General features: G+C 41.6%; 1 protein-coding gene across 4 annotated transcripts; it reads right to left on the reverse strand.

Moving 5' to 3' along the window:
• Positions 1 to 603: 603 nt before the first annotated feature.
• On the reverse strand, positions 604 to 67848 carry LPAR1 (lysophosphatidic acid receptor 1). 4 transcript variants are annotated; one of them, XM_059492607.1, is made up of 4 exons: positions 67714 to 67848; positions 43383 to 43553; positions 31490 to 32237; positions 604 to 1641 (listed from the first exon to the last, which is right to left on the reverse strand). In XM_059492607.1, the coding sequence occupies exons 2-4, from the start codon at positions 43440 to 43442 to the stop codon at positions 1340 to 1342; spliced, it is 1110 nt and encodes a 369-aa protein (XP_059348590.1). In that variant the 5' UTR covers positions 43443 to 43553; positions 67714 to 67848; the 3' UTR covers positions 604 to 1339. The 4 variants fall into 4 exon arrangements, with proteins under 4 accessions (XP_059348590.1, XP_059348591.1, XP_059348592.1 ...); XM_059492608.1 differs by lacking the exon at positions 67714 to 67848 and adding an exon at positions 67148 to 67184; XM_059492609.1 differs by lacking the exon at positions 67714 to 67848 and adding an exon at positions 61403 to 61622.
• Between the last annotated feature and the right edge of the window lie 76331 nt (positions 67849 to 144179).

A 144179-nucleotide genomic window follows, 5' to 3' on the forward strand; every position in this document is an offset into this window, starting at 1 on the left:
TTTTTATCAGCAAGATCCCACCTTTGCTGACATGTACCCTTCTTGATGAGTTTTGTTTACTATCAGTGATTCTTGGTAACTGATATTCACATGAGTGACATTTCTCTTCAAAACAGTCTCATATTGAAAAAACCCACCTGTTAGCTTAGGTACTTATAACAGTGTACATGTGTGGCTATTATCTGTAATATGGTCCAGTCATTTGGATTGGATGACTAGCCTATAAAGTGTTGACTTCACAACACAAAATTGTGCCTTGGTTCTTAGTAGCCCACTGCTTTTGAAATGAAGGAGGCATCATTTGAATGGTACCCTACAAATACTTCTCAGTGCAAAAATGCCGAAGGTGTTTTGTTTTCAGTTATAGGAAAGGTTCCATAAAAACATACCTTTTCTTTTTTGCCATTAAAAATTTATATGCTTTTTGCCATGAACAAGAAAAGCATTCCAAGAATATGCCACAAATACAACTTTTGTAATCTACCAACCTGACTGTAGCCCTTTAAGAGCCTTAGGGATGTATCCTACTTTAAGAACTTATCCATAAAAAACTTGGTACCCCTTACATATTACAAATTTCATACTGTACTTCAAAGAAGAACCTTATATACATTGTGACTAAAGTACTGTTTATTTCATAATCTAAACAAACACTGGAATACAGTCTATGTTTTTCTACTTTCCGGCAGACTTTACAAAGAGATTTTTTTTTCATAATTGAAACAATCTGCATACACACAGAACATGCATTCTCTAACACCAATAATGAAGGTAAGAAGAGTCAGTTTCCCTCATCTTCCTGTTGCCTGTGTTAGAAAAAAATACTTTTCTTTTTACTGTAGTTATGACAGTGTGGCTAAGGATACAAAGACAAGAGCATAGTTTTACTCCCTGCACAGAAAATGTTCATCACAAGCATGCTGATGGTGATACATATTACATGTCTATTAAATGATAGGCATATTTTTATCCCCTTTACTCCCTTTTTAAAAATACTAAGTGGCTACATGTAAATGCAGTGAAGCAGGTATAAGCTTAATTAATCAGAGTTGATTCAGACTGGCACCAAGATGCAGCAAAGTCCGACAAAGTCTCAGCAAGGCTTTCTGTGGATCACTGATGGCCTCTTCTGCAAAGCAACCACGTTCTACTTTTTCAAAGCAGAAATCAAAGGCTTTGCAGCACGGCCAATCCTGTGGGCAGGGCAGTCTGCGCCGGTACGCCAGGCACCCTGGAAAAGATGCACTTGTAGTCCATTAGTGTTTGAGAAAACGTGAGTGGGTTACCTTCCCCGGGGCCACGCCTGCTGCTCTGTGTGGGCCAGGGGCTGGCCGTGGTGTCACACCACGGAGTGGTCGTTGCTGTGCACGCCAGCCAGGATGGTGTGGTTCAGGGACGAGGCCGAGCGGTCCGAGCCCTCGGTGGGGCCGTTGGCGCTCTCGCTGCGCTGGCAGCACAGGATCTGCTTGAACGTCGCGCTCATCTCCTTGTCCCGGTAGGAGTAGATGATGGGGTTCATGGCAGAGTTGAACTCTGCCAGGAGCAGGAAGAATTTTTCATAGGCCAGGACATTGCACTGGGGACAGCAAACGTCGAGGAGCAGCAAGACTAATCCTGGGGTCCAGCAGATTATGAAAGCACCTAGAAAGAGAAAGAATGGACAAAACACAAAGTCTACAAATATACTAATATACCATTACTTGTCAAAATTCCACAAGAACCATCCAGACAGAAGCAGCAATGGTTAATTTTCTCTTTCAGGATCACTGTTCCCACACTCTCTTTTCACTGACCCAATGAGAGGGATGCCTTTCAAAGATCTGTAAATGGTTACGGGCAGCACATCAAAAGAGCAAGACACACCCCTAAGCCCCAGTCCCAGACCCCCACCATCTGAAACTCTGCTTGGCAAATACATTTACATTTAAAGTTGATAATGAGGAACATTTTTTCCCTTCAGCTAGAGACCTCTGACTAATCAATCTCTTGATCAGAAGAAACAATACTGCAATTTACTTCTCAAACTAATAACAACAAAGAAAACCTTTCTGTGAGTGCTGAAAAAGAAAAAGAGAAAGAAAAGGAGTGGTGCAGGCAGCAATTCTCAAGAAAAAGAAAGCCTGGTTCTTGTTAACCCATTTCAGCCCCCTTATGTAATGGAAAGTCCTAAACACACATCCTTCTTGCACTGAAATGCCGTCCTTCAACGGATCTACTTCTTTTCTTAGGGGTCTATTCAATCAAAATTCAGAGGCTCATCAGGCTTCAATAGTGTCAAAGCCACAGAGTCTTACACAGATTAAAATGCTTCCCCCCTCCTTTCTCTGTTTTCCAAAGAAAGAACAAAGCCCAGAACAAAATTCAGAGCTCAATGCAGAAATTAAGTCAAATGCTTTGTACTTTATTGGGAGTACTGAATTAAAGGAAGATTGTAACTCCTTGCAGGAGTTACAGGAGGTTAGAGAGGCTTTAAATATAAGCTCTGCTGGGGAAGCCCTTACACACCAGTCATGTCAGAACAAAGACAGGGTTCCTGAGATTTTCCAGGCTGCTTTACTGAGGTGGAAACCAAAATCTTATCAACACTGAGCAGGATTAGCACAGGCAGCAGCAATAAGGACTTCCCAGCACTACGCTGAGAGCGCTGTCTTCAAACTGGTTCTCCCATCACTGTGGTATTTATTTGTTTATATACTGCTCCTGTTTTTATTACAGTGATGGCCTCTTGCAGTACTAGCACCTAAGTCAATTCCCACACCAGGCAGACTTTGCCATGCCTGCCAAGAAGGTGCCAGCCATTTCCAGCTTGGGCAGTGACAACTGTAAATTGTGCAGTTTGGACAGCAAACCCAGGTAGATCAAATAGAAGATTTTCCAAAGGGTCTGCAAGCCTGCAATACACACCAGGGGACAGACACAGGAAATCACACACACAGGCTTTTTACATACCAAAAAGCATCCCTAAACTGAGTTTGCTTGCAACTAATGGTGCCACTCAATGCCTATTGCTTTGCTGACCAACAATGCTCGTCAATGGAAAGAAGCTGGGGGATGAATTGCCAGCTGCCAGGTAAAAGCATTGAGCTCTCTCACCAAATGACTTTGTTAGGGTCCCTGGCAGCAATTTGACAGCATGGGGATGAAACTCTCCCAAGCTGAGGTGGCATCAAACACATGAACCCGCTTCGTAGCTTTTGTCTTTTTGCAGCTCTTTTGGATTCCAGCAGTCCTATAAAAGAGTACTTGAAACCCATGCAAAGGACTAGAGGCTTTTGTCCCTTCCTTTTACCTGTTGCCACAAGAGTAGAAAACTGCATTTCTCTATTTGCAGCATTGTCCATGCTGATAGAATCTGCCCCCTGCACAGAAAAGCTCTGCTGAGCTGCTTTTTGCAGAAACAAAGTCATTAATTCAAATTCAACAACTCACTGTTGAAATTGTGCATGTTGTGTTCAGCCTCCTAGCTAGTAAGGCAGCAGTGCACTTTGTTTTAGCTTAAGCATGTATTTTCTTCTCTATAGGCTGCCTTGGGAGAACAACATCAGAGATGGGAACACTGCGAGTCATGGGATCTACAGTGAAGGACAAAAGACAATGACAGCATCCTCACTAGGCCTGTAGCAGAAAAGTCCAATGTGGAAACAATGGAGCTAGCAGGAAAGCTCTCATAGCATTGTTCAAAGTTGCAATTGAGGGCTTCCAATTTTCCATTTTTTTTTAAATCTGTTGCTAAGGAATAACAGAATGTTCTGTTGGCATAATTTTTGATATGTTAGAAACAGTCGCAAAAAGCTCTACGGGGAGGCAGATAGGAATTTTCTCCTGAGAAAGTCCCAAAGTCATCCAGAAAAATCCACATGCACTGCACTGCACTGAACACTTGTCTCAGATGGAGTTCCTGAGCCTCTCTGCTCTCTGGGCTCCTCAGTATCTTAGACAGGTCTGATAACCTATGTGCTGAGGCTTGATTGGCTGCAATCAAGAAAAAGTGGACTGTGGTTGAGCAACCAACTAACTGCTCTGTGCAGCTCAGGCTACACTGAAAAATGATAAAAACAAAAGTTGCCTTCCCATCCAGCTCTGGAAGGAAGTCACCATTGTGCAAGTTGTCACCCTTCTGCTCCTAGCAAAACATCCCCCCCATGCTAATGGCTCTGGCAGCTTATGAAGTGCTTGTAAATGGTTGCACAAAAATGCCTCAGCTTTGCTCATTTTATTTAACTGTTGGTACACTGGAAAATACTGAGAAGCATCACTCAGGTAAGGATATTTTTGAATTAGATACAGAGGAAAACATAAATCTCAGACTCTTAATACTTCAGATTTAGGAAACTTCATCTGGTTAAACATGGGATTCTTTTTCTGCAAGGAAAACAAGGATAGATTTTTTTTCCCCCTCTTAGAATATTTGTTGAAGTAAACTGGAAGTGAAATTAAATTCTTCACCTCCCAGAAATCTGTTGTGAATTGACTTCACCAAGAATGAGGATCTAAAAATACCACATTTAATAAAACAGAGACATCCAAAAGCTTCCTGCTGCCATATACTGGAAAGCCTTAAGCATACACCAAAATACTGATGTTTTTCTGCTCAGAATCAGAACTGAGAGCAGTCTGAAGTACAGTATTAGTAATTTCCAGGAGCATCTTTACATTTTACAAACTTGGTCAAACCTAAATTACAATAACATACAAAGCAGATCTGTTGCATTCAGTTACTTGAACTTTTGTGGATATGCCAGAGTCGTACCAAATTTATGTCTTTGGCACTAGGAGAGCCCAACATACTTGAAAAAAACTGCAGACTTTATGTCTTTGGGTGGCTGAAGAGCACTGTTCCCTGGACAGAGAGCACCTTGCGATATTACCTCCAGCCCTGGCAGTCCTTCAAAGGTGATGGCACTGCAAGAAGCTAAATGAGCTCTTCAGTTGCAGCAGAAGGAACATTCCCATGGAGCACAGCCAAGGTCTGTCCTGTGGGTCAGGCCACTGAGGGCTGGGTGAAGAAGGAATGCCAATCAGGCTGAATGCCCATCAGGGGTCAATGGCTAGCCATTAGACAGGAAAGCTTGAGGAAACCAGAAAAATAGCACATTTTAAAAGATTGAAGGGTCCCTATGGACTGAGAACCATGTTTTACAGCAGGAATGAGTTACAAAAAAGCACTTATCTAATTTTCTGCTGAGGTGTGATACCTCTTGTCACAATAAGAAATGAAAGTCTGACTCTTTGTGCATTGTCTGTCTTGCAGAGCTGTGGTAGAAGTCCACTGGAGGCTTTCCAGTGTCCGTGATATGACTACATCTCATCTGTCTTGAGCCCTTGTCTGGTGCATCAGCACAGATTATGTTTCCATGGTAGCTGGATGTTGGAAACTCTTGGGTAAATGAGACAAGGCCTCACAGCAAGGTTTGATTGCAAGACACTAAAAACTATTGTAGGCATAGGCATATGAAGCCAGCCATGATAAATCACACAAAAATCAGTGAGAGCAAGAACAAAAGAGAAAACAACTCCAAAAACCAGCAGCAGAAAAGAAATAAACTACACAAGAATAAACACTGATGAGCTAGTCACTCATTACTAGGATACCAGACTGGATGGCTACTCATGAAGCTTCTTGTGTTAGCAGGCAAAGTGTTTCCTAAGCAGCACTCTTTTTTCTTTTTTTTTTTTTTTTTTTCTTGTCTTTTGCCTTGGAGAGCCTATGTCTGTGTTTATTCTGTGAACATTTGTTTTCCTCTAACTCAAAAAAGCAAAATAAAAGAAGCACTTCTGCTTCTGCCAAGTCATACACTGCTGTCCTTCAGAGGCTCCAGAGGGATGTAGCTCTTGTCAATGCACACCTATTCTGAAACACCCTTCTTCTCTGCCTTAACCACACTGTGTCCCTTTCATGTGCTCTCTTCCATTCATCTTGTGTGTTAACCCTGATATCTGGCATGGGCTCACACTCACCCTGCAAATTCCTCAGTCTGTGTGGAGAGGAAAAATGTTGAAAGGGCCTCTTTTACGGAGTGAGAGAAGAAAAAAAAAAATCTCTCCTGTATTTGCAGTTTTTTAAGGATTACAGGAATAGGATACGGAACTAGCATATCAAAGACAGAAAAGCAGAAAAGATGCATTCCATCTGAACTGCAGGAATGTTTATAATCTGCTGCTGTTGCCCGTCTACTCTTGTCCATCTGCTGTCTGTCCTCTCCAAATCCCCTCCTGCCCTCAGAGTGGTACTGGTGGCAGGCAGCTGCACCCCCTCTTCCTCTGGGACTACAGTGACTGAGAGAGGAAAGGGCATTGAACGTCACTGTTATCACTGTTACCACAGCTACCAGCAGGGAGAAGAGTCCTTCTGCACTTGGTGCAGGCTAAATGCAATGCTCTCAGAAAATGATTTGTTTTAATTAACAAAACCATAGCCAAAAAGGGCTGCAGAAGTGCCTGGCATTTTCGACATTCTGATTTAATCCCACCCTCATCAGGGAAAGCCACTTGCCATGCTAGCTGAGGTGAAAGCTCATCAGCTGCAACACAACTGCACTTCTTCATGTCCTAGCCATCTGTAAACTGTATTAATAGTCCTTCTTATCACACTGAGCATTGTTTTGTGCATGGCTTGAACAGAGATGAGTACTGCAAGTATGCAATAGTGCCTATTTACAGCTGTGTACTGTTTTCCCCTGACACAAACATGACAGCATAAAATCTAAAATGAATGAATGACCATAGATGCCAAAGATCACAAAGAGCATTTATCATGCTCTAAACATACAGAGTGTAGATGCGATTCTTCTAATTCTAGTCTGACTTAATTTTTCCCACTTTTGACACAACACTATTACAATATATGCTAATAGTTCTTGGTAGATGAAAACACTGTTGTTGATTTTTGTATTTTTTGCTGGAAATATTAACATAGAGGTAATGTTTGCTTTGACCCTGGAATTTTCATGTGAAGAGATAAAATGTGACTACCACATTTTGATCAGATTACTAGATTTAATTGTTTGCTAAACTTGAAAAATTCTGAAGAACTTGATATATGAAAGGCTTGCCTCTCGATCCACAGACTCCAAAAGACTTGAGAAGGATGACAGTGAAGGAAAGTCCTTGAAAAATACCCCTGGTGGGGGAGAGCTGCCTACCGGGTAGAGGTAAGGATGGCCATGCTCAAAAAGGTGCTATCAGAACAGCTTCATTTATTGAAGGTGTCTTTATTTAAGAAAGCTGTATGAATTATGAAAGAGTGAGAGATTCATAGCACACTCCTGCAGTTTTTGACTGATTGTAAAATGCTGCCTTCTCTGACGTGCCTCTGGGAGACTTTAACACTATGGGTACCTTTGCGTTTCAAGCCAAACCTTCATCTTGTGAGGCTGTGTGTGAAAGAAAGAGGAAATATCTCCAGAAAGAAAGATGTAAAACAGTGTAAAACAGGAAATGAGAAACAATGCAAACTTTAAAAAAATCTACATTAATATTCATGCAACGCTATCTTTATCATATACTTTCCTAAGATGATTTGAAGCAAAAGGATGTGAGCACATAAGAGAAAATACACAACTAGAGACCATATGAAAGAGGCTGTGTGATACAAGTTACTATCTTGTCTTTCATGACAGTATATATGCCCCATCCCTAGGGATCTGTGTTCTAGTCTCCTGGGAGCTGAGCTGCTCTAAATGTGCAAGTTATAGATAAAACCCTATCCTCAGCCATATCAAATATCTTAACTTTGCATGAATTCTGTAACTGTCAGGTTTGGGAGATTTTTCCGTCTACTGTACCCATGCTTTGTAAAGAGATTTTAGAATAAACTGGTTAAGCTAGTATTGCATCAGATCCCTGATTCCCTACTTTTCCACAGCTACATGTACATGCACAGTCCAACCCCTTACTGAATCTTGTTTTGGGAATTTCAGCTAGCAAGTTTGGCCAGACTTTGTACAAAATAATGGCAGGATTGTGTAGGAATAGAGAAATCATGTCTTGCTCAAAAATGTGTTTCCTCTTCTCAGCAGGAATTCAGAATGTGTCTGCTTCAAACATTTGTTCTCACCTTTGAAGGTGAACAGAATTTTTGGTGTTTAAGGCATGGCTATCTTTGTCAACAAACCATCCCTTCTCTGAAGAACCCATCTGCTTCCACCTTCACACATTTGTCTGGTTTAAAACATGTTAATGACTTAACATGAAAGCAGCCTTGGGGCTCTGCCTGTGCTCTGGCTGAGCTGGGAGGACCAGCAAGCCTCGAACCCAAGGAGTTAAATCCTGTGTATATTACCATAACCTCTTTCTGGGCCTCAATATGTAGTATTTCACGTGTGTCTTTTCATCTATCCAGTCCTCATCACCTTATTTCATTTCAGAAAAAATAAAGTAAAAAACTCTTTCTAGGGGGACACACCATCTTGACTACCAATGATATTTCTGCTGGCACCTAGACTCCTTTGCTACAGGCTGGCCTCTGCTCTACCTGCTCTCTTCCAGCACTCACATCATCACATTGCCCCTGTTGAAAAACACATAAATACCTTGGTGAAATCTTTACGTCAAAGTCTTTCTTTTAAACCAGACACACTTTGGCACTTATACCTGCTACACAAAGGGTTAACTGAAGAAACATCTGACCTAATATGGTGCTACAGCATTAGCCAATAATCCCTCTGGCATCACTGGCTGCATGGCCACCATCTCTGAGCAGCATGGAGATACACAGACACAAAATGCCTGTGGTCAGTAGGGCTGTATCTACAGTGATCATACCTTCCCTTACTCAGAGTGAGCCAACATCTTTCATCTTCTCTCCCTGCTTCACTTTGCAAATCCAGACCAGAGGTGATGAAGAGCAGCTTTCCCCTCAGCCAGACTCCCAAGTGGCAGCTGTGGGGATGTTTGTGACCTTGCTCTCTGCAGCACCTTGTGCTTACTGCCCCGAGTGCTCACTGGCACGTGCTGGAGGCAGGGTATGCTGACATTCAGAGTCCTGGCTTTCCTTCTGGAGATCCTATCTGCTGCATGGCTTCCCACCTGGACACCACCAGGTGGTCCTTCCACAGAGCCTGGCCCCAGATGTGGATGTTTCCCATCCCGCACGGTCCCCAAGCACTGTGGTATCCCTGTAGCATCTGCAGGTTTGACAGAGTCAAACAGCAAAAAGACAGAAAAGACTGGGGAGGACCAATAACTAAAATAAAACTAACTGAAGAGAAAATGAAACTTAGCAGTAGCAACCCACCAGAAGTGATCTGCTTATTTCATGGGTACTTGCCAAGCTCTAGCCCAGGTTAACACCTGATGTAATTCGCCACCAGATGCTTGCAGTCTTACAAGTGGGTGTACTGGTTTGTGGCCAGCTGATCCAGCTGCCCTCAAGTATTCCACAGCTGACATCTCTGAAGGAGAACTCCAGTGCTAAAGCAAATGGAGGAGACCAGGAGGGTTTCTCAATTGACATCTGCAAACCGAAGGTGTTTGAATAGCCCTCTTTTAGAACGCACTTGTAATGGTTTTAAAGAACAAATTGCACAGAGGAATGTGCAAAACGTATTCTAAAAATAAAAGCTTAATCCTGCTGTGATTTATCTGTAACCATTTGAATCCCTCAACACAAGAAAAATGGAATTTGCTCCTGACCTAGTAACTGCAGGAGAGAGATGGTGCACTGCCCCTCTTAAAAGGGAGAAACTAAGGCTTTTATCTATAGAAAGCATTTTAGACAAAAACAGGAAGTCATTAAATGCCAGTGGTCAGCATTTCAACTGATTTCTAAATCCATAAAGATATGTGAAGCTCATGTCTGAATAAAAGCTTGGCTGTTGCCAAAGCAATCTGATTATTTATCTTTGTGTAAAGAGAAACAGTAGTCCTCATGGAGTTTCTCTGTTGCCAAAAAACCTGACACACAGAGGAAATTTTGGTGTCTCTTTCAGTTTTCTGGTGTTCTAGACAAGTCTTTACGCTCTAACTTGAAAACAAATACTCCTACAGTCCCAAATCAATGCTGGTAGCTTGGCTGGAAAATGAACACGTAAGCGCAGCTGATAACAGGCTCCTGGTACTGGTCTCCCTAGATTGCAGGAAAAAGAAAAGCAGGCAAGAGATATCTGGGGAAAACTAGAAGCAAGAACCATAGAAAACCAGAAAGACCTGGGTTGGAAAGGCCCTTGAACATCCAATTCTAACCTCCCACCATGAGAAGGGATGCCACACATTTCATCAAGTTGCTCAGAGCCCTGTCCACAAACCCTTCCAGTGATAGGACAGTCACAATTTCTCTGGGCAAACTTTCCAGTGCCTCATCACCCTTATAGTAAAGAATTTAGTCCTAATTTCTAATCTTAATCTACTTTTCCATTTAAAGCCATTTCCGTTTGTTCTATCACTCCATGCTCTTGTAAAAAGTCCCTTTTCAGTGTTCTTGAAGGCCCCTTTCTGGTACTGAGAGCTGCTATAGGCTCTTCCCAGAGTCTTTTCTTCTTCAGGCTGAACAAACCCAATGCTCTCAGCCTGCTCCAGCCCTCTGATCACCTTGGCTCTTCTCTGAATTTGCTCTAATGGGTCCAATAAACAACCTTTAGCTCATACCTGGCGACCTGTTTCCACCCCCTAGTCCAAACTCGGTTAGGATTCTGTTTAGGGGCCCTGATTGCTCATAGGAATGACTTGGGACTTCAGGTGGGGGTCACCAGGTCTCCTGAAAGATGAAGATGCTTCTGCAGAAGTGAAGGCTCACTGCAAGAGGTGGTGCGAGGCCAGGGCAGGACAGTTGGCGCATGCAAGCAGGGCTCGCAGACTGGACTCTCCTCTGCCTGCTTCTGCAGGGTACATTTAGTATGCTTGGGACTTACTTGGGTGTTTCACTGCTGTTTTAGCAGCTGCAGTTTCCAATCACAGAAAAATAATTCACAGCCATGTTGAAAAAGCCCTGTTCTGCCCACTTTTCCTACAGAAATCCATATAACTTCTGTGGTACTCTGCTACATAGTCAGAATGCTATGCTCAAACAATACAGCATATTTAGCAGATACCAAACAACTTTGCTATGTGAGGTTGTTTAATTGTATTTTCCTTTGTTGTTAAGGACATTAAGTGTTACTGGTATTATGTTTGGATAAGCTCCAGTTGCAACACAAGATTCCAAATGAAGCCTGGGTGGATGCAATTTAATATGTAAAGGACTGCCTTGATTCTTACATAAGATTAAACTAATAATATTAGAAAAAAAATATTAGCCTCTGTTGGTTCCCTTAATAGGAATAAAACTATTTTATTTAACATGCTAATACTGGACTCTGAGTAGGAGAAAGTGTTACCAAGTGTTACCAGCTCTACCTCAACTGCAAGAAAACTGTGTGTGCTTTAATTTATATAGCCATACTAACACTTATCTGATTATAGCTATCTGGTTAAGCTGTGGTAGACATCCTTTGAGGGAACTGCATTAAGATCAGTCACAGAAAGTGATTTTAAGAAGCAGAATCCATGCTGACAGCTGTGCTTTTCAGAAAACGAAGAGCACAAGCTCCAAATTGAAATGGGCAACAGGGTAAGCCCCTAAGGATAAGGGAATGCCACTCTCGGATAAACCTGCTTGGGAAAATCTGCCTGCCTTTGGACAAGTTAGAAAAGCCTTTCTAGTCCTCACCTGAATATAACAAATCAAGCTACTGCCTTAAAGCAAAAGCAGCCTTGGACAGACTGCACATGAATGGCACTATCACCTGAGTTGTCTGCACACCTCACCATCCAAGCTGTGTTAAGGTAATGCAGACATTAGTCAGGCTATCAGGCCATCAAGGAGGCACCTACAAATGGCACTGCTAAAACAGAGGGGAGCAGACAGATGTGGCATTGCATATCACAGGAGAAGCACTGAGTAGAGAACAACCTGTGTTTTGATTGTGGGAAGTATATACTTACAGATTGTCAAAAGGGCAAATTCTAGGTTTTGGCACTTAATTCTACATGTACCTGTTAAAAATTATGTAGATGAGGCTGGTATCTAGGGTAGAAAATATAGGTTTTGTTCTGCATTTCCACACTGTGAAGATGAGACATTGTTTAAAGGGATGCAGCTACCTTTTGGCTCTCACAGATTTCTCTGGATTCCTCATTAGGATGCTTGCTGTCTTGCTGCATAATTTCAGTGTGGTAACAACAGTATTTTCCATACTTCAAATGAGAAATTCAGTGAATAGGACTGGAAATGTTTAATTGCTGCTGATGGATTCCAGGGGCAGCTTCTCTGATGCTTCTCTAATAATTTACCATATCAGAATCTAGATTGATTTAAGATTTTCAGACAAATATAGAAGAGAGCTCTAATAAAACCTAGTCTCTCTTTCATGTCATATCATCAAGAATCACACACCCATGCATTATCTGGGGGGAAAAAGGTTTATCTTCAGCTAGCTCCTTCTCTCAGCAGTACACACTGGTGTAAAACCCTGAGTATGTGGCTACACCCTCATGACTACAAATGAGGGCATCCCAGTCTCATCCACTTAGAGGATTAGTCACTAAAACTGCTCCTGGGTTAGACAAGGGATGTGTCTTCTCCCTACTCCTTCTCCCTTCCCCCTACAACTAAGCTTCCCCAAAATCACTGCATTTGTTGGAGACGTGAGCTTGATTTGGCTTACAGAACAGATCCTTTTGTTTCCATTGGATTATAGGAACAGTCTTCTACCTTTGGCAGTCTGCTCTCCTGTTCTAAATTTAATCTCTGCTAAGAAAAGTATGGCACCTAAAAGTACCCAAGAGTAGTGCTTGGACTGTGCTAGCACCACATCCTTGGTTGCTTGGCTTAAAGATTGCCATATAAATAGCCTCTGAAACCACAAAAAAAGCACACTATCGTGCTTTTTTGAAGGTTACTCAGTCTGCGTATTTCTGAGGATGTGACTCCTTTGACCTCTGGCAGACAGTTTGCTCCAGTGTCCCTATAAAAGACTGTAGGTTTTGGCTATATATAACAGGGGACAACAATGATGAAGTTTAAAAAAAAAGGTGCTAAGTCTCTTAACTTTCAGTTCCCTTACTCCCACCCTCTTATGAAAGAGCAATTGAATAGCAACAGAAAAGTGAAATAACTGTCTGTGCCAAAAGTGGGCTGACTCCCAGCCACCTTCATCTCTTTCAGGGGTGTTCATGAGAAGTGCCAGACAAAGGTCATTCAGATCCAGCCCCTCTCTACCATGCAAGGAAAGCAGAGGTGTTAACACTGGTGCTTCCTCTGCATGCCTTCCTTGCTGCTTGGCTTTGTCCTGGGTTTTCTGCTGCTGGGCACGAGCAGGAGCTCCCACTGAACTCTTGGCCTCTCTAATGAGGCTGTCAAAGACAACAGTAATCATTCTCTTCTGTCACCTGCCTTCAGCCCAAGGGCAATGCAAACTTGTTTCTCACAGTGACACAGAGAAGAGATGCTGCTGCCAGGGCAGAGCTCATGGCTGTGGTCACACAGGGGCTGCTCCCCATGGATCTGCCAGTGAATGGGCTGCTTCTGCAGGGCAAGAACTTGAAGTCTCTTCCCTTTTAGCACTCTGTTTGCCATGGACTTCAGTCCTCAAGCGATGAGGGATTTATACGCCATCCAAAGTAAAATCTTTGCCAGCTGAAAATTAAACAATCCAGAATTTTTCAAAACAGAAAAGACAGTTTAAACAACTCTTTAAGATGCAGACCAAGCTGATCTGGTAAAAAAGCAGATCACCGTTATGTACAGCAGGGGTAGAACTCTACTTTTAAAAATAACCGCTAATAACAGTTCCATCAGATGTGGCAGATAATGACATACAATGCAGATCACACCATGGCTGCTAGAGACAGAAAATACTTGTGAAAGCATTTGCTTCACACTTGGAATGCCTGAGACTTCGTGCAGACAGTGATGAAGCATCCAGAAAGCAAGCCTAATGTGTTCTATCTCATCTGATGGCCCTTATAGCTGTCTAATCCCCTCCGGTTGATCCTGTGCCATCCCCAGGCACGTCTGTGGAGCATTCTGCCCTGACCCTCCGTGTGAACAGGCTCTAGGTGCAGGGCTGGGATGTTGGCTCCCAGGGAGGGGACAGCATACAAGCAGGGAGTCAGCCATCAAAGATACTGCAACCCCACTAACTCCCACAAGCAATTGCAAAAACAAACAATTGCAATCACCACAGCTGCACTGAAAGCTAGCCTCTGAAAGGAAAACAAAAGGCTCCTCCACACTCTGTGGAAACCCACAAGAAGTTTTGGCATAGTTATCAGTCTTCAAAAGAAGGTCTTAGTATGCAAAGGCTATCTACTGTATTGTGACCTGCTTTAAACAACACAGTGGATGCAGGATTGTGAAATAGAAAACTGAACTAGCACACGTCAGTTGTTGTTGCCTGATGGAAGAAGTAGTAAAGGACCAAGACTGCTACCAAACCACAAAGACCATTTCCACTTGCATTACATTCAGCAGCTGCACATTCAGCTGCAGCCCACCTAAGGGGCTGAGGAGGCAGTAAACTGACAGAGCAGCAGAAGGGGTGAAACAGGATCTAAAAGCATTTTGAGAGGATCAAAAAAAAGACACCTCCTCAAATCCCTGCTCCCAGCTTTTGTATTGCTCCATGTTAAAAAAAAAGCACCACACCAAGCAGAAAGGCTGTGCCCACCAGCACTGCTCAATATTACCAGCACATGTCAGATTATTTTGGGACAGACATGCTGATATATGAATCTGAAAGACTTCTCCAGGAGTGTGGTTTTTTATTTTGTTTCAGCAGATACTTGTAGGCTTGTGCCTAAAGTAAACAGGAAACTGCATGAGATAAAATGAGACCTTACAGGCAAAAAGGCCCTCCACTGAGGAATTTTTGGGTTTAAAATAAAAAAGATAAACAAGCAATTAGTACATTGAAAGAAAATCGCTTGCAAAATCCTTCTATTCAGCAAATTAATTGCTTCTAAGAAGTACCTCTGCTGTTCTAAATGAAATACAAAGCTTTTTTCCTTTTTCAGAAAAGATTAAAACTCTCCTTACTACTCAGCAATGCACTGAAGGGCACCACTCAGGGATGACTTTATTTTCTTTTAAAATGTTTTAACAATGGAATATTCAAGCAACACTGAGGTAAACTCCCACAAAGCAGCAGTGTGTATGGAAGATGCATAAAGAAAAAGCCCTGAGGCAAACTCAGATCAGCTTTTGCTGGACTTCATTTGTAGTTCCTGGTGATACTTGCTGGCTTCTCCTCATTTTTCTACAGAGTTCAGAGCAGCGGCCACACCAAAGTCAGGCTAGCTAAATGAGAGACAAATGCAAGGCAGAGGGGCCATTTCAGTGCTGTAGGAAAAGCCCATGCTTCCAGCTCCTTCTTATAAACTTTATAGCCTGGAGATTGATCACAGCTGTGCCTTAAATAATGAGCTAAACCAAACACCACTGCAAGCTTTTAATCTGCTGGGCTCTAACTGTTCTGCAAGCTACAAGGGGAGAAAAGGAGCAGGGATTTCTTTGTCCCTGGTGTTTTCTAGGAGAGAAAAGCAACAAGGAATGAGCCCACTTATTTGCCCTTCAAAAGAATAAGCACTCAGTTTCCTTAGGCATCCTGTGACATCACAAGCATTTTACTGTCATTGGTGTTCTTGCTGTTATATGCTATCCAAACCCTGATATTGTAATCCTGCTCATTAATTATCTACGAACATGAGAATACATAGCCATGAACAGTCTGACCTACTGCAAATTTGTTGATTTCACAGTACTTCCGGTACATATTTTTCTGAAAACAAGCACTCACTAATTATATTTTTCTTTGTGTGTTCTCTTGTCTTTAATTGCATTTATTAGAGAAAGCTCATTCAAGTTTCACCACCTTGAAGTCCCTTAAGAATGCAGCATCAGTGGCTAAGTTACAGGTACGGGGCAAGTAACATGGTCTGTGCAGGACAGTTTTCACTCCCTGACACTTTAATCCACTTTTTGTGGGGCTCATGTGTGAAGCTGGCTGAGCACTCTGCAAAGCCTGCAGTGTTGGGATGCCACAGGAGTCTCTTGGGTTGGTGAGTTCCATGCCCCATTGCACAAGAAATCATCCTGGTTACAGTCCAGCCACCCTTCCTCCTTACTGACACGGCTTTTAGGTGAACTTTCCTCTCGTCCCACCTGACCCATGGCTGGAGAAGCTTGCATCAGTCCCTGAACTATGGGGTTTTGTAAAACCCGAGGCGTGTGTGCTTGGGGAAGGGAATGAATGAGAATGGAGAGAAGCAGTACCCAGAAGAGAGACCCCTCTTACCCTCCCCAAACACGAGAGTTTTGTTCCAGTAAGTTATAAACACTGTTACTGTCTCAAATGGTACTGGATCTCATCTTTTCTCCGTGGGCCAGGGTAGGTCCCTACAGATTAAAACCACAACTGTTGAAATCCACCTTTTGGATGTTCACTGGCTGTGATGTGTTCCATGTTTATGCAATTATGGCAGCATGTTTCTGCAGATATGGCTGTATGTTTCATTCATAAAAGAAACAAACAAAAAACCAACAAAAAAGGCACCTGTAACTGACCCACAGCCTCCATCTCTTCCTTATTCTGCATGACAGACTAATTCCCATATCCATAAGGGTTACTTTGTGCAGGAGTTCAGGGCTGATGGGAAACGGCTGAACGCAGAGATCTCGCAAGGCTCAGTTGTGGCTGTAAAACACTGCTGCTAGCTGTGAAGTCTGAGCTTGAATGTTGCTGCAATGCAAGCTTTTTTCAGTAGAAAATTCACATGTTCAGAGTAGACGCAGTGCACAGGCAAGAGCAAAATCATCAATAAGTAAAGAAATGAGTTGGTTAGCTGATTGCATTGTCAGGAGGCTTTGAGATAAGCAGTGAGATGATCATATCACAGGGGTCACCATCTGAGCACTGTCCATGAGCACAGAGAAAGGGAGAGGCAGAGGTGGCAATGCCAGCAAGAACAATGCATATCACTGCAACAGACACATGTAAAAGTTTATGGACACAACAAAACTCAGTCTTTTCCAGAGAAATGTTGTGTTGAGATGTGTCAGCCAGATGGAAAGAGACACACCCAAGAGTTATTTTATGGCAGAAGAGAGCCACCTCTCCATCTTTATTTCTAGCCGTCCTTTCTCATTGTATCCAGGCATGGTCAATGGGCTGTACACATCTCCTCACCCACAGAAGCACCTATTGGGTCAGACTCAGCTGTACTAAGTGTTATACTAAGGGGAATTTCAGAAATCTAGCTTACGTTGTCATCACATTTCTAGCACACGTACTCATCTCACAACTAAATGCATTTTTTGTCACCTGCATTATTTGTATGATAAGTATTCAAGCATGCTTTCACAGAGAGTGTATTGATTATGAGCAATCCAAGAAGAACTCGCATCTCTGTTGCTCATGAAATGACACTGTTTTGTACCTGGTGGTGAGTGCTATTGAATGCCACCAGACCTTTTTGTTCTGGCTGTGAGGGCTCACTGGGCATGACTAGGCTTACAGTGTATTGCATGGTATTGTTCTACCTGTGAGTCTGTAATAGGAGTAGTGCTTATAGGACATTGCTGGATTTAGAGTGCTGCGTTGCCTCTGCATTTCTGTTACTTAGTATGGACTTGTCTATGACCCAGAATCCAGGCCCAGCCACCACCAGCCCCTTTGACATCTGAGGACCAGCTGGAACACAAGGGCGTTTATTTCCCTGTTAAATTTCTTTACTCTTCATGTGTCAGAAAGGTTTGCCTTACTCATAATGTGACAGCACCATAGAGGTGTCTCTATCAGCTCTTGAGTGCTTTGAACTCCAAGCAAGTCCTGGAGCCAGAAGACACTGCCATGAAGAGGGCAGCTGTGGTCACAGCAATAAGGGGTCTCCTGGAAAACCCTCGTACCAAGGGCACAAACTGCAATGTGCCTACACACCCTTTAATCAAAAAGGGTGAAAATATTCTAACACAAGTCCTCTATCTAAATTAAAGAACAGTTCATACATGAACTGAGCTACTGAATCATTGAATATTTCCAGATATTTCTCTTACTGATACCTCTCATGTTGGTTCATCAAATTTCCAAACAGTTATTACTGCTAGCCTAATAACTGTTTTCACAGGTCTTAAAAAAGCTGGTAACGTGCCTGGTGTTTCCAATAACTCTGTGTTTCATTTTTCTGAGGCGTGAGAAATAGAGGTGTTTAAACAACAACAAAAAATACACTACCCATCTTCTAAGTATGTGGACTTCTCTCGTTTTTTTGAAAGCGGTCAGTCTGTGTCACAGAAATGGAGGATATTGTTTCAAGATGTGGCAACAAACACCTCTTACTATCACAGATGTCAGCACACACAGAAGCCCTACCATAACACGCTCCTGCAAAATGCTGCCTTCAAAATTGCCTACATGCAGATATTTAGTCAATTCTATCAGGGTACTAGAGGCTGTACACTGTACTAACAGTACTTCCTGTTAAAAAAAATCCAACTTAACTCTTTACAACAGAAGCCTTCTGCTTGGGCTGGCATTTTTACTTGTTGTGCTTTCTGCTTTCTTACACACATCTGAGGAAACGCTCAGTGAAACTGCTGCATCTGTTAGACATTTATCTCTTCTGTTTGAAAGCAACTGCAGCAAAAAAGAGGCAGTGAACTTAAATTTCAAATGTAAAGCATGTCAAGCTTCTCTAATAAGGGCAAATATAACATTTTCTTTGTTATTTTGGGGAAAATCTGCACTCAACAGTGCAATATGCAATGATGACATCCCGTAAGAGACACGGGGCAAGATTCCCTCTACTGTAGGAGTCAAGGGTAATTCTTGGTAGTCTCTGGATGCAGGAGACACTCTGCAAACTTTGGGGAGAAAGGTGAATTGCTTTAAAGTGAAGTGCATAAAGTACAAAGCTTATGAACACTTTGTGGTCAAGGTTTTAATGTGTTTCATCACTGGTTTCAAGGTAAGGTTTGAAATCTGGTTCGTGTCCCTGCTAAGATTTCAACAGTACACGTGGAGAAATCCATGTGTTTATACAGACAAATGCAGAACTTGCGCTTCAGCCATCTCTCTCAGCTCATTTTAAATGCAGGAGATTTTGGAATTTGAGGCACTGTTGTAGGCACTGCATGCTAGAAAATTGCTGCGTCTCTGGGTGTACGTGCCTCCCAGGTGCAATTTCCTTATGAATCAAACCTTAACTGGCCATTATTTCTGGGCAATCTACTTTTTGAATTACTGATGATCAGTGAAGCCCTGGACTTAGGAACTGAAAGTACAAGGCAACTACAAAAATGAAATGAAATGAAATAAACTGAAAAAATAAAACAAAAATAAATAATAAAGAATAATAATAAAGAATAATAAAACAAAACAAAACAAAACAAAATAAAATAAAATAAAATAAAATAAAATAAAATAAAATAAAATAAAATAAAATAAAATAAAATAAAATAAAATAGTATCTTTTTGATGTTGAGTTTCCCAGGGCACTGAGGAGAAGTTATAGCCCTGGAATGTCATGTGTCCTCTACACCTTTAACCACAGGAGGTGTCTCAGCCCCAGCTGGTTTCTCCAAACTCCTGTGGGATGCAGAGGGAGCTAACTAAGGAAAAAACCCAACCCTTATACCCCCAAAATCTCAGCAGCAGTAGTAAATTGACTTGTGCCTGGCCAGTGGCCAAAGACAGCAGGCTCTTTTGCATCCTGGTGCCCCCCTTTCTTGGATCAGCACAGTCAGGGAAGCTGGGAAGCAAATGGCGGCCTACCCAGCAGACAAAGCGCTCAGGACTCCTCCCACTGAGGCACTTCTCTCCTACAGTCAGAGACATAAATCAGTCAGAGGCCTAAATGGTGAACTGCCCGGGTAAAAATGGAACAGATGGGCCTGCCGTTTCACAACCTGGTTCCAATAATTCAGGAAAGAAACACATTTGTTCTTTCTTCTAAGGGTAAATCTCTATATATGGGATATTTATGCCTATGATAGTGGTTTGCAGGAAGGTGGCTATAATTTGTTTTCTGGAAATAGGTCTGGAATTGCTTTTCTATGCCATGCCACAAGCCAGGACAGTCTGGCAGCCCAGTCCAGCTCAGAGGCATGAGATATGGGGCACCAGTGCTTCAGGACAGGGTGGTCTCTACTGTGAAGGCCCCAGAACATCCTTTGACAGCTCCGGCTCCCACAAACTACCCTGGCAGTTATGCTGGCTGTCAGAGGTGCTGCTCCTGCCTGCCAGCCAAACAGGGGCAAGGTCACTCTGAGAAATAAAGAGAGCAGAAGAGATGGGATCAGAGGGAAAGGTGAGGCAGGAGGGTGAAGAATAATAAAAAAATAAATAAAAGGAAAATCTCTTGGGAAACCACATCAATCAGTACTGTGTTCACTGGAATGTGCTTAAAAGCTAGTATTTCTGGAGTGCATATGGCTTTATGCACACCTCTCACTTTCCTTGCTGGGGCCAGGCCAGTGTAGCTGAACACTTTCTGCTTTATCACAGGACTACACATGGTGAGTGCAGCACTCAGGTATTTGATGGCTGAATTGGCTGAAAGTTCTTCTAAAGAATGCTACATTACTTATTTCAAGCTAAGTACTTTGCTTACTTAAATTGATCCCTCCTCCCCATAGAGTGAACCAAGCCAAGCTTTTCTGCTGGAAAGACAGAAACCCACACAACTCATCTTGTGCAGAACTCTGGCTAAATAGGCAAGGATCAGATGCAGATCACGCTCAGTGAAGGACCATTTTCAGCCCCCATGGTTTACAGGGGCATTACAGTCTATTAACCAATATGCATTCACTTCACCTTTTCTTTCTGTGTGTGTGGGTAACAATAATAGGAAAGAAGTTAAGCTACAACATACTCAGATATAACACTCCTTGCTGAAGGAGGGTAAATACAAAATGCAACTGGAAGGCCAGATGTGTTCACAAGGCTGAGTATCAGACAGCAAGCAGGCTGCTAGCTCCCTGGGCACCCTGCACCTTTAGAGCTATGTCCCCCAACATGGTATCTCTCCATTTTCAATTTTAGTCTACAGAAAAAGTAGCAATCATTTTACAAAACCACAACAGATTTACACAGTATTTTTTTACTCTCTATATACTGAACTTTTGCTTAGAAAATTCATCTATAAATTACTCCTTGTACTTTTCCAGAAAACTAAAAAATGAGCACCTTAAAGCAACATAAAACAAGGGAAGATGAGAATTATCAATGCCATATGTTAGAGCAAGTTCTTTCTAAGGTTATATCAATACCAGAAGATGTGAAACAGTTCCCTTAAAACTGCTTTTAGAAGAACAAGAAAGGTACTGAATCCAGGAGAGCTTGGCAGCTTTTCCTCCTTTTAACAGCTAAATCCCCTCCCTTTTCTTCAAGAGATGACTTCTTTAATGAAGGAAGGTATTTCAAAAATCTTAACTGTTCTCGCATATTTATGGTTATATTAACAAACTTGTAATCAGATACCAAGGACTTTATTAAAACAGAAAGACCCAGGCAGATAGCTCTTACTCAAACACAAAAAAATGCAACAGAATTACTCTCTCACTTCTTCACTTCTCTCAAACTTGTCTCAACCTTTTTTCTTTATAGTAACCTCACAGTCTTTTAATGCCAACATCAAGGAATTAATTACTTCAACCTCTGCAGCACACAAGAGGCTACTCTCCCACCAGCAGCAGATGGCCACCCCCATGGCAGATAAGTCTGGGGCAGTTTTACAGACCAAGTTCTCACTTTCCCAGTGGCAAAACTCTACATCACCCTATCCACAAACTTCAAAGCACTCATCCCTGTTCAAATTCCTCCTGTTTGCTAGTGGGTTTGCTAGTGCAGACTGATGGACAACACCAGAGCATGCAAATTAAATACCTCAGATTTACAAATGATGTCATAGCTTCCACAGTCTCATCACCTTCCATACAAACTCTGAGCCCTTGCTGTCCTCTAGGCATTGATGGGAGAGGATATGTGTCCAGCAGTGGACTTGTCACGCTACACAAGCAGCACACTTGGACATAATATCAGCATTTGTCCACATGGATAGAGGAAAATGAACTTCAGAGACATTATCTTATGCTGAGGAAAGTAGAAGTGTGACACAAAGTTTTCCCAAACAAGAACTACAGAAAGGATGGGGATCTTCTGCTGTGATTGTTGCTTCCAGCTTTAAAGAAGGGTACCAAATGTGTAAGTGTTTGAGAGAAACTTATGGTGGACCAGCTGGGAAAAAAAAAAAAAAGGAAAAAACCCTAAAAATATCTTTGAAAGAAAAAAAAGAAAGTAAAAGTAGTCCATCAATGAGCTCAGTGACAGCATCCCCATGAGTAAGAAACTTGCAAAGAGGAAGATGTTCTGCTGCCACCAGAAGAACTCAGAATCATATCTTCCTTCCATATTCAGATTCTAAATATCTTTATTTAAAAAAATGCAGAAACTGAGCCTTTTTGATAAACATTTCATTTTTTTATGCTGAGGCTAGAAGGATAGAACCATGGCTGCTGTCTGAAAGCTATCAATCACTGCAGACCATTTCCCACTGCACTGACTGGCTGCTGTACCTCAAATGTCTCAGCAAGTTTTGTCAGCAGCAGTAACTCTGTGATTTGATGTTAAGAGCCATAGTTTCACTGAAACTATAAAAGAAAAAGTAATATTGAAAATTGAAATTGAAATTTGATATTGAAAATTGTTTTTCTTCTGTTTTCACAGATAATCCCAGAAAAAAACAAGCCTAGAATACTTAATCATACTGTGAAGCAATGCAGAAGGAGGACCACTGCTTCTCTTGCACAAAACAGTCTGTTGTTGTCAGTGCTTTCTTTCCACTGGTGGAAACAAACAAGAGTTCAGTGCCTCATTGAATCCAGTTTTACAATGAGACTAGTTAACGGCTGGCATTTTTGTTCACAACATTTCTGAGCCTGAGGTCTAGCTGTAAATTTGACTTAGCACTTGGGTGGTGTGCTGAAACACGGGAAAGACAAATGGTATCACAAAGGTGAAAACAGAAGCCAGTGGGTGGACAAGGACCTTACCCCATACCTTCAGACTGCAAATGCTTTCCTTTAGGAGCTGCCAAAGATGTACCAGTTTTAGCTGAGGGGGCAAAAGGTCCATGAACAAAATAAGCAAAACATTTAGAAGCAATTTTTCCACGTAACCATGTGCTTTCTAGAGGACAAAAATGTTACTTTGTGAGCAGCCATTTTTTAAAAGCACTATTGTTGCCTCTTCTAAAGAAAGGACGGGTTGCCATCTTCTCTTCCAAAAAATTAAAAATTCTCAAATTTTGAGAGATCAGCAGGACTTGGCCATGTGCTGGCATTTCACTGTAAGCCTTCTTGTACCTGCTGATTTTCAAAATTTCTTCTTGGTAACAATTTCTGACCTGGGCATTCAGCGAAGTTTACCAAGGCCTCTGTTTTAGGGCAAATGTCCCACAAAACATGCCCATCTGCATTGTTTTGCAGAAGCTCTGGTTGATGATTGCTTACTCATGGATGGAGCACTGCTAAGTGGAGTCTGATATCAGAGCAAGATAAGTTACCAATTAATTTTTGATTTTGGTGTGGATTTTCAGTAAGTGAATATCACTCCTTAGTCAGCATTTTGTTATTTTACCTGGATCCAAGTGAAAATCTTGGATTCTACTTTTCAAGGTCAAGGTGTGATTTCCAAATCCTATTATCAAATTAAAGGAAAATACAAATAAATTCTCAGGGCCTGTTGAGAAATATACCTACTTTTGCCATTGCAATTAATTTTTAGAAGCTTCTTACAAAAGGTCAAAACCTATGCAAGCAAGAAGAATCAGTTTCTCATTTATAATTGTTTTAAAATCAAAATGTGAAGTGTAAGAACTACTTAAGGCTTACTCCTTTCTGGCGATCCCTGGAAAAATGAAGAGATCTTTCATCTGCCCTTTAAATTTATTTTTCATCTGAAAAAGTAATAAATTATATTGAAGTCAGGGGAAGGAGTTTTGTTAAACAAGGCCTCATTTTCATCATACTTAAAGGAATGTATTTACTAGAGACATTTTTCCCTCTGAAGAATAAAATAAAATAAAATAAAACCACATTCCTGTCTTGGGAAATGATGGAAGGTCCTCAAAGTGCATTTTCAAAGGGTTTTGAATGAAAATAAATAATTCGGATTCTTAGCTGAAGGGGGAAAAAAGGAGAAAACTTCTAAATGGATTCTCCAGGGTGAAACATTGAATGCTGTAGGGATACCTGGAATACTTTAGAGAAAAGACATTTTCCAGGGATGTATCAGTTTTAACTGTGAGAGCCAGTGAAGAAATTGAACAAAACATTTACAGTGAGACTTCCTACACATCCAGCCATACTCTGGGTCCAGTGAAAGTTGCCTGGATAGAAGGCATCAGTAACTTCTGCTTCATCAAATGGAGCTTGCATGGGCTTATTTTGGAAAAGAAAGCTACTTATGAAGTTTATCACACAAACAAACTGACCTCACTCTAATTTCCAGATCCTGTGCTTCCTTATTACTTTTGCTTTCAGCATTCTCACCAGCCAACCAGTAACTGGTGAAGGAAGAGTTTGGATTGGGACTACTAGAAAAAATTCAAGAAGATCCACCAGAATTCATTTGCTGGACTATAAAAGACAATAAAAATGATTAGTGACTGAGATTTTGAGACAGAGCACACATAGTACTGCTTCTACCAGCAGCATGAAATATATCAAACAATCAAGAAAAATCCTACAAAGGGTGTTAAATTTAAAACACACTACAATCACTGTGTAATCACATCCATATTGTACATAGATCCTTGGCAAGTTTTCATGCCTTCACTATTTTAACTGGAAAAAGAAAACCTAACGGATTTTTAACAATTCTTTGTGAAAATTTGTCTTCCTGTTAGAAAAGAGTGCTACACCTGTCTAATATAGTGATCAAGATGTATTTATCAAGAAAATAGAAAACAGATATTTACATTTACAAACATAAAAATATTAGTACACTTGTTATGAATCACCGACTAGAAGTTAAAGTTCTTGTTATCAAATCACAATGATTTCACAATTAAACCTTCTAACAAATATGAACAAATACATTTTATTCCCCTTCATCTACTGGCAAATTGTAAGTACACTGTTACTTAAGTCAATACCAAAATGTCATTAAGATGCACGGGGAAATAAAAAAAATACAACAACAAAACCAAAAAGATTCACAGTAAGTGGAAATGGCAAGGCCTGGAAACCACAGATTCTCTAAACTGCATGTTTTTTCCCTCAAGGAGGTTTTGAGCAACAATCAGAACTACTCCTAAGGCCAGAGGGAGAAGAGGGAGAAGACAGAGAGGAGGGAAAAATCCAAGTAATCCAAAATCCAGTAGTATAGGTAAGGTGTGCTAAAATAATAATTTTAATAAAGATTTCACTTTTTCATGCAAATATTTGATGATACAGCTTGAAAGTACTGCTGTCACACTGCATCTCTGAAAGCATGTTACAAACCTTTGCTCTCCATACTATGAAACAAGATTTTATCCTGTAAACTTATGAGCTCTCCATTTAGGCTACAGTCATCGGCAACAATTTCCCAGATTACTTGACTGTAGCGTTAAATTCACAGTATATGCACATTTAAAATATACTGATCTAAAAACACTGGGAATGCACATAACTGCAACCTCTATGCTAGAACAGAAAGTCATTGATGGTCAGACTTGTACTGCCTGCACCAACTACAGAGTTTATTGCCCTGTTTTTCTGTCAGGATTAAATCAATACACAAGTGACATTTCTGTGGCGCGGGGGTCAGGGAGGGTTGGTGACTCTGAACTGGCCCCCTGTGCAGACCACAGGGTAACACAGTATTTATGGCTTCACATTGCACCACTTCCACACAAGAAGCTGTGAAAAATGCTGCTCTCATCTGAACTTCAGCATGATGTTACGGCCCAGCCCAACTCTCTATAAAAAATGTACTAATTACAAGGAAAAACATTTGACTGGATGCTGCTCTTCTCCCCACGAGGCCACTGCTACCTTGTGGAAGGACATCTCCCAGCTGAGACAGCATCCTCAGTTTCAGTCATCTCAGGAAAAATGCTGCTGCAAAGCTCATCTCTCCCAACAGCAGCAGGACTCCTCAAGGAGGAGGTAAATAGGTGAAGTTGTCTTCTTACAGTCTCTGGGCTCAGAGTTAAACCCTGGCTTCTCCAAAAGATCATCTTATAAGCTGCACTGTGTAAGAGGGGTGATGCTTCCTGCGGCGCACAGGAATAGTGTTCCACAGGCAGGAAGGTCTGTCAAAGCTTGAGAGATGCCATAGCCAAGCTCTGCCTAGACATGATCATCTTCATCTCAGTCCAGGACCACAGCCTTGGTAACTGATGAAATGTATTTCATATTGTTCAAGCCTTAAGGCCAACAAAGATAAACCATTCCAGTTAATTACTTGCCTGAGGCTGCATGAGGGGTATGGAAATAAAGACATGCCTCTGTCAAGACACCATGTGCTGTCAGTCAGGTTGTAGCATTATTTAATAGTCTTTTTATATTTTACTGATAATCAAGTGCTTTTAGTGCATGAGAAGGAAAAGGAAGTGAAGATGCAGACTGAATGTCAAAACAACCTTTCAGAAAAGTTAAAGTTATCAATAATGTACTTTATTTTCTTCAATGGTGTAGCTACAGCATATGTGAACGCTCATGTGCATTATCAGTTTTTTTTTTTTTTTGCTGTTTTCCACTCCCATTTGGCACCTAGATGTGAAAAAAAAGCTAGAAAAGTTAAAAAATAAGTCTCATGCAATTCATAACTGCTGTAGAGAGGGCAGGAAAAAAGCTGTTGCTGAGCAGTTCTACTCTTCCAGATGTTTATACTGAACTTCCAGATGTTTTTCTTACATTTAGTTCTTCATTATAGTAAGTAAAAGACTGTCTTCAAACACTGCGAGACTCCTTTAAATCAAAATTTATACAAACTCAGAGTTTATACAAAAAAAAAACTTCAGCTTTTTTATCTGTGCCCACATTAATGTCCCAATTACAGAGTAAACCACATTTCTGCAAACAAAGGAGATGATTCTACAGACAGGAAAGTCTTAAGTGTCTTTTACTTCCCAGGAACATAAAGGGTAAACAATTCTGATTTCATTGTTTGGTCTCCCTACATCCTGGGGGCTAGCTGTGGTTCTTGGCTCAACAGGCATGCCCAATTTTGGCCAAACAACATTGAGAGCTCACCCAACACAGAAAGTTAATCCTCAGGATTAGTAAAATACAAATAAGGATTGTTGGTATCATGCTTATTTGAAATTCAGTTATAAACCCTCAGTATCACAATCTCACAGTCTAAATTCTAAATAGAAATGAATGCCCAAAGATGCATGTGGAGGTATATGGCAGAGTTATCCACACTGTAAAAATGAGAGGTGACAAATTAGGATGGATATTTAATCAGCATTTAGGCAGGAGAAATAAAGACTAACTTTTCAACAGCAACATTCTAAGCCAGTACTTCTCTAGAAATGCAGGTATGCACCTGAAAATTTCTGAAAGACCCTAGCCTTTCATGAGTGATTCCAAGCCAGGGAAATCCAGACCAGAGCTAGTTTATCTAGGCCTGGGCTCTGAAATCCTTAATTTGGTGCTTTCACTATTTCTTAAAACAATAGTTAGATATTGTCATCCATTTGGGGCCAAACTGGCCCAGACAAATGCTTTCAGAGTCTAACTATGATCCCCAGCAGAAAAACAGCTTAGCTTTGTCTTTAAATGTAACATGAGAAAAAGTGGAGAACAGAAGAGAGGATGCCAAGTTTCAGCTGATGTATCTGCTCAGTTTCTGCCTGTTCCCTGATTGCTCATTTAAAGGGAACACATGGTGGTGGTGAAAGGCAAAGTGTCACTGAGCTGCAAGCCAAACCAGACATGATTTTATGGCTGTGTGCAGTACACAGATCAGTTCTTCCTTAGTTCCAATGCAAAGAAAAGGCATGGTTTAGAGAAAGAGCTTTATGTTACTTGTTACTTTTGAAAGATTTCAAAAGCAGCCTTGTTAAAAGAAAAAAGGGCTCAGCTATGAAATCACTTCCTTCTGTTTAAACTATTTCACTCAAGGAAAAAAACAAGAGGGCATGAAAAAAAAAAAAAAAAAACAACAAATCTGTTCTCTGCTTTTGACTTGTTCCTAGGACTCAGCATCCTACCCGCTCTGTGGGATGACGCAGTGTGCCAGATCCCGACCGCTCCAGTCGGTGCGTCAGGCGGCCATAGCCCTCCCCACACAATCACCCTCTTGTCAGAGGCAGCTGGCACCCTCCCTGCACATGCTGACAGCATCGCTGCCTGGAGGACTGCACCCCTTTGGGGCAGCTCTTCTCCTCTTGGAGCAAGGCAGCAAGGCATGAGGAGGCCAGGCCGTGTTAGGCAGCTAACAAACAAGAAGCTCTTGTGTTATTCCCTCCCCCTCCTGCCTCCAAACACAGTGAGAATGCAGACAGGGGAAAAGATGCTCTTCTGCTTGCAGCAGCAGCAGCATGGCTGTGCCTGGGAGTACAGCCAGCAGGACAACTCCAGGACACCCGTTTATGGAAGTTTAAAAGTCAAATGAACAGTTCACTGCTGCCCATTTCACAATGGGGTTACTTACAGCCGAGCAGCTGTAATTTTAACAAAGATTCTAAAATGAGGAATGGTTTGCCTCCCTCTGCCAGTGCTCACAGGTTTACCCAGAGCCGCAGTTCTGTTTTCCTTTCAATCCCAGGGCACCCTCCCTCTCCTCCAAAATTAATTGTCTTCTCCTGTGTAAAGCAGGCTGACACAAACCAGCTCCCTTCCCCACTCAGCTGTGGGGAAGGAGAGGAGGGAGAAGCATCTTCAGAATAAACTACTCTCCTTCTCAGCTTCACTTCCTGCAAAAGGTTAGTTTCTGCCTCAAACCTCATTGCTCAATGTATTGTTGAGCAATGTATTATTACTCTGATCTGCACCATTAAAAAAGGCAGGGATTCTTTTCCTGCATGTTTTTGAGGTTCACCGATGTAGAAAAAGCCAGATAACATGAGATAAATGTTCAGCAAATTGCTCCATGCAGACTAGCACACTCACCTTTTCTGTCCTTCCTAAAGCTCCAGTAGATAAACGTGAAGCACTACCTTTTCAAGAAGGCACTCAGAAAGTATGACCCTTGAAATTAAATCTGCTGCCTAAGAAAACTTTAAGCCAGACTTACAAGTAGACTGCAAACAGTGATAGAGCATCACCACACCTGCCTGATCAACATGTTGACCACACTGTTTGCTCAAGAGATACCTGCTGATATCTGCGATATCTGTTGCCCAGAAGTCCTTTGAAGTGATGCTTAGCTTTTCTTCTTTAGAACCACAAAACAATCCTCCCCTGAAGTGCAAATTCAGCAATATGGGATGATACTCCCAGCTGATGGCAACTAATGAAAATTTCTCATGGTGTACATAGCAGTCTGGTAACATCCTGATGCACAAATATTTAACTCCCTCAAAGTCCCTGTGGTTACCCCAAAGCCTAACTCTTGACTTCAGTCTATTCTTTATTTATTTACTTCTTAAATTAAAAGAATTTACACAGCAAACCCACAGCTGTTTCCCACCCATCTTTATCTTGCAACTGTGTCTCCCAGGTGGTAAGGAGGTGAAAGCACTGCTGCTTCTTTACACTACAGGACTATGACTGACCTCCTCTAGCTTTCCTCTAGAAACCACATTGCTTAGGGAAAAAACCAAACCCCAAACCTTTTGCAAAAGATACCAAGGTGGGAGCTGCAAAAATGATAGTCTATGAGCACTTTTGTTTCCTTTGAACAGATTTAATAAAATAGTAAGTTATTTAATAAAATAATAAGTTATTTAATAAAACAATAAGTCTAGTACCATACATGCTTGGGATTAGCTGATATTTGCTATTTATTCAGTGAATATTTATTGCTACAACTCCACATTGCATTGATAGAAGTGCCTACTATTTTCCATCCACTGTTTTTAGTAGGTGTTTTTGGGGTCTTTTGCATTATTTTATTTTTTAGGCCGGGCCATTCTTTCACCTCATAGGAAATACTGTATGAACAATAATGTCTTTAGGAAGGAAAACAAAGAGCTGTTCGCTAAAAGAGGACTGCAAAACCCAAATTTTCTTGGTATTCTTAACCTCATCTTTTATTCTGCCAGGAGAATCGTGGAGATGGGAAAGGACAGATTTTTGAACCACCATGAAGTCAGGAGAGGTTTCACCAACCACTACAGTCTCCCTTGGAAAACTCATATATAAGTTCCTTCCTTGAAGAGAAGAGCAGGACATGACGGAATACATCTTATCAATGGTTTAGCAGGTTAGTTAACTGCACAATTCATGTTCTGGTTGGAAAGCAAATTACTAGGTCAAAGTACAACATGTAAATTCTTAACCTAAAAAGTGAGTTGACACAGTGACTCACACCCAATCTCTGCCACCATTCTGCTACTTGTGATAGAAAGACCAATTCACAGCATAGACCTACGGGAACCATAATGTCAAGGAGAGAAATGAGGCTAAGTTTTGGGCTTTGTAGACTGCATAACAATTGCATTTATGAACTGTTAGGGCAACCATCTGATGCAACAGGCTACTGGGATTCCGGGAGACACATGTACTGCACTGGGAGACCTAATAGGTGAGAAGACATATTGGGACAAGGAGACAACTGCACCATCACTATCATCTGCAGAAACAAAGAAGAGAACAAACAGCAAAGAAGATCAGCAGGAAATGGTACTCAGCCTTTAGGTTGTGCTTCTGCATAAGGAAACTGGGAGCCCCAGACAAAACCCTAGTAAAACTATACGCAAAATTACAATAACCTCCTGAATCCAAAATGTGTTATGGTATTTCCCTCATGCCGAACACTGAAGCCTACGCACCTCCTGAGCAGTGTGCTGAACACCAGTATCTCACATGCTACCTTCCTGTATTACCAAATGCACCAAACACTATAGGACTGGGTACATGCAGTCCTGCTTAACACACAATCTTTTTGTGAATAGCCTGAGGCTTCTGAGGTGTTCTCCATATACTGGAATTTCACATGAATGCACACAACACCTTTTTTGGTGGCAAAAAGGAGACGACAGATACTTCAGTGGAATACCAAGCCTTCCCTGTACTATTTTAAGTTGGAAGCCATTTGGCATCTTCAAAGGCAAAAGGACAAACATTATGTAATAGGTTGCTACAAAAGATTGTAAACACGTGTTGCTGCAAAAAACCACCACATTACATTTTCATTGGTTTCATGTTACAGGGCTGAGTGACCACGTCACATCAACTTCCATAAATAAGCTTGATAGTCCCAGTGGTCACAGTAGTGAACTCTGGGTGCTCTTATTGTCTGCACCTCTTCCAGTGTCTTCCAAATTCTGCTGACCCCCAGGAGCTAGGCATGGATTACTGAAATCACCTGATAAGAAAGAGAGCAGGGACAACAGGGTGGGCAAAGTAGGCACTTACCAAGCACAATGACCACAGTCTTCAGGAGGCTCATCATGGTGTCCCGATTCCTGCGGGGGCCAGAACTGTGCCTGGACATTCTCATAGTCCTTTGGCGAACGTACCCAAAGATGTGAGCATATAGGACCACCATGACCACAAAAGTGACCAGGTTGAAAATAGCCCAGAAGACCAGGTAGGAGTCACTATAGAGCGGTGCCATGTTGGAGCAGTGGGTGATATCACAAATGCAGTTCCATCCGACACTCGGGATGGCCCCCATGACGATGGCCATAGTCCAGATAACAACAATGACAACGACCACCCGGCGGTTGCTCATCCGAGTGTGCAGCTGCATTCGGAAAACCGTAATGTGCCGCTCAATGGCAATGGCCAACAAGTTGGCCACAGAGGCTGTCAGACTGGTATCAATGAGACCCTGACGGAGAAGCCAGGTGCTTACAGTCAGTCTTCTAGTGTTGGGTCCTGTGTTGAACATTAAGTAAAAGTAGGCCAGCCCTGCAAAAAAGTCCGCAGCAGCTAAGTTGGCCATTAAATAATAAATAGGAAAGTGGAATCGGCGATTGACATAAATAGCCACCATAACCAAGAGGTTGGCCAGCATTATGAAGATGCAGACGGTAATCCCCAGTCCCATTACAAGCTTGCTGACAGTGTTCCATTCAGTGGCTAGATATTTTCCACTTCGGTTATAAAAGAAGGCAATGGTTTCATTGTAGTAGCACTGTGGTTCACTCATGGCTGTGGACTGAAAAAAGAGAGAAAAAAAAGAGAGAGAAAAAAAATCCAGAATGACATCAGAACTGAAAACATATGATTGCCTTCATGGCTAAGACGTACACAAAGAGAGGGGAGGGGGACAGGAAAGGAACATGCTTCAGAACAAATTAATTGTTTCAGACCAAATGGTATTCCACAACTCACAAACAATTGCTCTGAGGAATCTAGTAACAGCAACCAGATTAGAAACAACCAGAAATGGTTCCATCTGCTCTGGGAGCCAGCATGATTTCTGATGTAGTTATAAACTGCTTAGAAAAAGAGCTTCTGGCCAAGCAGTTCTGCTGAGAGATTCAGTTAAAGGCATGAAATTCATAATTAAGAAAAATTAACTCTGCTAGACACCTGATTTATGTTATCAGTGTACAGAACTGTTGTTTGATTGTAGTGGAAGACTACTTCTTCAAAGAGGAGGAAATGTGCATTACGTTCCCAAGCAGGTTTTAACTCATTCCATTTTCCATCATGGGTATTCCTTCTTGTCCCATCTTAAAATGTGGGAAGAACACCCTAGATAATGATTGTCAGTATGTTCTGAGACCGTGAATTACAAGGGATAATGTATGTCCGTAAAAAGTGCTTTTTATGAACAATAAAGGAAGCATGACATAGCATTTCTATAAGCATCAGCCACGTTTCTAGAAATGGTTTGAAATACACAATGCTTTTAAATATAACTCACCAGAAGTGACTTATTCCAATTTGAAATAGGAGTAAGCCAAGAAATAAGAAAAGAAATATTTGGCTTAACTAGTGTTAAAAGCATCCACCTTTATTTCCTGCAATAACTATTGTCATGGCTATGTCAGAGAACACATGATTAATTTTTTTTTGCAGAGTACTCTGCTGAGAACAGCTAGGGGGGCAACAAACCAGCCCATATTCCACTAGAATGTGGAAGTTTTGGGTAAAACTGTTGGCTTATAAGAAAATGTCTAAGGAGTTTCCTTTTTCAGTTCCATTTAATTACTCAAGGTGCAATTCCCAAAAGGCAAACCTTAGGAAAAGAAACCCCTCTGAATAAAATCTGATTTCTTGTTTAGCATGGGTAAACAACAAATATGTAAAAATAATAATTTAAAAAAAATCAAACCAAGAAACACATGTCATAAAAGTCTTTTTCTAGATAAGATCTGCCTTTGCCTCTCTGCTTTTATTGCTCTGGAACTCTATCGACTAAACTTGAATTTTTACAAAAATAGAACCAGTTTTAATAATGCAGGTAAGAAGCCAAATCAAGGAACAGATCAACAACACTAAAAGATGGCAATTTCTTCCCATTAAAACATACAAAGTGAACCATAGGTTTTGGACAGCTCCAGTTACTCTGCAGGAAGTCCTAGAGCCAGCCTAACCTTCTTGTTGAAAACAAAAACATACAGAATTGGGAAACAGAATTCATAGCTTGACTCAAGTGAAAATAGTATCTGATAAAGATCTCCTTAGAATTACCCAAAACTGTTTCTGTTTCTTTTCATTTCTACATTTGTCAATGCAATTAAGCCAATTCCAAAAAAGCAATATACAAAACTTTCCATCTATATCCCAAATGGACTACATGACGTTTAAATTTATGTTAAAGAAAAAGGTCTTTTAAGAAAGATTTTACCTCTAGCCTAAACATTGACCAGAAACATTTGCAGTCCCAGGATAATAAAAAGTTAGAGTAAATAGTATTTCTCAGCACAGTGAGTATAATGCTTTTATTGCTCCTCTAGGATATATCAACCCTTGGGTTTGAAGCCTTTTAGCCTTAATTACTTTAGAAATTTTGAAAGTTCTCATGTAGGATCTGTTGCATATAAAAAAAAATTATTATAAGGGACGTTTAACAAAAGGAGACCTAGGTACAAGACATCTGGCTTTAATTCTTTGGTTAAAGACCTTGTAGTAATAACAGGTCAAGTATAAGAACCCTTGAGGGAGAGAGGAAGTCATATGAATGAATTAGTGGCCCATATAAAAGCTTGCCAACATCTGCATTAATTATGTAATGCACAGGATTTTTAGTCTCTGTAGGAATATCTGGATGCAGGATCTAGTAGATACTTGTGATCTTGAATAAATTCTCTTTGCCTGTGTATTTGTCACTCTGTTTTTTTCTTTCAGATGTCTGCTGCCCACATGTAATGATTCCTGCTTCACTGTTGCTCCTATGGAAAGAGGCGTGCCACACCTGGAAAAACATGAATTTTTAATTCAGAAATTTAAAATGTGGCCAGTATTATGCTTTTTATTTTCTTTTTCCTTCTTTTTTTCCTTGTAGTTTTGTTTGCACATGGGCTTAAAATGTGAATTATTCCCTGATTGTGCAATGTTCTCCCCTACCTTTTAGTTTGAAATCTGAAACAAAGTATGACAAAAAATATGACTTAATCATGAAATGCCAAGCCAAGGTGGAATGAACATACACACATAAGGGTATGTAAAATGCTACAGAGCCAGACTTGTTCAATTTAAAACTATGACAGCACTTGAGCAATCTCAGAGAAGTTAGCATGAGGCTCACTTGCTGCTTCTCTCATTTGGAAGACAGAAAAACAAAATGCTGTGTTCATGTAAGGGATTTTGGAGAAGCTTTGTTTTTAAGGCATTCTAATCTAAAACCTAGGATCTCCTGTAAAAGTAATCTTTTTGTGCCCTCCACACCCCCCATCCCCCCAAGGGGAAGAAGAGAAGAAGATGAGACAGTTTGCTGGCAAAAATTCCAGCAGAGGACTTCCAGATTATCAGCTTTCTTGGATGCCACTGTATATCTTAAAGGAAGGTTTTGACCTCTCAGGTCACAAACATAAAAATCCCAAGGCATCACATTTAACTGGGATACTGACTGGAAAGGCTCAAGCAGGAGAGAAATGCACTGTATCCCTCAGTACTCAAAGTGTTAACATACCACAAAGGCATATCCAAGCAGGCAGACCCCATCCCCTCTCCTGCCCCTGCAGGAAAAGGGGCAGGGAAGTTTATATTTTAATTTCCTGAAGTTTCACTCAGTGTGTTTCACTGCCTGTGTAAGCCAGATGTGTGGTGCCCGGAGATTTACCTCATCCATTCAGTATATCTCAACAGAAGTTTAAAACAAACGGAGCTGCAAATTGCCCATGTTAACTAAACCTCTAGGATGAATCTGTGTGGAAGAAGTAAACATTGAGTTATAAACCAACAAGACAGATAAAGAAAAATAGAGTAAAAGCAGGCTAAAAGCAAAGTCTCCTCTCGCTGTATGAAGATGACCCAAGACACATTTGTCCCAAATCAAAGAAGAAGAAAATCACAAGTACATGGAATTCAATTTTTTAATATCATGAGACATAGTTATAATCACAGCACAGTGCTCACAAACCAGGAAATTTGGCACCAGGAATTAATAAATAAAAGTCACTCTTCTTCAGCAATGAGTCATTCAATTCACCTTGGCACTGGCCTTTTCAGGCACTATTTGCCTGGTTGTCTCCTCTCCTCTGGTTATTTGGGATCACACCATAGGGGTGCCAGTGGCAACACTGGGAAGAAGAGCCCATGTAAGCTTTCCCATGTGTTGTGCCTGATTCATCTTGCTGCTGTGCCACCTCTGCATCACACCCTGAATAACAGGATGAGGATTTGGATCCACAATATCCACAGTCCTGACCACTGGATGTCCCTGGGAGAGCAGCCCATTACTACCTGCCCCTCCTGGGGCAGAGACAGCAGTGGAGAGCACACAGCCTGCCTGGAGCAGAAGGGGAGAGGGGATCTCTGCATCCTGCCAGCTCACCCAGTGAGGGCTGCTCACCTGGTAAGGAGTGTGTATGGAGACATGCTTGGGGTGGAAAACAAACATCAAAAAGTTTTCAAATACCATTGACTGATCCTGCCTAAACAAAGCATTAATTAGCATGGGGTGCCTGAGGGGAAGATGATCAGTTTACAAACCCCTCTGCAATCTCAGAGTTTGAGAGTTCCTTGATCCACAAAACAAAAAAAGGCAGGTTACTCTCTCCCCACCCCCAGTACCCATGGGTGCACCTATTTCTTGTCGAGAGAAGCAGAGTGGAACATTCTTAGAATACTAACGTCTGACTTTTACAGCACTTTTCAAACTTGTAAGCCACAAATAAAGAATCCATATCCAGGAAATCTCTTTAAAATATCTTAACCCTAGACTCTCCAAACACACTCTGCTCCTCTCCTTATTGTTGTTTGCTGAATTCTGAACCCAGAACACAGAGGAGATGAAAAACAAATTTTCTAATATTTTGTGGTAAACTAAGATTAAAAAAACCATAATAACTCTCTTATATCTTTGCTTTTTGAGCAGCAGTGAATGGAAATCAGTACCCCTGCTTTCAGCTTATGTAAATATCTTAAGGTTACCAACATACTGAAAGGGGTCAAGCTGAAAAACTTCAGCAAACTACCAACTTCAAAATCCCCAAAGAAGGGTATAAATTAGGAATATCTTTAAAATAAGGATAAGCAAGTAAGTATAGGCATAACTGAATCAATATGTAAATACTTCATCAACCCACAACTGCTAAACATGGGGTTTATGAAAGTAAAGTTGCAACAGATGAGGAAAAAAATCCAATTTGCAGAAACAGTTGTCCATTACCTAATGAAAAACATAGACTACTTTTCAAACTGCAGAACATGAAAGAAAAGCTTTAAAATAAGGCAGAAAAGATGTGTTTCCTTCAAAGATAAAAGTAGAAGTAAAAAAAAAAAAACAACATAAAGTCACAAGACAAGGGTCCTGATTCATTATAGCCTTATGCACAGACATATTTTTCATCTGCACAATGGAAGTAGGAAACCCTATCACCAACACAGAATGGCTCCTCCTCTTCAGAACTACATTTTCCAAAGTAACCATACAACAGACTTAAAGATAAATCTGTATAATAAGATGGGGTGGGTCTGTCACAGCAGGTTACTTCATTTCACTAGATTCATTTTGGCATTCACAAAGGTGACAAGACAGGAGCAAATTAACCTCTCTCTTAATCTCTAAAGGGGATCCCTTTGATGCTATAAAAACATCCTAAAGCATAAAGTTACTTAAGGATTGTGTGGCAACAGCTAGTGCATTCAGTAATTTTTAGGATGCTTTCGTAGCAGACTCTCAGAGCTGACAAACTGTCAAGCTGACAACTACTCGAAACTGAACTGAGAATTTTTCTGTATCCTACAGTTTATACCTCAAAATGCAGCTTAACATTCTAGGCACTCAGTGTATTAAAGAGACCCAGCCCTCAGCAACAGTGAGAAAACAGGCAGTTTTACTCTTGGAAGGTATAATTCACAAGTGACAGAGATCCCATTGATGAACTATGATTATACAGATTGGCTAAAAAACCAGTGAGGTTGTTGACCTTCCAAAATTCTGCAAGTAAAAGGAGATTTAAGAAATTAAAAGCTAGAATTAATTAACAAGAAGAATTGAAAAAGAAAAGATAGAGTGGCCTCATCCATCCACAACTTAGCCAGCAATTCACACACTGTTGTATTACTGCTCCTTTTCCGCAGAACCAGAATTTTCATTTTAATGAGCTGTGTTCCTCCCAAGTACTACATAAATGTTCATAGAGAGTTTTTCAGTAGAGGAGAAAATGAAGACTGTTTGAATCAGGGCATAGTTCTACATCATCACACCCTCACTTACATTCCTAGAATGGCTTATATATGTTGATTACTAAGGATTTATTTTTTCTCTGCCAGCCCTTATCTGTCTTCCCAGCTCAAAGGGAGATCCTCACTGTAATGTGGAGATACTTGCAAAAAAAAAAAAAAAAAAAAGTTGGCTGAAGGTAGAGCATAAAAAAATAATTGGGTGCACGTAGGGCATATTGAGCCCAAATTGGGCACTTAAGTCCAAATGCTCCAAAGTACAGAAAGGGCTTCTGCAAAGCTCTTAAAACTTCTTTTCCTTTGGGGTAACTTTCATGACAAGCTGAGCGTCACAAAAACGAGCCAAACATGGGCACAGGCTCAACACTTTGTGGCTTTGTGGGAGACACAGGAAGACAATTATATTCTATCATCTCATTTAGTGACTGAAATATTCCACCTCTTATGCCTTCACAAAATGTCTTTGCCATGGTGCTGATTGGGCTGCTCCATTTTTGCCCAGCTCACCCCCTGCTGCCCTGTTGCAAACAGCTGTGTGTCCCTGAATGCTGCTGTGAGGATGAGTGCAGTGCAGGACAGACCTTTATCAGAGACCCCCACCTTGGGACGGATTTTCTGGAGAGAGGTGCAGCACAGAGTCCTATCTGAGCACTGCGAAAGCCACAGTGAAAGCAGCTGGAGGGGAAAAATGTCTGCACCTACAACATCCCAAATGAGTTTTCATGCATAAATCATTTCATTATTTACAATGTGCATCCTTTAAACCCAGTTAGTAAACCAAGCTGGGAGTTAATTATTGGCTACAGCAGCTCAAAGATAGCAATTTTATGCTGAAAAAATACTGTGGGCTACACTGGGGCTGCTTCTACCTCCAGGGCACACCTTCCATCATGCCTCAGCGAGCAAACCAGCAAAGTGAACACTTGGGAGAGTTTAACCTACAAGCAAAATGCTAGCAAATTTCATTTTGGGACTGGAAATAGAGATTTACAGATGGAAATAAGAAGACTGTTCTGTGTTTACAATACAGTAAAGTAAAACAATTACATTTATTTAATGAAATATATGTTAGACAATATGAGTTTCTTTTGCTTTGATATATTGAGATATTTGTGAAATATATAAACAGAATATAGAAAAATCTTTGTCTCAAAACTTTAGAAACAATGGGGTCTCTATAACTAACTTGTACACACTTTACTGAGCAGTTGCCTTTAAGGCAGTACTGGTCTACTTTAAACAAAATGGAGATGCATTTTGAACCTCCAGTAATCTCATCTAGTAAAATAATTTTTGAAAAAGGTGTACTGGTATTTTAGTTTTTCTTACGATGTCTGTAACTGGATGGATATACAGCTAATCACAAATTGTTTCTTCCAGCCCCACCATTTCCTTTTGTTCTGCTGTCTGCTGTATTTACCACCACAAGAGGTCTGTTTTGGTAACAAGGCTAATTTGTTTATTCAGCTCAAGGGGGACAAAAAATCCACACACTTGCTGACTGCAGAAACTTGGGCACCAAATCCAAAATGCAAATTTTGTTGCACTTCGTTGGGGAAAGCTGTGCCAGCTCACGGCAGACAGTTCTCAAGCACATTATGAGAAGGATAACCATTCTGTGGCAATGATAGCTTAAATCCCTTTCACCCCAGTTCAAACAAAATGAGGAGAAAATAGAGATGTTGTGTTCAATGGCACAGAGTGGGAGAAGTGGTTTTGGGCTCTGGCCATGAAAGGCCATTCTAATGGAAACTGCTCTGGATTTCTCTTTGGAACAGCTGCAAGGCAGTTATTTAAGGCAGTACTCATTGGCTTCTAGTATTTGGCTGGTAGGATCCACTGCTGGCAAAAGCAAAGAGAGAATGATGAATTTTTGTTGTTTTCTTGTTTTAAGCATTTCTGAGGCACTGTCGGAAGTCCTTAGTTCATTAAGTAACTGGAGCTCAAATCATTACTTCTTCAAAGCTTTTACTGCAGAATTCATCTCATGCCATTCACAAAGAGAGAAAATACTAATTACTTCAGAGAATACTTTAATCAGTATGGGTCACCACTTGTGATGTTTCCTTTTTTTGCAAACAGCAAAGCCCTCTGGGATGCTAAATAATTCTTACAGAATTATTTAACTTTGTTTAAAGCATTATCAGACTAGTCAGGTTTCTATGAGATCATTTTACTTATCCATATTTGAGGTATGAAGTCATAACACGTATAAAAATATCTCCAAATTAAAAATCATAAATTTCTGTTACATTTTATTTCTCTTTAAGAACAGAACAGCTTATCTAATCAGAAGTCACTAGACTGTGATTTATTGTGATTAATTTGAGATCATTTTGCCTTACAATGACATCCTGGGGCAAAAATCTCAAAGCATATATGGGAAATTTTTTGTTTCATTGACTTCTTTGACATTTTGTGAATGCTGTCCCCTAACTATTTTCTGTTTCAGATCACAGCTATGGACAAGTAAACTACCTTGAAACTTTACTTATCCTTCACCTTTACACATGACCAGGATGCCTCTGCTCTTACCATTTCTTGTGTCTGGTAAGAAGATTCTGGGGGTGGAAAAGAAGAGGGGGGATTTGAATAAATTAGTGTGGTGAGAGGGTATGAAGAAACATGACTGTGGCAAATACATTGCTTCAATAAAGGGTTGTAGAGCAGCACCAGAAGCAGGCCCTATGTTGACACACTAGCTGTAAGAATATTTAAGACAATATTAGCAATTTCACATCTGGTACCCAGGAGTGACTTTCAAAAACTTTTATAAAATGTGAGCCTTTTGTTACCTGACTCAGAGGACACAAATCTTGGGAAAATGCCATTTGCCACTAAATTAACAGGAACTTCTCTTACTGTGGTGCCACAATGAGTAGCTCTAAGACTGAAGTCTGAGCAAAAATCTATCGGAAGGAGCTCTGGCTTAAAAAAAAGGTCTTGCTGAGGTCTCTGAGATTCTCTCCCAGGGGAAACAAACTTGTTTGCCTGGTGGAGTTAAAGGACTGATCATAAGTAGTGGAGTATTTTTTACTGCAATGTGTAAGCATGTATGCCTATACATATATAGGTATGAAAAATAGGTAGTATTTACTTCTGAGTCTAAATTGACCAAATGTGAAGGAAGCCAACTATGCTGGCAAAGTCAAAGGAAAGTTTAAAGACAAGGATTAAAAAAAAAAAAAGAAAATAAAATTAAAAGTAAAGTCACAAAACTCTTCTTTTGCAACTAAGATGCTGTCTAGCTCATGCAAAAGGCATGTGAGGTTATTTCCAAGTTTAAAAAAATCCTTCCTTAAAACACTAGTCTCTAAATTACTTCTGCAGCACACCATGGCACCTCCTCAATTTCAAAACACAAAATAATGTCCTCTGGGGGGGAAAAAAAATTAGTCAATGTTGTTTTCTAAACTGTATCCAAAAATTCATTCCAAACACGAAAGGCAAAAGCTGCCCAGGCAGCAAGTATAAAAAGTGCTTTACTTCAATATTTGATCTAGTAATTGTCTCTTTACATATGTATCTCACTATGTCCTTGTGTGTTAAAAAGGTCTTCCTTACTCTCAGAAACATATAGATGGCTCCCAGCAGATTGTCTGGAGATGCTTGAAGATGTTTATATATGATTGAAGACTTTTATATACTGTCATATCCACAATGATTTACTGAAATCTTTGGGAATTCATGTAAACATTATCTTCTTGTACAGACACCAATTTTGAGCCTACTTTTGCAACATAAGGATGAGGGAATGGTACATCTTCTACCATAATCTCCTACACTGAGATATCAGTCTTTCCTCTCCTTCTTGTTGTCATTTATTTTTGGCTCCCAAGTCAAACGTCATTGAAGCAGAGTTCCTAAACCTTGAGTGTGGAGAGAGTCCTCTCTATTACTAATCAATGAACCGATTTGTTTCTAGTCTTTGGCCTAGTGATCTAAGTCCAGGCAGATTTATTCAGTGAAAACTCTCCGAAGACCCAGGATATGTGCATTTATACAACACAACAGAAAGGTGACCATGCTGATCATCGAGTCCCTTACAAGTGATAGCTTTCCTTCTGCTCATTCTTACACTACAGCTGCTCTTATTCTCCTTTTGAGAAGGCATTTGTCTTGAACAACAATCCTTAGATACACACAAATATGAAACATGCTGCAATCGAGCAAACTACATGAGTGAAATCTCCTTGGAATAGAGGGTGGTGGCTGGGTTCCCAAAATGGTGAGGGCTGGCAAAATGAATACATTGTGCCACTGCCATAAACGCACCAAAGCAAGAGCTGCATATTCACCATGGTAGAGGCAACAACTGCCTGGCTGTAAGCATGCCCTGTAAACCATTGCCACTCCTTGGAATGCCATCTCAGGCCTTGAGGGACAGATTTTATAGTGACATGGTACACCAGAGGGAATCGAATCAGACAATGGGACTCATTTCCAAAACAACCTCAGAAAGTCTTGGGCAAAGAAACACAGCATTGAATGGATTTATCACATTCCTTATAGCCCAGGAGCCTCTGGGAAAGTTCAGAGGTATAATGAAGACCACATTAAGAACATTAGGGAATTGGGCATGGAAGCACTGGGATGCAAATTTAGCAGAAGCCATTTGGCTGGTAAACACTAGGGGATCTGCTAGAAAATCCCTTCACGCTGTGGGAGGAGATACAGTCCCTGCAATACACAGGGAAGTGGCTGGGGAACTCAGTGTGGGTTTCTCCTCCCACTAAAGCAAACACATTTGTGGGATTGTCTTTGCCCAAGGACCTCGGTGTATCTGGTGGGTAATGTCTTGGTGGGTAGCGTGGATGGACAGGGTGTGTGCTTCAAGGAGATTTAATCCTGGTGGAGAAAACATTCTGTGGTGTAAGTTGTATGTTGCAGGAACTAAAGTAGCAGGAGTGATATGAACTGATGAAGAATTAATTTTGTGAGGAGCAAGGAGAATGCAATGACAACCCAGGCCAGGATGGTGTTGGTGTTCAATGATCAAGTATACCATTGGGTCCTGTCCTGACCACTCATCCCGATGCACTGGAGATCTGGAGGGATGCATCAGTGCTGCACTTTGCACTGATAACTGGAAAGGTGCTGATAACACACCGCTGTTTTGGCTATTGCTGAGCAGCACTGGCACAGCACCAGCGCTGTCTCTCCAACATTCCTCCCTCCATCAAGGGGGCTGGGAGTGGGCAAGATCCTGGGAGGGGACACAACCAGGCCAGCTGACCCAAACTGACCAAAGCCATATCCCATGGCACATGATATCAGCTCAGATATAAAAGCTACAAACAGCACTATAACACAGCAATGTCATGTCTCAAAGTATAACAACAGTCTTAATAAGTGATGAGTGTCTTTAATATAGTATTTCCAGAAAAGTCCCCTGAATACTCAAGAGAGGAGAAAAAGATAGGATTCAATGAGGAAACAAAAAAAGAGTTAAATAAAAAATAAAAAATCAGTTCACCTGCTAGTTTCATCTTGGTGTACTCACCTCAATCACCTCAGGTTGGGACATCATGGACGATGGCACTAAATCGGTGGGGACATCCATGGTAGCTCAAAATGCCCCTGCTGCTCTCCTTGTCTGTTCCTCTGCACCAGCAAGCTTTTGGTAGGAACACAGAAGCCCTTCCTCAGACTCTAGTCATACTGATATTTACTCCTAAAAGTAAAGAAAAAAACCCTGTTGAGAATAACAAGAGAACTGGGTAGGCAGTCAACACCTAAGATCTTGGGCTGCTGCAAAACCAGTCCCAGTTTGTACAGCCCCACTTGCTGACATGACCACTCACAATAGATTTTCAGGGGTCTCAATAGGTATACTGGAATTTGATCCAGAACGGGAAAAAAATTCACTTCACAACACAAACTAGACTCACACATACTGAAATCAGCAAGAAGGCTGACGCACAGACTGCTTTTCTTTTGCAAGGAAATATGGTTACTACAGAACATTGTAACTGTGTTGACTTTTTTCCCCCACAACAAAAGGAAAAAAGAAATCCCCACAAAAGAGTACTCACAGAATTGCTCACTGGAATTCAGGAGATGTTTATTCCCTCAGTTAAGTGATCATATGAACTTTTCTTCTTTGTTAAGGAAAACAGCTTACATATTATGACTTAAAAATGTGACAGCCTTTTTTCCCAGGTAGTCGCAGATTTGCAGTACATGAATATACCAAACTGTAAAATCTGCTCAGCTGATTTAAAAGAATGAAGTTATGTCCACAGCTATAATGTTTGTCAAGGTCAGTCTAGCTTCCATATATATGTTCTTTTCTTTTTCTACTCTTGTGTGCACAGAAAACAAACTAACAAAGAGGTGGAGGGGGAAAGCCCTGTAAATGTCAAAGATAATTCCATAAAAAATTAATAAAGTAAAGTAAAAAATTAAAGTAGACTAGGACAACTGCTGGCTTTTTCACTTAGTGAGACCAGACATATACAACGCAAGCCACAAATTAGTCACCACAGAAAGGATTTTGGAGAGACACATATTCCTGTCTTCATCTGTCACTTCCTATTCTGCAAGCCATGGCAGAAATCTACTCATGCAAAGTGTAATCAGCATCCAATAAACATACCAAAAATTACTCCAAACTTTTGTGGTATTTTTCAAACTGAAGACATGCTACAGTTACACAGACAATGCCAGTAACTTTCCTGGCCATAAGCTCATTTTTTCAAAGGCAACACTTACCAAGCCAAGAAAGAACAGATAAGTGCTGTAGGAAAGTTATGCTCCACATGCTTTTCTGATTCAGTTATGTCTTTGTTTTTGGTCTTGTTAATTTAAAGTCAGCCTTTGCACGCCACTGTGGAAATTATTCCTCCTTCTTAAAAAGCATCATCTTGAAATGCCTGCTTCACATTTCAACACATCCCCACATGCCTTACGTCACATGTAGCTGTCTCATCTTCCAAGCTCTAGGATCACTTTTTCCATCTTTATATAGCTTTCCAGTGACCCCTATTCTTTCCTACTCAGTTCTGGCTAGTAACCTTTCATTCTTTCCACTCCCTGCTCCAAATTTCTTCTCCTATACTCATGGGGAGGGCAGAAAATGGAGCTGCAGCATCTCTCCAAGATAGTCTCCACAAAGTAAAAGAACAAACACAACCTTCAGGCTTCCTGTTTTATTTAAAAAATGAGAAGTGAACTAATTTTATGAAATTCACTAAGTTTTCTATGGACAGATGAGGGAAACAGCATCAGCTTCTTAGGGAAGCTTCTGCAACTTGACAGGAAAGTTCTATCAACAGGCTGAAATCCTCAACCAACATATCTCATCAATGTGAACTGTTACAACTGTAACTTAAATATGGTCTCAGAAGAAATTTTTTCCGTTCTTCTCATGGCATGCTTAAAAGCAGCAGTTTCAGTGCACCTACTTTACAACAATCATTGTTAGTTTCTTTTAAAATTTTTCTCTTAATTCTGAAATGCTGCCACTTTTGGATAATGAAGCAGGGGAAATAATTACAGTTAAAGCTGACTTTAGAGAAAAATGTCAGAACCAAAACCAAAGGTATGCTTAGAATACTGTCTGTCAAACAAAAAGGAGAGAAAACAAACATTTTTACTATGGAGCACCATAAAGAAAAAGAAGTGAAAAACTAAGAAAAGAAATTTCTGAAGTCTGTTCAGCTCATAGTGTAAAGCACTAATTGATCCCAGATGGTTAGGTTCTGTAAACTCATCAAAGAAAATAAAACATTTGAACACCATGTAAAAAAGGTGAGAAAGTAAGAAAAAGATCTCACACAAGTGTCACACTTCCAGATGTCCCATCTGAATTTTTGCCATCTGAAAGAATTCATTTGGCATCACTTGCCTCTGGCAGCCTTCACTAAACAATCCTGCTTGCAATTAATTCATTCAGCTCACAAATAAATACATCACCCCACCATGGCAGCCTTACCAGTCACAAGGACAAGTGAATGCCATCCAGGGAAGGGCAACAGCAATGACTTGTCCTGCCTATCATTTCATTTTACTACTTGTTGAAGTGATAGGTAGGACAACGGGTGTTTTTCTGCTGTCTCAAGTTGAGATAAGATCAATTTACTGGAAACAGCAGTGAGATAAGAATACAAACAGTAACAGCAACACTGTTAATAACATAAGTATACATAGAGAAGGTGATATACATGCAGACGTGCTGAAAAACCAACCTGGTGCCATGCTGCCCCTAAGATGATGAGCCATGCACAGACTGTGTTTTTCCTCCTGACGGCAAGCCTCTCCTTTTTCTTGGAAGCAAGATTCCCTTACTTCCAGCCCCCTTTGGGCCATAGAACAACCACCTGGGCATGCCCACAGGGCTCCAGGCTCTGACACCTCCCGGCAACTGTGAGAAAATTAACTCTGTCCTGGCCAAAAATCAAGCACTACCCACTCCTTATTCTATGCCATCTGCATCACGCCCCAGTGTTACACCTTCCAACCTTACACACGTTCATATACAGATACACACAAACACAGGTATCAATTCCATAGTCAGGGGCCGTCCCTCCAAGATGTTTGTTGTGTTCATTTAGTCCCTGACTGTGGCCTCTGTGAGGAGCTGACAGCTGCTGTATCTGGAGCATCCATACCCATTGTCCTTGGTAGTTATGGCATGTAGAGGCAGTGTCATTCTGCAACCAACATTACAGACTCTTCTCACCCAAAAAGCAAATACTTTTGAGGTACACACCATGTTTCCCCATCCCTCTGCATTATCTGCCAAGTGCACTCAGTTCTTGAACAAAAACAATCCATGGATGGGTTTGCCTTTTCTTGAGGCAGCATTAATCCAAATTGTCTTCCCTTACACATTTCTCATATGCACCACAGCAACTTTATCCCCTTCCACAGTATGTGGAGGTTTGGATTGGGCAGGGCCAACTCAAACAGTAGAGCCTCCAATATAAGAGCCTCTAGTGTCAACTAACCAGGTGGCCTTCTCTAAATGTAGATGCCAATGTTTGAAGGTCCCACTCACTACCCATTGCTTTCAATGTGTTTTTTGGCAGTCCATTGCACTGCTCAAATTTCACAGAGACTGGTGCATGATAGGGAGGGACTATGATAAACCCACTCAATCCTTTGCTCTCTGGGCCAGCTGTCTGTTTTTGAAATGGCTCCTGTTGTCGCAATCCGTTCTCTGGGGGGGTTACCATGCCTCCAGAGCACCTGCTTTTCCAGGCCCAGAATGGTGTTCAAGGCGTGGCATGAGGCACAGGGTAGGTTTCCAACCATCCAGTGGTGGCTTCTACCATGGTCAGCACGTAGCGCTTGCCCTGGCGTGTCTGGGGCAGTGTGATGTAGTCAATCTGCCAGGCCTCCCCATACCTGTACTTGGACCACCACCCACCGTACCACAGGGGCTTCACTCGCTTGGCCTGCTTGATGGCAGCACATGTCTCACAGTCATGGATAACTTGGGAGGTACTGCCATGGTTAGATCCACCCCTAGATCACAAGCCCAACTGTGTGTTGCATCTCTTCTCTGATGATCTGAAGCATTATGGACCCACTGAGCCAGAAGCAATTCTTGTTGCCAGTCCAGATCCACCTGAGACACTTCAGGCTTAGCAGTTCATCCACCTGTCTGCTGTTTCAATGCTCTTCACAAGCCTGACTCTTGGGTGCATGTGCATCTACAGCACACACTTTTACAGCAACTCCTCTACCCAGGCAGAGGTGTCTTGCTAAAATTCAGAAGCCCAGATGTGTTTCCCTCTGTGATGCCAACTGTCTTTTTTCCATTGTTCCAGCCGTTCCCACAGAGCATTTGCCACCATCCATGAGTCAGTGCAGAGATAAAGCGCTGGCCACTTCTCTCTTTCAGTGATATCCAAAGCCAGCTGGACGGCTTTAAGCCCTGCAACCTGACTTGATCCAACTTTTCCATCAACAGCTTCGCAGCTTGCCATACAGGAATCCATAGAGCAGCTTTTCATTTTTGACATACCCGTAAGATATGGCACAAACTGTCAGTAAAGAAAGAGTAATAGTTTCCCATTTTCAGGTAGCGGACAATATGGTAAGGTCTCCTCAGTACATCACCACAACCTCCTCCTCCACTTCTGATGATAATCTGAAATTTTTGCTTTTGTACCAGTCCATGATTACTTCCAGTGATTTGGATTACCTATTTGATCTTGCTGTGTGATCAAGTGCACCCCACTTACTCCACATGGCATCAGTGGCATGAAGTGTGGAAGGGACTTTCCTTTTGAATATCCAGCCCAGCACTGGGCAGCCAGCGTGCCAGGAGGAGCTTTACTTTGGTGCCAATCACTTCTGAAGCATATTGATCCCTTCCATAAACTGCCAGATATGCTTTTTCAGCCAGGTTGTAGGATGCCTCGGATCCTTTGTATTGCTGACTTCAGAATCCCACAGGTTCTGAGTCCTTGAGTCTCTCCAGGTACTTGCAAGAGATTCCAGGATGGTCCATTCTCCCTGGCTGCAGTGTAGAGCACACTTTTTACATCCTGTCTCATCCTGTCTGGCCCAAGGGCTACTGCATGAACGATCTGTTGTTTAATTTGACAACGTCCATCTTGTCATTTTACTTCTAAAAACTGAATTTCCTGGGCAGATCCCTTGAGCTTACTTCACCAAAAACCATGATACCACCAAAGCATAAGGACAAGCCAAACTAATTTGTTTTGAATATATTTAATGAAGGTAGCTCAGTGTGTGCAGATTGCAAGCCAAGCTACCTGCATTTAGTGTATTCTTCAGTGGAAGTGGTTATGATCTGTACAATTTCCTCCTAATTCTGCCTTCTCTCTCTTCCATGGGATATTGTATATGCAGCTGAGGAAAACCCCCAGCACTCTGTTCAGTACTTAAAAGAGCTGCAAAAAGGTAATAGCCGTGATTCAGTATTGGGCAAAAGAAGCAGAAAAGAAATAAAAGAGATTTCCAGACAGATGGTGAAGCCCATTGTTGTACACCTGCCCTAAAGTTCTTATGAACAACAGTGAGCAACTTTTTTCCATTTAATGAGACTCCCTACCATCTCCCCATCACTTTCTGATGTCTGAGCAAAGAGACTGTGGTTTCTCTTGCCTCAGCAGATGCACTAACAGTTTGGAAGCTAGCACAAAATTAACGGTCCCCACCAAATTTTGCTGATAGGGTGTGCTTGAATACACACATTTTACAGAGCAAATTCTGCATAGTGGTTGGTATTAGCCTGGCTCTATTACCTGACACCCCTCTCCAGAGGGCAGGATAAAGAGTGTCATCACATCCAGTATCTATTACCATGGCAATAAGTACTGAAATAGATCTAGTATATGGCATTGATTAAGCATGTTCAATAGTGGTGACTGCAACAATCAGCACAGCTTCAGACCAATTACTGTCTTAGGTTACACTGCAAAATGTAACCCAAAGTATGTATTCTATCACCATTTTCATAAGCTGTTAAAACCAGCTGGGGGAGTGCTCTTTATCTCTTCCATGACTCATCCCTGATCACTCTCTCTGTGGGATATCTTCTGCTAATGGAACATCAAGGTCTCACTGCATGACTCATACATTACATCATCCCTTTGTGAGACGCTCCGCCCAGAGGGAGGAACCAAGCATTCCTACCTGGATATAATCTGAGGATTGGAACACCAGAGCATCTACCACTGGATTCCCAGAGTTCAAGAGCTCCACAGCCACCACTGGAGCAGGAGCAGACTTTACTACAGGACCACCACTTCAACAGAACCACATCCACCATTTAACTGGACAGCTATTACCACCCTGACCAACAGGGTGTCAGGTTGTATTCTGACTCTGTCAGTTTAAACCAGTGTTTTCTGTCTTTATTTCAATTTTCCTATTAAACTTGGAATCTCTCAGTGGTTCACTATCAAACTGGTACAACTACCAACAAAATGCACAAGTTACACCTGTTCTTACAGCACATTCAATGCCTCCATCATCCCAGTGAAGTTCTACAAATATGTCCACCCCCAAGCCTTCCTGTCTGCTGCTTCTAATCACTGGCCAGACTGCTTGAAAAAACTACAGAGCTATAGCTTCTCACCCAGTCGGAAGCTCTTCATAAGAATGAATAAATTCACTGTGAAAATGGATTTGTGAAGTATTGCAGAGGGGTTGTGGAAGTCTGGAAGGGGAGTTCCAAAAGCAAAGGACAAGCTTACCACATTTCCTGCGCTGGGCTGCACCATAAACCTCCCTGGAAACAGTCCCTGCCAGTAAAGCCAGACATTTCTTGAGTCTAATTTCACTCTCTAGAAAAACAGAATGGAATTTTCTAACATATGCAAAAGTTCAGACAAAACAATAGGAAATCTCTACCTTGTAAACACTGAAATAAAAACCAAACCAAACCAAAACTGAGAGTAAAACATACCTGACTCTGCCATTTTCCAGCATCAAAAGTGGGATACTTTTAGTATTAATTACAAAAAGTTACAAAATTAACAAAAATTACAATAAACCCAAAGAAATTTGCCAGATTTTTAAGTTTAAGACTAAAGATCAGACTGAAGTTACAACAAAATTGAGCTTATTTGTTCACTTTTGCAGAAGAAACTGAGATACTCACAGGAAACAAGGTGAATTTTTCATGCTGCTGTTGGACTAGCATGCTATATAGGGGCAAAAGCTCTTACATGTGCACCAAAGACAGGCATTAACTACACAGAATAAAAGATGCTTATATAAATAATACCTCATCCCCAAAACACAGTGCATATATTTACCAAAACCACAACTAGACATAAATTTATATCTAGAAATATTTTTCCATCAAATCCCTGTCTCTGTGGAGGAATTCCCTAGGGACCCAGTAATTTCTTTGCAGTTGTCAATAGTTCATTCACTTTGACATTAAATCTAAATTCCTTGCAGATATTGTTTAAGAGATCAGAATTTTCTCTCGCAATCTGAGAATGTGAATCCAACAGCATCAATGTCTATCCAGGCCACTTCTGCTCACAGAATTCCTGCTGTTGATGAAGCATTGTACTTTTTGAGCACAAACATACCCAGAGCAATTATTAAAAATTGCCATTTTCCAACTGACACAATAAATACTCAACACAGAAACTGCCTAAACAAAATATCATTGAGGCTTAAAAGGGAGGGAAGGAGAGGGAAGAAGACCTGCAACAAGAATAATATGGTGTTTTGAATGTTTCACTGTCATAAAAAGAAAAATTGTGGTGTGTGGGACTTTTTTTGTTTGGTTTGGTTTTTTCTTGTTTTTCTGTTCTTTGGGGTTTTTTTGTGTATGAGTGTGTGGTTTTGTAGGATTCTTTTTCTTTGTTTTCAGCACTCTGAGCACTCAGGACTTTGACAATCAGAAAAACAGGACAAAAATCTCTCCCAATTACAGATCAAACGTAATCACTGAACATGTCAAAACAGGTAATGCTGACACCATTGCTGCCCCTTCAGAATGACAGTGTCCTAAACAATTGTCTTGGAAGTAATTCTGTGATACAACAAAGAATCAAGGATTTTATTACTGCTATGTTTCCATATAAATAATGCATCTACTTTTGTGTGGCATGATGCCTGCTTTGATTGCAATTTGTCACCCAAAAGTATACATTAATCTTAACATTAAGTGCAACCACCTCTTTAGCCATGAACACCATAAAAAGCAGACCAGCAGCATGTTTAGCTGTCTATCAGCTTGCAGATTGCTTCACTGAAACAGCATCAGCTGGCTAGAGCACTCAGCTTTTATTTAAGCAAACCAAGACAACACCTTGGAAAATTTAACTTCAAGATGCCCAGGTACCTGAAAAGCACCTGACAAAAAAACCCCAAACTGAAACGTATATGAGAGCTCACTTAAAGATCAAACTAAAGTGCAGAAGTCCCAAAGTGCATTACTAACCAGAAAAAAAGAAAACAAGAAACTCATGTTTCCTATCTTCTCTTCTGTCTTCCACCAAATCACACCTGTACACCTCAAAGACTTTTAGAGTTTTTAAAAGCTGCTGCAGGGATGCTTGCAACTTCTTGGGGCTAAAAGAGATTTCCAGTTTCCATTACCTCAGTTTTACTTCCAAAATACAGCTGTTAGCCTTTCTTAGGTAAGGAAAAAAAGATGAAGAGTTCAGTAGTGATTAGAGGCTATAAATTTATTTCTATACAAATTTTAAAAACTGCCCTTAGATTCAGTGCACTCTTCCACAACACAAGATTACACACAGGCTCTCAAATTGAATCCATTTGCATTCACAGTGCAGGCTGTGCTTCAAACAAGAAAAAAATAATTACGTCATTCAAACCTTTTTGAATAGAAGCTCTGTGGCTAATCTGGGGAAGATCATTGTTCTGGCTTCAATAATACAAGCACTACAAGATTGCTCCTAAGGCTTCCCATGACAGAATAGAGCCTGCAAGTTCAGCATACTTGTCCCAGGTGGAGCCTCCTTAACCAAGCTAGTTTCATGAACTCTGTAGAGGGAATGTGGTCTGAAACCGTCCTCTTTCTCCACACTAAGATTAGGGAGATGATCTATCACCTTAACAATTTATCATGCACTGAATTAATTTACAACAATAAAATAGTATCATCATGCAGTTGCACTCCCTCAGAGAGATCATCTGCTGTCACAAAGAAGGTGGTTCAGCAAAGGAACCTTCACAGTGACCCCACCAGGGCAAGGTTAGAGAGCCTGCCCACATCCCCAAATTAAAGCAGAAGAGCAATCTGAATATATAGAAGGACAGAAACCCCTCTCCCCAGATTTGCAATGAAAATAACCAAACAAACCAGTAGATGGAACAATATCCTCAAGCCTTTACCTTGCAGGGTAATCTTTTCCATATGCCACTCTAATTTACCTGATACCCCTTCTGAGGATGACAAAAGCAGACTGACCACAGTCACGACAGGGGTTCTACCAAAGGGCAGACAGCTCAAGAGTCTGTAATTAAACTACACATGCCTACCCTTCTCCTCTATGTGCTCTGAAGTCCCGCCCCAGAAAGGACCTCCAGATGATCTTAAGTGAGTAGATTATTCCCAAAATTACAAGATGTTAATTCTTTCAGGAATTGTTTTTGTCTTAGTATTGTGTATTTTGTTATTTTGGGGTTTTTGGAGGGAAAAGAAAATGTCACATTTTATTAAGTGACAGAAAGAATCCTTTGAAAGGACAAACCCATAGGATATGACATTGTAACATGTGAAGTCATGAACACATTCACCCTAAGTCATGGCAGTTATGATACAAACTGGATTCACATCAGCAGCAGGCTAATCCACCAAGTTTTTCTGCATACTGATGAAGAGAAATTAACCAAAATAACGGAAAAGAGACAATAGAAAATTAGGAGTGTAATATCTCAAGTTTTTTTTTTGCTAGAACTGTCATGACTATGCTCTCAAAAACTGACTCATACTCCTTTTCGTTGCTGAACACAGCAGGGACTCCTTTTTCTCTGCTGCAGATTGAGGCACTTATTCTCATCTGCAGTCAGACCAAACTTTCACTTATTTTATGAAGTTGTCCTTTTCCAGAATCCTTTCCGTACTTCCCTGACCTAGGTCAGTTTGCACCATTCTGTGCAATTCTCTCACTTGCTAAACCTCCTTTCCTGATTATTTCCATATTGTATCTATTCCACACCCATCTCTTGGGGAGCATTTTGTTGCTGTTTTTTCAACCCAGAATGATATCTCATCTTCTACTGAAGCCTTGTACTTCTCTGAAAAGCAGAACTTTGTGAGAACTCAAAAATAGTTCTGCATGGCTTCCTCAGTTTTCTCATTTTCCTGCAGTTTGCCCTTTAAAGCCAACACATCAGTCTGCCTTCCCATTACTGTCCAGCACCCCTAGAACTACTTCAGTCATAATCTAGCTTCTACTAATGACTAATGACTTCCATAAGTGTTTGCTCGTTAGGAATTGCTTAGAGATGATTGTTCCTTTGCCACTCATTAAGGCTGGAGAACTGCTTCCCACTCTCTGGGGGAAAAGTAAGCATCTCCCTTAATGCAAGGGATGCTGGCTGGTAGATGCACATCTCTTGGGAATTATTAGGAGCTTCTTCAACACAATGAACAGGTCAGTGTAAAAATAATCACACCGAACACACAGACATACAAAAACTGCTTTAAAACATCTCTGCTAGTCACAGCACCATCTTCAAGAAATGAAGAAGCAGCTCCACAGTGTTTTTGTAATTGGTAAATACCAGAACAGGAAGATATTCCTGAAAGGTAATTTTTAATTTTTGCATTTCAAGTAAAAGAGACTTAAAGAACTAGGAAGATTCCAGAGTAATAATTCATGCAATCATCTGATTTCAATATTATCTCACTACTTTAAACTTCCAGAATCAAAGAAAATAAAGAGGAAAAATACAGCTAGACACAAACTCAAGGAGAATAATGCCAGCCTGCTTAGGCTTATGAAAACAAGCCACTACAATATGGATGGTCTCTCACAGCACAACCACAATGAAGTTGCTGTCATGTGACTGTATTTTCAAAACATACACTTTCATCATACTGACATATATAGTATCAAGTACTCCTAAAAGAAGTAATTTCAAAACAGTTTCTGAAACTCTTTTGAAATTGTTTATTTCTACTGACAGACATGAAATTTGAACTAGTTAACAAAGAGGCAGAAAAGTTCAAAGTAACCATAGATAGCTCATAATTTAAGATACATTATTAACTGTTGCCAGCACTGTGTGCACATGTGTGTATAAAAGAAAGTATGGTGCATGCTTTTGTCCTCTTCTGTCTCTTCTGTTATTAGAAAGAAAAAAAAAATAAAAAGAGAGAGAGAAAAAGAGTGACAGAGCAAGGAGATGCTCATTAAAATTATTCAGAGCACTGGATTTGCAAGGGTAGTGGACAGAATTTATCTCCAAATACATTCTCATTATTATTTTGCTTATTAATTAATATAATTAAAGAAGATAACAGTGGACAAAGGCTTTTGTATCAGCTTTATTAATGACATAGCCACAGGGATAGAGTACACCCTCAGCAAATTTGCAGATAGATACCATCCAGAGGGATCCGGAAAAGTTTGAGAAGTGGAGTCATGGGAATCTCATGAGGTTTAACAAGACCAAGAACAGGTGCTGCACCGGGGTCAGGACACTCCCAGTATCAGCACAGGCTGGGGGATGAATGGGTGGAGAGCAGCCCTGTGAGCAGGACTGGGTGTGCTGTGGGTGAGAGGCTGGGCATGAGCCAGCCATGGGCACTCCCAGCCCAGAGAGCCAAACGTGCCCTGGGCTGCATCCAGAGCAGCGTGGGCAGCAGGGCAGGGAGGGGATTCTGCTCCACCTGGAACCCTGCATCCAGCTCGGGGGTCCCAGCACATGGACCTGATAGACTGTCCAGAGGACATGTTGCAAGGTATGGAGCACCTCTTCTACAGGAAAAGACTGAGGGAATTGGGATTGTTCAGCTGGGAAAACAGAAGGCTGCAGGGTGACCTGTTTGCAGCCTACAAGGACCTGAAGAGAGTCTTCAAGAAAGACAGAGGGACTTTTTACAAGAGCATGTAGAGACAAGAGGAGAGGGAATGGATTCCAACTGAAAGAGAGTAGTCAAATATTTAGGTCACATATTAGGAAGAAATCCTCTACTGTGAGGGTAGTGAGACACTGGTGCAGGTTGCACATAGAAACTGTGGATTCCCCATCCCTGGAAGTGTTTAAGGTCAGGATGGATGGGGCTTTGAGCAACTTGGTCTAGGGAAAGTGCCCCTGTCCATAGCAAGGGGCATGGAACTAGATGATCTATAAGGTCCCTTCCAAGCCATTGTATGATTATGATTCTAGCTATACCAGAAATCAGGATACTTTTCACCAAACTATCACTTCTCAGCAGAAAAAGCACAAGAACTTAATCTCCTAAAAAACTTACAAAAAGAATTTTAATATTTGTTTCCAAGAAGAAATAACAAATTCAACACTTCCATGGACCAGCAACAGAGACTCCATTTGTAAACTCCGCCTTTTGTTTTAAACTCAGAAAAGTAGCAGAAGGCTGGCACTCTTCTGAAACAAGTCTGTATTTAAACATTCAGGCAATATCCTTTTGCTAGGTAAAAAAAAACATCTGGATGATAACAAAGTGTCACAATTCTCTAAGCAGCTTTGGGGGGGGCCAGCCTTAAAACAAATACTTCCTTTTTACCCCACATCCACAAAACAGATGTTCAATCTTCAGGCAGAATAAACCACCACAAAATACAATAATCTGGAAATGCTGAAGCGAACGAAGTTCACAATTAAGCATGCCAAACTTCAAATCCCAAATTACAAAGGCACCACCTCAGTATAGATCTACATGTGCCATGACCAATGATACACAAACATGAGTTTAATTTAGTTTATCTGAAATAGAAATCTGCCAACTATTCCCCTCACTCACAACAATACATTAGAGACTCAAAGGCAATAGCTTAACATGGTTCAGGCCACCACCAGTGCAGACACAGGAACTATTTATCAACCCCTCAAACCAGAAATAACAGTCATGCTCCTTCAGAAATATTTATGCAACATCTGCATTGGTTCAACTGACTCTTCTCCAGATACTTTCCACAGTGCTGTATTTTGCAAAGTTAACCTGAAAGAAATTTGAAAGAGCTTAGATTTAACAATAAGAAAGAATTATCTTAACGGCAGGATTTAAATTCCCTATTCTCATGTCACTGCTCTTTCCCAAGGCCACAAACAAACTTATCTGATGGACAGCAATGACCCAGAAATAAGATCTTACCTTTGATCTTGTCAAAATGGAGGGGGAGCAAACCCAGTAGCTCAAGACAACAAAAATCCTGCTGTTGACAAATGAAAGGGAATTACTTCTTGTCCATTATGCAAATATCTGGTATGCTCAGAACAATACACCCAGGATTTGTGAATCCCTGCTGTAAAATTGGGACTGGTTACTAATTTCTTGGCAGAGGTCGACAGGGATTCCTAGTCCTCACAGTCTGCATCATGGTCCCTGCTGCTTAAAGTACACCAACTCAACTGGTTGGACTTTTTGTGGAATAGTTTTTATGGATGATCAAGAAGTAACAGACTTCACAAAATACCCTGGGAGCAGCAGCAGGCTCTGTCAGGGATGCTTAGTAGAGAACAGCAGCAGAGTACTGGGTTTTGGCCTTGGATAGCTTACGCTGATGATTCCATGAATACAAGATTTATAAATGTAAAGCACAACTGAAATACGCCCTGAAGGGAGAGATATGAAGAAAACACCAAGACTTCATCACCTTTCCTCTGACCCTTCCCCTTTCAATTATCACGTGAAGTTTAAAGCAACTTAGGCTTCTGGCTATCTGAACAAGCAGGTAAATACAGAGGATTAGCTCACAGCTTGACTAATTCACTTTAAGAATTGACTTGGATTAGCTCTGAGTTTTGTTTAGCAGACAGGCTCTTAGTGCTTGCAAGAGGTCACATGAATTAAGTAGGCTGTTGTAAATTCACACCATACTTCAGTGATTATTCTGCTTCTCTAAGTCCTCAGTATATACAATGCCCAACACAAACAACAAATATTCAATCAGAATATTTGGGAGATGCTATGAATTCAAGTGAAAACAGAAAGCCAGGAGGCAGAATGGAGTTGATGTAGAAACAGAACAAAACCAAAAAATCCTATCTTCTGACACATGTGATGACTGAAAGGTTAGTGTCCGAGCACTACCTAGTCCGTCTCACCACTTTTTAGATAAACTCATTTTGCAGCTCTGTTAAAGAGTAAGAAAGGCAAAAAACCCAGTCCTATTGGACAAAAGCACAACTGAATATCAATGGATTATTCTTAAAGAAAAAAGAAACTAAGAACTAACTAGTAGTTTGCCTCCAGCTCTTCCCTTGGATCTTGGTGCACATTAGCATGGGTACAAACTTTTAACACATACACACTTCAAAGCCTCCTTCAGACAGTTTTGTAACAAAAGCATAAGCCATAAAGCATTACTTGGGAACCACTAAGACTTTTTTTGTGACCACACAAATAAACTAAGAAGTTCAAGGGATCCAGGCCACAAAAGGAGAACGTACTGAAATCCACCCACAAACCAGACTTTTTAGGCATGCCGCAATTGCACACACCAGCTGTGTCCATGACACCAAAGCCTGAGGCCCATGCACAGCTGCTCTCATCCCTGACACACTTAGTCATGCTGGGTCTGATTTTCAGCCTCCCACTACTGAGTGGCCTCTCTTTGGTCAGCCAACCTCATACTCCCCTCTCAGGAGATCCCGCCTGGAGTGCTGCATACAGCTCTGGATCTCTGGGCAGAAGAAAGAGCAAGTTCAGAGAGGGCCATAGAAATGACAAGAAGGCTGAAGCACCTCTCTTATGAAGACATGCTGAGAGAGTGGGGTTGTTCAGCCTGGAGAAGTCAAGGTTCTTATAGCACCTTCCAGTACCTAAAGAGGGCTCATAAAAAAAAGCTGGAAAGAGACAAGGGTATGTAGTGATAGGACAGGGGGTAATTGTCCAAGAAAAAGGATATGTAAAAATTAATATTAGGAATAAATTATTTCGTTTGAGAGTAATGAGACACGGGAACAGGTTGCCCAGAGAAGCTGTGGATACCTCAATCCCTGGAACTGTTCAAGGTTATGCTGCACAGCTCTTTGAGCAACCTGGTCTCGTGGCAGGGGCCTGGGACCTACCTGACCCTTAAGGTCCCTTCCAACCCAAATCCTTCTATAATTCTGTACCAAAAAGCACTATGACATGCTGGCAGTACAGTGTTTTGGAGCAACCCAACACTACTACTTGGTCAGCTGCTGCCTTCAGTCTTGCAGCAGCCTTCTTCCAAGAATACTCCACTTAACCCAACGGGCAACACTGCCAGGTGAGAAGGAAGAATAGAGCACCCTAACTTACCAAATCCTCAAGATTTCCCACTGCAGCAATACTGGCACTCCCCTCTAGTGGAGACACAGCTTATCCAAGCAGGAGATGGCACTTGCAGAGTCTTGGGAAGAAAGCTAATCAAACCACAGGAGGAACAGTCAGAGGAGTACACAGAGCACAGAACGACTACTGGTGCAATCGCAAGAGGCAGATGCATGGCGAGCGCACGTTCGGGTTTCCTACCAAGAAATGTTAACTCATCTTAGGAGCTCCAAGAAAACTCAGTATTTCCCCCCCATCCCCTTTCTCATGTGGAGCACAAAGGAGCACAGTGTGGCTTCTTTGCCAAAGCTCTTCCTGCACTTTTGTGCCACTCTTCTGAGGGAAAAAGTAACTGTTTTCACACAAAAATTACACCAAAGATCCCCACAGAGATCCCCTCCTAATATTCATAGCATATTAGGAACAATTTAGAATGAAGAACTGAAAAAGCTGTAAACAAGTCTCTCAAACAGAACTTGGTCATAAAAATCTGTGCAACTGATGGCAAGAAACTTTGTGGAAGAGATGTTGGGGATGGAAATATGCAAGACCGTGGCATAAACCTTTGCTCAGGCATATTATTTTTAAGGCATTTACGTTTTCTAAAATCTTATAATTCCCTCCTGTCATCAGATTGTCATCAGCTCGCACATCTCCCACTGAATTTTTTTTCCTCTAGGCTGAACCTCCTAGGATGCTTTTGCATGTGAAACTTAAGCAATCCAAGGCAGGAAACAGAAACACACTGTACTTCTTGGAGAAGCAGGCATTAACCTATGCTATTCCTATCAACTGTTTGCAAAATTGAATAATTCTAAAGACCCATTTTTAGTCCATTCATTAATACCAGGATTGTTCTGATTATAGTAATACCCTGAAGTCTCAGTCAGTTTCCAGTCCCACTAGCATGGACTTATGAAATAGGACACTGTAACTACTGTAAACATGCAGCTAAAATACTAGGGGCGGAAACACTAATTCAGAAAAGACTTCTTTTGTTTGCAAGGCTTCTGTACAGGGAAATACACTGCTCTGAGGTAAAGTTTTCAGCAGTTCCACCAAAATATTTAGGAGAAGCAAAACAATTCTGAAATGTTGCTAGCTCTCAAAGCCCTATGCAAAAACCATGCCCAGGGCAGCCCAAAGATACCTGGCTCAGTTCCACAGAATTGGCCTCCACATATGACACATCTTTGGGTGGGACAGAAGGGAAAAGGAAAGACAGAAAGACCAACAAACTCAATAGACATTTATAATATAGACATTTCAAGTACAAGTCACATTCAAGATGATACTCCTTGAATGCTGGGTACCTATCCACACATCCATTTCCCTGAAGTTGTTTGTCCTGCTGCAGTATCTCAGGAAAACAATTAGGGAATTACATTTCCTTGGCAAGAAGAATGAAGGGGCAATGACCTATTGGTGCATTGGACTTGTGTCTACAGGAATGTAACAACAATCAGGGAGACAAAAGTGGATAGAAACAGCTGAAAATCCCAATGAATTCTTCACTGAAAGCCCAGGCTTTGCTCCTCTACCAAATCTAATGCTTATGTGGATGGTTAACGTATGCTCAAACACCACTCCTAGTACATCCCAGTGGCACTGAGGCACACAGGACATCATGCTCTTACTAGTCGGCTGGTTCATCCTGACAAGACAGAAATTCCTGTAGACATTCTCAGATGGATGCAGGAAATGTTCAGGTTATTCTCTTGTACTAATAATTTGCCAGTACAACTGCAACACTTTAGCAGGGCTGTGTACACATTTGCAAAGACATCTTCCAAGTGCAATAGTGACTGACATGCAACAGAGTAGTAATACAGACCTTGCTGCACTTTACCCTCCTTTGGGATTGACAAACTGATCATTATCAGTCTGAATTTATGCTTCTGTATCTAACATTCCCCTCCCAATTTCCCAAGTGCTTTTTACTTCAATAATTAGTTTTATATATTCAAAGTTAGCATGCAAGTACAGAAACATCCTATGAAGTTTACTCCTATAAGCACAACCTTAGGCAAGGTAGCCAACTTCCCCTTTACATCCTACATTACAGCATCACAACCACATGAAACCCCTTCCACTGCAACTCACAAGAGGACTGTACATATCTTGTAAAATATGATCCAGCCCCTACAATCACTGTAATACTGATCCAGTCCCTACAGACAATCACTGAAAACACAACAATCACAACAGACATTGAAACAACAACTCAATTATGCACAAAAGCACACAATTGACTCACATTAGCTGGAGTATCAATGAAAGAGATCGGAAGTGTCCAGAGTCAGGCACACATACACACTGCCACCCTTTGCAACTTCATATTTGGTTACAAGTAACTGTGAAAATGGTAACACAACCACGAAACCTTGAAAGCTCCACGCTCCAGAAGTGACACCACTGTTGCAGTAAGAGATTGTTAAAAAATACACAGTAGCCACAAGAAAACAGATCCCACCGAGAGAGTCAGTGAACACCTAACATAGACACACAAACAAAAAAAAACCTGACCACAATAACGACCACCACAATCCCTCCCAGTGCAAGGCAACATCTAGGGGCAAGGTGACCTTTTCCTGCCACTGCCATTGGCTTCAGGTACTGACCTGCACTCCTCCCCGAGGCCTCCTGCCACCAGCCATCCCTCTGGCAGCAGCTGGTGCCACTGACAATTTGCTTGTCCTTGATCCAAAGCAGCAGGAGGGCAGGGGTGCTCAGCACCCCCTGGGCTTCTGTGCTGTGAGCTGAAGGGACAGTGAATGCTGCACTGGTGGCACACCCAGAGCCTTGCACCCCTCCTTCAGCCCTTCCACCTCACCTGACACCAGCAACGCTGATTCAGGATTGAGCAGCAAACAAACTTGAGTTTTCTTCTGCACAAGCACCCTGGCTGTGCGCGGCATGACACCCACCCTGACACCCACATCCTGGCTGGGCAAGGCACGCTGTCCTTCTCACACTGCAGCCCTGCAATGCCATCCCAGCTCCCTTGCTCTGTCACCAGCAGCAGCTGAAGGCTTCAGGGCATTGTTTGGCAGATCCGACAACCACAACAGGTCAGAAACAGACTGCACTATCAAAGACTAAACACTTAATGAAATCCAGGAGCTACAGTCTCTTTATCAAAACCCCTTCACAGTAGACAAAACAACACTTGGCACACTCAAAAGCTGTGTAGCTATGAAAGCTTGATAGTTTATCAGCCTTTCTCTTTTCCTACAAACACCAACCTGAGGTATAACCACCTTAAAAACAGGTGTGACCTGTACAGCATCTCTCTTCTCTGCTTGGATTCTGGCAAGTCTTTGCTAGAGCTCACGTTCAGCTCGCTGCTATTAAAAAACCACCCACTTAATCAAAGAAGATACAAATTTCTCTATGCTGTAAACATTCAATACTCATCCAACATTCATCGCTGTAGTTAACTTCTTCTTAATAAAACACGGATGCTACTTTAGCTATATTTTGGGTGAGGAGGGTGAAAACAATCCTCCTCAAATGGCAAAAATATTTCTAAGGAAAACTTCTGCTCCCATAAATAATGTACCAGCACCATTTCATATCTGCCATACACACCCTAAAAAGATGGGGAGGAGGGAGGGAAAGGGGCTTGCAATGAAAAACAGTATGCATTTCCTTTGCCAGATTTTTACCCCTCTCACAATCTCCAGCATTCTGTACAGAAAGATCTTGCCTTTGATGTCAATCCAGTGCTTTCAGGCTTGCTCCTGCAAGCACTGCAATATGCAATACATTTTCTAGCTGGCAAAAAAATGGATGTATTGCATTTAGTGCCTGTTAAATCCATCCTACTCCAAAGGTCACTGTGGCATGTAAATTCCTACAGAAAAGCCAGAATGATCTGTAATATGGCAACATGAGGCTCACACTGAACTGAGCATTATCATACATGACTATCAAACTCACAGACATTTTTTTCAGCAGTTTCAAAAACCCACTTCAGGAGGTGTTTTCCTCTTAGTCACACTAAGAAGCAAAACCACAGAGATACTACTGGTCTCTCATATTTATCACCTTTGTATTTTTAAAAAGAAAATAAAAGGACCTCTGAATTTTATCTAGAGTATATCACATGGAAGCCAAAAAAAAAAAAAAAGGCAGTTCCAATTCCTCTCAAGTTAAGTAAGTCTAAAATAAAGGTAATTCAGTTGGCACAAAAACCTACATATAGTAATGTGCATTACAGTATCTGCACTCCTAAAATACTTTTCCTTCTAAAAGAGATCCAGCCTCCCCACTTCTGCAACTTCTTGTGCCACTGATCCACACTGCCTGCCATCATTTCAGCAGCAGACCACATTGCAGTGCATGAGTGGGAGACAGTAAGGCACACCCCTTTGCTCCTGTTTCCCCAGCAGCCAGGCCATTATCCATCAAAGAGCACAAATCTTCAAGGCACTTGGAAAGCAAAACACTCTGCACACACCCCAGGCCAGAAACCTGTCCAGGCTATTTATCCTGGGAGTGGCCTGAGGAGGAGGGATGTGGTTCTCCCTCTCTGGCTGTGCTGCTGGCAGGGGCAGGCATGCCTTACCCAGACTCCTTGAACCACAGCAGCCCTGCAAGTCTGTGGCTGCTTTGGCCTGCCACAAGCAAAGGGAGAAGATACACTTTCTTTTTAAGAAGAAATATATCTTTACTTCTGGGGAAAAGGCACCAGTGCTCTCCTCTTTAAGTGCACTAACCTAACTGCCTACAGTATCTGGGTCAAGAAGGACCCAGATCCAGTAGGAAATCAGGACAGGACTGAAAAAAGCATGATCCACACACCATTCCAGGCTGTGCCTATCCAGAAATTCTGGACACTTTGCACTAATTCAAGCTAGGCTATTGTTCCTCTGAGGAGAAATACAATGCCTTAACCGCCTCAAAGCTGTTTGTCAAGAGCTTATAAGAGAAATGCCATGGTCACAGAGTTGCCATGTGAGATGGGGACACACATATACTACCCAAACCAGCACCAGCACATAGGGTCTTTTCTTTTCTGGTTGCTCAATGTTGCACAAATAGAAACAGTATTTCAACAATTAGAGACACCAGCCATTTAAAAATGCATTTAAAAAAGCAATTACCAAGATTTTGCAAGCCAGGTGTGCTGTTAATCAGCTTGGGAGTACAGAAAGCCTGTCAGGCAGTCAAGAAACACCAATGGAGGTGAGAAGGAGAGGTCTGGGTACACAAAGACAGGCCCTTCTCAGAATTCTCCCCTACTTTCGACAAAAATCAAACCGAGGTACCAGACATTCAGATGTTCACCATCACATATATTAATACATCCATGAAAGTGCAAGAATGCCCAGGCAATGCTTCTACATGTTAAAAAAACTAAGCTTGAAATATAAATGGAGAAAACCAAAATTCAAGTACCCTGACATGTAAGTAGAACAGCAGCTCTCACTTCCTTGACAGAACCTTCTTCTGCCCTGGGAATACTTTTGTATTTCTGTCAAAGCAACCCATCAGCCTTGCACCAGATCCAAAGTAATTCAGCGCCAATACAGATTTTGCCATTGACATTTATGGGCCATGGATGAAACCTTAAGCTTCTGCTTTAGCTATGAAGAAAAACACACGGGAGAAAACATGAAGTGTGTAAGTTTAGCCCTCATGTGGCACTCCTCAGCAGTGCCAAATCTCTACGGTACCACCTTGTGACATCTGGAAAAGTCAAAAACACATCAGATGCTACATAACCCCTGCCAGCTGAAGCCACTACTGCCTCAAGTCCCTCATGATCAAACATTTCTGGAGGGCAGTGTTCTCCCTTCAAATTATCAAAACTCATAAGGCAACAAATGAGGACCATACCTAAACTGAAAGTAATCTTAAAGAAAAGGACATGAGAAGACGGAAAAAGAAAAGACATACTTTATCTTCTCAAAAGTTGGTTTTCTTTTCACCCTACTAAACAGATAGAAAAAATAATACAGCCCATTGTGAAAGATGAAGTAGTGAAATGCACAACATATAAAGAACTAATCCAGTAACTAAAGATGCTGGAAGGATCAAATATTGATTGCTCTATTCCTCTTTCAGTAAAACAGTTGTATGCATCTTTCCCTTGGCATTATGTGTAGCAGGAGCTCTTCAAATATCCCATTTAGATGGATTTAAGCTGTATTTAAGCGTCCCTTAAATTGCATGCACTTTTCTTTCTGAAAGGGAGGAAATTGCACTTGTGTAGCAAATTCTAATTTTGTGAGGGAAATAGCAATGAAAAGGACAACGGCCACACAGTACTGGTTACCACTCTCAAATTCTTCCACATATCCTTGAGCATTACCAAGACCGTAAGTCATGGCCTGTGAAGGGTTCCCCACTCACCTGATGGCAAAAGAGCTGCATTCTATTTTCTCTGCATCCAAATGATACAAAAAGCCAGATACACAGCAACAGTGCTCAGTAAGTGCTGGCAGGTCACCACCTAGAGGTGCTCAAAGCCAGCTCTTCTGACATCTGGAGAAGGCAGCTCACCTCTGAGAGTGCTCAAAGTGCTGGGTATTCAAAGGGAATATTCCTTTGGTGGTCTCCCAAAGGGATAAAGTGCTCAGAAGAATTACCTGCCTTTTAATTTAAACCTCTGAATATGAGACAGAGCAAGCTCAATATAGACAAGCCACTGAGAAACAGCAAACCATTCATTAATGTGTTATAAAGAGCTCATCACAGTGATATCAAAGTGAATCCCATGCAAGTACAAAGCAGAGCAAAACAGTTTCTTCATCAGCCTCTCCTGGATTCCCCAAATAGTTTAACTGTGTAAACTATAAGACCAAGTTAAAGTCAGATTTTTATTCTTCCCATTTTTAAGCAGAGAAGGAATTATATTTTAGCTACAATCTTCCAGAGCTACTGATGAAAACCACATGACCATAAAGTATTTTTGCTCACAGTGATAAGACTGTCTGTTACTCACACGTGGAGTTCACATATTAAAGCTGGGTACGCAGTGTAGCATTACTTTAATTTTGCATTTTCCATGTGGTTCGTCTCAAAAGCTGTTTAACCTTTTGACCCTCAATATTTGTTTTGAAGAGCAAAGGAAGAGAAAGCAGACACCAGCCAATGTTTTCCTCTCTTCAACCAGCACCGCTACTGCTAAGTTCTCAGAACAAGGTTTATAGCAGCCAAGGGTCTAACTACTGCAATCTGTAATAAGGAGAGATAGAGACAGCACCACACTGATCATGCAGCAGCGCTTCCCAGTATTCCTAAGTAACATTTCCCTAGTTATTTGCCATAGAAAAAGGAAAACAATCACCTTTCATGAACAACTGCACAGGATGAGACAGCGTCAAGCTACTCTGGAGCAGAACAGCATTTAATTTTGTGTGGTTAATATTTAATAAAAACAACAGTAAAACACAGGCCTATCAAGTTGCTTTGTAAGTCCGAGCCCATATCAGTTAAGGAAAAACACGCGGCACGCCTACAGCCAGTAATAGCAAGCTGCAGGGCAGAGCTTCACTTACGCCTGTGCACACACATTATTGCTTCAGTCCACTGCTGAAATTGCCAGAAATATTATTTTAGTGCTGCCGTATAGCCCATCCTCACACAGGAGTAACAGGCTGCACGGCACTCAGCCCCGGCCGCCAAATTGAAACATGACTCCCAGCCCTGAAAGTGATTCATTTTAGACCAAATGGTACAACGCTGCAAACCTGAACTAGCATGCAAAAACTTTCTTTGAAAAGATAAGAGTTGCAGCAGTTCTTAGCAGCGAAAACGTTGCTGCTAAAACAATTTTGCTAAATATTGCTAAAACAATTCCCCCACACTTCGAGAAAACTAGTTGCCTACAGGGTCTCCCCAAGTTATTTTGCCTTGAAACTTCAAAAAAACCCCAACCAAACAAAAAGCCAACTAAACAGCAAACAACAACAATTAAGAAAAAGACGCACAGAAAACCAACACAAACCTGGAGCAAATAAGGATGGGAAAAAAAAAAAAGAAGAAAGGGGGGCTTTAGGCAGCTTCTAACATTCACAGACAACTGAATCTGTGAAGGTGTGAGTTTGTTTCACAGAGATATCCCCGAGAAAATGAAATTTAGACATTCCAACGTTTCTGTGATAATGAAAACTTTGCACATATTTCCATAGGAAGTAGTTTTTTGGTATCGTTCCCACTGTGGAGCTATTTTAAAAGAACATAGGAAAAGAAGTGAGAGGAAAAAACTTGGTCCCTCTGGTTCCACCTCTGTCTTCTCACTTCAGTTTGCTAACGGCTTTTGTCCTCCAGCTTCCCTCCTGCTCCCCCCCCGCTCCCTGTCTTTCTCTAATAAATCACACCCTTGTGCTTGTCATTCATCTTCTCCCGTCCTTTACCTTTGTAAACATCATGGATACACCGACACTGCTCCCATCGGACTTGAGCAGGCTCTTCGTCCGAAGGACTGAAGTCAGGAGAGAGAGGTGGCAACCATTTTTTATCTAGGACTTTTTCCACTGCCTTAGTTTGGTACAAATAAATCCAAAGAGATTTCGGGGTGGAAGGGGTGACGAGAGGAAAAAAAAAAAAGGAAAAAAGAAAAATATGAGGGCAGCCCCTAAGTGAGTCCTGTTAGTACTCCTTAATCAAACAAGTGCCCATCACTTATTCCACGCCAGCCCCGGAGACGTCAGCCCAGCAGGAACAGCAGCCTGACCCGACGCCTCGAACTCATTGGAGCCCATCCCGGAGGAGCCCTTCGCCGCAGAGCACCGCGACAGCCGCGCCGCGGGACGGGAGCGGGTTCGGAAACACGAGCGAAACAGCCAAAGGGAGCAGGCGAAGAGCGCCGTGGGCACGGAGCGCTGGGGGAATGGGAAGGGGCACCTTTCCGCGGGCGAGAATGGCGGGACCCCTGCCCCGCTCCGCCCCGGGCCCGCCGCGCTGCGCTGGCTGCGCTTACCTGCGGGGGCTGCGCGGGCGCGGCTGGAGGGAGCGCGGCGCCGCCGCCGCCGGCGCGCACAGAGGGAGGCAGGCAGGCAGGGAGGCAGGGAGGAGGGGAGAGAAGGAGGGAGGAATGAGGGGTGGGACGGGGAGGGACGGGACAGAGCAGAGGAGAGCGGAGAGGGACGGGGAGGGACGGGACAGAGCAGAGGAGAGCGGAGCGGAGAAGGACGGGACAGAGCAGAGCGGAGAGGGACGGGACGGGACGGGACGGGGAGGGGAGAGGACGGGGAGGAGAGGGGAGGGGAGGGGAGGGGAGGGGACGGGACGGGACGGGACGAGCTGGGCTCCCTCCGCCCCCGCTCCGCCTGCGCGCCTCCGCGGGCGGGGCCCAGGTGTGCCCGCCCCGCCCCGCTCGGCCCGGCCCGGCCCGGCCCGGCCCGGCCCGGCCCGCCGACCCCACGCGTGCCCGGCCCGCGCACTCGCTCCGTGCCAGAGCCCGGCCGGCCGCGGACGCTGCCTCGGGCACGGGCGGTGGAATGCAGGTGTTTCTGGAACAGCCACAGTTCTCGTCCTGTGAAACTTTCGCGTCTCCTGCCGATGTGGGCAAGAGGCGTTTGGGAGCCCCAGTCACAGGAACAGTCAATTTACAGGTTCACCGAGCACTCGTCCTTGGAAAGGGACAGGGTTGCACAACAGATACTTTTCCAGATTAGAACTATTTTATTATACAAAACCAGGTTCAAATTGCTTCTTCTTCCTCACCTCCTGCCCTCCTTAAGTTTTTAGTGTGCAATAGCCAGATTTCATTGGATTTATTCATTCTAGAGGCCACTTTTGCATGTACTTGCATCAAGTGAAAAGGCATATGTTGCACAACACTTGGAGTTCAGTAGCTGAAATGGCTGAGCATTTCTAACCCCTGTAGTGAGATTTCTAGGTTACCTACAGCTATGCAAGCAGTCAGTGCCTCCAGCAGCACAAAACCCTATCATGAAGCACCAAGACCACTAAAAGCACTCGTATTTCTTAAGGAACCAGAAAGCAGCAGAGACAATTCTGTGATGTTTGCTTGTGTGGCATCCACAAAGTGATGACACTATCTGCTATAGCTACTGGCAATATCTGCTGCACCACAGGTATGGTTATTAACAAAGGTTTTGGCACCAGTGAGAGCAGGTCTCTTGCTGTCATGGCTGGTGAGATGCTTTCTCTTTAGGAAGTTGTCACCACACAGAGCTTGTTTTTGTACTCAGCATTGTAATTTTGCTCTGAAACTAGACTTGAACATGCTGAAAAGTTTTGTTAAGTACTCTGCAGGCTTTGGAAAATGCTAGATTTCCTCTTCCACCTGTTCAAAGCAAGCTACCAAGTGTTTGCAAGAGGTGACAAAAAAGCATGTTCTATTACAAGCTCTAATAGATGGCTTAGCCTCTATACACCAATTATGGTGACAGGTCTCAGTAGTTTTCTCACCTATGCACAGGCCACATCCAGGCTAGACAACTCCATTCATGAAACAACGTGCTTAAACTGCATGTGTCGTCTCCTGATGGCAGAAAAGGGATGACATACATGAGTCACTGATTAGAAAGCAGGTCTTCAGAATGCAGAATTGATCATTCCAGTCTTGTGGCAGTGTATCTGCTGTAGCTTCATTATAAACCAGATTTACTCGTCTTTTTGGGACACAAACTGGTTGTACATGTCTACAGAATCTGTCCTGTCCTCAGCCAGTTGCCCAGATACCACTATAAGAGCCAAGATTAACTTGAAAGCAATCAAAGCTTCAAGCAAAGGGTGATCTGACAAGATTTACATCTCTGTGGGTGGGACTTACAACCTCAGGCATGCAGGAGTCTTCTTCAATAGGACAGTACTTGCTGCTAAGAGCTAAAGAGCTACTACATCTGCACATTGGAAATCACCACTGCCTAGGATCCCTATGGTTACTCAAAAAGTGCTGGTTAGGATGTCCTCTGCAGCAACTGTAGCTACTGACCCCTGAAAGAAAATAGCAGAGAATAGCATCCTCAGCTCATGGGAAAATGAGCATGAGATGGAATTTCATGAAGGTAAAATGATTGCAAACATTTTATAGAAAACTATTTTTGAGTCCAGTTCCAGTGAACTGATGTAGTTAAAGGAGCAATATTTTTTCAGTTAGTTTGTTTTCTGTTAGTGACTTCAGGCATGCTCGCTCAGCCCTGAAACATTGACTTGTCGTTTATTCAAGGATAATACCATTAATTCTCAGTCAGCCACTCTTGTTCTGAATAGAAGATATAGGGAATATTCAGTAAATCTTACAAACAGGCAAATATTGAAGGTCCAGGGAAGATCACGTGGTCTGACGTTTAATGAATGTAACTGCTATGAGACTTGGCTGTGTTGCTCTGTGGTCTGAGACGTGTTTATGTAATCACACACAGATGTACTGAATTGCATTAGAGAGGGAAGTAGTTTTCACATCCTTCAGTCTGGAAAAACTTCTGTTTCCAGAACAAACCATGTAAGTTCCATGTGCTCAATTTAGTGAATTGTTTCAAATCATAACTATGCTTAACATGTGCAGATATTGATATACTTATATTTCATTCTCAGCATTCATAAAGTTTCAATTGAGTGGCTGCAAGATTAGTCATACAAAGTAAGAAAAGTTAAACATCTAATTCCTCTTCGGTCTGGGCTTGGAAAGTACCTCTGGTGGTTTTAATTTTAAAAAAATTCTAGGAATTTACACTTGAGATGTCTCTTCACTCTGTCACTTCTCTATGCAGCATACTCTGGTGTGGGTAGCAGTGGATAATTTCATTTTGGATTGGAAATGTGCTGAAATTTTCAGTGCAATTTTCAGTGCTTTGAACGAAATACTTGATGAGATCACTACTAATTCCTGTGGAAAAAAATGGCATGCTTCAGCTCTATCTGAGATAGGAATAACTAGAGAACTGAACAGTATAGTCACTTTTTATTGATCAGCTTTTGTTTCTTAGAGTCCCACCATTTGTGGGAGTCCCAGATTGCTAAAGCATGTGTACAGTACAAAGAACAGCTCCAACAATTCACAAAGAATAAAGCACTCTCTAGAGTTTGACTTTTTGCTCATTTGTTATGTACATACTCTCTGAAGCCCAATGCTCACATGCTGGGGATCTCTGTTCAGAACAGGATGCAGAGGAAATAACATTACCTACAGCTAGAAAACTGAGCAAATGACATTACCTACAGTTAGAAAACATGCTGTTTTCCAGAGAAACTTCAGACACATCAGAAATCTCGCAGAAAGAAAGCATTCCTACCCATAAAGCTATGTCATCTTTGTTCTGTGGCAGTGCTTCTGCCTTGGTTCAGTCTCCTTGGAGCTCCTGCTATGATGCAACAGCAGTGCATGACATTGTGTGAGCCACAAACTCCTCTAAAACCTCAGTCTCAAGGCAAAAGAGCAGCTTTTTCCATGGAAACTCTGTCTCTCCCCAGTTCAGCCTCCTGTTGTCTGGACCTGAGGATATCCTAATCCTTCTGAAGAGTAGCAGATTGCTGAAAAGTGAATGTGACCATAGTGCTCCTGGAAGCCAAGCTTTGGCTCTTCATGGCTTTCTGCTCATGCCCAGCCCCTAACAGCAGGATTGCAAGGGTGGGATTGACGGAAAAATAGATGCCCATAGGTGCCTGAGCATGTTGAGGATTAGGAATATAGCCACAAAAGCAGAGGAGGTGGTTGCCTTGAGATGACTGGACTAGGGTTTGCAAGATGCTTCGGGTAGTTATGGCCAGAGATGCAAAGGAGTTCAGTGCATTAGTGACTGATCCAGTAACGACTCATAGAGAACCATAAACCTCTGTGTTACTGTCAGGAGTCTTACGGATCACGTGCCATGAGATGCATCAAGGAGAGCTGATGGCTGTGTGAAGCACATGGGGTTTGTCTGGGGCGTGCACAGGGGTGCCAGGAGGCTCCTGGAGGGGAGGCCAGGAAGCTGTTGGTTGTGGCTCCACTGTGGTGAGGGAGGCGAGACACTGAGGAAGAGCTCTGGCTTTGTGGTGAGCACAGGCTGAGGGATGGCTGCAGGCTCCAGGGAGGGAAGCTGGGGGGAGGCTGGGCAGGCCTCTCCCATGGGATGGCTGTAGCACTGAACACTTCCACGTGTCCTCCAGCCTCTATGGAGCACCTGTGTTGGAGCCTGGGGCTGGGTCACCACTGCTGTTTCAGAGGAGCTCGGCATTTATGCTGCCCGAACACTGCTACTCATTCAGCCTTCTGTTTCCAGGCTGTTGAAAAACCTTTGTTTGTAGGGTGTTAAGGGATGACCAGATAATGAATGTTCTGATTTGTCTTTTCATCAAGCACAAGGCTCTGGCCTGCCACAAAATGGCTGAAATCCCTCTTCTAATAAGGGGGAAATGAGATATGGCGAAAACAAGGAAAGCTTTACCTTCAGCAAGTGCAGCAGCAGTTGTTGGGTCCATTGCTCCAGCGCCTGTCCTTTTGGCTATAACTGCAAGGTCCAATGAATATAAAATCCTGCTCCAACAGTGATCCTTAGTCAATAGACAGCATCTAAAATCCATAATTTATCCTGTCTGTGCCCTTTCATTTTGAACTGGATGATATTTTTACACCAATAAATTGAGTGCCATGCCTCTGTACAAAGTACTATATAACTTTGCACACCGGTTTGGTCTGGTTAAATGCCAGGTCTTACATGGAGCTCCTGGAATGAGTCCAGCAGAGGACAGCAAAGGGGCTGGAACATCTCTTGTACATGGAAATGATGAGGGAGCTGGGCCTGTTCAGCCTCAAGGACTGACAACTGAGAGGGGACCTCTTCAACATCTATAAATATCTGAAGCGACAGTGCCAAGAGGAGGGAGGCAGGCTCTTCTTGGTGGTGCCAGTAGTACCAAGGACAAGAGGCATGTACAGTAACTGTTGCTCAGGAATTTCCACCTGAATATGAAGAATAATTTCTTTACTCTGTAGGAGACTGAGAACTGGAACAAGCTGCTCAGAGAGGTTGTGGACTCTCCCTCACTGGAGATACTCAAGAAGTGTCTGGACACAATCCCATGCTATGTGCTCTGGGATGACCCTCCTTGAGCAGAGAGGTTGCACCACATGACCTGCTGTGGTTCTTTCCAATCTTACCCATTCTGGGATTCTGTGGGCTTTGAAAAGCTGCTGGAGCTATCATTTGAAAAAGTAAATAATGCCAAGTGAAAAACTCAGTGCTACATTAGATTTTTTCCTTCAAAAGACAGTATTTCTTACTAGTGTCTTAATGTTTTTATTTTTACTGAAATAATAATTGACCCCTTCTGTCTTTTCTAGAGCTTCAGCAGCAGAAGTCACTAAAAGTTTTCCAAGAGCTGCCATGTCCACAATGACATTGGTAACACACACACAAACTCAAAGGGGAAATAGTGTGGGACTGAAGATTTAACTGACCAAAACTGAACAAAATCCTCCAAAACCCAGCCTTTCCAAAACACAGGATAGGACCTGTAATACTAGCAGAACAATAAAGAATTTGGGTATATTTAGTTAATGAAAGCTCTTGCTGGAAGGTAAGATTGGGTCATTTATGTCTGCACAATAGCAGCCCCAGTGTAGAACATATGAATACCAGATGGCTGGAACTGTTCCATTAATGAACTGATGCATTCATTGTTCTGAATTTGATTTTGTAGCTTTTTGCTTATAATGATTTGATTGCACCACCATTAAAAACCTTCAATAACCTCAGAATTCCTCAGAATGCAAAAGAGGAGATGCCTCTGTCCCCACTTTCCACTGACCTGCAGGTGTGCAACACCTCTGTCAGTCAAGCTGATGAATACATTTCATGCTGTTTTTCTTAGTTCTTCAATTTAAATAATGTATGCAGGATCCATGCACAATATATTCTTTCTTCCAAGGCACAGGAAAATGCATTCCAGGTGACACTCCATTATAGTCAACAAAGTTATCCTGTGATGGTTATGTAGGATAAAAGAAAATCATAGCTGTAGGTATGTAAGGAGAAATTCCTTCCAGATATGTGCAAATACAGGAACAATGTCAGGCACTATGAGATACACTTTTCCTCCTGAGCAGATGCCTCCTTATTAAACATAATTCCTATTGCAATAATCTTTCCGGTCTCCAAGCTTAATTAATGAACAGTCTAGGAGCCCACTTGATGTGTATGTTACCACGGGAAGTTTAATTTTTCTGGCTTACACAACTCCTCTGTAAGCTTTCCCTCTGCTTCAATACTCTACTCCAACACTGGCTCTATCTTCACTGTGGCTCTGCCAACACTTTTTTGTCACAAAAAGGCCTGGTGTAGTTAGGTGACGAACATATTTCTATCCTTTGTGGCTCATCACTGATCCTCATGTCTGAAGAGACCAAAAGGGATAAAGAAAAAAAAAATCGAGAATATTAGAATTTAGCAGTGACTAAAGGATTTCTGTCAGAGCAGGGCTTTTGCTATACACCTGTCTTTGAGAGGCTGGAAAGACTCCAATCCCTAGTATCAGAAGTGACCCCAGGTCTCTCATTTTACTTCCATTTCAATTCATTTGTGGTTGCACTTATTAAGAAAGCTAAAATTAGAGTAAAATGAATAAAATCCCAAAAAATAATGAAGAACTAACTGGAGGGAAAAAATGCAAGTAGACAAGTGGGGATGCAGACTGGTCACAAGACCCTTGGAGGCAAGTTCTTCTCTTCCCTGGGGCTCCTCTGCTTCCCTAGCTCCTCCAAACCCCTGATGGTGTTGGTAGAGATTAGTTATCTCTGATACTGCTTTTTGGGGCAGGGCCACTGTAGGGGCCTGAATATATGTATTGTTATAAAGGAGTCCTTGTGAATATATATATGTAGTGAGAGTCCTATGTATTAGATAGGTGGGTCCTGTTGCTCTGGATGAGCTACAGCTGTGGGATCCTTGGTTGGGTAGCAGCTGTAGCTCATGAAGGGCTCTGGGATAAAAGGGGGTTGGGTCGAGAGCCCAGAAGGAGCCCCTATGGAAGCCATGAGGAACTGTGCTGCAGAGAGGAGCTGCATAATAGGACCAGCAAGAAGGTATGGACTTTAAGATGGGACTCCAGAAATATGAAATACAATAAGATAACAACAGGCCACAGCAAGAAAGAAGCAGAGGTCAGGTGGCAGGGGGAAATTCTCATGTCAACCCTCCCTAGCATGAAGACAGGAGACAGGGATACCAGATAATAGAGCCAGAAGCCTATTTTTGAGGGCACTCCATTTCTCTAAGAAGAACATCCCAGGTTTTTCCTGAGATGCTCTGTGAGGTTTGCTTCTCCTGAACTTCAACATCATGTCTCAGGGACACTAAAGGACAGGAAATTATCTCCAGCTATAAGAATGGTAGTCACACCATCTTATTACTTGTTCCACAGACACTGTTAGGATTATCTAACACCCATCCTGTAGGTGTTGGCATGCAAGGAAGCTGCAGGACACCCTTCTGTGTCTTTCTGGAATAGGGGGGGAAGACGCTCTGGGGCACCGCAGATGGAAAGACATATGTAGGCTTGGATTCTGTTCCCCACCTAGAGAGATCAAGCCAGGATGATCAAGATATCTGAAGGCTTTTCTCAGCTCCCCAGGAGCAAAGCCCATGTAATCCAGCTGCTGCAGCCTTAGGGGTGCTCTGGTGGCTGGCTGCCACCGCACTGCTTTCCCAATCACGCTGGTGCTGTGCACTCGGTGAAATGCCCCTGCTCTGCCTCACCAGCACAGAGGAAAACCTGGGGTCAGTCCAGCCTTGTTAGTTAATAATTGAAGGCCTGGTTGCCTGTGCCTCTTTCCCTTTGCCATTTAGGGCTGAATCACTGCTTGTGTTTACAATCCCACGTGTAGTATTTGCAGCATTTGTTTGCAATTGTTCTTGTAGTTCTTTTGTGTTTCTTTCACCAGGCAGGCAGAGTAAGGGCTTCAATGGAAAACAAGTAGAAAGCCATTTGTTTAATGCCAGCGAAGTAGGGGGACAGAGTCCCTGACCTCATCAACTAAAGCCACTTTAAACCTGATGGAAGCCTAACCCCATATTTTCAAAAGATGAGTGCACCTTTCTTGGTGGCACATCTATTTTTTGACCAGCTAACAGATTTTGTCTGGCTTGGGCTGTGATTTCCCAAGATTTCTAGATGCACAGCTCTCCTTTCTTTCAGTAGGAAAAAGGTGTTCAAAGTGCATGGTAATTTCTATAGTAACTCTTCAGAGACACTTGCCCTGATGGTGACCTCCTCAGCACTGGGAGAAACAAAAAATAGCTCCAGCTCTGTGCCATAAAACAAACCTGGGGCCTCATCAGATTTTGGTTTTTAATTTTTCCCTTCAAGAGCCTCTCAAGCAGCACAGAACAAAGAGCCACCCAGGAGGGGCAGGGAGGAGGCTCAGGAGGGCATACAGCCTGTGAGGACCCTCTACTGATGCAGTGAAGTCAGGAACGAGAGAAGCAAAAGTAAAGGAACAAAAACCAATTGCCCTGAGTCACCACCCACATGTCAGAAGGGGCTGAGTGTAACAAAGGGAGTGAAAAGGGAGGAGGAGAGATGTCAGGCACAGAGCTATGTTCCTCTATGTGTTCGTTTATTTATTTCTCAGCGCACAGCTGGTAACTAACAGTTTGTTACTTGGCAATAGAGTATATTGGTTCAAATTTCCTGTCACAGAACTGGGGTTTTTAGACCATGACAGAAATAAGCTGTTTGGTAGGCAGAAGAATATGGGTTGCTGATACCTACAGTTTTGTTCATGGTAGTAATGGCTATCAGGTTGTTCAGGATTAGCAATATTTGATTTCAAGTCCTTGCTCTAACATGGCTTAAGATCTTCAAGCCAAGAGCATGTATATATTTTTATAGAAAACATGTTTTATCAGTCATCAGTTTTGCACACAAAGGATGAGTAGCCAAGGCAACCTCTGTGGCAGCTATTGCACTTGTGGTCGGACTTAATTACTTTTCCCTGAGCCTTCAAGTACACAAGTACGTAATATATTGAGTGAAAAGGGCCAGCTTGATTGTGCATCAGTCTGAGCAAGAAACATCCTGCCTTCCAGAAAGTAATAACTGTGTCAAAATGGAAGGGAAAAAAAGTGTGCTGCATTACAGGAACGAGGCACTGACCTCTGCAGAGGTTAACAGGCAATGTACCAAATGGAGATTTTTTTGTTCATTAGGAGGAAACATGAGAGGATAATTAGAAACAGGCCATGCTGTATGGTTTTACCCACTGCTACTATTCAACAGAATAGAATAGACGAAGGTATCACTAGTTTTGGGATTGAATTAACAACCAGAAAGTTAACAGTGAGTGATTAAAATGGACATTAATTTTTTTCCTCATAGGAGTGAGGAGACAAACTTATAATTGAATATTTGAGCTTAACATCAGCAGAATAATGGTAATTTTTATGAAGATGTTAAAAAAATTATTTTATAATTATTTTATAATTAATGAAGAACATGCATCACTTGAATAATTGTTCTGTGCATGCAACAACCAATTGCAATAGGAAATCTTCAATATACCACCTGAGACTGATCTCTTCAAATTGTTCTGGAACCTGTCCACAGAAGATTCTGGGCCAAAATTCAGTCTCCAAATCATAAGCTGTGCAGGAAGTCTGAAAACAAAGACATTTTCTTTCTTTGAGGTAGGTGCTTGTGCCCTGTGAAGGTTAATGGGTACTGCATTTGCCCTACAGGGAAGTGGATTAAAACCCCACATTATTAAATTGCTCAACCAGAAATTTGGTCTTTAGTGGTTACACAGATATATTGAAATTTGGAGTTTTTCCTTCTCAGCAAAACCTCTCAAAAAAAAAGTTGCAAAATGTTGAGGGTGAGCAGGAAGAAATGGGTCAGGGTGCAAGCTTGTTTGTCTCTATATTCTGGGAGCCTTACTGCTGAACTCCACACACTTGTGGCCACTTTCTTGAGCTGTGTAACATCGAGGCTTCACAAATCTGCCCTGTTCACACTGCTGTCTGTTGCACTTGTTCTAATTGGGAAGAACTGATTAAGCCATGGATTCGACCCAATCTCTTGGTCAAAGAAATTATTCCTGACTCAGGTGGAGTAAGGCTTGAATCCCTGGAAACAGCAATATCACTGTGCCTCTTTCCATTTGGCTGGCATCTATTGGACAAGATTCATAGCCTGAAAAAATAAGCACAAAAAAAGCAGAAATAATCCTTCTTTTCAGAAAAAATCCCCCAGGTACCATTTTGAGTCACTGATCCATCATGCCAGAAATGCATCTTACTTTCTGACACATAGTAAAAAATGCTTGTCTTTGAAAATTTCAATGACAAAAAAGAAGATTTCCCTGTATTTGACTGCAAAGAATCTATCTTTTTTTTCTTTAAGGAGTGTTTGAGGACTAGGAGCAGCTGGATGAGTCAAGTGAAATCCACTTCTCTGGGCTCTTCCTAGACAAGGGTGAACACTCTTGCATGGTAGTGAATCTTCTTGTGACTCTGATAAAGTGAGCTTATATGATTCTGTAAGCACTGAATAAGAGAAGTTACCTATTGTGTGAGAGATTGGAAAAATCTGGATGCAAAATGATTTAAAAAAATATTTTTGAGAGGACTAGCATTGTGTACATTCTCTAAATTTTGAATAACAATCTGTACAATGTGCTAAGTAAGCCTTTTGAGTACCGTGGCTTATTATGCCTTCCTGAACTTTGGGAGAATAGCTTTTAAATTTGTCACATTAAAGAATATATTCTCAGACAAACTGTTCTGGACCCTATTATTGTCTTTTTCCTTTTTGAATTGTTACCCATTCTTTGTGCCTAGTATGATTCAGCCAAGCTTTTACCTACTGCAGTAAGTGAAAGTTTACGTTTTTTGGAGAGGTAGTACCTAACAAGAAGAAGACCATGAAGTCCTTCACACAGCCACATGCATAACTTGTATGAACTCCAGAAATCAGTAACTACCACAAAGTACAGAGGTCATGTAGGCAATGATGAGTTAATGTTTGGGGTCAAAATCAAGGTCTTAGTGTCAGTAATGGGCCAATGTAATTTAAGGGGCTTTTATATGAAAGTGTCCACACCACTGTCTGTATGCCTAGGTAGCTTGGCCCGTGACTCCCCTTAGTACCTGAAAGGAGTGTGACAGGAAAATATCCCTCATATTCAAAATAGGAATATGGCCTTGTATTTTAGCACATTCACAGGAAGCCTGAAGCTGTGTGCTCCTTGTGACTCAGGACTGGTGGTTACCAGATGCTCTTTTGGTCAGTCATTCAAGCGAGGACTGCACACAGTGCTGCTCCTCAAATTGCAAACCTCCTCACACTGCCCATTCAGCAGAAGAAATACTCGTGCTCCCTGGGATGAAGCCTGAGAATAAAAAGCAGCAGGACTTCCCTGTTCTGCTCCCTACTGAGTCAGGAGCTTGGGCTTTGTTATGCCAAAAATTTATTGGCTTTACATTGCTGGACATACAAAATACTCTCTGAGTACAAGAAATAGGTTATCTCTCATTGTAAATATGCTGCCTGTGCAGAGCAGGAAAAGCTCCTTTCAGCATCCTTGGCATGATGAGAACACACCTCTCTGTCTGTATCATCCCATTCTAGTTTCTACTCTGCCTCCAAGAGTCTACCAACAACAGTGAATCTGCTTCTCTTCTACCCACATATGGATTTTATCCGGAGGAGGATTATCTTCAGGTGGATAGTGAATGGCTGCCTGTAAAAAAAAATCTGTTCCCTAAAAAGTCACCATCCTTAGAAACTCTCATCCACATGGAGTAGTGGAGGTTAGGTTGGAGGGAGGAGAAGGCTGGCATGTGCAGCTCTGGGACCCATCTGTAAGCTGGGCACCTGCTGCAGTCCTGAACAGCTCCCAGGATTTTTGGAGCATGTCAGGGTCAGAGCTTTCAAGAAGGCAGTCCCTCAGAATATGGAATAAAGAGGGGGGCTTTGAAAACTCTGAAATTAGTAACTCCAGTCAAAAAACACATATTCTCATTTCAAATGTTCCATTTAAATGCATCAATGCAAAACTTGGTCAAAGTAACTCTAGGGATTTGTAAACTCCTTAAGGCAGAAACCAGGCTTCGATAGTCTCCAGAAGAGTGAAACATCAGTTTAAGTGGAACCCACAAGTACTATAGTTTAAAGCAAACAACAAAAATGCAGTTGGTGCATGGCCACTCCATACATATTTAGCTGTTGGAAGCATGTGACTCCTGGCTTGGAGTTTTAAATAACATAAAAAGTACACTGGCATAGAGTGTCTTACTACTTACCACCTCTTCTACGCACTCTTACTGACACAGACATTGTCCTGGTCTCAGTCTGTGCTGCCCACTTCCAGCTCTGTGCAAACTGCCATAATGACAAAAGGGACATGAACTGGAGCTCCTCGATGACACCACAGCCACCAGACTGCCCTGCTCTGCCAGCTGGCAGTGGAAATGCCAGGCCTGACTCTCAGTGATGGACGTGTGGTGCAGGGACACAGAACATGGGGGAAAAACAGGGGCCTCCATGACAAAGGGCAGCCAATCTCCAAGAGCAAAACAATTCCTGTGCTGCGATTTTAAAATGATCATGTCACAGCTTGGAGCCACTCTGCAGAAGCTCCACCCACCACTGTGCAATGGCAGACTTAGTGGCTCACAGGTGGCAGAACTATAAAAAGCCAGGAAACCATCAAATAAGCACAGCTGTGACCCATAAAGCTCCCCTTCCACCATGCAGCAAATCTGAAACCAGGCTAACTCTGAACATTCCTTCTCCTCTGGTCCATGAAGCACTTGACATATGGATAGCTTGGTGCTGGGGACAACACCAAAGATGCAAAGCTGGCTATCAAACCCTCTTCTAACTCCACCACTGCCAGTGTGCTGCTGCCATTAAGGAAAACTGTGTTAAAGAGATGCCTTTTGTTGAATCACATGGAGTAAAAAGACTGGGTATAGAGCAGAAATGTTGGAAGGCTGTGTAATGTTCTGAGACTCTAGAGCTAAAATTTATTAAAAAGCAAGAAAACTGAAGTTGGCAAAACCAAATGTATGGCATAACAATAATAATAAATAGTAAAATGCCTTATGTCTTCAATATTATCCTATATGTTTTATTGTTTCGTTTTGCAAACAACATTATCAGTCAAAATTTCCATTTAGTCCAAGAACTGTGGTGCTCTCCAGTCATCGATATGCTACAGCAATGTGGGGGCAAAACAGATAACTTGTGCTTTTTTAAAAAAAAAGTTTAGACCATACCTGAAGACCTCACCTAAGATGAATGTTTTAAAAGCAAGCATATTTCTCTTTCATTTTTTTTTAAGTTAGTCATTGGTAATGCCATAAATCTCTCCTGCCAGCAGTAAAAGACTTGTTTTGCCCTATAGGCATGACTGATTTTAGATTTCATGTTAAGATTTGATCAATACATGGTTTGTGTATCTGAACATTTCAGTGAGAAGAGGTACGCTGCCTTTCAAGGTCTGAGGTAACTGCTGGAAGCAGAAATGTACCTGCCAAAGGACACACTTTCCTCCTTCTCATTTGGGTCTTTTCCTTTCAAACCGCACTGACCTCCTTTATCTGCATCTACTTCAAACTGCCAGTCAGTTTACTAAGAAAGAGACTTCTAAACTAGGTCTAATAAACACCTCTGTCATACTGAATATCTCTTGTAATAAAAGTCCTCCAGTGCTGTTTACAGACAATACCACCTTCTTGTGTCTTTGAGAGGTGTGCTCTGACAAAAGCCACTAGTACTGACCTTGGGAGAAGGGATCATTTATCAGTAGGAGTGGGGGAGCCATAGCTATAAACATGTAAACAAGACCAAACCATAGCAGTGTTAAAAGGCTTGTGTCTATGTTGAAAAAAACAAAAACCCAAACCCAAACCTAACAAGAATTACACATCTCTGTTCTTTTGTTTAATCTTAGACTGAGTAGCTCTTGCCTTGTGCTGTTAGTGAGCAAGAGTGAGCATGAAAGCTCCTGTGAGTCACGGCTGCTGAAGTGCTTGTGTTTCTTGCTCACCTGCTTGATTACCCTTCACTGCATCTTAGTCCTATGCTGGTGCATCTGGAAACTCTTCCTACTGCAGCAGCATCTCTCCTGCCTCTGAGGCTCCATCCGAGGGGATCAGGACTGTATTGTGCCAGATATGAACAGATATTCACACTTTCTAAAGCTTTCACTCTAAATAAACAGCGAGTGGGAGACAGGGAAGAGGTGCATTGTCCATTAAGGAATGAGGGATATAGTGATTTACCCAAATCTGTCCATGTAATTGCTGTCAGAGCTAGCAATTGAAAACTTGGGGAGCTCCCAAGTGCCAGAAAGAAGAAACTAGACTTGTCCAAAATTTGCCCAGCTCTGATTACAGAAAATAAAAATTGCTTTAAAAATAAATGCAAAGATTTTTATGATTTATATGTATCAAAACATGCACCAGTAAAACCCCTCCTTTCTCAAATGCAAATTCTGTGTACAGACACACACAAAGAAGAAGTCAGAGTTTAAGTGCGTGAAGTTTGGTTTACTCATCTGAAACTGTGCCTGTTTACATATGGCTGCATTAGAGGTATTATGTCTTTGACAACGTACTTCATTAATATTTTTGTACAAATGCATCTACACCGTAATCTCCAATGGCTGTCTATTACCCTGTTTTTCACTTGTTTAAACTTTTCACCTTCCTGCTGACTTCCTAATGGAACTGTTCCCTAATGCTCTTGTTCTGGGATAGTGTTTTTGGTATTTTTTTTTTTTAAGTTTGTGAAGATTGTCCAGCACTTCGAGCAAAATCTTTAGTAATAAATATATAACACTAGGACCGATCCCTTTGCTCTTCCTCATTCTGAGGTTCCTATTTTGATTTCAAGAAAGGAATCAGCTGAGCAAGACACTACTCAGCACAAAAAACACTGGCAGGAAGACCCACAAAGCAGAAACAGAACTCCTTTCCTTCAGCCAGAAATCATCATAATTTCTGTGACGAAGAAGAAGATCATGTTGCACTTTTGTTCCTACAGTCACAGTAAGAGGAACAGTCCGTTCTCAGAAATACATTATTTTATTTTAAGGAGTGTTGCATGGTAGAGAGAGCTGAGCTAACACTGCAGCTAGGCTCCTGCAAAGAAAAATCACATCATGGAAAATGCAGAGTAGATGCAGTAATATAAGGCAGAACATGTACTGGAAAAGAAAGACAGTGCTGCAAGAAGCTCCTTCTTTACTGAGGAATGGATTGAGAGAAAGGAGAAAAGGCACACTGGAAGAATAATTGACATTATCCAGATACAGCAGACATCAAGCTGTATGTGGAACAACTGGATATCGATCTAGTGAGCAAGGACTGGAGAAACAGAGAGATGTGGAGAACTTCTCAGGAAAGAAAAAAACCACAAGGAAAACTCTTGCAAAGCTCACTGGAAAACTCCAGGTGGGGGAGCGAGGTGCCTGAGGAAGCAGACAGAGCAGGCAAATGCAAAGCAAAAGAAGTAAGTGAAGAAGTAATGATTGAAGCAGAAACTACAGTGAAGTGGGTAAATGCAGAGCCTTCTCCCAAGTGACGATCTGCAAGAGAAGAAATGGGTGAACTGAAAGCAGAGGTGCAAAACATCCTCAGATTTGGGTAGAACAACACATAAAAAAAAATAAAAGACATGGGACTTCCAAACAGAGTCAGTTCCACCTTAATACAATTTCCAGTGAAATGTGGGAACTTAGCCAAGATATCATTAATATCACTCTAATAGAAGTGTCAGCAATACAAGCTGCATTGAGAAGATGAAAAACAACAGAGCAGCAGTCAAAAAAGTTGTAGCACTAATGCTAAGGATATGTGACATCCACAACTTAAAAGAAACTGTGCCAGAGCTCAGCAATAACGCCTGGGGGAAAAAAGAGATCCCTCCAACATACTGAAAACACAAAATTATTGTCAAAATGCTCCAAACTGGGATTGCAAGAACCATGATGTCTGGAAACAAGTCGTGAACTGTATCTAATCTGAAAAGTTTTCTGCAAATGGTGCACTCCATGAAGTAAAAGGAGCAATGGATGGAAAGTTTTGTGAATAGTTTGGATATAGGCTTAGCCCTGTACAGACCAGATACATCCACTTAGCCCAATTTAGATATACGAAACAAATCACTGGCTTTCAAAGCTTCCAAAATAGCTTGAAGAAATCTTTGCTGTTGGCTCTTTTGGTCCTAGAGAAGCTTTCCTGCTGTCATGGATGGACAGTGTCAGTGTGCACTGACAATACTAATCCTGTGTAAATATAGAAACTGCCTCTACACTTTTGACAGCACAAATGTCCCAGGTACAGCTCATTGCCACGTTGTGTCACAGTCCCAACTTCTCAGGGGTGGTCATAAAAGAAGGGCAAGGTCATAGAATCATTAAGGTGAGAAAAGATCTCTAAAATCATCCCGCTGTAAAGATAGAACCACCATCACGTTCACCACTCAACCATGTCCTCAAGCACCATTACCACACATTTTTTAAACATTTCCAGGGATGATGACTTCACCATTTTCCTGGGCAACCTGATGCCTTGCAACTCTTTCAGTGAAGAAATTTTTCCCAACACCCATTCTAAATGTGGTGCAACTTGAAGCCATTTCCTCTTGCACTGTCACCTGTTACCTGGGAGAAGAGACCAACCCTCACCTGGTGATGTGGTCCATGCAGGTGGATGTAGAGGGTGATAAGGTCTCCTTCAAGCATCTTTTTCTCCAAGTCAAACAGCCCCAGCTCCCCCAGCTGCTTCTCATCAGACCTGTACTCCAGACCCTTTCCCACCTCCATTGCTCTTCTCTGGACACACTCCAGCACCTCAGTGTCTTTCCAGTAGTGAGGGGCCCAAAACTGGTGACAAGACTTAAGGTGTGATCTCACTAGTGTCAATTACACAGGGACAGTCACTGCCCTGTTCCTGCTGGCCACACTGTTCCTGGTACAGGCCAGGATGCCCTTGTCCTTCTTGGCCTCCTGGGCACACTGCTGGCTCACGTTCAGCTGGATGCCAACCAGGAGCCCCTGGTCATTCTCTGCGGAGCCACTTTCCAGCCACTCTGTCCCCAGCCTGTAGCACTGTAGGGGGTTGTTGTGACCCAAGACCAGGACTTGGCACTCAGGCTTGTTGAACTCATTCATGCAGCTGGTCTCAGCAGCCCGTGCTTGCATGGCTGCCTGTGTGCATGCATTCCACATAGATGTTTCTTTGGTAGGATATATGCAAAACTAACCACCCTAAAATTGCCAGTGTTTCTGGCCAAGTGATGGAAGGCAGATGTTATGCCATGGCTGTGACCTGTGATCATACCTTTTTCATGTGGTCAGCATCTAGTAGTTTCTTGAAGGGGTCCTCATGCATCCTCAAGTTGCCTGAGCTACACATGTGCAGAGCTAAGATCCTGAATGCTTTCAAGGGCCTCTGGGAGAAGCTAAAGGGCAGACAACCATCAGAATAACACATGCAAGCTACTTCTTCAGGTCCTCTTCTTATCTATGCACCTGACAGTAGCCTGAATATATTTATCTTGTGGCAGCAGCACACATCAATTTACTGTCACTGTGGGGAGTCCTGTCACTCCTCCTCATTCACACGACAGACTCATTTTCTGGTTATGAAATAGTATCAGATCCAAGTAAGACTAAAATTGCAGCTATAGTTAGTTGACTATGTTGCCTGCATTCGTCTGCCAGAATCAATGGAAGAGTGCTTATTGTCCTGGAGGACACTGTCAGAAATGCACTTCCTGATTTCTTTGCCACAACTCATTGACAGGTGAACTGCTATAACTTCATGATGGCTCCTAAGGCTCTCCTCCACTGACTTTCAGCCAGCGAGGCTATAGAGCACTCTTGTCATGGATGCAGCTCTTTTGTATCCATCCCACTCCTTTTCCCATCCATTTTGCAATGTGGCATTTCTGAGCCCTTTTTTTTGTAAATTCACAGAACAGGTGAACATGTGTAGGATGTGATGGTCAGTTTCTCATATTCATTTTGTGATCACTTCAGTGCACCACGTCAGCTAACTCGTTACTAACACACTAGTATTTCTAACAAGGTCCATAGTTTTGGAGAAAGATTATCACAGCCCTTCCACTGGTGCTGCTTGACACTGGAGGTCTAAGTCAGTAGCAGGTTGAAATTCTTGCAGAGTTTGCAGGGTTTGACTCAAGGAAGTGAGAATTCACTGCCTCCTCTGATATGGACAGGAAACATTTACAGATGGTCCCAGCAGAGTCTTCAAAGGGTGAGGCAGGAAAACATGTGGTGAACATGTGGACTTCTGTGGGAGGTGGTTCTGCTTGATGGATATTTTTCCTCTGTCAGCTTGTAATACAGACAGCAGACCCTGAGGGAAAAATGGGGTCGCACCTAGGACTGAAAGCTCTGCTTGTGCTGAAGCAACAGGCAGAGCTGCCATTGCAAGCATTTGTATTTCCAACACTTAAACACTGCCAAACCACCAACTGGCTTTAGTGGGACAAACACAGTATTGCAAGGAAAGGTGAGCACATTCTGTAATGGACATTTCCTCAGCCTTGAATCTTTTCATTTTGTGGAAGATTATCAGCAGAGAGAGGAAGAAAGGCAACTCCTCCTGCTTTGCTTCACTGCTTCACCAACTAATTATCACTTATACGTTGCACTTGTATAACTGACTATCCCAAAATTAATTAAATCCTTCCAATCCTTAGGACTCCAAACAGCTGGGTTGCTGTATTTTGCCATTGTATTTAATCAGTCAGTAGCGGAAGGAAACTCTTGTTTAGAACAGAAAATAGTCTGAATTTTTCAGCCTCTGCTTGTATCTTCCAGAGCCCAGATTCTTAAAGGAAAATCTCCTTATGGTTTGAAAACAGAATGCATATAAAGAAGCCTTCTGCTTATTCTTCATTCAAATAACACCACAAGAGCCCCCTCTTTGTCACTCATGGCCCTGCACTGAATATAATGTGTACACAGGGTAATTTTATGTCCCTGGCTCATCCCATGAAGAAACAAGCCATTCCTTCCTTTCTGCCTCAATCTTCAGCCCAAAGAACCAAGCTCTGCCTATTGCATGCCTGCAGAACTGTTTCTGATGTACTGGCATGACCTCAGCAGCTTCTCCACAACAGATTTCCAAGGAAACTTTGTGCCACCAATGAATTAAAAGAGGATTCCAAGACACTAGGAAAATATGAAAACTGCTCATGTGCCTTAGCATTACTTTCTTTAGTTGATCAAAGACTGGGAAGGTTAGGAAGAGGCTGTCAGTTGTTAGCACAAAGAAGTTTTTCACTCAGTGGAATGCTGTATGTCCTTTATGACATAAGTAATTTTCCTCCAGCAAAGAAGTAATCTTTTTTTTCCTTTCATCAGCTAAGATGGTTAGTATCTTAAGAGCATGTGCATCAGCCAAAGTTTTCTCAGTCTTCTCAGAACCAATAAGATGAAAACAAGCCCAAACTCTTTCATGCACAAAGAACTTAGAAGTCTGTTGCTCTGGATATTGTTTGTCTCAATGATACAGCCACTTTGGTATTAATTTGATTGATTTAATGAACAAAGCAACAAGATCACAACATCACAAAATATGTTGGAATATATTCCAGTATGAGTTGGAAGGGACCCACAAGGATCATCAGGCCCAGCTCTTAGTCCTGCACAGCATCATCTCTAAGAATAACGCATGTTCCTCAGAGCACCTATTGGGCAGCAAAATAGAAAAAAATAATTTAAGGTAGCTCCCTCTCAGTTACCCTGGGTGGCTTGTGAGTGCTGGATAGAATAAAAGCCAATGAAAAATAATAATTTTAACACTAAAGCATCCTGACATGAGCCTAAGTTCAGACCAGGAATACAGCAGGGAGGAATGGAGATGACATTATTTCATGTTCCAGAGCAAAGACACATTCCAAGCAAGGAAAGGATGGGATAATCTCTGGATTAGAGATTCCTCAGTAAAGGATGTGATGCTGTTCAGGAACACATTTTGATATTCCAACATTTTGCATCTGGTCAACAATATTTTTGATGTACTGGGAAAGTAAGTCATGCATCCAAGTGCAACACAGGTCAAAGACTCTTACCACAGGAAAGGGTCATGGGTAAGAGTGAGCTCTGTGCCTTCAGCATGAATTATGAGCAGGTCAGAGGTAACAAGTGTAACAAATCACAGTTCCACAAATACTTTTCATGCCATTTAATGTCCTGCTGCTGCATCATTCCATGAGGACATGGAGCAGTTCCAAAGATGTGAATGTAGCAGGTTTCCATCTGACTTCAGCAGCGATTTGTATATGGTCTGGAGTAATCTGCAGCCTTAATACATTTGAGTTGTGTTTGGAAAAGCAGTTAAATATCCAGATGCCTAATAGAATCTCTTAGTCTGTGCAATTGGGCTAGGACAAAACAAATCCTTCCTTATTGGGCTTTTCTATAAGACTAATTTGTCTGGAAGCACAAATTGTTCCTGTCTAAAGGAAACAATTCCCTTCTCTATCTTCCTATTCCCATCTTGAAATCACTCAAAAAATAAAGATAACTGTAGGAGAATTCCAGAATTTCAACATGGGAAGTTTCTGAGTAAATTTAGTTTCTTCTTCCCGTTAGAAGTCCACATCCCCTTAGCTCCCTGTGTCCTCTTCATCCAATATTAACTTAAAGTCTTGCCCAGTCTGAGGTACCTTAGAACTGCAGCCTATATCAAAGAAATGCTTTAGAAAAAGAGTGCTGAGAAAACTGTTAGTATGGAAATAACAGCTTCAGCAATACTCACAATCCACAACTGAGCAGCTTCATGACTAATATATTCTAGACTATATCTCTGCTTCCCATTTAGTCCTAAAAGCTCATAGCCAGAGTTCCAGTCACATGGGATGCTTTTGTGAAAGAAAAAAGAAAAAAAAAAGGGTGGTAGTTTTTAGAAAATAAAAACATGTTCCATCCAAATTCTCTTCCCTGTGTGTATGGCACAAACCTTTTCAACAGAAATAGCTTCTACAGCAAAAACCCCCTTTTGTTGTTGTCTGGACTCAAGCGGATACTAAATGCAAACTGTAATGGTGGCTCTGCATAAAATTGGATATACAACCCTTCCATTCTAATCCCTAGGTGGAAGTTTTCCCTCAGTATCAGAAAAAATTTACTCTGAAGATCCAATCCACATTTCCCATGTTAAAAGGGGAATAAACAACGTTAACAAAAAAAAAAAAAAAAAAGGATTTTCCTTAATAAAGACATTAGTTATATAATAAGGATCAGCTTCAGTTAATAAAGAGTTAAAATTTTTCCTTTTGCTATGACAGAAAAAAATGGGCTTCAGGAATAAGAAAAACCTGTGCTTTTAACCTACTGTGTCACATGGCAAAGAACATAATTGCTTGCAGAGTTATTGAGAGTATGTAAATCCTGTTGCAACAGAGCTTCCATGTCTTAGCTCAATATAAATGTAAGGTCACCTTTTGAAGTCACAGATTGGCAGAGAACAAACTAAGAGCGGTTTGCTCTGCAATTGCATGCAGACACATCATAGCCATCTTAATCATGTTTGCTTTGGAGTCGGAAGACAGCTTCAGGAAACATGAAGCAAACACTAGATCCAGCCCTTTGGGGAATTTTGCCCTTTTTTTTTAATTATTAAGCTGCGTAGCTTTTTCTGCTACTGCGGATATACTTCACCAAGAGCAAGTTTTGTCTCCTTACTGAAGCAGACATTGCCATCCATCTGACTGCAGCACTGCTTTAAGAACTAGAGAGGTGGTGTAGGGAGTTCTTCATGGGGAGCACATAGCGTTCCCATTTGGTGCTCCACAGTACTCCATGGGAGTAATCCACATGTCCCAGATATGTTTTAAAAAGAGAGTTTTGTCACTTTGTGAAGTTTTACTTTCCTGGATTTCACATGGTGCGCAAGGGCGCACGAGGCCCTAGATCTGGCTAGCTGTGAAGGTGAGAGATGGCCGACACCCTCCACGCATAAGAGTGCCAGCCCCCCTTGGCATCCTGGCCTCGGGCTGCGCTGGATGGCGGAGCTGGATATCGCGCAGGAGAGACGAGAACAAGAGGCGACCACTTGCTGGGGTTAACAGTCGGTTTATTGATGGTCCACGGGAACCAACAGAGGAAAGAAAAACCAGCAGCAAACGGCAAAGAATAAAAGGAGACACAGTGTTTTAAAGCAGAGGGGGTGGAGAAGGGAGGGAAACCCAGCTATCCAATGAGAACATATCAGGGGAGGTACTAAACATAACTGACATGTGGTAACAACCAATGAATACGAACCAAAGGAGGGGCCCCAGGACCACAGCCAACCATAACCTCCAGCTAAAAGAAGGTACTAGAAGGTTGGGAGGAGTGGGGGGGGTGATTGACTGGGCCCAGGGAGGAGAAACACTTTACTTATATGGAAGGGCATGGGAGGGGAAATTATATAACTTAGTAGACTGACAACAGAAGAGGGCAGGGGTAACCATAGTAACACAACTGTGGCAAGGGGAACTGAACAATGAAGGGTTTACTTTGCTTTGTTTTCTTTTGGAGCAAGGGTACAGATTTTACTTTGGCTTCTAACTCCTTATCTTTTAAAAGCTCTCTGCCTGGTCGTAAGCTTTTCTCCCTCTCCACCCCCTGCCCCCTCCTTTTTCCTTTTTCTTCCTTTTTCTTATTTTTTTTTCCTTCTTCTCTTCTCTTCTCTTCTCTTCTCTTCTCTTCTCTTCTCTTCTCTTCTCTTCTCTTCTCTTCTCTTCTCTTCTCTTCTCTTCTCTTCTCTTCTCTTCTCTTCTCTTCTCTTCTCTTCTCTTCTCTTCTCTTCTCTTCTCTTCTCTTCTCTTCTCTTCTCTTCTCTTCTCTTCTCTTCTCTTCTCTTCTCTTCTCTTCTCTTCTCTTCTCTTCTCTTCTCCTCTCCTCTCCTCTCCTCTCCTCTCCTCTCCTCTCCTCTCCTCTCCTCTCCTCTCCTCTCCCCTCCCCTCCCCTCCCCCTCCCCTCCCCTCCCCTCCCCTCCCCTCCCCTCCCCCTCCCCTCCCCTCCCCTCCCCCTCCCCTCCCCTCCCCTCCCCTCCCCTCCCCTCCCCTCCCCTCCCCTGTTTTTTTTTTCTTTTTTCTTTTCCTTGCCTTGCCTTTTCTGCTTAAAATATTACTATTTGCTTTATAGGTTGCTTCATTTTCTGCAGTTCCTCTCTTAAGATGATGCCGCTTTGTACTACATTTATTTGGCAGGCTCTCTTCTTCTATAAACTTAATGCTGTACCTTTCAAATGGAGTTCTTATTCCAGTTCCTAATTTTGTTATGGTAGGACCTAAGATCTTGTTCTGTGAAGTCTATTGACTGGATGCTGAGTGCTTCTTCCTGAACTCTCTTCCTAAATTTATGCTTGCTCTAGAGACAGAGATACAAAATCCTTAATTTTTCATTGCAAAATCTAATGCCTGCTCTTGTAAACTTAATGTGGATCTGCTTTGCAGTGGCATGCTTAATTTTGCTGTACAGCCCTGACCTTCACAACTTGCAAATTAATCTTAATTCCAGCCATAATTTAAGCAGTGACACTTTTGTTATTTCACTGATCAACCTAATTTTGGTTGTCCCAGAAATACTCCATGATTAATTCCTAAAGAATTGACTTTGAAACATCTTTACTGGAAAAGATAATTGGAGAACAGAACAGAATGATTACAGTTATTGAATACTAATATTTAATGAAAAAATAGCCAGGAAATATAATTTTACATACAAAAGGATTTGAAACTTAGTAATTAAATTCCTAGAAACTTCAAAATATGATGACAGATGACTATTCTATTTACCATTGCATCTTTTTCTGAAGGGGAAGAGGGGTCTCAGTGTACCCGCTGGTGAGAAGTTCAGCATGCAGTGAATCTAAGGTCAGAAGAACATTTTTCCAGATGAGAGGAGGTTTTTCATTGTCTGATCATTATTATTATTGATTTGTGTTGTCGGAAGTGACTGTATTCATTAAGTTCCTCCTTTTTTTTTCCCTAGGAAGAATCTGTTTGTGTTTATCCCAGTTTTTGGTTTGTGCTAATCCTCACCAATACGGTTTTATTCTGTGGTCAGTTGAGTCGCTGGGCAGCTCTTGTTGTTGCTCTGTCACCAAGCCTCTGCCTACTGGGTGCTATCTACATAGCCCGTGGAAAAAAAATACCATTTTCTCCCTAAGAAACCTCATGGGTACAGTGCTCAGTGCATCTGAGGCCTCTTATCTAACTGAAGTCCACTAAGCTGTAAATATATTGTTTATTTATAAACAATGCTCTTGTGTAGATAATACATACGTACAGCAGGTTTTCCTTCTTAATATCTTCAGGAATTAGTGTGTCCAAAACTACACTGGGATTTACTGCTGCCCCCTTGCTTTGACCCAATGCCATACTTTGGTGGCATTGTTCTCATGGGTGATGGCTGTTCCTGGTCTCCTCTTTGTGCTTCCACTGCTTCAGCATCTGACTATCTGGTGAGTTTATTCTCTTACATTCTTATGATACCCTGCACCACTGTGTTAACTCCTCTGAGTTACTTTTCAATGGTTACAACAGAGATTTTTGCCAGTGCAAGTAATTGTTCTCTGTCTTCAAGATCTGTGTGCTTCCTGTCTTGGACAATTAAATTCTTTTGAACGGCTTTCAGAGATGGCCATCAGAAGGGACTCTGAGGGCCCTGTAGCTTTGTGATCAGGCACTGAGGAAGGATCATGTTGCAAAAGCAACTTCTCCTCATAATTTTGTTGCTCTTTACCCAGTGCTTTCCTCTGGCAATCCACCACTAAAAACTGCAGGACTCTGCAGGACCCAGGGGACCATTACCTGATACAAAGGAAAAGATATTCTCTGGATATCTTGATGATTGTACCTTTATTTCTGGGTGTCCTTTGTATGGGAGTGCTGTGGCTAAAGTTGACAGTTTTGAGTGGTCAAAGCCAAAAGTGACTTTGTCTTTGGGTTTTTAGCAGTGGTTGGTGTTCAGATAATAAAGCAATTTAACATTTGAGATAGAATATTGTCTTCACTATAGCATTACCAATATGGCAAATAGAACACTGTGTTGAGTCAACCTCTGTTATCTTTTCCTGTTTGATATTCCATACTGATGGGCTCAGGGAGGCAGCTACCAGTTTGGTGCTGTGCTTTGCCAAATAATCCTTTGGAAGAATACAAGCTAACAAACCCCTGACACTCTGTTGACTTTTCCAGTAGGGCTTCAGGAAGGTAAATTTGACTAGTTGTGAAGTGAAAGTAACCCAGTACTTCCAGGAAGCTAATTCTCTGGCACTTACTTGTTGCCTGCTGAATGGGGTTACTGGGAGTGGCCTGGGACTCCCCAGCTCTAGTGGACAAGTCACAGCATTCCTGGGAGCACAAGTATGCTTCTGAATGCACACATATGTACCAGTGCGCACAAGGCAGCACATTCACAATCTCCACGTTCAAACAAAACAAAAGCATAACCAAACTTCCCACAGGGATCCTCCCACTGGGTTACAACTCTGAGTTAAGACATGACATCACATGCCAAAGAGTACGTTGCTGCTTTGTAATGTTCAAGTATATTTAAATACAAGTATTGTTCCCTGCTTTGTACAGACAGATATGACACTACACACTGCCTTCATCTAGGTAAGTTACAGCCATTCATTATTTATCCCTCTCAGACTCTACAAGGCAAGATTTCCCTTAGGATTTTAAACTTAGCTGACCTGTCTGAAGCACTGTGACCTCTCTCACTGCAGGGCCTGAGAGCTTTTATGCCTGTAATGTCACTCAACTCACAACCCTGCCTGCACTGGAGCAGCACAACTGCCCCTCTTGCACCAGCAAAAATGGGAATGTTGGATGGTAAAAGCCCTGCCAGACAAGTCCACAAAGTAGGTACAATCTTCATGTCATCCTCTCTAGGTACTGCATGGAGACTCAGGACCTCCTCATATAACAGAAAGCAGTGACCAACAGCATTAGGACAAGTTTTGCTGCAGTGGCCAACTTGGGGATGGGGTGGCATTTTGCGGAAAAAGCATCAAAGGGTTGATAGATAGTTCTTTTACTCTTCTTTCCAGGGATAAGGAGTAAAAGAAGGATAAAGAAAGGTAGAACAGTGTGCTGGCAAGTCTTGTTTGGGGGATATAAAAGGAGATCTTTGCAATTCAAGACCAATAAAATCCTCTTATCCCTTGTTTGCTTGCGTTTTTTTGCAGAACGCCAGACTACTGAGAGGATGTAGGAGCCACATGTCCTCCTGCTGTGTTCTTTTTCTGCTCTCACAGTTTCAAGATATTTTTCATAATAAAATTTAAGGACAATTAAATGTCTTTCCGAACAGCAAGATATCAGCCAGAGGCAAAGTTCCCTAGTGTCCAGCTCCAATGTGAGCTTTTTGACTGAGCCTTGCCTTCTTGCTGAAGCTCTCGGTTTCTCCAGTGTCAGATTTAAAAAAAAAAAAAAAAAAAGGTGTTTTTTTTTTTTTAAGTGTTTAGTTGCTATCAAGAAAGTCATAACATATTTACACTATCAGATGTATCAGCCATGACTGAAAAACCAGAAAGTCCTACAGTGAGGGAGCTGACCAGTGCTTTCAATGTTATTTAAAATTGGTATTTATTGGTTTTGTAGATTTCAGCTACATAGACAAAACACAGACAGTTAAAAAATAAAATTTAAAAAAGTCTGAAAAATGTCTCATGGGACTTAGATGCTTTCCCTTCTGTGTCTTGATTGTGGCTAACAGGACTAATTCACAAAGTATAAGGCATCCTTTCTGCTCTGGACATCAGGAGGTACACTAATGACAAACTATCCCTTGGGGGTTTTCTAGACCTTCAGACACTCTTCTGTAGTTGTTCTGCAAATGCAATAAGACTAATTTGTTCCTAATTGGATCCTTTTAATGCTACTGACTTACTTTCTGCTTCTCTTCTGTCATTACTGTACTCAGAAACCTTCAGGTTTGCGCTAGTAGGGCCACTTTCCTCAAGACATTTCTTTCTCACATGAAACATGAATACTATTTCAGCTGTCTCCTTCAGTATAATCATGGTGTTCCAATCCCATACCAACCCTAAAAGAACACCTGCTAAAATAAATATGTATAATTAAACAAACAAACAAACAAAAAAAACCCCACCAAACAAAATATCCGTTATAGAATACAACAAAATTATTAGAGGAGAAGGCAGCTTACATGTTTTTGTAATAAAATACCCCTTGTGGATGACTAGTCCAACATTTATCTTCCACTGGCTGTTCAGCGGAGGGGCACAAATTCACTCAGACAGGAAAAAATACATGAAGTTGCATGCATTAAGCATGAAACCATTCTGTGGTTGTTTTTGTCTATTCCATCAGGTGTTATTGTAGGTCCTGTATTGTGGCATTGGGGGCAGGGGTTATGCTCTGGGGTGCTTCAATGAGCTGGCCTGCAGAGCTGTTCTGTCTATTTATACTCTTGTAAATATCTCTCTGAAATGGTGCAGAGCTAGCTAAAATTAAAATCATATGTCTTTCCAGTTGTAGTCAGTCAATGAGGATAAAGGCATTCCTGTATCCCATTAGAAGATCCCTGTGGTATTTCAGACATCTTGAGGTTGCTGTCATCAGGCCTGTCCCTACTAAAAATTACTGTAGCCCTGTAAAAAGCTCACTCTTACAACTGTCATTACTGCCATGCTAATTGCCTGAGGAGGCAGGCGCTCTCTTGCTCCTCCACCATGGAACAAAGGCTGCTCCCTTGCAAATAACCTCTGATGGAAGGCTCCCAGAGCCTGGCAGGCAGTCCTGCTCGAGGGGAGGCTGCTGGGGGTCCAGCCCTGCGTTCAGAAGAAAGCCTAAAGGGTGAAATACATCAGAAGGGGCACAGAAGCAAGAGGAGCAGGCAGCAGAACTTGTGTGGGTTTGGACAGACCAGTTTAACTATGCAGAATATTAAGCACATAAAACCTCATACATTAAACAAGAGGAAGGAAGTGGCGGAAGGAAGGGGCGGATGGAAGGAAGTGGCGGAAGGAAGGAAGTGGCGGAAGGAAGGAAGTGGCGGAAGGAAGGAAGTGGCGGAAGGAAGGAAGTGGCGGAAGGAAGTGGCGGAAGGAAGGAAGTGGCGGAAGGAAGGAAGTGGCGGAAGGAAGGAAGTGGCGGAAGGAAGTGGTGGAAGTGGCGGAAGTGGCGGAGGGAGAGAGGGAGGGAGACACATAATGTCATACAACTCCGTCCTTCAGCACCATTCCATGAAATTGGTAAATTTTCTCTGATTCTGTAAGACATTTCAAGTTTGCAAATGTGATAGCATCATCTGGTAAATCACCTGCCATCTCATTAGCTTACTGCCACTGGAGAACAAAAATGGCTTTTATTTGCAAAATGATGTATGACTAAGCAATTGCTTATGGTTATTTCAGGGCCACAGTGCATTTCCCACACACAGAGCTGCATTGCAGCATGAGTCTTTGCACCACAAAAGGAAGTCTTGTGTATCTGAGACATCAACAGCTCAGCCCACATTAGGTATCAGTTCCTCTGCCAGTGAGGCTTCTGTGGCCTTTAATATCAGGGCAGAGATGTTTTCAGCTGCAGCCTTGGACCCTTGCTCTCAACTGTGCAGGCAGGCAGGCTAAACCAGGTGAGCCAATGCGGGCAAAGTGTTCTTCCACACTCACCTCTGACTATGGTTTTCCTGGTAAAATTGGAGGACACAGTCACTGAGATCTACAAGCCACTGATAAGGGTGGAGGGTGTGTGGTGTGAGTGAGCAGTGACTTCCCTGCCTCTCTTTCCAAACAGCAGCTGCCCCCAGAAACACATCTGCAAAGTATTTCAGAAGAGGCAGTTCTCAGCTTGAGCACCAGTGCCAATCAAGCTTGTCAGGAATAAGCTTTTAGACATAGAAACAGAACTGAAGAAGAACCTCTCTCCCTGTTTTCCTTCCAAAATGTCTTGTTGAACCACAGTTTACAGGTGAGGATTGTGACTGCTGATCTGATACACAGTGACTGCATGAAAATAAGAAAAAACTATTGGAAAATATAAAGAAGTAAGAATTTTTATTGAAGGGTGTTTTATTCCTCATTTTAACTGAGGAACCCAGTTTATCATCTAGAACATGTTTTAGGGTTTTGTTTTTTCTTTTTCTTTCTGTTTGAAGACCTTTTCTTACCTCAGCTGCTGCAGGTATTCAGCTATTGGTTTTCTTCATCAGCCACCATTACCACAGGTGAAGAGACGCAGTTAAGAATTTCAACAAATTAGTGTTGCAAAGCAAATGCAGAGGTTAATTTTTCATCTCATATTTTGCCAAGCCTAAACAAGAGAGTGCTCTTGTGAAATGAAGCCTGCAAGACTGAGATCACAGAGAAGGTAAAACCAAGAGCCACAGTGATTTTCTAGATTTTACGCAATATTAAGGATAACAACCAAACATTTAGAAAATTGTGATAATTTTTAGAAATATAATTTACTTACAGACTCGGGTTTTTTTGAGGGGATACAAGTTATGTGTTACCTTTTGTGCATATTTTTAAACGAGATTAAAGAAGAAATATGTTTCAGGGAACAGAGTGAGAGAATTTCCTGCCTTGTGAGGATCTTGGGCCTCTCTGAGATCATCAGCAGTCCTTAGAGGTAGAAATAACACCTTCTGTGGGCCTTTTTTATTTTTCTGGTGCAAGAGTGACAGGGTCACCACCAGTAGGCAGGAGATGAAAGCAAGATATATGGGGAATGGTTCTCATGAGAAAAGGAAAGAAAGAAGAATGGCTTCGAAACACAGGTCATTCCCAATCTGGAGTTTCTCACATATGTATTTTAACTTTGCTTTCTGGAAGTATAGTTTCAATGAAAAAGGCTTGGGCCCCGGCAGTACTAACTTTGCATAGACACTATTTTCTGAAATGTAACTCCCTCATTGTTTTCTGACTTGTTAGTATCTAGATGGTACAAGTACCATACTCCTGAAAGGAAGCATTCAACAGTATGCTATACAGACCATATAATGGCATTATGTCTAAGAACTTAAAAATACATTACCTGTAAAAAGTGCCTAAACAATTAAATCAATATAGAACCCCTGTAAATAAGAAGAATGTATTCCTTCTAAACTTTCTAGTTCTCCTTTTACTGCTTGGAATAGCCCAGACAGGGCAGATGGGCCAAACCCAGCCTCTGTGTTTGAGTCTTGCTTACATTCTGCTATTTTTCTTTTCTTTCTGTGCCATTTCTACACATCAGCCTAAGGAAGCATCATACACAGAGCAAGGCTGGCATTCAAGAACAAGTATTCGCTGCAAGGAAATGCTCCCAATGTAAGGAGCTGCTGAAAGAGCAAAGAGCTGTAATGCATTTTCCTATTAACTTCTAATGAACATTATGAGTATTTACATGTAGGAGGATGTGTCCTAATAAGCATGTTGTATGCTGCCAAACAGAAGAAAACAGCAGAGGTTTTCATTTGAAAGTTTGAGTTAGTATTTTTTGGGCTTTATGGAACCTTAGGGATTTCCTGTTAATAACCATGTCCCGCCTTGAACAAGCTACAGGTTTTCCCCATTTTGTTAGCCTGCCTTTCATTCTTTGTGGCTCCTCAGACTTCTCTGTACCAGCCCTCGCAGATGTGAATTCTCTTGCAAGAACAGTGGAGAATTTCAAAGCAATTAGGTGTGTGGTTAACCTTTGGGAATCTTCACAACTGGTGTCACTTAACATTACTCTAAATAGCTTCAGGGTAATTAAGCCAGTACTTCTGTTTTTCTGGTTTTGCTTCTGCTGCTTGTAAGTTTAAAATCTTAATTGGAAGCTTTATGTTTTCTGAGCTGGTAGCAGAATACACATTCAAGCTAGTATATGTGAATGAGTGGGCTGGAGAGGTAGGCAGGGAAGCTGCTGAGATGGCTTGTGGAAAAACTTCAGGCCCAACAGAAACCCACAGCATACTTTCCAAAAGCAAAACCCCAATAAAACCTCACTGGATTCGTGGTCTGGTTTAATTTCTTCCCCCGAGCTTCATGAAGGCAGGGGAGCTGGTGACTCAGCCGATCGCAGCCTGCCGAGCCGCGCCGCGGCCCTGACGGGGAGAAGCCGGCTCTGAGTCACGCTCGGAGCTCCTCTACAGCACCAAGCTGTGCTTCAGGAGGAGCCCTGTGCATCTCAGCTCCGCTTCAAGTCTGTGTTCTCATCCTTTGCAGTTGTGTCAAATGCCTTTATGAGCTGTAATTTTTACCCTGTTCCCAGGGAGGGAGGGAGGTGGCTGCATTACTACACCCGGGCTTCACCACCTCCAGTGAGTGCAAACGAGGGGTCAGCCACAGCTTGTGTCCCCCATTTTAGGCCAAGGAAGGCATGTATGCACTTCACAGCCCTGTGCCCAAACCTTTGGTCAGCAGCCAACCCCCTTCTCACCAAACTGCTGAACATTTCTAGTTTATGCTCCCCACACTTCAGCTGCTGCTCCACATATTGACCCAACTGTCAGCTTGACCCTGAGGAGGAGACACTGCCTTGTTTAACTTCAGCTTATTCCACTTTATCTAGAACGAGCACTGTCCTTGCCAGTTTTGTTTTTTTTTCTCTCTCCACTCTTCACCTCAGCTCGAAAGGGACTGAAGAGGAACTAATTTCCAGCTGTGCAGGAAAAGAAAGAGAAAAGAGCAGAACAATTCACAGTGGAGCCAAGTATCAATTGAAAGATGACATTGCCTTTACTGAGCTGTCAATACAGATGACATGCTGCTCTTTTATGAAGGAATGGGGAAAGAGAAAGCTTAACTCTATCAAAATGAGTAAACATATCTGCAATATCATGAATTTAACAGCATTTCACATTACAGTATAGAGAATGCTTAGCCCAAGATCTAGAAGATAAAGGGCTGAAGCAGGAGGAAATTGCCACCACTTCTGAAAAGACCACTACATTACTAATAGACTCCTAGGCAAAAGCTTCTTTATTGCACTGAGGTTAGAGGAAGTCCAGTCTTAAGAAGATGGGACTCAGACAGTGACTCAGGATACAGCAGTGTCATAAGAAAAGGGAGCTAGTGGAAGGGTGTATGCTGCTCATCAACAAGATGTGAGGCAGCACTGTAGAAAACTGCTGTGCACTTACACTTGTAATTTTGCCCTGAATAAATGTACAGCCTAATTCATTCTGATTTATACTGAGCTCTGCCTAACTCTCCTTTTTCAAGTTTTAAACCATGAAAATTCAGAGTATAGCTAGCCCTCATTTCAACAAGGTATTTCTCTCTACTCCTTTGTTAGGATCTACCCTAGCACAGAGGGTTCTTGGCTTAGGATTTACATGCCTAGTGGGGAATTTACCGTCATTCAGAGCTCAGATTCCTAGCCTGAGGTTCAAGGCAACATGCAGGACTTGGAGTGATATCATTTCAGCACAAACCTTTCCTTCCTATTGTTAAACTGGGACCATCATTCCTCACCTCTTTGCTGCTCTCAGTCTATTGTTCTACATGCTTTGTTGGTACCTCTGTCCTGCTTGGGTGCAGAGACGTCTGTCGCACAGAAGTGAGGAATGTTCATTGTTTTTTATGCTGCAGTCAGCATGCAGGTGCAGACAGACCCCAAAGGCCATGGCTTGACTGAGTGTGTGGGAGCCAGTGCATAGCTGTGCCGTGCTAGCTCTGAGGCCACCCTGCCTTTGAGCAGGAATCCCTCCTACCTGTACAGGCAGATCTGTGTCTCTGCTTCCAAACAAACTTCCTTTCTGTAAGACAGCCCAGTTGCCAGAAAACCACACGTGGCCATGGCTGAAATACCAAGAGTGTGATTCTGTCTCAGGGATTTGCTGCCTTCACGCTGTGCTCCAGCTGTGCTTTCATGGCAGATGACATCAGCAGCACTCCTCAAGACCAGCATATAATATTCTCAAAGCAAGGCAGAAAGTAATTAATTCCAAGTATTCCCTTAATCTCATAACACAGCTTGTATATGCCTTTACTTTTGCACATGCAGGAATCAAGTCTTCTTCTTTCTCCTCATCCTAAGTGGTCTTGAAGTAACTGACATTAAATAAACATGCAAAGTTGTATGTATTCCCTACAGATTGCATGATGTTTTTGCAATGTGGGTCTTATTAAGATCAAATGGACAAAGGGAATAGCAAACCTGGCATTGAGTAATAAAACAATCATGACAGTCCTTGTGTAAGCCTAAGCTTTTAGAGAAATTTACCACCAAATTCAAAAAATGTCCTTTTTTTCACAGGTGGAACTACACCAATTCATCGATTCACATGCTGACTGTCTCACACTGAATACAAACTAATAGGGGCACCTAAAAATCAGGAGACATCAGTCTCATCTCAGTCCTGCAGATTTTGGTAAAAACTCTACAGAGTTGATAAGAAATATTTTCAGAAAATGCAGCAATTCCTAGATCACATAATAAAAAAGAATCTCCACTGACACTACATGTCTTTTAGGGCTTGTTTTAGATCCAAATCCATTTTGAAAAGTTAAATATCTGACAAAGGTGTTATATCTGTTTTGACACAGTAAGAAATGGATTTGGTTAGATTGATGTAATGTCACCAGAATAACTCTGTGATGCTATGATCCTGAGCTGACTACCCTTCATCACAAATGGTAAGTTTTTCACCTTTTCTCGAGCACTGTACACAGCTCTGAGCCCATCTCTGCTCATGAAGTTGTTTCTTGAACTTCACAGACTATGCATTGTTGCTGCCATTGCAGCCTTCATAATGATATGCAGCAGTGGGAAAAAGTGGCTAATAAATGTACTCCAAAATTCAATTTGAAAATGAAAAGAAAAATAAGTATTTTATATTACTATTGGGTTTTTTTTCTGTTTGGTTTTTTCTATCAAATTGAGTTGTATTTCTCTTGTTTGTCCTCTGTCTCATGCAGCTGTTTGCTTGAGGCTACACTGAATGAACGAACATGAATGAAGCCCCAGGAAATGCCTTTTTACAAGGTTTCCACTGTTCACAGTGGTAAAAAAAAAAAACAAAAAAGCTTAAAAATGTGAATAAATCAATTGCTGCAGGGTTAGCAACTGTAAAATAAAGAGAAGGGAAGTCACTACATAGTACCAAAAGTTGTTGAGGGTGTTTTCTTCTAATCTAGGTGTCCTGAGGCTTTTTTTCAGGATTTTGTGTTTTGGAATGGTGTCTGCTGCTGCAGGTTGGAGAGAGTGACAGTTGAAAGATCTGGGGAGACCAAAGGAACAGATCAACTGGCATCTGCTTTACTTGCCTTCTAGTGTCCCTGACTGTAGCCACTCAATTAAGAGAGTCCTTTGCATGAAGCCACTGATTCCCTTCCAGTACAGAAATGGCTGGCGGGCACCCATCCACATAAGCCTCTGTTAAGGGATGTGAGGCATGTGCTCCTGGCCTGTTGCACAATTTAATTAGTAATGGCGTAGTATTGGTGTAACCATTAGCACTTGGGGCCATGGTGGTGGTGTTGGACTGACATCATGCTGACACCACATGCCTTGATGGCAGTGACTTTTGCAAGAAAAACTATGTGATTGACAGCCTCAGCATCCAGCATTGGTCAGCAGTAATGAGGCACAGCTTCTTGGAAACTGTTGCAACTCTTGAATTCTTGGGGGGTTTTGGTTTTGTTGGTTTTTTTTATTCTTAGTTTTTTCATGATGGGCAGCATAATTTGCCAAGGACTTGTTCCATTTCCACCTCCGGTTGTGTGTACTCCCAGGCTGGGACTTTCCTTTGGTCAGAGTGCCATAAATGGCTTTGCTTGAGTAGGAAATTGAGCAAAGAGGAGTCTGATCCCACAACTGGTATCCCTACTTGCCAGAAAAGTAAAAGCAACCCCAGGAACACCAAAGCCTTATGTATGATGTAGTGCAGAAAGCCTCTCTCCTTTGCACTGGATTTACCAATACCCATGTAAAAAACCACTGTCAGATGTTTCACCTACAAGACACAGCCCAAAATCACATCTCATACCCAGGTGGGTGGTGTAGCATCTGTTGGCTTTGTTAGGCTCATGATCCAGCCCTGATGACAACCACCACCCCATTATCCATTTATGAAATGTTGCCTCCAAGAGAGTGGTGAGCAAGTGGGAGCTGTGTCACCTGTGGATCTGGCAGTGACCCCTCTGCCAGTCACAAGGAAGCAGCAGCAATGGTCTAAACATCCAACATACGCAACACCACAAAGCATAACAGGGATTCAAGTGGGTAATAGTATGGAAAATATGTTAAATATTTCTGGACTCTTAGGGTACAGTGAATGCCTGTCTATGTTTAACACAATCTAAGGGGAAGACACTCCAAAATGAGTTACCATCCCTTTTATTTTTAACCATTCCCTTTTTTACCAATAAGGAGAGACCACTGTGATGACAAAAACTCCTACTTTCCCCAAACAAGAGGGAACAAGGACCAAACAAAAAGAAAAGCTGGAGTCCAAAACCAGGGAAATGCCCCCTCAGTCTCTCTGGTGTGGCTGTTGTCTGCCAGTCTCTTGTTGATGAACTGACAGAGAGGCTCTGGCGTCTGGAAGTCAGGAACAGAAGAACTCATCCAGTGTGCAGTTCCAGCCTCTCTGAGGCCTCTCCCTTGGCTAGCAGCGGTTCCGAGCTGCAGGTGTGCTGCAGGGGAATGGAATGGAATGGAATGGAATGGAATGGAATGGAATGGAATGGAATGGAATGGTCCCACCGAGCACCGAGGGACGCTGGCCTGGCCCCAAACAGCCCCAGCTCCTGGCTGTGGACAGGGATTGTGGAATCTGCCTGATTCAGGAGTTCAGGATTGCGAAGTTCGGCCTCTTGGGCTGCTGCTCGGAGATCTGCCTGAAGCAACCTGCTCGGGAGCCCAGGAGATAAAACAGGCTTGTGCCTTGCACCATCCCAGCTTCCCGACAAGAATGAGAGATAAAGGCAAGAGAGCTCCTGCCTGAGCTACCCTGACCTTAAAAAAGGTCCTGGTATTTCCCTGGCCACAATTCCCTTTCCAGCCGACAGGCCTTAAAGAGACAGTAACGATTTTTGGAGTATGATGTAGCACAGAGACATATGGAATACATATGAATACATATGGAATATGTATTCCATATGAATACATACGGAATATTTTGAGTTATCCAGTGCAGTCCCAAATTTGATAAAGTATTCATTGCATTCAAAAGTTCAAGTGCAGAGCTAATTGATCTCCATGGGTTTATTGTACTTCTACCCTTATACAATCTTTTTATTCCAAACCCATTATTTTATGAAACTCTTAAACGATTATTACACACATTGCATTATCTTATGTTCAGTCTTCCAGGATTGCAAACAAAGCCTAGGTTATGCTGTTTATTTAACTTCAGCTGGGTTTACATCCAGCTCCCTGGGTTTTTTTGGTTTGGTTTTTTTTTCTTTGCTGATGCTACTGGTTTTGGTTTTCCTTTCCCTGGAATCTTATTATTTTTAAATAAAAGAAATAGCTCAATGTATTTTTTTCTGAAATTATGCAGACTATCTAAAGAATGCTAGAGTAGTTATTTTCATTCACTTCCTTCTAAAACTTCCATTGTAATTGGAAAATGCTTTAAACCACTTCTGAAGTTCCTGTCTAGTGCTTTCTCTTTTGAATATTTTACACTATTTATTTCATTGGTTCCTTCCTCAAGTGCTATCAGGCAGGCTTTTAAGTTAGAAGTTGCTGTAAATAAAATGTCTTGCTATTTCTCCAGGTAGGAGAGTGTGTTAGCATGCTTGTCCTGCCCTTGTGCTGGGGCACACTTGCAGTACCAGCAAGGGATCTGCCATGGTGGGATGTGTCATAGAGCTGAGACCAGGCTGAAGACTTTTCCTCTCATTAACATACATATACGGTATCAAAATGCTTCTGGCGTAGATCATTTACGTCAACAGACAATCCTCATATTTTTCTCCAAAGAAAGAGACATGCTACAAGGAATCCCAGAAAATATATTGATACAGCCTGCATCAGTCAGCCTGACAGATATATTAAGTGATTTCAGTGGGCATTACTCATGTCTACTCTTCCATTTCTGGAAAATATCATGAACTCAGTAATTACATGTAAGGTATGTGTCAGCATCCCTTGGCACATTGGCCACTGTTTGCAATAACCCACTCCTGGCAGGTAAGCTTTGCAAACTCTATGCCACTTCCATGTCATTGCCTATGGTTTCATCACTGGTTGCAGGCCAGCTATGGGCAGACCTCAGTGATAGTGAAAAGATACTTGGGCTATCTATAAACTGTTGCATTTGGTTTGATTCACTTCTTGCTTGGATTGCAGATAATATTTGCAGGCCTCTGCCCTTCTGTACCAGAATAATCTTCTGCCTTTTTCATACATATGAACTATTTGGTCCAAGGCATGTGCAGTTGTTTTCTCTCCATGCAAAACACACAAAGGCAACAGAGCGGTTCTAAAACATTGCAGAATTCATTTACAGAGTAATGCCAATATGTGAAGTTTGGCTAAATAAAAAATGCTTAAGAAAAAAAGCAGAGAAGATACAAAAATACCCTATGTTTGAGCTGCCACAAAATCAAAAATGGATGAATGCTTTTGCTGAAGTTCAGAAGCAGCATCTGAAGTGGATCCAACACAGACCTGTTGTTAGACACATAGCTCATGCTTTTTCAAAGCATAAGTTGTTGCTTGCATTGCTGTGATGAAGAAACAATTAGGTAAGCTTGGTGGTTCCTTAACTTTGCCATGGAACTTTTTGCTTGTCTAAAGCTGAGTTTGCAGAGAATCTCAGAAATCCTGGCTAGGTGAGGGTTGTAAGGCTGAAGTAATTGCTGATTGTAATTTGCTGAAAATGCCAAGGACAGAAATTCTTGACGTTCCTAGCAGCATTCAGTTACATCATAATTCCTCATGACTGAGTTCTATCTAGAAGTTTCCTGAGATTTCTGAATAAATATCATAACATTGAGGACTCTGATAATATCATATAGTTTTAAAGAAATGTGCACACTAGTGGTTCTTCTTCATTAAAACATGGAATGTTTTATCCCCTTGTAGGGACAAAAGGTAAGCTGCTAAAATAAAAAGGAGGCCACCGTGGTGATTGAAGAGACCAGTCACTTTCACAGAGTGCCTGACAGGATGGAACCCAGCAACACTCCAACTCTGGAAAACCTCCTGATTTATGCTGTGGACATCTGCATACATTTCATGATGCTAACCAAAACTTCATTGCTTCAGAGTCAGACAAGCACCACTCCCAGCTCTGAGAGAGCCTGTAGGTTCCTAGTCTAGCCCTGACCAACAGCGATCCAGCCTAGTGTTTGAGAGTTGCTTGAGGCTCATTGTGCTCTCCTCTGTACAAACAAGACAATATTGGCTACAGCTCTCTCCTCTCTTGCTTTACTGCTGCAGCTCAGATTTCATCCACTCTCAGGTATTTCTTCCCCCCTCACGCAGATCCTACATCTCTCCCCAGCTTTTTGAGATGGGAGGTTTCAGCCCAACTAACTGCACCTTCACTCACTCTAAACATCCTGGCCCTTTGTGGCAGACCCTGCAAGTTCCAAGGAGTCACTGGGGGAAAATGCAGTGGCATTGCAGTTGCTTCCCTATAAAGCAATGAAACCACAATTTCCTTCCTACTGCCTCTCAAAGCCATTCCATCAGCTTTGCTAGGTCCCCTGTTCCACCTCCTAGGCAGGCTTCACATCTGTTTTTGGATGAAAATTAAAATAATTTCTTCCCAGCTCATTAACACATGCACAAAATAACAGATGTTTGTATCATTTGTAAACTGTTTGAAGGTTTATGTGCAAATCCACCTTCTCTAAATTAAGCAGTCTTAGTTGTCTGCAGGAGAAGCCAGGTAATATTTTTCAAACTTTCTTGTGGCTTTTGTTTGTCTCTGTCTTTCAGAAAGTGAGGAAGCACATTCCTGCCAAGGCTTACTGAGCTTCAAGTAATTTAAGGGATTTGTGCCCCAGCTGAATCTATTTAGTTTGAAGTGTCTTCTTTCACTGTTAACACCTTCTAAACCTCTCCTGAAAATGCTTGCATATATAATCATTTAACTGCACTGACAGTGCAGTCACACAGGTTTGCTTTTATGGAGAGGAAAAAAGTCATTGCAGTTTGCCAAACAGAGTTTAAATGCACTCACTCTTCACAGAAATAGGGCCACTAGACCTTGTAGATGTCCAGGAAAAGAAAATGATGCAGTAGTTATAATGACAAATAGACAGTAAATATCACTGTCAAAGACATCCTTATCTCCAAAGGGATGTCTCTGGCTAGAAAAATTCAACTTTTGTGACCTTTCCCTTCTGCCTTTTTTGTAGGTAAGCAGCTGGTTCCAATTACCCTGCAGGAACGCCGACCCCGGGATGGTGCAGAAGTGAATGTGCAGTACAAAACCTGCAGCCTTAGTGAAGAAGAGAAAGGAGTGTCCTGCAAAAATCATTGAATAATAGTGACTGATGGCCCATTTCCTATGTACATGATCTATCTGGAGACACTATCTGATCAGCTCGTGCTGTTTCAGCTTCCCGTCCGAAAAAATGTGTTCCAGAGCACAGAAGGCACTGGACTGACTCAGGGAGAATGTGTGCTACACCTCTATAGTCTTCCCCAATCTGTATTAAAAATATAAAAAAATTACATTCTTCTCCACATCAGAAATGACTGCCTAGAGGCAGAAATGAATCCCTTTTCTTTCTGTGTCCCCTCCCAGGCATTAAAAGTTCTATAACCTTGTTGACATTACCCTGTGCCACAGACACAAAATGTCTTTAATTATGGAAATGGAACATTAATTTCCACACATATTTAGCTTCTAGTCTGTTGTTTTGGTTTCAGACATATAGAGAAAGCTTGTGTGCCTGTCACCTGGTCTGTTTTTTGGTCAGTAGTGGATGTGTTTGTCTAATAAGAGGTGCCATCCCTCCCAGTAGGCCTCGCACTGACAGCCATCAGTAAAGTCACACTGAGGTAACACATAGGTAACACATAGCATTACACATAGCACAGAGGTAACACATAACACAGAGGTAACACGTAGCATAACACATAGCCACTTAGCAGCAGTGGCTCCAAGCACACACACACACAATTATGTGAAAGACAGCTGGCTGGTGGGACATGCCACACATGTTTAATATATGTGGGAATGTACTGAACAACCAGAAGGAAGAGTGTTAATTTTCTTTTGTCTTACATGTGAAAATGAAGATCTTTCAGATGTAAGGTACATTATGAATGGTTTGTTTGAATTTGGAGAGGGAGGCTCTCCCATTCCACAATAAGAGGAACAGGGAATACTTATTCAAAACTGGATGAGTTTAAAAATTCCCTTTCATTTGAAAAATGGAAAAAATGTAATGGCTATTTTACATTACATGTTCATTTTCCCAGTATTATTTCTCATTTTCAGAACAGAAGTATATATGTACAAATTTTAATTACCTGCAGGCATAAAAACTGCCAAGTGACGCAGGAGAAAAAATAGCAGGAGAACTCGTAAGATAAGAAAATCAGGAAAAAAAAAATCTATCTTTGCAGGTGGTAAATAAGCTAAAAGATCATATATCAGCTAAAGAACAGGTGAGAAATCCTTTACAAAACTTTAATATTTTCCCTCTGGAAGATCCAAATGCCTTGGGAGGCTCCTGACAGCCTTCCCAGAGCATGGATCAGTTTGAGCTCTGCAAACACACCCGCATCCAGCTCTCCCTTAGGAGGACATCAAAGGTCACACACGAGCTTTGTAATGGACAGGCATATTTCATGCATTATCATTCTGCATTTTCAGAAAACCTGGCTTGGAAAGTCATGTGAATCTCTCCAAAGACAGTTTTTCTGTTTTTGTAACCATCCTACTGAGAGAATTGTAATTTGAATATGGCCCAGAGTCATAAATGTAGACTGTTTCTAGGAGAGGTACACAGTTCAACTAATTGGTTTCAGTGGGTTTCTCAGTGGTTCCCATGAACTACCCTGTAAAACAACTTAAGGGGAACACACCATCTCATTGGACTGCCAGATTTCTATTTTGAGCCATGGCATTTTATCAGCTGCCCAAGAATTTATGCAGTGTCAGACAAATGCTATCAGATCCAAGCAAGTGATGATCAGCTTTTCTCTGGATCAGTTTTGGGAGACCCTAAAGTTCATAACCATTCTCAGAATAATCCTCTGGGGACCAGAGAACAAACTTTAAATACAACCATTTCCTCCAATCTTATCCTAAAAGGGCTGCATTTTGTCTGGAGTGACTGCCTCTGACCAGTGTTTGAACATGAAAGGATGGCACAAGAGGTAGTTTCCAGCCTTTGTTACCTGCATGATATCCAAATTCACAGCAGTAATGAAGAGTGATTTTCTTTCAGACCCTGTACACTGTAAATCTCAAAATACTAAGATATCACTGTTTGTCTGATCCTCTTCCTGTTCCTATTAGCAGAACTTTTATTACTGTTCACAGTGAGAGCAAAATCTGCCTGGAAGTGTGCATATTTCAGATACACCTGGACTTACAAGATTTACTCCTAAGTATATCTTACTTTCTACACATAAACCTCCTGGCAGCAGGTTTGACCATCTTGCCATGGACAAGAGTGGCATGCTTCTTATTATTTCACAATGAAATAGCATTAAACATTTCTGTGTTCGTATGTGTGTACCTGCATATAGTCAGGTTTTTGTTCTGAGCAACAGCAAAGAAAAGACATATGTGACAGTAAGATGTATAGACACAGATCTTCCACCTTGTTAAGGTATTTTAGCTGTGTTCATGAGACTTTTTTAGTCTCATATAAGGTTTCTTGCACCAAAAATCTATTGCTGTATTTTAGTTACATACCCAGACTTTCAATACCACAAGACAGAAAACTACAAGGCAATTTGCACAATCACTCCCAAGAAAGGTTATGCCCCATGTGGAACCCTTTGAATACTTACACACTGGAGTCAGCAGTTGTGCTTAATATCTGCAAGATATTATTCCACAATGACGTTTAAGGTCATATGTATTTTCATGCTTAGAAGCTAACTCTGTTATCAGATTTCTAAGAAATATATGAAGATTTCTTCCAGGCTCCTCCACTGTCAAAGAGCAAGTTCTTGTCTATTATTTGATGGCACAGGGAGATAATCTCTGTTGTAGATACTGGAAATAATGGAAATACTCTCTTGAAAGAAAGAGTGGTAGTGGAATGGTCCATCCAACCAGAGGAGACTTTAAACACTTTCAGTAGTGAATGCCAAGGCTATCCGAAGCTCAGTGTTGCAGAACAGGAATTAAGTAGCAAGGAGTGTGTGATCCTGCCATGGTTGCTCACATCTGTGGCAGGGCCAGAGGAGCAGTCTGACAAATCAGGAGTGTAGCAAAGTATTGCAGGTGCACTGTGGCATTGCCAAGCTGCTTGCTCATCCCTCCGAAATCATGGAATTATAGAAGAGTTTGGATTGGAAGGGATGTTAAAGACCCTCTAGTTCCAACTTGCCTCAACACAGACAGGGACATCTCACACTGGATCAGGTTGCTCAAAGCCCCATCCAACCTGTTCTTGAACACTCCAGGGGATCCACAAGTGTTCTGAGCTACCTGTGCCAGTGCATTGAGCCCCTCAGAGTAAGAATTTATTCTTGATATCTAATCTAAACTCACCTTCTTTCAGTTTAAAGCCATTACCCATATCCTATCACTATGTTCCCTTGTCTAAAATCACTCTCCAGCTCTCTTGTAGGTTCATATGAAGCAGCCACTTCTGGCTCTCCAGAGCATGCTCATGATGGAGACCTTGTCAGCATGCTCCCTCTCTGATCCCAGCAATGAGAGTGCAGAACAACAGAAAGGCAGGATAAATCACTTGTGACCTCACTGGTTTCTGTCTGGTATTCCCGTTCCATTTGTGCTGCAGCAGACACAGCAGATGGGCAGAAAAGGGGAAAGGCTGTAGTGCAGTGCAACAGGCACACATCTGACAGTGCTAAGGTTCTGGACTGCTATTCTTGAAAGTAATTATGTGATGCTGTTCATAGTCTGCACAGAGACAGCACATAAGCATTCAGAGCAAAGCAGGCTGGGACTTTTACTGACTGCTCTTGGGTGCGAAAAACAGCCCTGGTCCTGCTGCCCAGACCCAATGCTCCCACCATACTTCTAGCCTCACAGTCTCTTGGTGCAGGATGACAGCAACCCTAAAGGGACAGCAAAAGTTTTATTTTTTGCAGTTTTTCTCTTGGGTTAATTCATTACTTCCCTACTGGAATTTACAAATTCCAGTGAAATCTAAATCTGTGCACAGGGATGACAATGCTGCTACCCTTTTGAGGGCATTCCTCCACCACAAAGTAAATCACTTCTGAGCCAGGCGTGGCTCAGAATAACTTCTGATTTGTCTCATTCTTCCCTTTCGTCCTGTATAAGGCACTTTCCTACTTTGCCAGCAGTGCTCATAGCTAGATTGCTTGGATTTGCCCACTTATCAGGGTAAATCTCCTGTCATCAGGGGCAAAAAGTCTTTGCTTTTTAACAAAAATATTCCAACAACACCTTTTTTGCAAGCTTTCATACCCTGGCTTCTCTTTAAGACTCTCCTGCCTCAGGGAATTCATAATTCCTGAAGCTTTCTTTGCCCACTGAACCTGACAAAAAGTTTTCCCAAAAGCCAGACAGATCCCTGAGCTCAGAAAGGATGTGCAGTTCATGGAAAGGACGAGGTACTGTATGTCTGAATGTCAGTAGTGGCCGGTTTGACATATGATTTGTGTAAATGTTTATCTACTCTCTGATCCCAGTGCTCAGTTCATGTTCAGCCCAGAAGATGATTTTGCTGCACAAAACCAATATTCTGTAAAAAAAATTAGAATTGTCTTTCCACATGCATCTTAGCTAGAAAAGAATTAAACATGGTAAGAAACATCAGCTTGTGTTGGACATTAAATGTCATGGTGAAGAACAGTACATCAGTATACGAAAAAAGTGTCACACGATACTAACTTCATTTTTACTTCTTGACACCACAGGTTTTTGGATTTTCTTTTTTCCATTACCTCCCTTTCCTCCCATTTTTGTTGTTGCAGTTCTTGCTGTTGTTGTTGTTGTTAATTTTGTCATGGATGGAGCTTTAAAAAATCCATTGTGATGGCTGGAAAATCTTGGTTTTGGCAAACCCAGTGGCTTGACAGGGCAACACACACGTGACCCAATTTTAGCGACAGCTTTGTGTCTCTTGTTTAATGGCTTGCAAATGAGTGCACAGGAAGAAAAACAGAAGCCAGTGGAGTATGAGTAATCCAGCTGGGAATGCGCTTTGTTCCGGGGATGCAGAGAATGCCTGCTCACAGCATGCATCACCCATGCTGGCAGCCAGCAGCGAGGGACGCCCCCGCCCAGGGAGCACGAAAGCTCCTTGTCGTGTGGGGCCCAGGGGAGGACTCACTGGTGGTGTTGGACAGAAATGAGAGCGAGGAACACAAGGAGCACAACTTCCCTCTCATCTCCTGCACATCTTCTTGACATGCATCTGATGGGTTTGGCTTTTTGAGATGGTTTTTTTTCCCCTGGAGGATTTTGACCTTTTTTTCCCCCTTGAGGATTTAAAATGTTTTTTTTTCAAATTTTACAGAAACAGTAGTGACATTTCACCCATCCTGGTTCTCATGTATCCACCCTGAAGTTTAAGACTTGTCTCAGTGCAATAGAAGCCAGCCTTCATATCAGAGTTAGGGTTCAGTCTATGAGAAATAGGAGGTTAATGAAGGATAAAACAGATGAATTTGAGATCTTGCACATACATAGAATTTGATATGTGTTTTGTTTTTTCAAGCTTCCAGGTTTCATGTCTAAATGTAGGCTGAGAAATACGTCCTCCCTGCTAGAAATCCCCAAATATTCTTAACTGTACAGTACACCACCTGCTTTCTAAAGAAAACATTGTTTGCGCATTAGGTGTATTAACTTTTAAACTTAGATTTTCCAGGTATTATTAGACTGTGGAAGAAACAACAAGAAACGTAGACTGGCTTTCTGTTTTTCTGAAGTCATTATAATGCAAAAATATATTAATATCCTGGGGGCTGTTTCCAACAAGAGTGAATGCAATAGTTTAAACTTCCTGTCCTCCCTTGCTTTGAGACCCAGATAAGGGCTAGTCTTTCCATAGAGCATGAAGATGTTAAAGAAGAAAATCTGTGATTGATCACAACATGGGTTTCAGTTTTAAACTTGTCATTTATTGGCAAATCTTGGGTGGCGTGTCTAACCAGCATTCACTTTCAAGTACATTTCTGATAAGGAGAAATGGGGTGCACAGTGGGATATTTTCCCCAACATTTGTTTCAAATCCTTTTTACTTCTGGTATCTTTTGTTTGTGCTAATTTAACCCTGATTTTCAGAATGTTGGACTGCTTATGTAAAGGCTCTAGTAATGAAAAGATGGTAAGTGGTCTGCAATGAGAATTTGAGGATTGATATCCAAAATTATCTTTGTCCTATTTCAGGCTTGAGATTCTCAGCTGTCTTGGGACTACAGCTGTATCTAGAGGTATTGTGAGAGTTATGTCTTGGTTTAAGACTGTGATAAACAAAAATCCCAAGTGTCATCATACCTAAAGGCCATTTAATTAGCATAAAAGCTCCTTCAGCACTTGTCTTCCAGTGTTTTTACATATCAAATAATGATGGGTTAGTAACAACTAGGATCAGAATTCAAAGTAACATGTTAAACTGGAGTCAGAAGCAGAGAATACATAATTCAACAGAATTGAGGAATAGTGCAGGAATTGTCCCCTTACTATTTTTAATCCATAAATATTTGGAGAATATTAAAATATTAAATATACTCCCCTTCCAATCTGCATTAGGTGTGTGCCTCAGCAGAGCACAGGATCCTTCGTGCCTGGGCCACTAACACCGGGAAAGAATTGGGAAGAGCCATGGGACTAACAGAAGGGTGGTGGGTGCCCAGGGCTGAGCCTCAGAGTAGGAGAATGCAGCAAGAAAACATTGGCCACAGTTCAAACACTTTCCATAACCTGCTTGACCTTGACCTTTTGTGTTTTCTGATTTTGGGTTTTTTTGTAGTCTTTCACTGTCTCGCTTTTCCTAGCAGACTATCACAAATAATCTAGGACAAAGCCTCAACCACACCACAAACCCAAGAGATAAAAATATGCGGCAAGCCACACAAGGCCCTAACTTAGGATACTGTCCTATTCTTAGACTTTTCCTTCTATGTTTTTTCTCCCACCCAGATCTTCCACCTTAATCACAGCCCTTGTTTTAGCAACAGTTTTATGTTTGGTCTGGTGTGACGGTGTTCACAGGGGTCTTTTGTTGAAGGAAGAGATGGAGATCTGACTCCATATTTCAGAAGGCTTGATTTATTATTTGATTATACATATTACATTAAAACTATACTAAAAGAATAGAAGAAAAAGTTTCATCAGAAGGCTAGCTAAGCTAAGAATAGAAAGGAAAGAATGATAACAAAGGTTTGTGGCTCGGGCTCTGTCTCCAAGCCAGCTGGGCTGTGATTGGCCATTGATTACAAACAACCACATGAGACCAATCACAGATGCACCTGTTGCATTCCACAGCAGCAGATAACCATTGTTTACATTTTGTTCCTGAGGCCTCTCAGCTTCTCAGGGGGAAAAATCCTAAGGAAAGAATTTTTCATAAAAAGATGTCTGTGACAGTCTGGTGATCTCTGTGAAACCCAAACCTCAATATCATCCTGAGTTGAGGAATTTTAGTGAGTGAAACTCTAGTTTAGTGACGTTAAAGCAGAACTCAACACTTCCTCAATGGTTTCTTCCTTCAAATACCACAATACTACTAATTCCAACACGCGGAATACTCTAAATATGAGGCTTATGTCATAGATATGTATGAACTTCAGAGCAAAATGTCTTGGGCATAATAGTGATACTAACTTTCCACATACCTAGGGACCTATTTTAAATTTCTTCCAATTATCTACCTAAACCATTGTCAGTGACACCTGACACTTGTCCAAGTCATGAAATGTCCAAGTCATGAAATGTCCAAGGCATGAAATCCAGAATTAAAAGTAATTTTGGGGCCAAGTGACTACCAGCAGTTCTAAACAAGATTATCTGTCATTTTCAAATGCCTTCTTTGCTCCAAGTGTCCCTTTCTTGACACTAATCCCATTATAAACATGGAAGAAAAAATCTAACTGGGTGATTGTTCTAAACACATCTGTCTTCCCAGTTAATCAATTTTATGAAGTCCAAATTCTAATTATAATCCCCCAGACATAGCTTACAGACCACTAAAAGAGGAAGATCTAAAACTGTAACTGATGCATATTTCTTTGTGGGTCCCTTTGGAAACTTGTCCTGAACATCTTCATCAGAGGTGACCACTCAGCTCTAGCTGGCTAAACCACATTAGGATGCTTGGCCATTGTACTAGAACACCACCAATTTTTTGAATCAGAAAATATGGACCCAGGCTGATGGCAGGTCTCAGCACAGCACAGCTGATCCGTCCTGAATTCCCCAGTCTCACTGTACCTCTAGTTTTTCCTCATCTCCCTGACTTCTAAAAATAGCACCAGACACTTGTTGCTTTGTGAAGCCCAAAATGTTAATGTATTCCAATCTGCTTTCAGGTCCTTCCTTCCTTCCCCTGTAGCCCAGCCATATTTTCCATCCTGATCACTCCTCAGAGTTACAACCAGTTTTATTCTTAATGCTGTATCTCTCAAGCCTCTGAAACTATGATCTTACCATTCCTGATTAGCACAAAGGAAAGAAAAATTTAGAATGCCTGTGAACATTACCCGTTGTTCCTTTGCCTCCTTGAAACCCTAATGCTGATCCTAATGGCTACCCTTATAACAGCTGTAGCCCACCATGTAACCCTACATGCACCCTAAAGACATGTCTGTTTCCCTGAGAAATATTATGAGACTACAAGGTTAGTCTCATAATATTGTAACATCTGAGAGGCCCATATTTAAAAGAGCTCAGCAGTGTATTTTTGATCAATTGTTTAGTGTAGGAATCAATTGTTTTCCCATGCTGGTGGCTTAATTTCTCTCACTTAGTACCTTTCTTTTCATGCGGCTGGTACTCTGTGTAGGAAAACCTTGCTCATGTTACTATGTAAAACACTTAGGTAAACCACGATACTCTTGGTGGGTGCTTCCTTACAGTACAGGAACTTGCACAACAGGAAAGAGGATAGGGAATGCTGAGGCATTCTGTGCATCCAGGTAGAACAAAAAGAAAGCTCTAATGTGCAGTAAGCTGCGCATTAGGAAGGTAGGAAATGCAGAATCATGAAGTGCCCTTAGGTGGATATCACCAGAGAGGGAAATCTGGAGAGGTCCAGCACTGATTTCTGGCTTGCTGGTTATAGCCAAGGGCTCCCTGGGGACCTGTGACTCTGAGAACAAAGATTTTGGCATATGGCCTTACCATGATGAAACAGGCCACAACTCAAAAGGATTGGAAGTACATAAGAAGTGTTATTTCTGTAATGCATGTGGTAACTTAAAATGACAAAAATTGAGATGCTAAATATATTTTTAGACTTATCATAAGATTAAAAAAAAAGGCCTTCTCAAATTTTCAACAAAACACTTAAAGAAGGATATCACATTGAACTTTATTAATAGACTTCTACAGCCTTTGGTGAGAAAAAGATGGGAAATAGTTTAAAATTTAAGGAGATCAGAAGGATTGACTTTGGAACAATTGTTCCAGTAAGACACTTCTTTTCTCTAAAGTGCTAAAATATTTTGATTGATCCCATCCAGCTACCTGCAGTACCCACTTAAAGCTTTTGTGAATTTCACACAGGGCTCTTCATGGAAAAAAAAAAAATGAATAAATGCTTATGATGGATGCTAAAAAAGGTGGTCATCGAGAGTTTCACATCAGGCACCAGAGAGATGATGTAGACCAGTCACAGGAAATCTCTTTCAAATGTTCTTTCCCCAAGGACAGAAGAAAAATTGCTTCCTTTTCCTATGCCCTTGTCATCCAGAGGTCAGGGAGAAATTCTAATGAAAGGAAAGCACCCCTGGTTTGCTTGCACTTAGCTTGGTCATGTTTGGATTTGGGCTATGCAGTATGTCTTCTCTAAGCTCAGTGCTAGAAAGTTCTCAGTATTGTCTGCACTGTAACACAAGCTTTTGCTTAAACAGACTGCTCATTGTGAAGAGTAATTTACTGAATATTTATACAGTTTCACTTATTCATCAGTGAGCTACAGTGCACCGACTGCTCTTAGCCACAGTAAAAAGTGCATGACGTTGTCTCATGGCTGCTAAAAAATATAACATTTTAATAGCAACATTGCTCAAAGAAGAGTTTCAATCATGACTGATTTTTTTATTATTCTTTGGAGGTTGTCTTCTAAATCAAGTTCAGGGGAAAAGGATGGTTTGTAGTTTACATTTGGAAAAGATGAGCTGAAACTCAAAGAAAAATTTACCAAATCTATAATGTTTTGAGAACAAATACATAGGAAATTTCATTCTGTACCAGAAAGATGTCCTGTTGTGAGCTTCTACATAGGCTTGTTTGATAATGTGTCCATCTCTGAAGGGTTTCAATGGCAGAAAGAGACAGAAGCACCTCTGTGTTTTTGGGCTTCATTCTTTACTTTAGTTTATCAAAGTCTAAGCTCATCCTTTGGCAGTTTTTTTTCCTTCTCTTACCGGTCTCATCAGCAGGGTGACATCACTGTGCCCACTCAGCCATTTCAGGCAGATGAAGACAGAAGACAAGATTGCTCTGAGACACAGCACTTCTTTTGAGCACCTAGGTGCATCAGCTCCTGAGTGAAAACTCCTGAGTGAAAACCTTCCTGTTTCTAGTTGAGCTGATCAGACATCCCAGATCCATTTTGTAAAAGTCAAATCTGGATGAAGACTGGATTTTAAATAATTACGTTGTTTGGGTAAATTGTAATTCAAAATATTTATTGAAGCCTTATTTATCTTATTCTGTGCTGTGTTTATACACATGTACTCCATGAAGCTTCAGATGGCCAGTTACAGAAAATGTTCGTGTCAAAAGCTGCTGGATTTTCCCTGCTCCTTCCTTGTAACATTGTACTTGTTTTGTGCTATTTGGTGCAGCCAATGGATGCACCGTACTACAAAAAGACACTGTTCTTTCAGCTTTGGAAGGAAATGTTGTCATTGACAGCTTAGAGATATACACCTAGAGATAGCACATTTCCTAAAACAAACATCCAGCTAACTTATATACTGCTGTCATTTCAGTTAAGTACTTTATGAGTCAGACATCTGGTCCTCACTGGGTGCCTCTGCATAAGCTCTTTTTTCAGGGGTATGAAGCAGTCTCAAAGCTGTTTGCAAAGACTGCAGAGCAAAGCCTTGTCTTCTCCATCTGGGATGAGAAAAGCACTCATGAACTGACGTTCTGTTCCTTAATTTTGTACAATACAACCCACAGGGGCTTCTCTGAGACAATCCATACATACCTTTCTTGTTTAGATTACTATACTCTCCAAGTAATACCATGCAAAAAAAAAAAGAACAGGAAAACCTACCGGTAAGGGTTTTATTCAGGAATGGAAACTTTTTTTCTAATGATCCCCTGAGTGGATTTCATGTGAGTGACCTTTCAGTGTTTTCAAGACAGAAACTAACAATGATAAGGACAACAGACGTACCCCTCCAAATTCACTGAAAGAACTGTTTTGATTCAAAACACTTAGGCTGCATTTATAAACCACTTACTGGGGCCTGATTTCCGTTGCTTTGATGTCAATCTGCTTAGTTTGAAACTCAATGTAAATCAAGTCCTCTTTCAACCCCAGGAAACATGGGGAAGGTGCCAACAGTGAGAAGCTCTTTGTGGGCTTGTTGGGAAGAGCAGATCCTAGACCAGAATGTGTAGAGAACTGGCCTCTGCAACTGCCCTCGGGCGAGCCTTAGCTGTAGCCTCCTAAATTTAAATGGCCTTCAACAAACAGAGCACTGTGAGGGCTGAACTAAGTACCAGGATGCTCTTATCCAGGCTGCAGGTGTTTCACTGAGGAATTGTGCATGGCCAAGGAACATGTTTGCCTTGAACAATTGCAATAAGCAGCTGTTCTGCATCCTGACTGTGAACTGTCCCGTGGGATGTGAAACATGGAAGTAAAAGGGGCCAGCTGAGTGACACAATTTTCAGGGAAGCCAGTCCATGGAAACAGAGCTCCAAATTATGAATAGAGAAGAGGTGTAGAGGAACATTAAACATATTGAAAGATTGGTTAAACATCTTAGCTACATGTTGGCCGGGACTAGCTTCTCCATTAATATTTCATGTCATGCTGAAATGATTACATGAAAGGGAAATGCATCCAAAATGGAGAGAAATCTGAACATTCCCAGAAAATCTAGGTTTTCTAGATTTAGAAAACTCATGGTGTTTTAGGGAGCTTGATTTCATAACAGAACATGAAATCCTCTAACCTCAGGAAAGCAAACAAGACTGTGGGATGAGCAGTCCTTGAGAATAGTGTCTCAGACCAACATGACAACCAGAAAGCCTTGCGGGGAGGCCATACCTACCCAGATCCTCTGATGTGCAGTCAGCCTGAGGGAAGACTATTTGTTTCTCCTACACTGTATTCCATGTGTGGGAAATATAGCTCTTTTCCCAAGTAGACAGGTTTAAGCTGGGATATGTGCTTGTTATCATGACAGTATCATGCTGTCATTAGAACATCTTCAACAAAGAGCTCTTCTGGTGTCTTGTAGATAAGAATGCAGATGAAAACCAAAGGAGTAATTTTGCCACTTCTGTTTGCTTGAATGCATTCTGGTTGATTATGCCTTCAGTAGGGCATAAACCATTTATGTCTCCACATCCACAGAGGCACAAGCAAAGCTAACTGTCTTACTAAAGTAAAATTTTTTTGCTATTAAGCTCTTGCTGATGGCATGAAAGTACTTAACATTTTACGTTTTAATGACTATGTTCAGACCCCAGCCCCCATGGCAGTAATGTTTGCCAGGTTTGTCCCTACTGTGGGAGCCCAAGATCATCCATCACATTGCAGCAATTTCCACTCCATCCACAACCCTGATCAAAAGCCCAGGGAAGTGACCACAGCCATGACCCCATCCTCTTAAATATGAATTATGGTCTTTGTTGCCATGCCATAGATTTTCAGTGCATACCCAATGGCAGATAATTGCCTTTCAGCATGTTGGGAACTTTTAACAAGTAAACATAACAGCCAGAAATGGATTCCTCAGTAAACCACACCACTATTTCCTTCACCTATCCTCTTCATAAGCTTATGCGTTTGGGTGTACACAGGACACCATTCCAGGCCATTAGGTGACTCATGATTACATTTAGTCCAGACATTAAGGAAATGAAAGCTTTTACAGGCATTATATAAGTTGCTTTAATATTTGCAAATATTCCTGTGTCAATAACAGATACTGTAACTATGTCAGTTATTTATTAACTACAGGCTAATGTATTACCTATACTACGTAAAAACTACAGCCTATAAACCATAGATAAATTGATAACAGTTAACTTTGGACCAATATATGAATGATATTACAAATTATCTATCATATTATATATATATATATATATATATATATATATATATATATATATATATATATTTCTGTCTAATCAGATATGCTGGACAGATAGCCCGTTTTGTATTTAAATTCTCTAAAAAACTCTCACAAGCTACTGCATTTAAAATTGTCCTCTAGCATGCACCAGCAAAATTAAAAAATAATAAAGAATAGCTCCAACCACAACAAACCAATCCCCTGCATCTATTATAAATTTCAAATCCCATGCCAGTGTACACAGATACATGAAAAACCTCTCTAGCACTCCTGCACAAACTCTACCCCCAGTAATAAGCCAATTTAAAGCCTGTAGCTGATCCAGGTGCAATCTCCTTTTACCAGATGTGAGCTCCAATCAAATGCATTTAGCATTTTGACAGTGCTTGATATTTCGCACTTGTGATGTTGAGTGTGGGTGACCTTATTTTAAGACTCAGGGTGCCCATTTCCATGTGGAGAGCACCAGCAACATCTGTGGGTGAAATATTGTGAGAATAAAGTGACTTAGGTAAAGAAGTTTGACCTTTTCAGGAAATGGCACTGAGAGAGGTAATACTGAAGGACCAAGAGAGAGTGAGGTCATTGGTGCCAAAAGCACAGCATTTTATCCTGATTGATGTAATCTTGCTGTTTTGCAGTTTTTCCTGTTGGTTCCCGTTTGTGTTTCTTATTTCTTACTTCCATTGTTGTCTCTTAAACATGATTTTTACTGTGTACCTCATTCATCATTGCTCACTGTGTGGATCTAGCACACTCGAGGACCCTGGCTCCATACAAATAATCCCTACCTGCAGCAGCAACATGCTGCTGCAAAATGCTGCCAAACCCCACAAAATCAGTGTCAGGTTCTCACTGCAATACACACTGCAGAGGTTTCTTTCCTGATTGCAGAAGGAAGTACAGGATAATCATTCTGTCAGCATCCCTGGTCTCCCTGTGCAGTCCCACTGTAAACTATAACATTAATGAGGATGTCTATGAATTACTGTTTGATAGAAGAAAAAAAAAGCCTCACAGATGAATGCAAATCCTGCAACAAACAAAGATTTTGCACTTCCAGGTATTTTTCAACACTCCTCTGACTATTCTTAAGTTGAAAAGTGGTTTTTTTCTGGGTTTTCAAACAGTACTGCTGCTACATTGTGGTGACAGCTTCTGAACAAACTTCTGAAATGGTAATTCATTAACGCTTCCAGCACAGCTCACTAATGACTGAGGAGTTCTAAAGCAAAAATATTTTTTTTTCCTTTTTATGGCTACATTGTTTGTCAAACCTATATTCCCAAATGGGTATTTAAGTGTACTTCAACCAGACAAAGTCCCAAGAAACACATACTCCACTTCCTGACATGCTCTGAATTGCTTTCAGTTCTGTATTTCTGTACAAATACACCTAGTGGCTAAATTAGAGGGTATGAGCTGCAGCAAATTACGTAGCCTGTTTAGACTGTTTGGACTCACAGGCCAGCTCCCCATAGTTAAGGGAAGGTTTGCTTTGAAACAACTCCAGGTTTTCTCTCCTTGGTCCGAATTTTCTTTATCAAGCGTCCCTTTCGCCTTTCTATTTATGCCTCCCTCTTCCCTTCCAGCACCTCAGTAGCACCTCTTACATTGCTGGAGGAAGCATAGAACCATTTGAAAAAAATGTAAAATAAAAAAAGGCAGCCAGCTGCTTTCCTGTTCTGCTTTCTCCCTCTGTTCTCCAGCCCTCTCCATCACCCTCCTGACAAGGTGCAATTTCGTTCTTTTTTCTGCAGGTCTGTTTCTGCTGCACCCTGTTGTAGCCTGGCAGCTCAGTGCAGGTGTGGGCATCTACATCAGGTTTGCATTTGCAGGGGGCCCTGACCTGGGCTGCTGCATTGGGCTGCTCCATGTCACCATCAGAGCCCTGAGCACATCAGGCGGGGCAGGCAGCGAGGGGGGACCAGGGGAGACGTGCAGGCTCTCTGTTCCACTCCAGACTCGTGCTGCAATCACAGCTCCACACACAGCCTGCTGCAGGTCTCTGGGTGAGTCCCTTTGCAGCAGTGTCTCCTCTGCTCGCTCACCTGCACGCCGCTGGGGAGGACTGGGGAGCTGTCAATCCTCTCTGTGTTCACAGCAAACATGGAACTGGCTTTTCTGAACCCCCAGCAAGAAGCTGCACAGCAGAAGTACAGAAAATGGCACTAGGAGTCCAAATTTTAGAACTACATACTGGACATTATATGGTATTGTTATTAGAGGATGCAGTAAAAATACCTGTCTTAAATGGTTGTTAGGTTGACTTTAGCAAAAATGCAGGTTCCTTTAAAACCCTCAAACCAAAAACCAGTAATGTGCAGTCTTCATAGCCCATTTTTAAAAAATATTTTCCCCATGACCTAATGTAGAATAAAAACATACAAATAAATATATTTATGCATATTGTAACAATGGGAACTTCTCTTGAAACAGCAGGCAAAAACCTCAGTCTCACTGGGCTTTGAGACTGAGGTAAATTTTAAGACATTTTGGTTTTGCAGGTTTTCTATGGCAGAGCACTAAATGCAGTTAGAATTGTTCAAAGACAATTTTCAGTGTAGTTTTCTCCTATCACTGTGGGTGCCTGTGGTCCAAACCAGTTGCATGGTTATTTAAAGCAGCCCTAAGACATCTCAAAGTCCCATTGTACAGAAAAATTTAAAAATCAGAGGCAACAAGAAAAATAATGAAATTTTGGCAGAATTAGTTTTTATTGCATTCTCTTCTGGTCAGCAGAAGAACCTTTTCTCTCTGTCTTCTGTCAAATTGCAAAGCAAGGAGGCTTGAGCAGAGACATCAAGCCCAAACTGTGGCAGTCCAGCAATTGCGTGGAAGAATGAAACAAAATATAAACAAAAAAGAATCATTGACCGTCAAACATAAAGTTATGATCTTGAAAACCATATGATGGAAATCTAGAAGGAATTTGAGAAATAAAATGTGGTCAATGAATGTTAATGGTGGGAATTAATTTTGTCAAAACAGAAAGTAACAGCCCTGTTCCAAATCTATCTACCAGGACTGAAATGAGCAGTGGCAGCATCAGAGTCTACACTTTACCAAATGTGAAAGGCACCTTGGTCATTACAAAGAATCAAGGTGTGAAATTAGCAAAAGGGTCCAAGGAATGTTCCTAACACAATAGATGTGCACTCATGCTTGTTAATAATGGGGTTTCCACAAGATGACTGCCAAATGGTAGCACTTCACAGCTTGCTGCCAGCTCCACACCCACAAATCCGCCTGCTGCACATCTAAATGCTACCATCCACTGAGCTTCAAAATCACAGGAACCAGCGGGATGGAGTGTGAGTGGTACCAACTGCACCCACTAAAGGGTTGCAGCAGAAAAAAAAAGTTGAGAAATTAATGATACAAAAAGCTAACTGCAAGTATTTTGTTAGCCCTGTATCTGCAGCCACGGCTCTTTCTTGAAAGTTAACGTCTTCCTTCCCAGAGCAGACATTTTCATTACAATTATTATTTTTATTTTATTTCAATAATTATAGTTCTTATTTCAATAATTAAACTGTTCTTGTCTCAATCCACAGGTTTTGCCTTTCTGATTCTGCTCTGCATCCCCCAGCTGCAGCTGGCTCTAGTGACTGCATGGCACATAATTGCCTGCTAGGGTTAAACATCTACACTAGTAGATGAAATTACTTTGCAATTACTTTTTAATGGCAGCCTCATAAACTGGCAGTGATGAAAGTTTCCACTGCTTTCATAAGCATAGAGGTAGCTTTGCCATGTCATGGTGACCTTTTCAAATACTTCACCCACTGTTTGTACTTTTTTCACCGCTATTTGAAAAATGAAACTTCGCTGCCTTGAGCTTGCAGACTTCTATCAAACCAAACTCTCTGATCACCTTGAAAATTACCATAGCAGGAAGATCTTGTTAGGCGAAACATGGTATTTTGCTTCACAGAATATTGTATCCTTTCTATGGCGACTAATAGCCAGACAAGACTGTCCAGAAGACTTGTAAATCCTGCTTGTGGGGAGAGCACATTTCAAAACCACTCATACTTTTCTCAAGGGCAGCAAGCTACATTACATATGTGTCTAATGGGATTACATAAAACCTAGTGGGCTTAGATCAGGTGAGGAAGATTATGGGGCAGCAAGAAATCTGGCTTGAGGAAACTACAACCAGTTTGGGAAATTGACATCCTGATGGGCCTGAGAGATACATGGGAGAGACACTGGGAGTGTTGACATTCCCAGGTTGCTACTCCGGGAGACTTGGAGTGGGTTGGTAGGGGGGCTACACAGCTGTGCATCCCACTTCTGCACATCTGGGCAGAGGGATGCGAAGGGCCCTTACTTCTTTGAAGCTGACTTAAATTATAAACATGTGCTTCTGTGCTTCTTTTTCCATGAGCGAGCACAGGTCAGAATAAAACATGGGGGAGAGGACAGCGAAAGGGGAGAGGGCTCCCTCCCTGTTTTCATTGTTTACTCCCATCCCTCTCCTTCCAGGTTTTCAATGCTCTTCCCTCACTTTCCAAGGTAAGTGTATTTAGAAAAAGCAGCAAGTAGAACAAAGATAAAAGCAGATTATTCTTTAAAAAAAAAAAAAAAAGAGAGAAATGAAAGGTTACAGTGTCTTTTCTAAAATGGGAAAAAGGAATGTTTTCCTGAATTTGAAGTGCTTTCATAAAACAAAGAGTTTTGGCAAAGCTACATTTCTCAAAAATGCTTTTGGACAAAAAGCTTTCATAAACTTTACTGGAAACACAAACTCCCAACATCCATAGCTAACATGACCTGTACCAAGGGAACCAAACTAGAGGAATTAGGAATGAGCTGGACTCAGAGGAGGACTCCTAGCAAAACTTGCAACAGCCCCCTAAAATCAGAGAGGACCCTGTGGGAGAAGGCTGCTGATGTGTGCTTTGGCATGCAGCCACAGGACCTGCCAGCAGCAACATCTCCCTGGAAATGGGAGTGCACTGCACCTCCCTGCTCTTCTCTCTGCTGTGGAGTAATTGGGTAATCATTGGCTATTCTGCAAGCAACAGAAGAGCATGAAGAGGTCCTGACTATTTCTGTTCTTTTAGTTGTGGATAAAGCCTGCACTCTAGTGGATTTTCTCTATAGGAAAATGTAATCCATTTATTTACTTGTGGACTGTAAAGACTGAATTTCCAGAAATGCTGGACTCTGTTCTAGCTTCACTTCTTGAGGACCGTGAAGACAGCAAATTCAAGCAGAAAAGTGCTTTAAGACAGTCTTATCCTCACTACAAACCCAGGTTCTCAGAGAACTTCAGAAATGTGGTGGTTTTTTGCTGTGCAGTTTGAAGTTCCTTTCTGGTAAATAACACACTGAAGTAGCAAGGCTCTCTCTTTGAGGGTCTGTTTTGAAACCAAGAACATTAATGTAACCCTTTTTGTTGACTCCACAAGGCTTTGGAACAAGTTCTACACCACTCACTTGTGAAAGATTCATGCCTATACTTAATGGTAAACATGTTTAGTTTCAAAAGCACTGGAGATACGAGGAAGTAAACATACTCTTTGTTTTTGACTTATCCCTATGCCCTGTGCCAAATCTGGGCTTAAAACATTTACTAATACAATAGGGATCTGGACATAGTCAAAGAGAATTTGTTTTAAAATCTGAGTGGTTGAGGAACATTTGTTATACTGTCTCCTCATATTGCTGCCTAAAACGACAATGTTAATGTTAAACATGAATAAGGGTAAACAAGAGCCAAGTGTTGTACTATTAAGTATAATAAGTAATGTTTCTCTGTATGTATTTATTTTTTGTGCAAAAGGGTGAAGTTACAATACTGTTTCCATACTGCTCAGATCTCACAGGTAGAGGTAAAGCCAGTTCAATCTTCCAACATTTCAACCCTGGCACAACTGAAAGACATGATGAGAAATGGATATCTTTGTTTGTTTCAGTGCACCTGATCACATTCCCTCTGTGCATGACAGGAACAGTTAGATGACTGCTTCTGTCCCCCAGCAGCTTTAAAAGCTGTCATCCATTCTCATCTGAATGAAAGAGAATCCAGCCCTCCATTTCAGCCGGTTTGGTGGAAAGAGGCAGCCTGTGGAAACAAAATAACTATACTCATGCCTTCTTTAAGGGAAAGGAGCAGCTCAGTTTGCCCTCTAAAGTGGCCCCTCAGACAGAGGGGACCCCTCCCCATCAGTGAATAGCAGTTCTGGGTATCCATATATTTGCAAAAACTAAGCAGAGGTCATGTTCTATTTTTCAAGGGCTCTTTCTTACCTGGAGTGATAGGGCTTATGCTTAGATTTAGGCTTCCCTGAAGACAGGTTATGGACACTGCTTGTGTTTCATGTCGGTGCTAGCGTTCCGTTCAGCATGAGCTGCACAGTAGTTCTGATAGCATTTAGGCATAAAGTCAAAATGTGCAAAGTGGAAATCACCTGAAAGGGAAGGAACTGGCAATTAGTACCAGTGCTTATGAGCCACTTCCTTCACACTGCTTCAAACTAAGATTCTGCACCTGATAACAGCAGAAAGTTAAAACTTGCGACAAGTTTGACATGACCAGAAGTACCAATATTAAAAATCAGGTCAACATGAGTTGCTGGAGATCATGCCAGGCAACGTGTGCTTCTGTGTCAGCTGGGCATTCCTTTATGGCATTCAAGGTTTTGAATTTGGAAGATCTCTGATGTTACATATCTCATATAGTTAGCTACAGAATATAGTCAATAGTGTAAAATTCTTCTATTTTTTCTATGGGTCAAAGGCTTTTGGAAATTTACATTTGATGTGTGCCCATCTTGCTTTATGACATTTAAAGAGCTGAATTGTAAAAACTCTACTAATTAGGATGATCAGATAGATAGCTTTTAATTTATATTTGACAGATCTCTTCCAACAGTTAACACTCCCAAAACTAGAGCACCTACTGATAAAAAAAGGGAATTGTAGCAGAAATGGAAATGAAGGCAGCATTTAATGGATGAGATGATGCTCTGGCTACTTATGTCATTGTCAGACTAAATACATCAGTCTTTCTTAATGATCTGGTTTCTTCCATTTAGCAGAATTTGAAAGTTTATTTGTTTTTGTAACCCAGCCTCTCAAGTAATAATTTTCTTCTAGCTCTATGGAACATCAGAATCATTCTGGTGACAAATGCTACCACAGTCACCATAGGGAGTCAGGAATTCAAGGAGTGAAGTTTGGGTGTGATGTGCTTATATCTGTCTCAGTGCAATTTGTGATTGCTTTACGCAAAGCCAGCCATTGCTTACAGTACATCAGCTACAGAAACAGGAGTTAGAGGCACAGGCAGGTCAGTGTAAAAGAGAGACTGTGTTGTAAACTAGAAGGGCTGACACCACTGAAAGTCATGCTACAGGTTCTCACCTGATAACAGAATCACTATGCTATCACTATGTACTTTCTCATTCTGCCAGGCCCCATCAAGTAAATGTAACTGTTTAAGGAAGACTCTAAGACTTTTTAACCCATATTACCATTTTGATAATTGGTTCAAAACAGGTAAAAAGAGATAAATTTTCCAAAGCCAGAAATTTTCCTTTTCCTTTTCCTTTTCCTTTTCCTTTTCCTTTTCCTTTTCCTTTTCCTTTTCCTTTTCCTTTTCCTTTTCCTTTTCCTTTTCCTTTTCCTTTTCCTTTTCCTTTTCCTTTTCCTTTTCCTTTCCCTTTCCCTTTCCCTTTCCCTTTCCCTCCTGCCACACAACTCCATCCTACAGTAAATGACTCACACCTGGTGTACATGGGGTCCTTAAAATGCATTGCTGTGGTGCAGGTAGACTTCAGGTGTGTGGACAAGCTCACCTTTGTCCTCATTCCTCTAATATTGTTTGGTAACACCATTTTGATAATGTTTGTTGGTTTGATAATGCCATAAATCTTCCACTGGGTAATGACTCCCCATTAGAATCCAGCAAGTTTCACAGTGCTGTTCTCAAGGATCCATTGTCTAACCTACAGAATCTTCAAAGGGGATACTCCTCCAAGCGCTCCTGGAGGCTGGATGCCATCCAGCTCTGGAGATGGCTCAGTATTTTGTTGAGCAGGAGAAGCTCCAGGGTGCTGGCTGCTGCCGACACGAGGCTGGCGTGTTTTGCGCAGTAATGGAGATGGGATGGGGACGTGCAGTGGCAGCTTGGTGAGGCTGTCTGGGAGCTCTGCTCCGGCACGGGGCAAGGCTGGAGCAAGGCAGGGCTGAGCACCGAGTGCTGGGACTGCAAACAGGGGCAAGCACTGGAGGAGGGTTTGTCTGCTCTCCTCTTGCTCCCCTCCCCACCATCCCCTCCCTCCCTCGCTCCCTCCAGTCAGGCTGGAAGTTCCACCAGGGAACACTGATTGAACAATTACTTGCAGATGGGTATTTTCTGAAAGTAACATAGACAAGTTATATGTACAATTCTGGACAGACCCAGAGCTTTTAAAAAATTGTTACTTTTGTAGAAACCATAAAATTATTTTCTACCTTGCTCACATAAAAAAGAGCAAAATGAAGCCACTGACAAACCTTATTTTCAGTGTAAAGCAGTAAAATTTTTAACTTGAGTCTTTAAATGTTACAACAAAAACTTTGGTTGAGAGTTTTGGGGATTTTTGTTGTTGTTTTAGGGGTTTTTTTTTAGAAACACAAGAGCAGAAAAGTAAATTTCAGTCAACAGCTGATTTCTCTCAGGAAAATCCATCATAAATGTCGAGTCAGATTGTAGTGCTTATGGATGATACTATTCAGATACTATACAGAAGTAATGGGGTGGATTAAAAATTCTCATTAATGTAATTTCATATAATTGCACCCAAAAGATCTGGTGAAACCAGTGCTATCACCATACTATGGGAAGAGTTTGTGGATCTCTGAGTAAAGTATTTTGAATTGTTTATATGCAGGCTTTAAACACCACAGGATAGTCTCTCCCCAGCCATGCAAACGATATGGTAAGGATCTTATGTCAGCTGGGACCCCAAGTATTTCTAAAATATATTATAAAATGTTATTATAATACAAAAAACAGGGAAAATGCCACACAGCTGGAAGGACATGTGCTGTAACTGTTGGAGAGTATCTCCAAGCAATTCCATCTGATGAGATATGACTGCCCATAAGGAACCTTTCCTGGACTCTTGTCGTGTAACATAATAATCAGCTACTTATTTTCCTGAATACAGGGAATGAAGTAGGAAGAGAGGACTGGAAAAACTAGTGTTTTGACATTTGTGACCTTTAGCCCCTTTTTTGTTGGTTTTGGAGTTTATTATGCAGGGCATACAAACACACCACCACCACTCTTCTGACTTCTGTTCTAGCTCTCAAGATGCTTGTTTCAAACATAGGATAATTCCCTATCAATCTTTCTTTCCTTGGCAAATCTTGTCTCCTCTTCAAAGGTAATTTTTCCTTCCTCTTTTTCCTAAAGAGCAAGCATAAGACCTGTGCATGAGTACTTGCCACTTCTTCAAATATAGCCTTTTGTGAGTCAGTACTTAGGCATCTAGTGGTTCTTCCCAGGGAGCAGTGACTCCTACAAACATGTGGTGGAGGGCAGGCCAGGTCACTTGTTTTTGGGGAAGAACTTGGTGCTGCTGATTACTTCACTAAAGACTGGTAGAGACTTCACAGGTACACATGGGAATATTGAAAAAGATTCTGGAGGTATCCAGGAATTTTTGAACATATGATGAAAGCAGTGTGTCCTGATGCTGCAGTGAAGCAAAATTCCTGTTCTTTAAGTGAGTGAGAAAAGGATGAGTGATCAGAGCCAGAGCTGAGCTCCCAAGTGATGCCTATGGCAGTGGTCTACAGGCAGGGCTTAAACCCTCATGCTTCTTGGATCAAACAATGAGCGGAGATAATTAAAAATATTATATTGTTGCTGTGACCATACTTCTTTTCTTTTTGTGCTGCTAGTTTCCTGCCCAGGAAGAAATGCCCAGTAAAGTTGCATACAAGTTATATATGTGCAAGAATTATTTATTTGCTGCAGTCAGGACCAACTGGAGAAAATCAGCAGCTCCCTAAGACAGCCCTGTACTTCCTCTGACTGCTTTCTGTGAGCTGCACACAAACCACAGTTTTCAGTGGAGGGGGGAGGAGGAGGAAGAGATAATCAGAAGCACATGTAGGCATTAACTAGAGATTTGCTGGACTTTTTTAAAGCAACTGTTCAGGGAAGTTGCCTGGCCAGGGGAGAAAGATGAGAAAAAATAGGCCAGCATCACTGAAGCTTAAGGACTGTCTCTTTTCCTGCCCTCCTCCACTGCACTGCGGGGCAGTTTGCTACCAGGGCCCAGCCTGTGGCTTTATGAGGGGTATCGCTGAGGGAATGCTGTGCCACTTGTTTTTGGTGAAGAAGTCAGCTCTGCTGATCGCCTCACAACAGTCTTGCAGAATGGTTTCCTACCCAAATTAGACTGGGTTTACACTTTCCTCTGTCTCACCACCTGTAAAAGTAGTCAAGGGCACTGGTTAATTTGTGAGAGACCAAGAGATTTAGTCACAGAGTGGCAACTGGGACAAACATCTTTTCCTGCCTTTGTCTTTAAATCTCATTTAGAAATAAAATCTCATGACAGGGATCATCTAGCACCGTGTGCTGACACACAGCTTAACACTGCATGACTTGGATTTCCACTGGGGATATGTGGTTTACACCTACAGTATAAACAATAACTGAAAATTTCTCTTATTACTTCCAGAGTCAAGCAATGACAAAGCAAGTCTTTCTTCTCCCAGCCCTGCGGATGAGAAAACACTTAGACAGCCACTGGTGATTGCTAATGAGACTGCTAAACACATCGGTCACCCTCTTTCAGGGGAGGTATTTGGTGACTTTGTTCACCAGTATTATTTAGATACCAGTCTCTTAAGTATTTTGACACTAGTCATCAGCTAAAAGAGTATTTCTCCCAATTCTCTTGGTTTTTAATCTAGAACATCTGTGTCTTCTTTCCTGAAATAGTTTGTCCTTTTTTTGCCCCCTTAAAGTAAATTGATGAATGAAATGTCTGCTTTGTTCTTCAGTTTGGTTTGCTGCTGTCCAAAAGTTTTGCAGACACCTTAGCACACATAAAGTAAATAATTCCAGATTCTCTCATGGAAAAACACACATGCTGGCCCATGCACATGCACAAAAAATCATTACAATTCATTTTAACTGAGCAGAGTGTCTCGTCTTGGACTTCAATTTCAACCACATGACCTGATGAACTGTAGATTACCTGAGTCAGACAACTTGTCTGACCAACTGCAAATAATTTCCCCATTACTGAGAATGCCCTTGGGCCTTTGTGTCTTCTCATAGAAAAAAAGCTGCTTCCATCTGCATGAAAATATTGATTTTTGACAGATCTTTTCTTTGGAAATAGTTTAAAGAAAACTGGTGAATATTTAGAGCATCCTGCATTGCTCAGCTAGCAGTAGTACACTTCCAAAAGAGTCAAGCTGAAAGGTTTTGCCCCAAAACTTTGATTACAAAAAAATCCATCTTGTATACTTTTCTCTGTTAAACTGAAGCCTAAGGCCAAAAGCAAATTTCAGTAGAAAACAGTCCTCTGCTAATTTGTTAAGGCTTTAGGGTCCTAACAAATGCTTTGAGATGTTCTTTTATCTGATATCACAGGGGATAGGAGATTGCTCATGAAAACAAGAGGGGAAATGAGAGGCAAGGCAGTTGTGTGGTTCTTTTATTCTCCTGGCTGTCCTATCTTACTTTGGGAACTATCCTGGAATGCTCAAGAAATGCAGGGTTAAACAAAATTAAGTAACTAATGCTTTCCTTTCAACAAAAGGAGAAATCCTCCTTGCCTTTTCTCACCACTATCCAAACCTTGAGGAGGAATACCCTATCCCTATTAAATAAAGATATTTCCTTCTCTTATTTAATCTTTGTTTTTTACCTCATCAGGTAAATTTTCAAGGAACAACCTCTCCAGCAAATGAAATATCACAAATCCTGAAAACATAAATTACTTTAATATTTGTGAGTCCTGATAAGATGGACAGTAAGTAAAATTTTAACAAGATAACTAGTGTTTGGCTTTCCAGTAATCCTTGAAGCACCTCCCTCTGGGATAGCTTTGGAATTAAAAATGCATTACTGCACATCTCATTAACACCACGTGCTTTCCCTCAGTCAAAAGAGCTTCTGTCCTACAGGCATCTTGGCATTGAAATCCAAGCTAGGCAGCTGTAGGAAAAGCAACCCATGGTTTTCCTTCTGTCTGCCCTCAATAGAAACTCTGAAAGTTCTGGAAAGAGAAAGATTTCAGCATCAGGTGGGACACAACAGGAGATGGTTAGTTTCATGGGCTCACACATAACCAAGTACTGTTCACCTATTAAGATAAATATAAATAATTGGAACTAGTTTAATAGAGTGAAAGAACCACTTGCTACAAAAGACAGTTCAGAAATTCAATTCAGAAATTCAATTATTTTGAAGGTCAAACTGGGGAACATGATCGTCTTCATTGGTTTTCATGGGGCTTGATGAGCACAAGCAGTAGGTGAATAAATTTCTTTTGAAGAAAATTATGTTTTCCAGCATCAAGCCTACCTTGAAGACATAAAAAATGCATCTCACTGGTCCTTATAATTGATGTCTTCATCACATCCTGTAACCAAGTGTTACACTTCTAGTTTTATTACCGTTTATCTTGCTAAACTAGCTAGTCCCTTGCTAATAACTAGCTAGTCCCTATAAATTACTAGTGCCCATTCAGGCCCTGGAAAAAGCAGAGGAAATGCAAAAGGTTTCATTGACACTGAAATTAGCAGAGGCATTAAAACTAGTGCACACTTATGGCTCACTTTATAATTTCCTGCATGAAGTTGGAAAGGGTCATGCAGACATGCTGTATTTCAATAATTCAAGGGTTCAGAAACTGATTCCCAGAGGCATCAGCTGCTTGTGTCTGAAGCAATAATAGCTGTGTACACAGGGTGCTGTGGGCAAGAGGGCATGTGTGCAGTGGGCTGTTCCCCATCCATCACAGACTCTGGATGCTCAGTAGGGTTCTGCCAAAGAAATACTGAAATCAATTAATCCCTGAACTGTCATGTGTATTTAAAAAATAAAAAATAGGAGCCAGAGCCCAAAAAACCATCCCATTTGTTTTGTTTTTTTTGTTTTTTTTTTTTTTTTTTTTCAACCTGCACTACCTAGACTTTGTCATGCAGGCCTATTGCTGTTTGAATGTTTAACTAAAGGGAGCATCATACTCTGCATATCAAAATGCTTGCTTCCGCATTTGGTCAAGGTCTCAGCAAAAAACTTCCTAATTGCTAAGTATTTCCTGACAGATTCAAATAGCCATGATGGTGAGCATTTACAGAGCCCATTTTAGGCAAGGCTCGCCCCAGGCAGAGCAGCAGCACTCTGTACCAGCCGGACGGGGTACTAGTTCCTGCCAGACACAGTTGCTGAGGCTCAGAACAAACTGCCTTCTGAACTCAGCAGAGTTCAAGCTCAAGTACTCTGAATGACAGGAAAGCATGACTCAGATGAAGTGTTCTTGTAAAATGTTGCTATGCCCAGCACTCCATATACAATTTGCGCACCACAAGAAACAAATACTCAAGAAAGCACTGGTGATTTGGCTAGAAGTGCTAGTAAGTGGAATACTTACATATTTCTAACTATTTTCCAAATGTTTCATATTTTTCAATGGAGAAAAACATAAACATTTCATGTACAAATCTCTGTAAAGGCTGGCAATTTAGTAGTATAGCAGTGCCAATTTATTTGAGAAAATCTATTACACTATGCCAAGGTTAAGGACTTATGCGTGGAAAGCACAATAGGTTTCTTGCAATATGTACTTATGTAGAAGTACTTATGTACTTCTAATCTTTCCGTATCTCCTCAGCACCAACTCTGACGCTTGGAATTTGGTTATAAATCCCATCTACATGTGCTTCACCTATCGCATGATGCCTGTGCTCACCGGAACAGAGTGGTACTAATCGTGCTTCTGCTTTTATGAAAAGCATCAGCAGAAATAATTTTTGTCATCCAAAACATCTTGACTGCCATGACAAAGGGTTGAAAAATCTAGATTAGGTTTCTGTGCTGTCAAGAGAAGTTTCAAGAGAATAATAAGTTCAATTCCAATGAGCTAGAGAGGCTATGAAGCAATTTTATCTATCTCAGATAGATTGAAAAAAACCAAAACCAATATACAATTTTTTCAGAGTAAGATATAATTCACATTTGTAAACATAACCTGTAGATTTTTATAAACATAACCTGTAGATTTTTATATGGCTGAAAAAGGTATTCATATATATATATTTGCAGTGACATCAAAACAATCTCATATATAACTTATTTTGAGTATTTAACCACTTTTGATGAAATGTTTGCTTACACATTAAATAGAATAGAAAAAAAAATTGCCAAAGCAACCACTTCACTACAGGAAAAATGTGTTATGATGGCAATTCTATGCTTGGTGTCCTGAGTTCTGCAAATCTCCTTCAATGTTACTCTGATGACTTGTGTATATAAATACTTTTCTTTCTTTTGGTTTTCTGGAAGACGTTTGCAAAAAGACAGCCATGTGGAAGATGTATAAGACAGCTATGTTTTTGGAAAATCACATCTGTGAATTTGAAAACAAATGTGCCCATCAACAGAGAAGTTTTTAGAACAGGATCTTATTCATAGTTTTGCATAGTGTATTTCCTTTTATTATTGCTTAGGATTTTAATTGGATAACTTTGTACAGCTGCATAAAATCCAGCCATTGTTAGCTCTGGGTTGTTTTAGTTTTCTCAAATCTAACCTTGCTATGCATGCCTTATTCCTGAAAATAAATAAAACCCCAGATCTAAATAGTTGAAAACCCAAAGTCTGGTGTATGGCCCACAGGTAATTTGTAAAGATCAAGAGCTATGAAAGTCTGTTCCCTTACTCAGGAAAGGGCCTCTCTGAGAGTGGGCAAAGCCTGACGCAACTTAGACAGGGGAAGTGTGTGCATGCCAAGGACCCTTAAGTCACTTCGTACTTCAAAGCTGTAACTTGAGATTCCCCAGTGACTTCGCAATAAATCAAATAAACCAGGCTGAGGCAGCAGGGGAGGCAGGACAGGCAAGTGAAAGAGATGGGGAAAAAGAAAGTGCTGTGAAAATGAAATGCTCTGGAAACAAAGTTGTCTGCAAAGGTGAAATTACAGCTGTTGGCTCCAAAAGAGCTTGCTTTCTTCACTCAAGCAATTGAACTGTGGCATCTTCAAATAGAGGTAACATTCAAGGAGCTTAAAAGCAATGCAAGTACTCCCTCACATATAATTTCTTCCCAGTCACACAGTTCTGAGAGTTTTGGTTTTTTTTTATTTTTGAAGTGATGCAAGCAGATGTCACAAAGGCGCTAGCAACTTAGCTTTTTATTGGTAACATTCACCTCAGCCTGGATTTCCAGGAGTCCAACAACAGTCGCAGGAGGACACAGGAGAGGCTGACAGACTTATGTGAGTTGCGAAGACCATGGACCACTCTAACACAAGACCAGATCTCAGAGTCCTACCAAGAGGAGCACTGGGCTTGGATTTACAGATAACTGTTTCAAAATGCGATAGTTCATGCAAGGTCTGATATGATTTGCCAAACATGGCTTGTTAAAGAGACAAGCTAGATGCTCTGGATCAGCCATGTCAAGCAGGCTTATTCATCATGCATTCACCTTTCCCCTTAGTGAATCTCAGCCTATGCCTCCGCATTGCTATGGTGCCTTGAACTTGAGGTTGTAATCGACAAAGCTGACCCATGTAAATCCACTTTGCTTTCTGAAAGCTGAACCCTGCAGACCATGCAAGGGAATAATTAGTTCAAGGGGAGCTAATTTTGCAGATACCAGCCCTGCAGGCTTGACTATTCTTTCCAACTGTAAGACTAGATGAAAAAGGGTTAGTAATTTTAAGTATAAATTAATAAGGATGTTGTGGGAAGGAGAGTCTGGGTGTCATAAATACTTCTCTCCTGAGTGTTAGGGAAAAGAAAAAAAATAATGAGTGGGTAGGCAATAAATTATTAAGCTATCGTTCAGGAAATCTAGACAGGGGAATTAAGATGGAAAGGAATAAAATTCTTAAGGATTTATTTTATTGACTAGTTTCCAACTTAGAATAAGGTTAGAACTTAACCCTTCATTTTGAGGCAATGATTATAGCTGGTTCTGTTCCTCATAAGGGATTGCTGATGTTTTTTATTAATCAACTTCATCTTCAATGATGTTATAAACCCTGGGAGGCCTGTATAGCAGAGTGATGGCTAAAGAATACCAGTAGCACCTGATGAATGGCCAGAACCTCCGCATTACCTGCAGCTGCATAAGATGATTATTGCTGCATTGCACATGGGCAGTCCAAGCACACAGAGATGCAGGACCCAGGGCACTCGCAGTCACCAGGCCGTGTGAAGGATGGCGAGTGATACCATCAGAAAAAGTGAGCCCTGCCAGCCTGTGTGCTCGCCTCATTCCAAACTCTGGCCATAACACTTGCCCAAGAAAAATGGGCTTGTCTGTGAAAAATGGCTGCAGCCTGTGAGGTGCTGACCTAGGGCAGCTCAGAAGTCACTTGGACTTACGCCAGATGTGTTGTCTTTTAGAGATCAAAGAAATTTTGTGGGGTGAGAGGAGACCTTTTTCACTTCCTGCTAGCAAATGGCAGTGGAAATCCCCTCTCTAGACATGAACTGGAAAATCTGGAAACTATCCAGAGGGTATAACAAGCGGCCTTCAGGCCTTCCCATCTTTTCTGACCACAGCTGGTTGAAATATTGTTCAGTGAGAAGGAGTCCTGGACACTCAATTTTCATAATAGTGATCCTTCTACATTTCCTCTGATGTACATTCACTGTCAGATGACAATGCCACAATCATCAGTGCTTGCATATACATCTCCATGAACTAATACTGGTCTTGCTGGAGCTGCACCATCACTCTTTGCTTCTAAACTCAGTAACCAGGGTATTTTTCTGGAAGTGCCACAACCAACTGCTGGCAGAAATCCCAGGGTTATAATGAACACAGGCAATCAGTTGAGACTCTCACAGATTTAACAAGAGCCAATCATGCTAGTCAATGCCCATTGCCTTTTCAGTACAGCTCACAGTCCTCAGTCCTCCTCTGCCACCCCACTGTGCTAGCAGAAGGAAATTCAAACCACACCCTGAGCCTCTAGAGAAAAACATCTGGCAAAGTAGTGAAAATCCATTTTTATAGGCTTTTAAAAAAAATACACCAGATTTTGTATTGAAATTATAAAGATGTACATCCTTTTTGCTGAGTGGCACTAAATGCAGGAACTCTCAGCTGAGGAAGGGAGGTGACAGTACCAGGCATTAACTTTTCAAACTTCTGCCTCAATATTCTTCCCATCTTATTTTTAGTGCCTTTAGTTCTCATATTTGTGTGTTCTCTTCCGCCTCCACCCCCTTTTCTTCTTTCCTTACATGGGTGGCATATTCCTTTCTTCTTAAACGTTCAAATATTTAGAAATGCCAAGATGATTCAGGACTCCTTGGAAATTATTTTCTGAGAGTGCATGGGACAGTAGCTGCTAAACAGCCACTCTTGGTTGCAAAATTGGTCTGGGAGTTTTAAGTCAGTGATACCCATTTAGTGATGATTCTATGAAATCATATGCAAGAAAATAAGAAAACATGGAAAAATAATATTCACTTGCTAGTGATTTTGAAGGTCTAAGTATTTTTGATAGTAATGTTTCACTGAATCAAGTGTCATTTTCTTAGGCTGCTGAGAGTAAAATTTTATTTGCCAAATCTACTTGCATCTCACTGGCCAAAGTTAAGCTGAAATTTACCAAATTAAAAAAATAAAAAGAACCACTGTCTTACGCTGAAGAGAGAATTTACAAATATTCTCAAAAATATCTTTCCCAAAAGAAAAAAGTAAAACATTGAGATTATTTCTTTCATACCAAGGAAGATAAACCATTGAAAAAACATCTGAGTCTTCATTTTTATTTTAAAGCCGAGTATAAATGTTAAAGACAATTCTTAGTCAGAGGAATTCATCATATTACAGCTGAATCAATGATGTATCAAAGTACCATGGAAGCATAGGAACCTAAATAATTTTCTAGAACAACATCTTCAGGCCTCTACTCATGTGCTTTTTGATCTAACTTAGATACTAGATACTAAAGAATTTTTGTGGAACCACACAGTTTTAAATTTATCTTGTCAATGGGGCTCTTTTAACTTCTGAAAAACCAAGAATCTAAAAGGTGAGGTGGCCCAAAGACCTTTAATGCCTTCCAACATCAGGGTCTGACTTACATGTGAGGATGGCCAGAACAGCTCCCATTGCTGCCTTAAAGACACCCAGCTGTCCCAGAGCAAACGCAGCTGCTCATGGAGCAGCTCTGCCATGCCTTGCAGGCCACCACACAAAGGTAAATCCACACTCCAAAGCCAGGTCTCCACTCTCTCCAAAGCTCTGTGCTGCCATGGCTACTCTGCATTAATAAGAAAATTAAAAAGTGTTTTTTAACTGCTGGGATTTCTACCCAGTCCTAAATATCCACGTAGTTATATGCAGCCCTAGGGGTTCAAGATGGTAATAGAGTTGGTATCAGCTCTCAGCAAATATTGACAACAGCTGCCAGTTTAGTTCTGCTTTTCTGTCCCTTTGTCCACTTATTGCAAAAATAAATCAAAGCACCATGGCTCCCTCAATGAAAAAGTGCCTTTTTCAAAACCATTTCTGTGAATAAGCAAGCTCCTCAAAAAGTCTTTCAATGGGAAGTATACAATAATTTATTCTTACACTGAGCAATGACTTTGCTTTTAATCTTTGATCCTATTGTCCTCAGCTAATGAGAAACAACATTCTGTTTGGAAAGGCTGTAAAGGGTTTATGCCATTGTCTTGTCTTGCAAAGCCCCATAAAGTTTTAAATCCTTAACCATCTAAAAAATGGTGACGTATGTATTCAGAACAAGTTTAATGCTGTTTTCTGTTTTAGTGATTGCTGTTTCCCTTTCCATTCCTCTACACAGCTTACTTTAAAAAGAATAGATCTGAGGGGCTTTTGTTTACACTCACACAAAATAACTTGAAAGAAAATATCACCATCATCTTAGGATATGAAAATAGGTCATGAGCTCTCACTGCTGATGACTGTCCTCAACAAAGTCCCAGGATCCTGAAGTCCTGGCCTACGAAAACTGTGTTCTCTCCTTTACCTTGTCTGCCACAGGCATGCAAGTCTGCCTCCAATTTGAAAGTTAAGGATTTCTGGGGTTTACTGACCCAGTAATTAAAAAGCAGCTTGTGAATCCTATCTGAGCTGATGTGAAGGACTTCTGAAAAGATGACCAGCAATGAACAATCACCTGTGGCTGTCCTCCTTGCCAGAGTAGATTCTCCTTGTATGCAATCTTTGGGGAAAAAGAAAAGGAAATGGGAAGGGGAATGGGGAGGGGAAGGAGGAAAGGAGATGAGGGGAGGAGAAGGAAGGGCAGGGAAGGGAAAGACCTTCCTCCCCTTCTTCTTCACAGGCATCGATGACTGCAGTGTTTTTCCTCTCACAGATTCTCACTCCTCTCTTGTTTGACTGCAATACATGCGTGCAATAACTTCTTTTTTCTTTTTAAATAGGTTATCACAGAGGTGTCATTGGTTGCTTCTGCCTTGACCTTTCTGTCCCTCTGCTCTAAACTCCCCCAAAACAAACAAAAATCCTAAGCTCAATGTGGTCACAGAACTCTCTAAGAGAAGGGTCTTACACTGTTGCACTTGGAACGTGTACTAGAAGATGGAATATGTACTCTCCTTGAGGCACATAATACCCCAGGAAAACAAATAAAGCACAAAAAAACCCCCACCAAGTTAAAATAAAAAAACTTGACTTCAATAATTCTTTTTGCTTGTAAGTGTATTGGGAAGTGCCTCAAATTTCTTTTCCTCAGCTACCATGTCCTGGGATAAAGTAGGTCAGGACAGAAATTCTCAAATGTTGTGTACTGGTTTTGTATAGCCAGATCTTGGTAGCTGAGTGAGGGCTCCAGGGGTGGCTTCTCTGAGAAGATTCTACCAATATGGACCTGCCACTGACTAAGGCCAAGCCCATCAGTGACAGTGAGATCATCTTTGTGATAACGTAATTAAAAGTAAAACAAAATAATTAAATCATTGCACAGGAATATTTGCAGTCGGAGCAGAGTAGAGTGAGAGTATATGAGAGGAACCACTCTGCAGACATGCAGGTCAGTGGAGAAGGAGGATAGGAGGAGCTCTGGGCACCAGAGGTGAGATTCCTGTGCAGCCAGTGGTGAAGACCACTGTAAGCTGTGTTCCTGCAGCCCATGGAGCACCATGGTGGAGCAGAGATGCACCTGCAGCCCATGGAGGAGGCCCTGCCAGAATAGATGGATGCCCCAGAGCAGGGGGATGTGGGTAAGGAAAGGTGGGCAATCACCACTTACATGCAGAGGCCTCACAGACAGGGTTACAATGCCCTGGGGCTGTCAGAGCAGTGCATTGTAGCCCTGTGACAACCCCTGCATTGCGAGCGTGTGTGCTGTGCACAAGCACCCTCCTCCAAACACAGAGAGAGACAAAATATCAGCAAAGCAAAGAACAGTGCATCCACTGCTTGGAGGACTCCCTGGTGATGGTCCAGGAATGCTAGAGTTTGGAATTGCTGGAAAAGCTAACAGGGACATGAACGCCTTGAGTGTTATCTCTGACTAAGGGAGGGCAGTGCATCTGGTTCACAGAAGTTTTTGGTTTCATTTAAGAGCTCCTATAGAGCTGATAGGCTTGAAATTTCATGAGTATGATTTCAATGAAGTGAGGAGGGATGAAAACCTTTGAAAAGGAGAAACAAAGGTTAATAGTTTTGGTTGTAGACCATGAAGTTTTGGAGTTGAAGACAAGAAAGTTTTAAGAGCTGTTATGCTTTATAATTAACTGAAGAATTTTAAACAAATGTGTACTCCTTGTTATATTTAAAACTATTACAGTCATTTTCCAGTGGAAAGGTTTTATTATTTGGTATTTTATTTCAGTTCAAAATGATCAATGCAGTGTGACAGTAACAATAAGAAATTCACACAAAGTAAAGACTGATGGACAAATGACATGACAAATGGAAATGTTATTAATATGCTATTAATATACATCAAATGCAAGAATAGATCTTCATTAAGTTATTATACTGTAGAGAATGAAGAAATTGTGTAAAGTTCACTGCAACAGTATTAAAAGTTGAGTGGGATATCTAGAGAAGAAAAAATGAAAATGTAGAAAAGGAAAATTTGGTAGAACAGAAGGTTTCTCAAAGAAAAGTTGTAGACCAAGATTCTTGGCGTCAGACCAAGAGTAAATTGATAGTGATCAATTTGGTAAACAAACTAGTAGAAACTCAAACTTTAGGATGTATTCAGTGGCTTAAGATAAATGTAATGCAGATAAGAATTTGTATTCTTATAGATAAGGAGAACTTCACAGTTTTTCCTAAAGATATATTATTCTTTTTTTTCATTAACGGTGAAATTTGCATCCATTTTACCAGTTTCTTTACAAGCCTCAGAAATAAAGCCCACACTTGGTATTTGCAGTTGATCTAGCTCTGGTGTTTACCAGAGCTATTTTTAGTAATATTTTTAGTTAGAAAAGTAAAATTTGGCAGAAAACAACCTGTGATTTTTTCCTTTCTGAAGGAAACATTTTCAGAAGACATTATGTCCCACTGACATTGGATTGACACTGAAACAGCTTTATAGGATTTCTCTAAATCCATTTTTAACCATTCATTAGTATAAATGTCAAACTCTTACTCATTTGTTTAAGTTGCAATCATAGGTCTGTTTTTCATTTACAGTTACCCTTACACAGCTATATCCCCATACAAATGATAATCCACTTTACCTGACTTTGTAATACAAAGCTATTTCAAAAGAAAAAAGTGGGACATGCAGTTGGTAACATCTGTCTCTATTTCATGTCTGTATAGCTATGACAGCCATAGGAGACAGTAGGAGTCTGCTGCTTTTCCAGAAAACAGGATAATAAAGATTGTTACTGTGTACAGCAAGTACAGGAATTCCCTGTTGTCTTTTTGGTTTTTTAAATACATTCTAGTACTTCCCTGGCAATATATTGCTAAAGAGGGAAGAATCAAAGACCAGAGAAACAATGCAATTAAAAAAAAAAGTATATATTTAGGGATATGACCATTAATATTAAAAAGCCCTTGAACAAAGAGCATATGATAAGCAGAAAGAGCACAGAATTCTTCCCATCAATAGTGTGCATTCAGCAATGATGTCCCATTTGAATGCACAAATTTAACATCACCACAAACCACTGGATAATTTCACTAAGTTCTGAAGTACAGAAAAATATTTGTTTCAACACTGTGACCCCTATGTGTGACAACTTCTGGTCACAGGCCGTGAACTGAGTATGAATGGTCTCCTGCATGGGAAGCTGAGATCTCTGTCCTGGGAGCCTAAACAGAAGAACAGATGCTGAGCAGAAGGGAGGGCGTGTGGCTGGCAGCTGGTGGGTTTTGCTGTGTGGAGCATCCTTGCTGGCAGTGCAGCTACACACAAGCTGTGAGGGGCTGTGTGCAGGGAGAGGAGCTCTGGGGGGCACAGAGCTCTTCCTCAGCACAAACAAGGGCCTGCAAAGCCTCCCACAGGCAGAGAATGTCTTCTCTTCTTCTGCACTATCCTTCCCCCCATGGTCCACTCCTGCTCATGCCTCTCCCTCCCCCTTTTATTTTCTCTTGCTGAGCACAGGATTAAACCTTTTTGAAACAGGTTGTTTCCAGATGCAATCTCCAAGTTCCTCCTCAGTAGCTTTTTCCGCCTCTTCAAGCAGAGGAAGGGCCACATGGTTTGCCCCACAATTCCACCTTCCAACATTCACTGAAAGCCTACAGAATCTGCTTTCTCCAGACAAGCTCTCTTTTGCATCCCTTAGCTTAATGTGCTGAATTACCTGCTTCTTTGGCCCTGTCTTTCCCCACCAGTTAGGTGTGTGGGACTGGCATTTCCCTGGACTTTCTAACAAGCTGGTACTAGTGCTCCATCTGCACTCCCCACCAGCACTGAGAACCATGAGAAAAACCTCACGAGTCCAAATCAAACACCACATTGTGGTATTAATAAACTGCACCTTGAACACCAAAGGATGACACCTTTGGTGTTAATTATTTCTGTGGCCTAGGACAGTTTAAAAGCACAAATGACAGTACCTTGTATGTCTCTTGCTAGGAGTCTTTGAAACTACACCAGGCCAAAGCAGGTTAATAAATGAAAACCAAATAATATTTGCTATCTTTGTGTTTGAAAGCAGAAAAAAGGAAATAATGTTAAAATATCTGTATAAACCATCAGCTGTGCCACAGAAAAGAGCTTTAAAACATGTTACCTAAGTGCAGAAAATAAAAAAAAAAAATCAAAACCATGTTTAATACTTCATCCTCTTAACTTATTTTTTGAGGGGAAGGTAGATTTTTTTTTAATTAAGTTAGAGCAGGGTTGGAAGGGTAAGTGAAGAAATGTCAGCTTAGTGATATTTCAGAGGAACTTTCTGATATCCACAGGCCAGAGATGTAATTTGTAGTCTGTGCATGTATAGCTGAGCACCCTCCAGCACACTGACTATCTACAAGGTGGGGCGCCTAGGGATCTTCCCAATACCTAACTCTGGGAGCACAGCTGGATTGACCTACTATTTACCTGTTTCCTTAGAGGTTTTCCTGTCAGAACACCAGCAGGCAGTGGGGAAGAGGCACCAGAGACCATCATTCACCATGCTACAGCTGGGATGTGGTCTTAGGGGATTGCTCTGCTGGTCCCTAAAAAGAGCACTTTGCAAATGGACTGGAAACCCAGGATCCCCTTGCTCTTGCTCAGCTGCTTGGTGGCTGATGCATAAGGAGGTTGGCTGCAC

This window comes from Ammospiza nelsoni, chromosome Z (genome assembly GCF_027579445.1).
Source record: "Ammospiza nelsoni isolate bAmmNel1 chromosome Z, bAmmNel1.pri, whole genome shotgun sequence".
Classification (NCBI taxonomy): domain Eukaryota; kingdom Metazoa; phylum Chordata; class Aves; order Passeriformes; family Passerellidae; genus Ammospiza; species Ammospiza nelsoni.

Bases quoted from the DNA above. Each gene is read 5' to 3' on its own strand.
- LPAR1 (XM_059492607.1), bottom strand. From the start codon at position 43,442: ATGGATGTCCCCACCGATTTAGTGCCATCGTCCATGATGTCCCAACCT. The intron at 32,238-43,382 runs GTGAGTACACCA...CTCTTTTTTCAG, and splicing joins CCCAACCTGAGGTGATTGAG to TCCACAGCCATGAGTGAACC. The intron at 1,642-31,489 runs GTAAGTGCCTAC...TTCTCTTTCTAG, and splicing joins GACTGTGGTCATTGTGCTTG to GTGCTTTCATAATCTGCTGG.